The sequence below is a fragment of the Cydia splendana genome, chromosome 2 (genome assembly GCF_910591565.1).
Source record: "Cydia splendana chromosome 2, ilCydSple1.2, whole genome shotgun sequence".
Lineage (NCBI taxonomy): Eukaryota > Metazoa > Arthropoda > Insecta > Lepidoptera > Tortricidae > Cydia > Cydia splendana.
In genome coordinates this window covers 5,092,322-5,193,407 of record NC_085961.1, presented here as the reverse complement: position 1 = coordinate 5,193,407, position 101,086 = coordinate 5,092,322, and the positions used below count along the sequence as shown (strand labels likewise).

At 37.7% G+C, this 101,086-nt stretch overlaps 3 protein-coding genes and 1 non-coding gene across 4 annotated transcripts; 3 read left to right on the top strand and 1 right to left on the bottom strand.

Annotated features, from left to right (window-relative positions):
- Positions 1–3,602: 3,602 nt before the first annotated feature.
- LOC134802836 (protein Wnt-5b-like) lies at positions 3,603–94,483 on the bottom strand. Its single transcript, XM_063775570.1, has 7 exons — positions 94,282–94,483; positions 46,986–47,239; positions 42,857–43,037; positions 33,142–33,253; positions 28,101–28,203; positions 4,311–4,468; positions 3,603–3,800 (listed from the first exon to the last, which is right to left on the bottom strand). The coding sequence occupies exons 1-7, from the start codon at positions 94,368–94,370 to the stop codon at positions 3,603–3,605; spliced, it is 1,095 nt and encodes a 364-aa protein (XP_063631640.1). The 5' UTR covers positions 94,371–94,483.
- Positions 15,604–15,707, top strand: LOC134806179 (U6 spliceosomal RNA). The gene has a single exon (XR_010146475.1). It is a non-coding gene; the product is annotated as a U6 spliceosomal RNA (small nuclear RNA).
- LOC134799944 (uncharacterized) lies at positions 80,226–82,290 on the top strand. The gene is made up of 4 exons (XM_063772378.1): positions 80,226–80,281; positions 80,817–80,913; positions 81,040–81,150; positions 82,159–82,290. The coding sequence occupies exons 1-4, from the start codon at positions 80,226–80,228 to the stop codon at positions 82,288–82,290; spliced, it is 396 nt and encodes a 131-aa protein (XP_063628448.1).
- LOC134799889 (uncharacterized) lies at positions 83,385–90,873 on the top strand. The gene is made up of 4 exons (XM_063772317.1): positions 83,385–83,574; positions 87,487–87,581; positions 88,359–88,466; positions 90,750–90,873. Exons 1-4 carry the CDS (start codon positions 83,385–83,387, stop codon positions 90,867–90,869), a joined length of 513 nt encoding a protein of 170 aa, XP_063628387.1. The 3' UTR covers positions 90,870–90,873.
- Positions 94,484–101,086: the final 6,603 nt, after the last annotated feature.

Here is a 101,086-nt window from a genome sequence, read left to right as displayed (position 1 = left end):
TGAATTCGTACGAAAGTGTGATAGGGAGGCAACACGTCGCACGTGATTCGCGGTAAGCCCTCTGACCCCGGCTACAGACGTAACTATAAATCGTAGCGATTAAACTGTGCAGTCCGAACTGCGCAGTTTTATCTACAGTGTGTATGACAAATCGTTGTCGATTATCGTAACGATTTGTCATACACACGGTAGATAAAACTGCGCAGTTCGGACTGCACAGTTTAATCGCTACGATTTATCGTTACGTATGTAGCCGGCATGAGGGGCTACCGCGAAAACCGAAATTCGCAAATTGCGGGGATCTTTCTCTTTTACTCCAATGAAGGCGTAATTAGAGTGACAGAGAAAAATGCCCGCAATTTGCGAACTTCGATTTTCGCGGTTATAGCCCTTAAGCCCCCATTCGCACGACAGCTTTTTCAACGCGCGTTAAAAAAGCGCTTGAATCTGTCCGCACTCTAAATTCGATTTAACGACCAAGGCATAAAGTCGAAAATCCAACAACGCTTGAGAAAAAGCGCCACCGCTGTCGTGTGAATAAATACACATGTATCCATTTGTGTCATTCAAGCGCTTTTTTAACGCGCGTTGTAAAAGCGCCCGTGGGAATGAGGGCTAACTGAAGGAATACGCAGTGTTGCCACGCATATAACCTATTTTCTACAAAAAATAGCAGGGTGGCCATAACTATTTTAAATTTTTCTACATTAACGAATTTGTTTAAAATTATCGTTTGGGCAAAGTTTTCCCTGGAGGCAAAATTGGCGATAATGGCGGTATTCATACCTCAATGAAAACAATTGTTACACGAGACAAAAAAAATCTGCCTCTCGTACGTTGAAACTAACCCAGCAGCTTAATATTCCACTTTTTGATGGCTGATGATGCAGGCGGTCATTGCCTCTGCGGGCTCTGAGTGAGCGGGACGGTAATATATAATTATGCGCGTGCGATAGAGATAGGAAATGGCTGGTCAAAGTACGAAATTCTTAGAGCTGAGAGTCCTTACTTTACCACCCGCTACGCTCGGGGCTCAATTTTATCAATTTATTATGCACTTGTACCTATCATATTTGATGTACACCAACCTGGGGCCTTATTACCATGATGTCCTAAACAGAATCGCAATAAGGACATCATGGTAAGACCTCTGAATATATTTATATTCTATCTATATCTATTCTTGAAACCCTTACTACTAATACTGAGCCTCGTTATTTTTTTAAATTACATATTCAACTCCATAGTTTTCACTTGAAGCAAAATACTAAATGCTACGCTATGGATACCTATACCTGCCAACATATACGGTACGAACGAGTAACGCGAGTCACCGTTTTAATAAATTCAATTTAAGTGTTAATTTATTTGGATAAGAGATACTTTTTATTCTTGTGTCATAAAATATTTTATACTTATTCATATTTATTTATTTTCCCCCCCGTATTCATAAAACTTTACGGACCTAATTTAGTTAAATTATGTTTTATCCCTTTCTTACAAATACATCAGTCAAAATGACAGATAAAGACAAACGATTATTAGCTAATTGAGGTTTGTAGCGCGTTATGAATAAGGGGGTTATTATGTACATCTACAGGGTTTGCGTCGAACACGCTGCCTCTCTGTAGAGGTGTTACAATGGTGGTATATGGCTTAACACATTCACCGCTGAGCTACGGTCGTAGCGCTACGTCGTAGCCGATAACATGGATTTCCCGGTATGTAGTGAAAATGCTTCGTAGAGGCAAAACGACAACGTGCCGTGATTAGCGCTAAATGGGTTAATTACAAATTACTTAAAATATTAAATAGTGACTTGCGTTACTTCTTAGTGTCACCCAATCCTATTTTGAGTTCGAGAAAGGTCTATCATTTTTACAAATTATTATATATACATATTTTGAAAAGTCTCTACGAATAAATTACTATCTTACGTATTTACACTAACACAAATGGCTTTCAAGCATCAACATGTCATGGTTCAGGCAGTGAGCATTATAAACAAATACATTCATTAAATACGAGTACAGTGGTGTAGCGTGATATCTGCGAGGCCCTTTTCAATGTGTTTTCCCAAGGTAATAAAAAGGTTGGCTTTGCGCGGCCCCCCTAAGTGCGAGGCCGTAGGCAAAGGCTAGCTACGCCAGTGTTTAAATATGTATACTTAGTTGGGTCAAAAACATTTTTTATTGTGAGAAAGGTTATGCGACTTTCCTGTAGACATCATAAAATAAAAGAGCTTCAAAGCCAAATTTTCGCTCTTTATCCTTTTCGGTATGTTAAAACCTTGTAGAGTCAAGCGTAAAAATATGGGTGATTACAACTTACTTACTCAAAAATATGTCCCATAGTTCTTAATTCGCTGACATTGACATAAGAGCTATGGGACATATTTTTGAGTTGAGTATGATTAGTAGACCCATATTTTTACACTTGACCTAAGGTCAATGTGGCTAATTCCGTCATAGGGGCTATTCCGTCCACTAGCGTTTTTCCCGAACAACAAACAACATTGATAATTTCGTCGACAAAGCAGCGATTGCTTTTAGTTTCAGCAATCAAAAGCAAATGTTTTTTTTTTCTATGACTGAAAATCAAAGAAATATACCTACGCTCGTGGACGGAATAACCTCTATGAAAAAAATTAGCCACATTGACCTTTACTTCTTAAAATTGGTACCTATGATGAAAGTCTTAGATAGTGTCTCCGAATCGTTAACTTTTGTAATATCTACAGAAAGACCGATTTTCCCGAATGTTTTTGACTCAGTTACTACTTTCTACTGATGCAGCTGTAATTCCAGATATTGACGACTACTTTCTTACGCTATTATAATCACTATCTATGCGAGATAGAATGTCTGTAGGTATGCTAGCCTAGAATTTCTAGGTACTCATATTAACCTATTTAAAGGTGTAGGGACAGGGACCCTTCCACCGTCCAAACGCAGGTGTTAGACTCGACTTTGCAGCACCAATGAAACTTGCAGTGCCATCGCTCATTGACCGCGAGTTTTTGGTGTTGTAGCCTCAACCACAGCATATGGTCTGCAGTTGTTCATACTACGGAACTAACATCGCTATTGCTTACGCAACTGAGTCTATTTTTACACATCCTACATGCAGCCTCTTTAGCATTAATGGAACTTGCAGCATCTCTCCATGTTTCTTTGTGTTGTAACCTCATCTACTGTACATAAGACTGCAGTTTTCCATGCCATGAAGCTCGCATCACCAATGCTTACTCAAGTCAATTTTTACACATCCAACTTGCAGGTGTAGGTAGACCTCGACGGTCCTATAAAACAGGTATTACAATCGATTCTACAGCAGCAATAAACCTTGCAGTGTCATCGCTCTTTGACCGGGAGTTTCTTGTTATTGTAGCCTCATAAAGCTGAAGCTTTACGCAACTGAGTCTATGTAGACATGTCCTACTTGCAAGTATCTTAGATCTCGACGGTCCTAATACAGGTGTTACACTCGACTCGGCAGCACCAGTGGAACATGCAGCATCTCTCTTTAATCCAACACAGCGCTTTCCGGCCACAGTAAGTAAGACTAGCCGTCTATCACACGTAACAGTCTATTTTAAGATGCTACTTGCAAGTATAGATCTCGACGGTCTTAATACAGGTGTTACACTCGACTCTGCAGCACCAGTGAAACTTGCAATGGCATCGTTCCTTGACCGTGAGTTTCTTAGTGTTGTAACCTCGCCCGCAGCACATGAGAGCGCAGCCATCCATGCCAGCGGATGTGCGGTTGCATTCGCGTCCTGATGTGCCGGAGGAACCCTGGAAATATTACATAATTTTTAGGAGTATAAAGAAGATCTTAGGATATTTGTCAGTATCAGTGCCTATCGTGGAGAGAACAGGAGTAGAATATAATTATGCTGCTCTGCGTGGTAATATTTAAATTAACTCCACGCTGTGGGAGTATGAACTTGCTTTGCGATATTGTTATGCCAAAGCGGCGCCGTCGACCATGAATTCCGAGCTTTAAGCTAGAGACTAATCGCACTGTGGGGAGGAAGCATAGATGGTCGCGATCCTCAGCAATGAGGGACCGAGGAAGAAGAGAGAGAAGAAGAATCAAGCGAAATATTCGATAAAGGTAAAGCCTAAAGGACTTATCTAAAACGGATGCAAGTGACAAATAGGCCAAAGCCGGTTCGACATGTCGGACATTCTAGGGATCCTACTTATGGGTCAAGCTAGGTAAACAAATAAATAAATCTTAAGGAAGAGACTCCAAGGCTTCTAGCTAGTGTATAGATAACATAATTATGGTCATCTACTAACCAGAGAGTCGTTCTTCACGCAGTAGTCAGGCGACGGCTCGAGGTAGACTAAGTCTTGGGCCGTAGGGAGCCTGTACCGAGGGTCGCTCAGTCGCAGTTTGCCTCGCCTGGATACTTTCACTTCCGTGGCACCTTCGTACTTATCGCGGAGGTAGTCGCCTGCGAATTTAAAGCAATTTTACATGTACAGTCAACAACAGAAGTCATTTTGTTATGACCTCTCAGTGGTAATTTTTATGGTCCTAATCGAACTTACGTAGTAATAAAAGCAATAAAAGACTCAAATTCGGAGGTTTTGTCATGGCACTCAAAACATCTTATGATATGTTACAGTCGTAGGTAAACAATGTTATTAAGATATATAATTAGGTATAGTGTAGAGTTATAACATCAATGGTGGTAAATGGAAAATCAAAATGTATTGTGCCTGAGTAGGTCAGTACGCGCAGTAGGTACCTACGTATAGAGGAAATATGCCTACCAAAACATGAAAATGGCTTTTATATGTTATGTCATTTAAAAAGCTATTAATAACCGTGGCATTTCTAAAGTCTTTTAAATATATTTTTTCTCAAACATGCAATGAAATATTGATGTTATGTTCCTTATAATAGGCTGCGAAGTATGACGTTTCAGGTGCGGCTAGGACAAAAGGTCGTTAATGGAATTTCATACACATCTTGCAGGCCTAGGCCGGCAAAGTCCTCTTTTTTAATTTTCATTTCACAGATATTTGTGACACAGCATCGTGGCATTCATCCATTAAAAAAACTAGAGGCAGTATTTGCTTTATGGTTCGTAATGACACTCTGCCACTACGCCTATAAAAAAAAAACAAAAAACAATGTTTGCTATAATTTGCAGTTTTATTTGTATAAAATCAACATGAACTTAATAAATAATACATTCAATAATTTTATAATTTTAAATTATAAATACACAAATAAAAACATTTAAAATATTTCATTTAACGTTAGCGGTAAAAAGGTCTACTCAAACACGCGTAGTTATATTTTTTAAATTGTTATGGAGGTAAAGTTGAAAAATATTCATTCTGTTTTATTGGATTTATGGTGCGTTGTTGATTTTTTGACTTTAATATGAGTTCCGACGAAATAATGAAATTAATATTAATTGTAATCGTAGGTGTTGGAATTGGCAGCGTAAGCAGAATTGATTTTAATAACTTGCTGCCTCTGCCGCCAAGTCAAAGACGAAGTATGTATATGGTTGCTTATGGCAATTTTATTATTTGAGAAACTAAGAAAAATGGCTTACAGTTTATTAGAAACAGTTTTGTCGCATATTTTAAATGAATGTAACTACAAACTCGTCAACACTGTGGAATGTATACTTATTTACTCCATGCATAAAGCAACGATGTATGTGAAACATGATATCAACATGAAAGACTATGTAAACTTATGTGACGAAAACGACAGTCAGACGGATACAAGGCGAAAAAATCAAAGATACATTGAGGTGGAATCTTGGTATCAGATACCCAGTAAGTGTTAATAATTTAGGAGTATCACCCCATAATAAGGAAGCAATAAATTTAAAATAGTTAGACGGACAAAAACGACAGGCTAAAATAAACAACGATAAGTTAAAGCGAAACCATAAGTAAAAAGGGTGTAATTTATGAGTTGTCCGATGTATAGTTTCGAGGAAATTACAAAAACTACGCAAACAACGTCGATTCTGGCTTTCGCTGGGAGAAATAAAGGGCCGTCACTGTACACAACGGTAAACTAATCTAGAACCTCAACACATGACCCTAAGGTCTACAATACGATACGTAGCGGTATCTACTTTGGTCAATTCGAATGTTTCAGTAACATGTGCGAACTCTGCGCGCGCGTCGCTGGTGGCGGGCATTTTGGCATCCCTGTGCGAGCGAGCGAGACAGAGCAACACCAGCTGATGGCGCCATGTGTGGGAAGAAGACAACAAAACGCGTCTTCGGACGGGACGTCACGACAAACGGGGATGTGCAGACACTTGTAGCGAGAATGTATTTTATTCACCATTAATAAAGTCGACCCTAATTTAAGTAGAGATAAGCGAGTATTGTAAAGGTTTTTCGCTAAGAACGGGCGAGGAGAAGGGACACTCAGATTCCAGACACCAAAGAGGGCGGCGCGACCATTAGATTTGCTCTTGCTACGAAATATCGCCAAGTGTTATCTAACTTTGTAAATTATATTTAATTCTGTATAAAATCAGATCTAGAATCAGTGGTTCCGGTTGGGCGATATAACCAGTTAAGTACTTACCTAGCATTAGGCCAAGAGTAATAATGTTACCTATAGCCTGCCAAGCTATATTATGAGTATTTAAAGGTGACATCCTATAATTATATTACTTATATCTAATGAGTTCGACTCTCATTATTGTTGTCTAATAAATATGGTTAAATACAGCTATAGAATCAGGGATTCAAGCTCCCGCAGATAATTTGATGTAAATGAATTGTATATGGAAATATGTACTGGTATTGTATTTTGTAGTTGAATATTACCGACTAATCATGTTAAACCGTCATTCGCAATTATGCTGTGTATACTGTCTTGGAAATTACAAGTAGATTGTTAGATATTTATTGTTAGATAACTGAAACGTGTAAGCACCAATGTATCTAGACATTACAATGTTGATTATTAAGGGTCGAGCCAAGGTTTTCCTGGGTTTTTCCTTGGTTCGAAGAGTACATACATATTGTTCCCAGGGGGGTATGTGCGTTGGTAATTGTTATTGTATTTAATAAAGACTTCATCAAATTCTGGTAATGGTTCGAGCAATAAAAGGCATAGGTTGCACTTCATATTTGTATTACCACAGTGCAGAGATTACTTATTGAGTTTATATCCAAGCACGGATAATTGACTTCCAGAAAACTAATGCCTTGTGGAATTTTTCATAGGAACGCACAATACCCCACGAATTTGCGATAATAAATTCAAGTATATAAATCGCCATGCGCATTTTTTCTACAGACACCCCAAAGTAGTTCAGGCCTCTGTTATAGGACAGTAATTACATCTAGTCTATATCTAGTTTCTCTCTTTATGACTCAACGACTTAGACTGGTATATTTTATTAACCCCAAATGCCATCTCACGTGATGCCGTGGCGCAGAATCTAGATTTTGTGTCTAAATTAAATTACACAAAAAAAAAGACACAACTAGAAAAAGAACCTTTAACTAAAAAAATCAAACACAACGTAGGAAACTTTAAATATTATTAAAATAATTGACGATCACTATTATATATTTACATACTTGAGAAAGGTCTGAGAGGGGTATTAGGTTACCTAGAGTGCTAATAGACTTTATTATAAGGTTTAACAATCAAAAATTCCAAGACAGTATACCTACTTATATGTCATTGAATTTTATTTTGTGTGTGTTTTGTGTACAGTGACGTAGATATTTTATGCTAAATAGTCTTTTGTAGTAAAAGTTTATTTGATTAGTTTAGACTATGGTTTATAATTCGCCTTGAAGGTTGCAAATAGGCGCGAAGCAGGTACCAAACGACGGACTACAATAGGACCAGAAAGTTTGCCTGGGCAGTTCAAGATTAGATAGCGTAGTGCGACTGCTGTTGTAGGAATATCGACCATAGGACGTAATATAATAGAGTTATTGATGGCGGGATGTGACAGGCGTGGTATTTTACTTAAAGCGGAGAGTGAGATATTTAGATCGAGTTTTTAATGTCGCCGAATAAATAGTAACTCTTATAATATAAAGTTAGTAATGTGCGAGCTTCTGTAGCGAAGGACCTTACCTTATGATACGAAGGTCAATTCGGTTGTTATGAGTTTTACGAGGTTACATAAATTATGTACAGCTCTAGTAGAATCAATGTTGTTGCATTTGTTATACAGTATGTAATGTAGTTGAGACTTAAGGGAAACCGAATAATAGTGCAAAACTGAGTAGTATTCGCTTGTGAATTTACGACGAACGCGGTGTATAATTAATTTCAAAGATCATGTAGTATGTATGTATGTCACAAGTAGATATACCGTTTAAAATTGTAGGTTTACACGCACCTCTTGTTGCACATATCTTCCTATAATTAAAGGTACACAAAGAAATTATTTATTTCCATTGATGTTGTTCCACATAAAATGCGTTTATATATTTGCTATTGAAGATGGTCATTAATTATTGAAAGAGAACTAATCAATTATGATTGCCCGTTTTAATAGTCCTTGGTAGTAATTTTACAGATGACACTAATTTCAATTGTTTTACATATGGCAAGCAAGTAAAGCTGTCATTAGCGAGGTTGAACAGACAATATTAGAAAATTACATGTGACATTATGTGCCTGGTTTTAATAAACAACTAGATTTGATCTCAGGTAGAAAAGCTTTGATGTGTACTGGTAGTTTTGACGCTATTAGAGGCAATACACGACGACGCCATTCGGCCTGACTGTGGACGGCCTCTAGTATGCCTCTTGGGTTCATTTTCATTTCCAAATATCTAATTTACATTACCTATTTTGATTGAAGTTTGCCGCTATTAAACTACGGGAGTTAAAGCCGTTACTATTGTAACCGCAGGAATAGGGATTTGATTAATTACCAGTACAGACCACGGTTATACGGCTTGCGTAGGATACCCTGTGCCCACCCAAATTGAAGCGCTGAGGGTCAGCACTGGCCATAAATAAAAGAAAAAAAAATTGGTACCGTTTAACATCAAATACTATCACAAACCAACATAGTGCACTTGTGCACTTGCTGACCCTCCATATGAAAAGGCTACGTAGCAATCACACATATTACTGGAGCCAGGCCCTACGTGGGTGGTGCAAACGGGATCAATTCTAGAAGTTTTGGCGTTATGGATGACGGACTCGGTCTAGTCAATCAAACCTATCGTCATTTACACTTAGGAGCGACTGTTCTTGCGCCCCTCCCCTGTTGGACGCAACAGGGCTAGGGAATTAAACACTCTCGTACTAGACGAACGATATTTATAGCAGTTCATGTTACGCTCCATGAGGAAATGACTCTGTAACGTGTGGCCAGGCCATTGTCTGTTCGAACTATTATTTTATTTGGGAAAAAAATATATCAAGTGACTTACTAAATTTTAAAGCCATATTACATCATTTATAGATATCTCTATTATGTCAATATTTAAAGACTCCAAAGAAAACATTTAACAAGGGGGTTTTCATATCATGACAGTAATGTAATAAATGAAGGAAAGTAAATTTTATTATACCACAAGATATTATATATATCTTATCAATTGCAATCTTACCATTATTTTGATAACCTGGACACGGAAAAGTTTGTTTAAAATGCAGTTTTATGGGGCGAGATCTCTTGACAAAAATACATGCGTTATTATCAGCAAATGTAAACATGATGGGTAAATAGTTAATATCATAATGGATGAGAATTAAATTATAATCAACAAACTAATTTGTAATACGTGTGAACTTAATGTGAAAAATCTCTGGCCAGAGTACTGCGTGAATTTGAAAGGAGTGGACGAATGCAACTTAGAATCTTGAGAGGTGAGTGAATATTACGATTGTTAGATGACGAATGAGTCAAGGGATCTCGTCGTTATAACTGTAACTTACGGGCTCGGTAATTTCTCTTAATGAATTTATAATTATATAAACGCATTAGTGTTGAACATACAGCTGTAATTCAATTTCATTATCACATAGGAACAACGTTCAAAGATACGTAACGACTTACGTAGGTAGGTAGCGACTTAAGTTCAAGAGTACCTACGAAAATTATTTGTCATTTAAGATAAGCATTAAATGCATACAGTAGTCAACGGGTGTGTAATGTTTAGTATAATTATAAAAAAAAACTATCATACATTCGTTATAACGCCATTTGATATATTATTTTACGTTATAATGTAATTTTTATTATACGTTTCCTTTATTATATAGTGATTTCATCTAAACTGTCATGGATATAATGCCTAATGTAATATAATTTTCAAATAGTATATAGACATGTTTTATAATGACATTTGTTATATTATATTTTTGTATAACGTAATACTTCATACAATTTTATCAAGCATAAATATATATATCGTATAACATTTTTTGTCATATTTCATTTACTGATAACGTAAAGGTTTACATACTTTTTATAACTAGTACGCAGGCCTACTGCTTTTGCTAGCTATTTTATTCTACGGAGGGTCAAAGATCTAACGTAACCTAACCCTCTTTTTGTTAGGTAGTTATTCGTTCGTGCGGACTAGCTCTTCCAACCTAACCTAACCCATTTATGTCATGCAACTATTATGCTACATAAATAATTATGTGATGTCACTTGTTATAACAAATAATATGTAATAATTATGACAATGCATATTAGACGAAGTGTAAATGTACTTTATGACCATTATACCAATAATAAAATTATGTGTACCGTTAATTAGGTGTTACGGTAGTATGCCATTTATTACGTTATTCAAAATAACGATATACCAAACTATAATATATGAAAAGTAATTATAACAAATGTAATGCACCCGTAGTCAACCCCTCCATAGTCAACAGCCAGGTAGTCACATAAAACATAAGCGCCGGCGCTAGGGGTTTATTTGTTTATTGCCCACTACAAATTCCATAATAGACCGTTGTTAAAGAAAGACAATGCGAGTGGACTGGGGTTTAGTTTTTTTTTAATATCGAGACAGTTATTTGAAGGGAGAGATAGGTTACCAAGATTCTCTGTTGTTCTACATAGGTTGTGTAGAAGACCAAAAGAGAACGATGTAGTTTTGGTCATCTACCCAGAGAGGGGTGTGAGGTGGAATCTTGGTATCAGATACCCAGTAAGTGTTAATAATTTAGGAGTATCACCCCATAATAAGGAAGCAATAAATTTAAAATAGTTAGACGGACAAAAACGACAGGCTAAAATAAACAACGATAAGTTAAAGCGAAACCATAAGTAAAAAGGGTGTAATTTATGAGTTGTCCGATGTATAGTTTCGAGGAAATTACAAAAACTACGCAAACAACGTCGATTCTGGCTTTCGCTGGGAGAAATAAAGGGCCGTCACTGTACACAACGGTAAACTAATCTAGAACCTCAACACATGACCCTAAGGTCTACAATACGATACGTAGCGGTATCTACTTTGGTCAATTCGAATGTTTCAGTAACATGTGCGAACTCTGCGCGCGCGTCGCTGGTGGCGGGCATTTTGGCATCCCTGTGCGAGCGAGCGAGACAGAGCAACACCAGCTGATGGCGCCATGTGTGGGAAGAAGACAACAAAACGCGTCTTCGGACGGGACGTCACGACAAACGGGGATGTGCAGACACTTGTAGCGAGAATGTATTTTATTCACCATTAATAAAGTCGACCCTAATTTAAGTAGAGATAAGCGAGTATTGTAAAGGTTTTTCGCTAAGAACGGGCGAGGAGAAGGGACACTCAGATTCCAGACACCAAAGAGGGCGGCGCGACCATTAGATTTGCTCTTGCTACGAAATATCGCCAAGTGTTATCTAACTTTGTAAATTATATTTAATTCTGTATAAAATCAGATCTAGAATCAGTGGTTCCGGTTGGGCGATATAACCAGTTAAGTACTTACCTAGCATTAGGCCAAGAGTAATAATGTTACCTATAGCCTGCCAAGCTATATTATGAGTATTTAAAGGTGACATCCTATAATTATATTACTTATATCTAATGAGTTCGACTCTCATTATTGTTGTCTAATAAATATGGTTAAATACAGCTATAGAATCAGGGATTCAAGCTCCCGCAGATAATTTGATGTAAATGAATTGTATATGGAAATATGTACTGGTATTGTATTTTGTAGTTGAATATTACCGACTAATCATGTTAAACCGTCATTCGCAATTATGCTGTGTATACTGTCTTGGAAATTACAAGTAGATTGTTAGATATTTATTGTTAGATAACTGAAACGTGTAAGCACCAATGTATCTAGACATTACAATGTTGATTATTAAGGGTCGAGCCAAGGTTTTCCTGGGTTTTTCCTTGGTTCGAAGAGTACATACATATTGTTCCCAGGGGGGTATGTGCGTTGGTAATTGTTATTGTATTTAATAAAGACTTCATCAAATTCTGGTAATGGTTCGAGCAATAAAAGGCATAGGTTGCACTTCATATTTGTATTACCACAGTGCAGAGATTACTTATTGAGTTTATATCCAAGCACGGATAATTGACTTCCAGAAAACTAATGCCTTGTGGAATTTTTCATAGGAACGCACAATACCCCACGAATTTGCGATAATAAATTCAAGTATATAAATCGCCATGCGCATTTTTTCTACAGACACCCCAAAGTAGTTCAGGCCTCTGTTATAGGACAGTAATTACATCTAGTCTATATCTAGTTTCTCTCTTTATGACTCAACGACTTAGACTGGTATATTTTATTAACCCCAAATGCCATCTCAACATGAAAATATACGGGTAGTAAAAATACACGACTCGTGTAAAACATACGCGTGATAATGATATAGGTACGTGTTGGTTATATTTTGGGTGTAGTTTACTTTTAGTTTTTTCTATAAATAAAACTAAAATGGGGTTGCCCGCGCTCAGACTTATATTATCGATACAATTATCGTATCAAGTGATCGTTGTTGGAGTCAACCCCAGCTTAAAATGCTAATTTATCATCTGAAAGGCATCATTAAAATAATTAAGTGCTTAAAATATAATGACAGGTTTACCACTTCAGTAGTAATACGGTGTGTGTATAAATTTACTTTAATTATACACATTTAGGCTCTATTAGCGTCCCAAACCAATAAATAAGCTTTGAGAGAATTTGGTATGTTTGATGCAAAGACATATTCTTATTTGTAGACCTTTACGTTATTGCACGAGGTTTATTGGTCACTTTCCTTATGTGCTGTTGTTGGTATAAAACATAATTTTTGAGGGGGCTTTAATAATCTTATACATACTGACAGATCAAAGTAGGTAAGCAATATTTTTTTTAACAAATAAAGAACTTTTACGTAAGCCTTGATGGAAGAATCTTCGCCCATAGAACCTAATGAAGAATAACGCAGAATACCTACTACTTTTTTTCACTCTAGGGCGATTTAGTTGAAGAGTAAAATAAAAGTACCCGTGTAAACGAAGCTTTAGTCGCACTTCGAAGTTCGTAGGCGTTTGATTTACGTGCCCACCCAGAAGATGGCGTGTTGTATTCCGAACCAGTAATTATGGGGCATCATTTAATGCCAACGATATTTTAATCCTATATCATTTGTCTCAATTTGAATACTTTTGATATTATTCTTAATTCTCTAAGTTATTTAAGATGGACTGACTGACTTTGCAGGTAGGACAGGTAGAATATGCAAGAGCGATAGTGAGGGATATATAAAGAAATTTCAGTTTTCGTTTTTCTCGGTAGGTCCCTGGCTAAGTAGGTAACTAGGTATATAATAAAGTGATCGATCTCAGAACTTGTTCAATTGGTATAAAAAAGTTAGAAGGTGTACCCTTAAAGTCGTAAAAAAAGAAAATTAGTTTAATTTAAATGCGCGTTTAAGACGAAACAGGAGCTGAGTTTTAAATATTTTAGGTAAATATACCCGTCTCGCTAACGGAAGCGGCACCTAAAAGTAGTTGCGATAAGGACACGGCGAAAAATCCTGCGTAAAAATCTCAAAAATCGAGGTTTCGTACTCCTCTGTTTCCTCCTCCAAAACTTAACCAATCGTAACCAAATTTGGAAATCTAAATGATTATGAAATTATCTGTGTCGGATCGTTTTGCTTTTTTGGCTAATTGATATCAGTTTTGAATGCCACGCCTCTCATTGCGGCATAGTCAATTAGGCCATTTTGGCCATTTTTGAAGGGCTCTAGCGCCTTAAAAAACAAAAATATCAAAAAAAGCAAAACGGTCCGACACAGATATTGACAATATTAATCTGTGTTGAAAAAATCATTGCTCTAGCTTCAAAAACCACGGAGGAAAACGAGGAGTACGTTTGTGTGGAGAAATGACCACTCCCGTTGGCTCTTAACTTTATTAGAAGTATTAAGCTGTTTTTATTAAGGTAATGTCGCAACGGCACTTAATTAGAACATTTAGAACATGCCGCCACCACTATAACTGCATAAAATTGGGCGGCTCTTTAAATTCTAGAATTAAGGCGACCATTCACGGTCCAGCTTTTCTTCTTCTTCTACCTAACCCTTTTTCCATTATCTGGGGTCGGCTCTCCTTGTACTCTCTCTACACAGGACGATTTTGTACAATTCCGGCGTCAATTTGTGTTTATCAGGTCATTTTGGAGATTCAAGAAAGGAAAAGAACCGTGTCCGATTTGGGCCATGGTGCGTCCATTAAACAACTGTACCGATATTCGAAACCTAAGAATAATATTGAGAATGGCAACATTGTGTTGTCGGTCGTATTGTCCTTTTCTAGCATATACGTCCCTCTCTCTCTCTCACATTCCCACCACAGAGCAGTTGGTTTTGACAGGTGTTTGACAGTTACCGCCAAAACAAATTTCCAAGTCATTGGCTTGCTGTTTTTCCATCTGGAAGGTCGTGAAGCTAAACTGCTGGTGAGTTTTTGAATTTGTACCCCAGTTTAGCTGACTATATTGAAAAACAGTTTCTAACGGCTTTTGCCGTTCGAAATAAATATTTAAATTTAGTTGTCCGTTAAACTATCTAGCAAATAAAAACGATCCGGAATAGTGATGTGCAAGTGTTTTCAAAGGCTGCCTGCGCGCACCGTGGCTATGCCAATGAAAATACTAAAACACATGTTAGAAAACACATCGAACTGGTAAAGCGTGCACGTGTCACCATTATAATTTAATTTTATACCTACATTAAGTCTCTTCAGAGTCTTGTTAGTTTAAATCTTTGTGTGTGTGTATAATAACGGTTGAAATTATAATACTTAAATGGTGATCTGTGGAGGCATACCCTTCAGTTTTCAAGTGATTTGTGTTTTCGAATACGAAAGGATCGGATAGTTAATACGTGTTACGTAGAACCTACGTATGAAGGTAGAAGCTTATAGACGTGTAGGTTTTATCTGTCCAAGTATCTATCAGCAATTTGTCTTTTTATCCCGTTCAGGGTTAATATAATATTTATTGCAAAATTTATTTTTTGGTAATAAACTTGCTGATAAATAATGTGTACCCGCTTAGGAGTCGACGACTATTTCCGCTCTGAGGGACGCAAGGTAACGAACAAACCTACATCGCAAACATTGCATTTATTTTTGTGGAAAGTGAGTACTTCGGCAGTACATAAACTTAAATCTGACTAGACATAGAGAGAGATTAGCATGGCTCTGCGCAAGAATGACATGCGAAATCGTGAAGTATTTCACTCTTTATCTACCAACTTATATCTCTCCAACTAGATCTTTGATAAAATTATGTAGGTAGGTACCTACTTAAATAAATACCTTAGCAGGTACTTACAGCCTAAAAAGGTTAAGGAAAGAACTATTGCATGTAGTTGCTATATGTGCTTGTGTTATTTTGGATTTGAATAATTTGATTATTAATTCTATACGTAACTACATACAAGATGGTCAATTCTTAAGCCTGCCTACCTACCTACATAAATAGTACACTTGTAAACGTTTCAAATAAAATCGGAAGCCTGTGATTTAGAAGGGCATTAACGATACGGGAATCTTTAGATTGATTCATTGACGAAGACGCATGGTTTGGTTCATATTGTCAAATTATATTAGTTAACTGTAGAGTTAAAGTTTAGTTTTGGCAAATCTGCGCGTCACCGTGAATGACACTCTCTAAAAGTGCCTGTTAAAGCCTGCTTAAAGCCTTTCACCTTGTCGAGCAAGGAACCCGCAACTAAGGGTATATTACCCACAGGGTATTTGATTTGAATGATATTCTTAAACCTACGTCTGTTATGGTTCCACCTGCGTGAGGTGTGCCTAAGAGAATCTTTTATTCGTTCACAAACTAACGTCATGTTATTTGTGATAAAATCAATATACTATGTACCTATCTAAGCCTGCGCAAGGCTGCCATGTTTCCACCTGCGTAAGGTGTGCCAAAGAATCTTTGATTCGTCACAAACTGACGTCAAGTTATTGATGATGATATTATAACCTATGTAAGCCTGCGCAAGGCATGTCAGACATATTCACAGAAATATAAATGATATGGTTATAACATAATTAAGCGAGCGAGTAGGCCACAATCAGAAAAATATTACAAAGATGAATTTGTAAATATCTCCTCTTAGAGAAAGTAAAAAGGGTTTAAAATATTTTTTTGGGTAAAAATCAGTCGAAATAGGCAAGGCTTCGTTATTAAAGTTTTCATTTCTGTTTACCAATCTATTCTAAGGGTCCCGAACACCCTGTTGGCTAAACCCAAAATTGGGCTAATTAACTGTGGTAAAAGTGAAAACTACTTACTATTTACAATAACATTTCTAAAATCATAAAAGGTAAAAAATAACCTAAGATTCCAGGCCTATCTCGACTCATTTTTATTTTAAAGATGATAAAATCTTTGCAACCTAATATATAAATAAAATTGTGGTCTGGAGACGCTAAGCCTCATAACTTGGGCGACATAGATAATACTAAGAAATTTAGTCGCTGAATTTCGACTATAAGCCCAGGCAGAATATTGATAATTAGAATAAGGAGTGGTCAATCCTCCAAGGTCCAGATAATCTGTGGACTCTAATTAAATCAGGCTCGGTAAGCTCACGACACGACAGAGCTTACGATTCCATTCTGAAATAAGCTATGTTTACAATATATATTACTCATAGTGTTAACAAACAGCCTGCTCAAGGTGTACAAAAGGTCCGTTTAACGGCCCTATGAATATCTAAAAACCTTTGAAGTCTAGGCCTGCTAAGGCAGACTAGAAATAAATACATATGATCCCAATGTAAGAGCAGCTCACAGTTGCATAAATTATATTTGCCTCGAGAGCACTAGTCTTTCAGTTAACATGTTTACGAGTACCTACCTATGTACACGATATGACCAAGGTTACCTACCTATTTAATTATTATATCTCTGACTGCCATGGGAAATTATTATGTGCCGGCGGTGCTGCACAATCATGTTTGAAATAAAATATACAAAACTGGCCTAACGGGCGTTTATGAATTATGTATTTTACACCCTTATGTCTGTATTGTGACCCTGGAAGTTTTAAACCACCTGTATCGTAAGTGCTCCCATGCACGGATTAAGTTTATTATAAACTACCCATGCCCTAACCTCAAGGGCAAGTGCTTCTATGCACGGACCAGATACTGTTACCACTTAATTCACTTATCATGACTTGTCATAGTTTGATACTACACGTTTAACAAATTTAAGAACGTGGAATGTACCCACTACAAAAGGTTTTTAAAAACAGTGACTGAATGGTTTGCACGAAAGGTTCTAGCACAACTTCTGGGCGGTCACGCCTAGGGCATGACCCTCTAGTTCTCAATTTATACAAAATTATAGCATTGTGATACTGTTCGCTTGCACATTAAAATAGAGAAACAGGAGCACGCCTTGCGAAAAGGCGAAGCTATTTTGAAACGCCAAACTTTCAAAAATGGATTGAAATATATAAATATGTCTTTGGTGTGGAACGTGTACACCCAAACAAATGCAGTAATTTATTATATGTTGGCAAAACTCTGCCAAAGTGTTAGTCTGTCTGTACAGCGTAACCTGAAGGCATCAATGCACATGAATCTCTTGAAACATGGTGGATTAATTAATTTACACCCCGCCTGTGTCTTGCTCTTACCAAATCCACAAGTTAAGGACCTCAACCTATCTAGGTACCCTTCATGCCCGAGACCTGAAAAAATGTTCACTATAATCTCATGCAGTCAAGTGTCGGAAAACTAGGTCCACACACTTAGCGCTACTGTAAATATATATCTAAAAAGTCTGTAGACTGCCTTCCAGGAGGCGGGATGCTAATAGACTAGCCTATATAGTAGGCCAGAGATATAGTATTCAAAAGCACACTGGTCCAAATCCAGTAATATTATATGTATTTCAAAATATAAAATAATTGACAATTCGGCGTATATTTGATATCAAAAAGTTACAATTATCCTTAGTTCATAAGGAGGATAAGTATACATAAATATCAAATAGATTCGACAAAGTGTTGACTCTAGCATTGGATGAAATAGGTCCCTCTTAAAGGGCCTCTGCGCTGTTGGCTTTGGGCCCACGGGTGCCCGCCAAAAGGTCGGACCCCATGGTCCGCACAGTTATTGCAAATAATGTATGATCACTAAATAAACACACAAATTTGCATTTTGGTTAAAAACACATATGCGATGAGCTAAGGTTTCGAATTAAGTACCTTATTCTTAATAATTTACACACTGGAAAGAGGAAACTGAATATTCAGAATTAAGCAATGCTATGAATGGTTTACATAAATTAAACCACTTTAACGTTCAGAACCAATCAAGCTTATGCCTACTAGTAGGCACCAGATAAGGTAAACTACTCTTACTGCATATATAGAAATTAATGAGTACAATTAAGGTCACTTGATGATAGCTAAACATGAATATAAGCAGAATGAGCCTGCACCTTTACAAATATAATTGATAAGGTTCTGTGGCATTTCTATATTAACCATTTGAACGCCAAGAGCACCAAAAAGCGTCATAACTAGGCGTGCCCACATGAGTGTTATGTTATGGCTTAAGCTCTCAAAGTAACCTTCACAATTTTAAGTAAGGTTTGTTTAGGTACATTAGCTCGCGTTCGCGTTAGTAAAGCGTACAAAGGATTAAATGCATTTTATAGCTATAACCAAGTATATAGCTCACACTGACTCACAGTCATTAAAGGAATTCAGTAATTCCCTATGACATTTTAGTAAGTAGGTACCCAATATTAACTTTGTGGGTAGTGATAGTGAATTATAACGAATATTTCAAATATTCGTCTACTTAATCCCGAGGGATTCTGGAAATAAGAAAGGTCTTGTCCTTGTTATATTCCTGCAACTGCTTACTTTACTAGATAATTATTATCAAATTTGTTAATAATTGGGAGTTATAAATAAAAACTACTCGAGTACTTTATGATTTTATTCTTTTCATACTTGAATTACATCACTCCTTATCACAGATGTTGTATGCTCCTTGAAGAGTAGACTGACTTATCTCATCTTCTTTTACCTAGTTTTCACATACATATAATTAAGTATAGCACCATTGTGGTGACTCATTTTTTCTCTTTGAACATTTATAAGTACATTAAGTACGTATATGAAATGTAAAGTTAGTAACATAATATAATGGTATATCAAATTGTATGCTTTACATAATACCTCTCTCCTCACAGGTGTTAAAATAAAGGGTGTACTACATAATTAATTAAACACTCGTAATATAATAATATTACATATACATAATAAGTACATGTATAATCACATTGGCTTGGCGTCTTCCCACCACCAGGCGATAACAAACACGTCTCAATATTATTCTTAGGTTTCGAATATCGTTACAGTTGTTTAATGACAGCGTTTTACACAAAAATAAAACGCTAATTAAATAACTTACCATATTCGAAACCTAAAGTTTTAATCCTGCCTGGTGTAAATATGTATAATTTTGAGACAATGACTTGGAAATTTGTTTTGGCGGTAACTGTCAAACACCTGTCAAAACCAACTGCTCTGTGGTGGGAATGTGAGAGAGAGAGAGGGACGTATATGCTAGAAAAGGACAATACGACCGACAACACAATGTTGCCATTCTCAATATTATTCTTAGGTTTCGAATATGGTAAGTTATTTAATTAGCGTTTTATTTTTGTGTAAAACGCTGTCATTAATGAATCGCATACTAACGGATGGGGGTTTACGAGTACATTCACGGAAAAATAGTTTCATTGTTAATCGACGTGGGCATATGATTATAGGCAACTCAACACTGGTGGCTTAATTATTGACGTTAATATATCTGAAGATTTTTCATGGATACTGTCAAATCTTATAAAATATGTCTCCCATTTCTGTTCATGGAGGTTTTATGGGTTGTGTTAGATGCCTTGCATACCTTTATTACCAAATAATGCGCTGATTTGGCCCGGTAGCAACGAGATCGTACCGTGTACCAAAAAGGAGGGGAAAGGGTCGTCTCCCCAGGTCCAATCTGTGCTATATTTCTTCATGCTCTTAGCAACTAGGTCAAGTTATATATCATTTTTGTATAATTTAGGGACGAGGAGTTCATTTTTAAAATACAGTTTCAGGTTCAGTTTTTACTACGTGAACATCTTGCGGGTTACTTTAGTAATTATACTAATTATTATACACGTACCTAATTTTCCTAATCTTCTTCTAAAATTCTTAAAACTTATGTTATAAGGAACAGGTGTAATAAAATATATGTACACATAAATATATGTATAAATGTACACATGGTCCTAAAAAGTAAAACTGCAGCAGTTATAGAAAATAAAGATTACGGGTATATTAAAATTATTACTCGTAGTAGTCAATTTTTATTTTTTCCAGGACTGCCTAGGTGTTTATAATTTTTATTTGAACATCTATATGATATCATCATATCAACTGACCTACTCTAATAATATGTAAAAGGTTACTTTGGCCGAATCCACACATAGAGACAAACATACCTAGGTACTTTATAGGGACCGTGCGCTTTGGAGGGTCTGCCATCTTGTGGCCTGAATCGGAAACATAAGTGCACATGTACATTGCCAAAGCAAGTGCTACCATCTACTGTTCTCGTCGGTACGTTTCCTTGTGTATAGTAGGTTCTGTCATCTTGTGGGGTACATCGGAAGCATAAACGACACAGTTACGCCTCGCGCCATAAATCTGACGGCTCCTATGCTGCCCCCTATAGTTCATGCACGGGGCCTATAGTCTCCAATACTCTTTAGATTAAATATCTACTTATGCAGTGAATAGAGTTCTTTAAGAGAAGCCAACGATCATTAAAGAAAGCTTGAAAGCTTGATTAAGTCGCGTTCTCGAATAAGTTAATATATTTATGGCTCTATAAAAAATAAACAAGTTAGGAAACTTTACGGCCTGCTAACGGCTGCCTTATTTAACGTTTTCTTATAAGTCTTCATTTTATAGTTCCAACGAAAGTAATTTTTTGTTTTTTGGGTGGTCTTTTAATAGAGTTAGAACCAAGAAAAGTCTGCAGCCATTTTAATAGCCCACACAGTGCAAGTGTTATTTTGAACGTCAAACTTCTATGAAATAATGACGTATAAATAACACTTGTTTGTATATTGTTTATTTTTCGGGATCAAGCGCGGTCAAGGCGCGCTCCAAAATTTCGTACAATAAGACTCGCTATTTTTTTGAAGTGCGGAGTGAAGAACGAAACCGAGAAAGAGTATCTACTCATGTGGTAGGTATTTTTTCTTAGTTCCGTTCACTGTAGAAAAATACACGTGAGGTGTCCTTATACCCCCTCCCCCAACGTGATCTGTCGTGATTTTTTCGTGCAAACCCCCCCTCCCTATCCAACCTCGCGTGATTGGAGTGGACGGACAGTGGAGTCTTAGTAATAGGGTCCCGTTTTTACCCTTCGGGTACGTTACCCTAAAAACAAAAGGAACAAAAAAGTGTCCCAAGTAAAGGGTTGATGGGTCAATTAGGTAAAATATATGTGTGCCACAACAAAAGACCGGATAGGGATGTTAATAGTATGTCATTATGGTAATTAGGACATTCTCTACCCTCTAAAGGGTGTTTTATTAGGGTTAAATGTGTATTACCAACTCAATTTAAAATTGGGGGTTTAAAAAACCGGGCAAGTGCGAGTCGGACTCGCGCACGAAGGGTTCCGTAACATAAAAACAAATCCCGCAAACAATTGAAACTATCCACTTAATAACTTTAAATTAATCTACCAGTCTCGTGAAAATAATTAATAGTAGAGGAATATTCACTACTCGGAACTGTCGGTTCCCATTAATCTTTATTCACTGTTTTATTATGGATGATGTTACTCACGTCCGCAGGAATTGCCACTAACACCCTGCACGTGTCCCCTGGGTGGCGCTAATCGAGTAACAAACTTTGGCTGCTGCACTTGTTATAACCAAATAACCTCACAGCACGATAATCGAGTCGCTCAACGAATGTTTTAAAATGAATGCAACGATGGATATAAATGATACTACAAACAGCGCCCCCTCCGAAATCCATATTGGGCCTTATCTACGGATCTGCCAGCTGAACATAGAGGGTATCAGCTCGGCCAAGTGCCAAGTACTGCACAAAATATTGACGACATACAAGGTGGATGTCTTATTACTCCAGGAAACGCACACTAGTGACATGCATGACCTCGAGTCCAGGGGAAATATTCCAGGATACAGCATCATACTCGCTCTAAACCACGCTAAGTACGGAATCGCCACTTATGTCAGGGAAGACCTGTCGGACGTGTCCGTCCCACCGCAACATGAAAGCCCTAATTACTTCAACATCGTCATCAGAGTTCAGAACATCCTGATCACAAACATATATAAGCCGCCTGCCCAATCATGGGGAAATAGCCTTCCTGTATTTCAGCACCCTTGCGTCTATGCGGGTGACTTTAACAGTCACCACACCTCTTGGCGCTATAATAGGAACGACCTGAATGGCATTGAACTGGTTCAGTGGGCAGAAGACAACAACTACCATCTAGTGTTTGATGCAAAGGAAAAGGGGTCTTTCAGGTCCGCCCGCTGGACAAAGGATTATAACCCGGACCTTACTTTCGTATCGTGTGACCCTACTGGTGTACCCTTCCCAATGACAAGGAAAATCCTCACCAACTTCCCAAACAGCCAACACCGTCCGGCCCTGATGACAACAGGAAACCGGATCCAACTGATGCAATCGATGCCCCTGCCTAGATGGAACCTGCAAAAGGCGAACTGGGTTGGTTTTGTCAAGGGCATGGACGCTGCTGCCAGATGGATCCCCCCGAAAGCCGAAAACTATATGCGTTTTGTAGGTCTTACTCTTTCAATTGCCAAGAAACATATCCCAAGAGGCTACAGGAAAACATATGTCCCGGGATGGAATGGTGAAAGTGAGGATCTGTACCAACAATATATTGAAACTGGGGATCAGGAAATAGGAAAAAGCCTACTGGAGTCGCTGGACCAGGAGCGGAGAAGCAAATGGATAACTACGGTGGAAGGAATGGATTTTAAAACCTCAAGCAGGTCGGCATGGAGGGTTCTAAATAGATTAACAGGCAAATCCGGTACTAGAAATGGTTGTACATCCCAAAAGCTGATAGATTCAATTGCAAACCGCATCGTAGAAACTTCACGCGTCAAAGGAGACTCACCCCACACTAAAGCCGTAAAGAAACAGGCCCAAAATCTAAAGAGAGCGCTTCCCGTTGATACCGTCATCGCGAAACCTTTCTCGGTGGAAGAAATAACCAGTGCTATTCAACTCCTTAAGCCGGGTAAAGCGGCAGGACAAGACGGTATCTATAACGAATTCATTAAGAACTTGGGACCCAACTGCAGAAAATGGTTGACTGCTTTCTATTCTGATATCCTAGCCAGAAACAAACTGCCTCCCTCTTTCAACTATGCGAAAATAGTGGCGATTCTTAAACCAAACAAACCTGCTGACGACCCGAAGAGCTTTCGACCCATAGCTTTGCTTAGCTCCATCTACAAACTTCTGGAAAAAATACTTTCGGCCAGAATCACACCGCTCATCGACAAAATTGTGCCCGTAGAGCAGGCCGGGTTCAGAGGTGGCCGTAACTGTGTCGATCAAGTGTTGTCCCTTACGACCCACATAGAAGCTGGCTTCCAAAACCAGTTGAAAACTGTTGCTGTCTTTGTCGACCTATCCGCAGCCTACGATACAGTGTGGCGACATGGCCTATACTTAAAACTGATGAGGGTTATCCCTTGTCGACGAATGACAAGCCTAATTATCAATATGCTTAGTAACCGAAGGTTTGTCGTCCATCTTGGAGATAAGCAGAGCCGCCCTAGAACTCTCCACAATGGCCTCCCTCAAGGTTCCGCACTTGCACCCTTACTCTTCAACCTTTACACCCACGACATACCGGAAACAGCGTCTAGAAAATTTATTTACGCTGATGACATCGCCCTAACTCACCAGCATAAATCCTTTGACTTCTCGGAAGCACAACTAACTTCAGACTTACAACTGCTGAATACCTATTTTAAACAATGGAGACTGGTTCCGAAGGATCTATATCTGAATCCCTAAAGTCTTTTCTCCTATCTTTGCATTCCCTAATATTGTTTGTCATAATGATCAGTTGTCCTAACACTCGTATACTCTAATTTTGGTTTCCCTATTATCGAATGGCCGATTTTTTTTTGTCCTAATATGTTTTACCCTAATGGCACTTTCCATATTGAGTATTTATCCTAATGTTATGTAGCATAATTCTTTTTTTGCCTAATTATTGTTAGGCCTAAAAATTATATATCCTAACCATCATCTTACCTAATTTTACTTAGCCTATCGTTGCTTGACCTAACACTCGTATGCCCTAATTTTGATTTCCCTATTTTGTTTCGTTTTTACAATGGTCGCAGTTCTAACCTAACCTAACCCACTTTTGTGGCAGCAGTTCGTTTTGGCGAAGATCACAGTTCTAACTTAACCTAACCCACTTTTGTGGCAACAGTTCGTTTTTGCAAGGATCGCAGTTCTATCCTAACCTAACCCACTTTTGTGGCAGCAGTTCGTTTTTGCGAGGATCACAGTTCTAACCTAACCTAACCCACTTTTGTGGCAACAGTTCGTTTTTGCAAGGATCGCAGTTCTAACCTAACCTAACCCACTTTTGTGGCAGCAGTTCGTTTTTGCGAGGGTCACAGTTCTAACCTAACCTAACCCATTTTTGTGGCAACAGTTCGTTACCATTCATTATGGAAAGTAATTTTTATGATAATTGATCAATAGGAAAAGTAACTGTTATGACAATTGATCATTAGGGCAATAGCCATTAGGTCAAAACAGTTAGAGCATGTTATTTTATGCCAAACATTGTTAGGGATTTCGAAGAATATGGTAAAAAACATTAGGGATCTTGATAGTTATGGTACAAATGCTTAGGACAAATGAGTCTTAGGTTAACCATTACATTATGGAAAATAATCGTTATGACAATTGATCGTTAGAGCATGTGCCCATTAGGACAAACCAGTTAGGGCAAGTGACTTTAGGACAAACGTTGTTAGGAATTCAGAATGACACCCGTTCCGAACGCGTCCAAAACGGAGATCTCAACTTTCCACCTGAACAACAAACTAGCTTCATACAACCCCGCAGTATCGTTTGATGGTAAAGCGCTTGTGTATAACCCACAGCCCAAATACCTTGGTGTAACCCTTGACCGTTCTCTGACGTACTGTGCCCATCTAAGCAAGCTAAGCAAAAAGCTCGGAACCCGCAACAATATCCTGCATAGGTTGACCGGAACAACATGGGGAGCTACCGCAGATGTACTCCGGACTACAGGCCTCAGCTTGGTTTTCTCTGCTGGGGAATACTGTGCACCCGTATGGCTTAATAGTGCCCACGTGGAGAAGGTAGATGTTCAATTGCGGAAAGCCATGCGCTGCATATCTGGAACCATACAGTCGACCCCAATCCAGTGGCTATCAACACTGAGCCACATACCCCCACCACACCTCAGAAGACAGCAAGCCCTGCTCAGCGAAGCCACCAAAATCTCTAAAAATCCAGAAATGCCAGCCTATCCTGAATTCATGTATCCTCCCAGACAACGCCTAAAATCCCGCCACCCGTCTTACTCAACGGCACACGGACTAATGAAGGATAACTTCAACATCGGAGATAAATGGATGGAGGAATGGAATTCCAACCTGCCTACAGCCTACAGCGAATACAATCCCACTGAAAGGCCCAAAGGCTTCTCGGCCCCAAGACGGGAATGGTGCCAGCTTAATAGACTTCGCACAGGGCACGGTCGATCTGGCGATTTTATGTTTCGGTGTGGGTGGAAAAACTCACCGGAATGCGATTGCGGAGCGCCTAAACAATCTATCCACCATATAATTCACGAGTGCCCAAAACGAATGTACCCTGGTGACCCTCTGGACTTAATAGCGTTTAGTGATAACGCAGCCCAATGGGTGAAGAACCTAGACATTAATTTGTAAATAAAACTGTGGAACGACTCATAATGAATGCCATACGAATAAATAAATACTGTTTTATTTAGCGATTCAGTCAGTTTCATTTAAGAGGCGATAACCTATAGTAATATTATAAGTAGGTTATCGCTGCTCATTGCTAAACTTAGTATTCTTGACATCAACCACAAATCGCACGATCTACGTTCCATTTTACACAAACTAACGTTCTGTAACACGTAATTAAAATGAGTAAGATCTAAACGAGTACATAGCCAGAAATAACTTTAGAAAACTCTTATTTTGTTAGCCTGCTTATCTAAAAACAACTCTAATGAGATTCATTTAGGTTGTGTTTTGTTTAGCAACAAGACATGAATTTTCCAAAGTTATCCCCGTGATATGCGAATGTAAACGATGCATATTATCCTGTCTTCTGGCACCCTGGTAAATTAATTTCAAGTTATTAAGTGGATAGTTTCAATTGTTTGCGGGTTTGTTTTAAATTGCAGCCATTTCGTAGGCTTTGGTTCAATCGTTATAAAGCTGAGCGTTCTAAATTAACATGGTTTTTGTGGATGGTATGGAGAAGGACCATGGAGCTGAAGTCACGTTCGAGCTTTAAATATCTCTTTAACAGACCTAATTTTAAAATCTCCACAATTCAAGCCACTTAATAGTCCTAAATATTCTGCATTTAGAAAAAAAACCGGTCAAGAGCGAGTCGGACTCGCGTTCCAAGGGCCGTACATTAGGTACTCAATTTTTAACAATGTATTTTTTATAATGTGAAACGCGAGTGAATTGCCTTTAAAAAAGCCGTAGGGGTCGGATCAATAACTAAGTAATTAGTCCGACTCACGCTTGACTACATATTTCTAATTCAAAATTGTAGACCCAGTAGTTTCAGAGATAAAGGGGGAATGGTAATTTTTTGCCTATTTTCTTGAATTACTTCTAAACTGTTTATTGTAAAATTATAAAAAATATATATTTGAATTTCTCACATTGAGCTCTTTCATTTGATATGTAACACATCATCATCATCATCATCATCTCAGCCGTAAGACGTCCACTGCTGAACATAGGCCATGTAACACAATATAGTTTGAAAAACTTTATTTTTTTGATTTTCTCATTTACCCCCCAAAAGTGGCCCCCATATTTAAAATTCATTTGTTTACGTTACATGTACGTCTTTGGGTCACAAACTTACGTATGTGTACTAAATTTCAACTTAATTGGTCCAGCAGTTTCGGAGAAAATAGGCTGTGACAGACGGACAGACAGACAGACAGACGCACGAGTGATCCTATAAGTAAGGGTTCCGTTTTTTCCTTTTGAGGTACGGAACCCTAAAAATATAAAAAGGGGATGTGATGTTATAACCCTATAGGGTGATCACTGATCAGTTTTTCCTTACCATATAAATTGTGCTCTTACAAAGGGCATGATATCTGACTTGATTTGAGATTCCTCGCCGCATTGTAGGTGCTATTAGTTACTGACCTATCTCGCGGAAGGAGGCCAGTTGTTGCCAGCATGTGACCAGGCTGCAGGGGACACGCCGTGGCATTTGAGATTCGAGTTACTGACCTATCTCGCGGAAGGAGGCCAGTTGTTGCCAGCATGTGACCAGGCTGCAGGAACCGGACACGCCGTGGCATTTGCAGGTGACGCGGGATTTCTTGATCACTGCCTGTGGAATACATTGTATTTGTGATGCATTTGAATAGGTACACTTAAGAGGGTACTAAAAGTATTTCAAAAAGTTATATTTTTTTATATCCTATAGCCGCCCTAGATTCTAGTTTGTATATTTATTATGAGTATTACTGATCGAGTATTATGACAAATCAAAATTCAATTGTCTTTTCAAGTTTTCTAGTTGGTTTCTGGGCGGCAAGAGGATTTAATACATACTTATATTATGTATTATGTATATATGTATAGGTACATGTAGGATGTAGGGCGCCAACAACGTGACAGATTTAACCCATTTTTCTCGAGATGGTAGATGGCACAAGTAAACAGTATTGTATTATATAAACATAAAAGGTCCATTTTCGCTATTTTGATTTAGTTGTGTTAATTTAGAAATAAAAGGAATATCACGTAAACTCAGCATATTTCGAGCTTATGCTACGTACGTCATATATATTTTCTTTTCCAAACTTAGGCGCTTAATGATCCTTTAAATAGAATGCTTAAAATGATGATTTAATCTTGAATTAAATTCGTGCGGGCCGTTTGGGCCATCGCTGTATAAACAAAAAATCACCATAATAAGTATACAGTTAGGTAAGTCAATCAAATAACGAATATGCAAATTGCAAACTTCTGATACAACTCGAACTCCCTAGACTTGAAACTCTTAAACGCTTTACGGCATAATTTTACTTCAAACGTTGTTATTTTAAACTTACAGTTAGAGTCTGTTCGGAAAGAGAAGAGTCGTGGAAAGTATTGGGCCCCATACATTTCACGACTCTTCTCTTTCCGCAGAGACTATGAGCGGTTGATGGCTTGGCACATAAGCAAGTAATAGTTGCAGCAATAGTTGCTAAGCGGACGAGGTGTTCAAAATGATCTTGATGCGACTTTATTGTTAAGAGAATAAGAGTGCGTCACGGTAATTTTGAAAACCTCGCCCGCTTAGCAACTTCTGCTGTTGACTGTATCTAATCCGTACACTGAGTATCAAGAGAAAAGTAGAAATTATTGTAAGTCCGGTGTAGACTAGTCAGATCGATATAATCTGAAGTAATAGGGGCACAGAGGTCATTTTGTGGCCACGAAACATGACATTACTTACTAAAACGGGACTTAAGTGCGTGTAATTAAGTTTTAAAATGATCTCCGACATTTCGAAAGATTCATTATTCCTGCGGTCTCGGAGAAATGATAATGTGTAAAATCGTGACGTTTTAAATTTAGTGTTATGAAACATGACTTACATAGGGTAATTGCGTCAGTTTACCGTTCAGTGTCAGTTTCCGTCCACTTGACGGATTAGCAAATAATTTCATTTTTAATTTGCTACTTGCGAAATATATTTTTTATGTAGATAGATAAATTGTTTAGATATTAAGGATTGCAAAAAGTCCAAATTTGTGCAGCAATGAAGTGTGTGGACAAGTGGACAAAAACTAGCGCAATGGCCCTATTATGTATGAAAATTTTCACCTCAATCGGAAATCGGGAAGTGGGTCAAATTTAGCTTCCAAGATTTGACCCACACTAACATGCATACACACATACTAACAGTGCAAGTTAAATAAAAGTTTATAGTTCGTTTTTGTAGCATTAGAAAAAAGGTAAACAATCTTGATGTGTCTTTTAATTGAAAAACACGTTTTAAAAATAAGTCACAGTAAATATGTAACATTTATGAATCTAATATGATCGTTTATATTCTTCTGCTTTCATAAGTAATAGTTACTGATTTTTAAAAAGCGTTTTTCAGTTAAAAGACATGTCAAGATCGCTTACCTTCTTTCTAATGCTAAAAAAACGAACTATAGAATCTAGTTTCGTGGCCACAAAGTGTTTAGTAAGTAGGAGAGTATTAGTGGAGCTGTTCCGCCGTAATCCTAATAAGTTTAGCTGTGGCAAGTACTTGTACTTAGTTCCCAGCCACAGACAGACTGAGCCACCTTTTTATTGGCTTGTCCTCGATGGGATATCGTGTTTTGTGGATACCTGTGAATTTCATATATTTATTTGTATTATGCACGTTTGCAAGTATAATAAATACCTAGATTACCTAGCTACATGTTTTAAACATGAATACCTATATTCGTTGCTGTATGTGTATAATAAATCGTAATTTTTAGGGTTCCGTACCCAAAGGGTAAAAACGGGACCCTATTACTGAGACTCCGCTGTCCGTCTGTCTGTTTGTCTGTCAACAGACTGCATCTCATGAACCATGATAGCTAGGCAGTTGAAATTTTCACGGATTATGTATTTCTGTTGCCGCTATAACAACAAATACTAAAAATAATAAAAAAAAATTAAGTAAGTACCTACTCCCATACAACAAACGTGATTTTTTTGCCATTTTTTTGCGTAATGGTACGGAACCCCTCGTGCGCGAGTCCGACTCGCACTTGTTTTTTTATTGGTACAGTGTACAAACTCGAATCATGATTTGAAAGTAATGGAAGATGACCAAAATAAATACTATTGTTTTGTACACGTGTGTCTATGCCAGCCGTTTAAGAGCCGATTTCAGCTGTCTGCCCTGTTCTCTGCTGCGTTTTACTTTTACCCTTTATATCTAAAGTGATAAAAAGTGATGATAATATGTAATTACCCGTCGCCCTGCCTCGTTGTTATAGCTGGTTTGTTACTGCACACCGTTGTATGGGGACCTTGCACTTTGAGACTATGCGCTGAAACTTGGCACAGTTGATTGTTAGCTGGTCTTGAGCAGATACAGACCGGGAGCCGTCGAGAGCCACCTCTCATTTAGTGGGGGGGGGGGGGGGGGGAGGGGGGGAAGTTCGACGCTGCCGCGCTTCACTTGGAGCAACATTTCTCTAAAACTATACCTATTAGGGCATGTAATATATCATTTTCGGATAAATTAAGGATAAGGAATCTAGTTTTGGAACAAAAACAATGCACTTTCTAACAAAAAAAAAAGCATAAAGTAGAAAAGACTAAAAAACGTATTTTTGATTTTTTCATAATTACCAATTTTTTTTAAGGTGTAGCAGGAATCTGAAAACAAAAAATACACTCGTAAAGCTACACTTATTACGTTTAAGAAAATATACAGTTTAATATACAAAACTGTTGATAAATGGGAGATAAAAAATAATATTAAGCGTGGGTCGGAGTGATCTCAATACAAAATATTATGAATGTGGGAAAGTTACTTATAATTTGTTTTACAATCGTTTATTTTTCTTGTTTTTCGTGAATAACTCGTAAACGGTAGCCCACAGCAAAAAAATATCTTTTACGTAAATAATCTGTTTCAGATTTCTTATAAAATAAGTACTACTGTTTTTCGCTACCATCAATATTAAAAAAAATATTGAAGGGAGAAAATAAATACTTAGGTCCCCTTTTTTAATCATTCGTAAATAACTCGTGAACGATGGCCAATAGCAAAAAATTTTTTAGTACGTGAATAATTAACATAAAATTTCCTACAAAAAAGGTCATTCAAACTTTTTCGCTAGGATCAATATTAAAAACGATATTAAAGAGAGAAAATAAATTCTAAGGTCCCCTTTTTAAATATTGATCCTAGCGAAAAAGTTTGAATAACCTTTTTTGTAGGAAATTTTATGCTAATTATTCATGTGTTAAAATATTTTTTGCTATTGGCCATCCTTTACGAGTTATTTACGAATGACTAAAAAAGGGGACCTTAGTATTTATTTTCCCCCTTCAATATTTTTTTTAATATTGATCTTAGCGAAAAAAAGTAGCACTTATTTTATAAGAAATCTGAAACAGATTATTTACGTAACAGATATTTTTTTGCTGTGGGCTACCGTTTACGAGTTATTTACGAAAAACTAAAAAAATAAACGATTGTAGAACAAATTATAAGTAACTTTCCCACATTAATAATATTTTGTATTGAGATCACTCTGGCCCACGCTGAATATTATTTTTTATCTCCCATGTAACAACAGTTTTGTATAATAAACTATATATTTTCTTAAACGTAATAAGTGTAGCTTTACAAGTATATTTTTTGTTTTCAGATTCCTCCTACACTTAAAAAAAAAAATTGGTAATTATGAAAAAATCCAAGATACGTTTTTTTGTCTTTTCTACTTTATGTTTTTTTTCTTAGAAAGTGCATTGTTTTGGTTCCAAAAAAAAATTCCTCATCCTTAATTTATCCGAAAATGATATATCACATGCCCTAATAGGTACAGTTTTAGAGAAATGTTGCTCCAAGTGAAGCGCGGCGGCGTCGAACTTCCCCCCCTCCCCCCCACTAAATGAGACGTGGCTCTCGAGGTCTCCCGGTCTGTATCTGCTCATGACCAGCTAAGAATCAACTGTGCCAAGTTTCAGCGCATAGTCACAAAGTGCAAGGTGTCGCGCACTAACAAACTATATTATGCCTGTTCATTAGCTGTTTGCCATGTTCTCTGCTGCGTTTTACTTTTACCCTTTATATCTAAAGTGATGAAAATTGATGATAATGTGTAATTACCCGTCGCCCTGCCTCGTTGTTATGCCTGTTCATCAGCTGTCTGCCCTGTTCTCTGCTGCCTCGTTTCACCTTTATATCTAAAGTGATAAAAAGTGATGATAATATGTAATTACCCGTCGCCCTGCCTCGTTGTTATGCCTGTTCATCAGCTGTCTGCCCTGTTCTCTGCTGCCTCGTTTAATGTTTATATCTAAAGTGATAAAAAGTGATGATAATATGTAATTACCCGTCGCCCTGCCTCGTTGTTATGCCTGTTCATCAGCTGTCTGCCCTGTTCTCTGCTGCCTCGTTTAACCTTTATATCTAAAGTGATGAAAATTTATGATAATATGTAATTACCCGTCGCCCTGCCTTGTTGTTATGCCTGTTCATCAGCTGTCTGCCCTGTTCTCGCCTCGTTTAACCTTTGTATCAAAGTGATAAAAAGTGATGATAATATGTAATTACCCGTCGCCCTGCCTCATTGTTATGCCTGTTCATCAGCTGTCTGCCCTGTTCTCTGCTGCCTCGTTTAACCTTGCGTTCGCTCTCCCGAATGTCCACGAAGTCTTCGGTGAATCTGTACAGAAAAATAAAAATTATGTACTTTTAGAATGTGAATGTTAATGTTATTCTACTTATTTATTAATTTATTTATTCTTTGTTGTTTAAAAGATACCAACTTACAAAAGGCGAATATAAACACAAAAAATTTAAGACTAATCCCAACAACAACAACAAAAAAAAGTTTCTGAAACAAAAATATTTGTGAAACGCGGGTGGAACGTCAACTATTTGTTTACAGAAGTACCTCTAAACAACACATCAACAAAGTTCGGGGTGAAGTTTTATGTGTGTAGGCGGGAAAGAGACAGATATGTTACAGTTAATTCGTAGCAGCTACGCCCCTTGCTACGAGCTACGCGCCGTATCGATCTGTAGACCCACTCGGAGTTCAACAACCTAAAAACGACTTCAATGTAGTGGCGTAATGTATAAATTTGCTTGTTTTTATGTGAAAATCGAGGGAAAAGTCGGTTTTACTTCTTGGCTATCCGTTCTGCTCCTAGTAGCAATTCTTTTGTTGTTTAATTCAATTAAAGGGATTGTCGATTATCGTTTTTTGACAAACATCTCATAAATAATAATTTCTAATTTGTTTATTCAGTTTTGTGACTATTAGGGCCAAATTCTCACGTCGCGCAGGTTTTTCCTGTGCATATTTTCGGCCTGGCAACATTGCATTGAAATCCGGATTATCGGCCCCCTCAATCGTATGTGGTCCTGGTACTCGATAACGGATTTAAGCATGCTTAACGCGCTAAACCCGGGTAAGCTTATCCTTTACCCGGGCTTGGACCGGCCGTCTTGCCAGGTTATGCTGCTTTAGTATTTTGTACCTACTTAACTTGAATAATTTGCCTAATTCTTGAGAGTTGACTCACAAAAAGGTTTGAGGTCGATTTTCATTTTGTATATGTCGCAGTCGGATCGTATAATCCGCCGTATTACATTACGGCTAGCCGTTTTCAAAAACAGGGGCGTTTTGAAATGCGGCGGTTTAACGATTAGCCGAATTGAATGCGGCTGAATGAGAATCCGCCGGAATGTATTCGGCGCCATACGTTCTTCAACACGGCTAGCCGTAATGTAATACAGCGAGTCATTAGCCGCCGCTTTGACAGTTTTTAGTTCCCATTTTTAACACTCGTGGCGCTGCCTGACATAACAACAACAAACTATGAAAAACGCTGGGGTGTCCATCAAATCTGGAGTTCGTCGGACTGTTTCTTTTCAAAAAACATTTCCTTCGTAACTTAGCTAGACGGAGCCCCGCTTCGCGGGGCTCCTATTTCTGAGCGGTTTGCCCTTCGGGCATCTGAAGCTACCTAACGAACCTACCCTAACAACATTACACTTTGGGGAAAAAAGCGAACAAAGCGGGGCTCCGTCTATCTAAGTTGTGTAGGAAATGTTTTGGAAAAGAAACACATGTAATGCGGTGGGACCATGGTAATTGCAAACATTGTCAAACTCCGGTTACGTAGGCGACCGAAAGAACTGGTCACTCTACAATGTACGATGCAGCTAAACATAGGCCGCCTTATTGAAGAACGTATCGCAATGACAATCCGGCTAATCGTCGAACCGCCGCATTTCAAAACGGCCCTGTTTTTGAAAACGGCTAGCCGTAATGTAATACGGCGGATTATACGATCTGACTACGACATATACATAGATAAAATTTGGTGGATGGATAGAGTTTTCTATTACAACTTATAAATCTTATTATATTAAGCGTAATCTCACCGTTTGTCCTAAAAAATCTTCTTCTGAGTCATTCCGAGTTACGAAAACGTATGGTATGGTATGGTACCTATTTTCGTAAAACTCAACTCTTATCTTACTCAAGTTTGACAGTATTTTCTTCGTAATCAAAATGCTGTCATTACGGTTAAAGAGGTTTTATGTTTATTAACGGTATCGGTATCGGTAGTACTATTAGTTATTCTGTGTTATTAATTAAATCTTGTAGGGTGACCATGACTGTAGAGAATTAAATTTGCCCACCCCAAGAAGTTAAAAAATAGGAAAAAGTGTGGTTGTTTCACCTAAATACGACGGTGATCGATCAATTATCAGTTACTGAGTGTGCAGGATTAGTCCTGCTCACGTCTAATGAATCATCCTGTATTTCCGTCAAGGGCGTACATTGAATCCTGAGCGTAATGAAGGATTCAAGTGTTAACGCCCAAGACGAAATCATTTTGATACCGTGTGACACATACTGCTTTTCACATCAACTATGAGGAAAATAAAAAAATCATTGTGTTGACACAAATTATTATGTTTCAAAATATTATTCAACCTAAAAAGAGAATGCAAAAAATAACAAAAACAGTGTCCTAGAACAGAAAAGTACCACTTTGATCCCCCCTAGCAGGGAGGAAAAGTGCCACTTTGATCCCTCCTAGAGGGGAAGAAAAAGCCCTTTTCCGAATAGGTGATGTGAAAAGTAATTTTCTTTCAGCCAAATTTTATCGAATATTAACGGAATGCAGACTTTATTTATTTTAATTCTTTGACTATGAGTGTTTCAGTTACGATGTGTAAGTTGAGTTGTCTGGAATATCAGTAAATCAAATTCATCAGTAATATCATATCAGTATTAATTTGACATGGCAAACAATAAGGATTTTCTATAATTTGATATTGCGGAAGTAAAGCCATTAAAACTAACAATATACTCGTACCTAATATGAAACATTGCATTATTATTAATACCCTGCCATATCATGCTATTGAAAATCGCAAACAATGTAAAATTCCCAAAATTGAAATTCCATTACAATAAAACCAAATTCAGAGGCCTCGACTGTATGGAACATTCCACAAAACGCGAGGAATTCGGCCAATCTCCGCGCACCCATGCGGCCCTGGTGTGAAAAATACTCGACTGCGGGAAAATCTTCTCTATGAAGTCCACGCTATTGAGAAAAGGCGCATTTTCCCTTTGCCGGATTCTCGGCTCGCATTCTCCACCGCATGCCGATCATTCCCGAACTGTTCGCCAACATGGTATCCCAGTGGAGAAAATTCAAAGAGACAAATCAGAAAATCTTTTTTAAAACCTGCCCCGCAAAAAAACTTAAAAAGCTCCAGTGTCGATGTGTGCTAACGCTCCTCCCATTTTCCGTGTAGAGATTACACACTAACACATAATCGGTTTTTTACGTTTTTGTTACCCGCGCCATAGGGCTTCTCGTGTTTATTAGGCCCTAGTATTCAAGGTTTGGATTTTTACAAAGTTCCACCTTGAGGCGTGGAGATTCTTCTTGGCTCATGCTGCTTGTCCTACGCCCTCTCTATTCTAATTTAAATTTAAATTAAGATATTCGGGGGATGTTTTCGTGTCGCTTAGCAACGTTGAGACGAGACAATATTACAACTCCCTATGATTTTTGATCTCCTAGTTCGACAGCCTCGAAGCGATGACGTGTCGTTGAAAAACGCCACGTTGCCATAACGACACAGATAAGAATCCCACGCGATACTTGTGCCGTAGCTCTCTTTTAGTATTTTGATGTCCTGGTAACGTTGCCTCAAAATATGCAGAAAATCCCGTGTTTTTGTGAAAACGCCGTAAAGAAAATTAATAAAAAAAAATTTCATTATTTTCCTTTATTGGAAGAGGTTTGCACACAGAAGAAATTGTGTAATAAGTTCATTATTCCCTAGTGTCGTGGAAATCTAACTTGAAAGAAAGGATCGAAAATACCCCACGAAGGAAATTTCTCAAAGAAGTTTCATGGTAGAAACTAAATTCTGTATGAGTTATGTATATGGATATTATGGATCAATTTTTCTTTCCGGTTTTAATTAGTACAAAATATTTTTATTTGTAACACACAAATTAATCTAACAGCCGTTATAATTTACTTATATGAAAAAAAATATGATATTTAAAATTTAATTATTCTGGCATAAACATTGCAAAACATTACAAATCTGGTTACAGTGGGTATAACTAACGAAACAGTACAGTTATTGTACTAATGGTTAAATGAAAACCACGTTTTCAGGCGTTTAACGTCGGTCTAACCCTTTCAGTGCGTGAAAACGGACCGGGGTAGCAGAACGAGCAGGGGGTGGCCTACGGTTGCCACGTAGTTTCAATACTACCCGGTCGTATTTACGTAACGTAGGCTCACGTAAACTATGTACTAAGTAATAATTTAAGGTATGAATTTTTACAGTTATTTTTTAGTGTGATACAAAACATGTGAATGTCTTTCGAGGGTAATGGTGGATATAATTTATTTAAGGGCAATGTAATAAAATATCTCAGCTAAAAATAATCACATTTTAACTATAAAAATACTTACGATTCGCACTTCTTTTCGCTCGTTAAATATTTGAAGGAAATGAGAGTGTTAAAATAGTATTTTATGCAACCGTTGTTTAAGAGAGGTCAAAAAAGGAGAGTGGCGTGAGTAACAATTTGAGGCGAAGCCGAAAATTGTTAATAAAGACGCCACGAGTATTTTTTGACTCAGTTAAACAACGTTGCATACAATACTTTTTCTACGACCAAGTACTTACTTTGAAATAAAATTGTAAATTCAGCAAATATTTTTAATTCAAGAATGGAGGGTACGGGCGGGAAAAGAATGAATGAATGAATGAAATTAAAAAAATGTCTATGGTTCACTTGAGATGAGAATTAAAATAAGGTTGGCAACACTGTATTTCATTCAATATTTTTTAAGTGGTCATTACGAAGTATCGTAAAATCGCCAAAAAGATACTGCGTGTATGCACAAATTCTTTTTTGGGGAATAGACTAAAGACTTGTCTTGACAACTATAAGGTAGGGTTTTAAAGGTGTGTGCACGACCCTTTAAATGACAAATAAAAGTACGCGAGTAGAAAAAAGTTTGTAAAGAATGAACAATCTTCTTAAAGGGTTTTCAGAAAAAAATGTACCATCTACTTTTGGGTTATTAGAATCACGAGTTGAATGAGACAAAGAAAAAAAAAACAACGGGTTGCACTCCGGGAGTGCCGACAGAAGTGAAAACTCAATGACTAGTCCAAAATGTCTGCAGCACTATCTAATAATTGACCCATCCTCCTTTCTATTGAAAAACTTTAGTTCCGAAATTGCTGGTCAGTGAGCTTGTTTAAAATTCGAAATTCAAATTTGTAGCGTTAATTGTTTAAAATTCGAATAGAAATTGTAAAGTTACCTTGCAGACCTCGCATCTAAATATGTCATGATATTTTGAGTTTTATTCACCAGTACTAGAGTTCACTTTTATTAGCGATTTCATCAAGATGTAGCTTTATTGAATTATATTTGAGTGATATAAAGTTAGAATGTAACTGTGAGATCCTCGTATTTCAACCCGTACAGTCACCATCAGATATATCGGAGCGGCTGAGGTGTTCAAAAATATCTGAACACGCACTTACCGCCCTGACAATAGAGGCGTGTTCAGATATTTGTGAGCACCTTGGCCGCTCCGTTATATCTGATGGCGACTGTACAAGATTAGAACCTTTTTCATGTAATGTCATTGAGTTTTTCTTTATTGATTTAAATGCCATCTAAATGAGTGGCCATCTAAACGTTACGGTCACGTGATCGCGTTACGCTGTCTCGAGTTTATCATTTTTTCCCCACCTCAAAAAGTGCCCAGCGCCGCTAAAGAAGTTTTCACTTCAAAAGTGTCCCCAGTTTTTCATACATATTTTGGGAGTCGGTTTTGTAACAGTCCATAAAAAAATTATGTGAAAATGCGTTACATAACTGACATTTTTTTGGGACACATTTTTTTTCTTTTTTAATCAATAGTCTTCGTGATTCTGAGTAGAAATAACTCACAAGTTGACTGACGGATTTTCTAAAAAAAAGTAAATGCTACACTTTTAACCCTCTGTATCATACTGTTGCCTACGGGCAACATACTCTTGACACCTTTCTCAATTTTAAAGGAATTTTTTAAACGCTAGTTTATGCACTGTATCTTGTAGTCTACACACCGATGCATGGACTAGACGCTTCCTCAATTTTCAACTAGATGGCGTTACTCGGTCAAACACAACAATGTTTAGTGTTTCGGAGAAATTTGAAAAACATGTGTTTGTGAATTGGTTAAAATCTTTTAAAAATAGTAGTTGGTGATTTTTGTGCCTGTTATCGTGAAAAAAGTTGAGTAAGTGTATAAATCATAACATATATTGTTATCTTCAAGTAATTCCTTGTTTTTATGAAAGTAGTAGGTACTTAGTGTTTGTAGCCCATAAGCTACATTATCGTAAAAGGGTCAAAGTTTAGTACGGTAGGTATATGTTTTTAACGTAATTAATATCTTGTCCTAGGATGTCTTGTAAACGTCATTTGCAAGATACCGACATTGCTGCGGCACTCTGTGATGATGATGCGAGTGAAGATGGGTTAGAATTTGATGACGATAGTATTGCCGACCCTGATTTTGATCCTGAGATGGAGGGGTTGACTGAGGAGATGGTTGATGAGTTTGGCGATGCTTCTTCTGACGGGGAGTTTAATAATCATGTGGACACATTGATTAGAACCTTACAAAATGACGAAATTACCACTTCGACTCAGGTAAAACCAATACAATCGACTTCAAGCGATTGTAATCTTCCAGCTTCAAGGTCCCAAGGAAAGAAGCCATAAAAGCTGAACTTACGGTGGAAAAAGAAGAACCTGGAGTTAAACGCACTTCAGATAGCATTCAAAGGTCAAGACACTTAGTCCTGATACTTTAGAACTCGATACACCCGTGCAGTTCTTTCTGAAGTTGTTCCAACCAGAGTTAATTCAAATGATTGTTGAACAGACCAACCTCTATGTGGTACAGAAGGATCCAAGTAATACCTTTCGTGTAAATGACCTAGATATACGACAGTTCATCGGCATAGTATTCCTGATGTCCCTGATTAAACTACCCAGGGTTACCAGTTACTGGGCACCTATACTCGGCACAAACTAATTCAACGTACAATGGCCTTGAACAAGTTCGAAAAAATAAGACAGTTGCTGCATTTCAATGACAATAGCAAAGCAGTTCCCAGAAGCGATCCAAGTCACGATAGAATCTTTAAATTTCGTCCGGTTGTTGATACCTTCATACAAACAAATCACCTTGGAGAAGCAGCTTTGTGTAGATGAGCAAAGGACAGGATTTTGAATATTTTTGATATGCTTGTTACTCAATGTTGCCTACGAGCAACGCTCCCTTTTTTTTGATTTTTGTCGCGAAATAAAAAAAAAATAAAAAAATGAGAAATTAAGTTTTTTATTTCAACTAGTTCTATCCAAATTTGCTTGAAAAATTAAAATTGATGTTCTTGAGTGACAGAGGGTTAAGTGAAAATGCCCTAAAATGTAATTCTGACAATGTCAGTGGCGAGGATGTAAACAAAATCAATTATGATTTAAATTTTCAGATTTTTATCCAGAAAACAACCGTAAAAACTAATTCTGAGAAAAAGGAGGACGGGCAGATTTATTTATTATTTACACTGGCCCGGAACCAATAAGAATAAGCGACATACCATCGGAAAGGTTTTTTATGAACAACCTTCATTTTTTTGTATGGAAACTTTGGGGACAGTTTCCACCTTCACATTTCGTGAGCCGCATTACCCGCTGCCTTCGCCAGCCAACACCCTCTCCTTCCCTTAGCGCCCTGGTACGCGACCTGTCTGCAGCCATGGTTTGACACCCGTGAGGCGCTTTTGACAGTTGATTAACGACTATTTGATTGTTTTGACAGCTCTCCGACAACCGCTAAAGGAGTTTTGTTGTTTGAGGATTTTAAAATCTTGAGGTATTTATTTGCTCGGCTTTTAACTATTCTGATATCTTTTTCGTAGATATACGTACCTGGATTTTCAGATTAATAATTAGCAATAGGTAACTTATTATAATAATTACTTGGCTAATTATATAGAACCTTATCATTGAACTATTTATAAAATCTTACCAACCTTATTTTTCACTGATAGTTTTTAAAGGTAGTAAAAATACAGTAATAGGAATATTGATTACTAGTTTACTGTAATTCTAAAATCTAAAGTAAAGCCGATTTATTCAGAAGGATTTTTCAGGTAAGGAAAACACCTGAAGAGCGAAGGTAAAAATTTTCACCTGTCTTACCTTCCACCTGAGTACTAGGGGATAAGGATGTTAAAGGAGAAAATTTTACCTTTTCACGTGGATACCGAAATTTCAGGTGCACTCACACAAACGAAGCTCACCTTTTTGAATGCGATGTTCGTTTTACGCAACGACTCACGGCCCAATCAGGTCGCTATGTTTTGAGGCAGATACTGCTCTCCCGCTCTCGCTCCCCATTTTAAAAGGGGAAAATGTGTTTCTTTCCCTGTGTGCGTCGGGCGCTACTTTTCCCTATTAAATTTCCCTAAACGGCACACACACGTCCACTTTTATTGCTCAGTTTGTTTGTGTGCTAGTCGAGCGACAGGTAAAAGTTACTTCACCTGGTTCTTGTTTTCCTGGTATCCAGGTGCGAGGTGAAACAGGTGAGCTTACCTGAAACTTTCAGCGGATTTCAGGTGTGCACACTTGACAAGTTGCCATGCGGGAGAGATTGTGCCTGTGTAAAGTGTGTACCGTATTTACAGACAGTTGTATGAAGATATTGCTTTTAATTTCATGACCGTGTACTGAAGAAATTGAAAAAGTGTAGGGACACGTAGAAGATAGAAAGTATTGGCATCTATTCTGAGTATTCTGACATTTACGAATTAGTGTAAAAAACGAAATGAGTCCAATCCGATAGCGGTACCATTAATTATTATTTATTAATTTTGGAAGTAGGGAGAGTAGAATTATTGTTCGATTCTGCGGGGAAATTTTTCGACATAGTGGGGGAAAAATACTAGGCTTGCATAAAATCGAGGAGTGCAGAGAAAAACTCGGCTCACGGGAGCAGCGGTATTTAAATAAAATAATAATCTCTCGCCAGGACATCAGGGGATGAAAGAGGTCGAATTATAGAATTCTAGAATAACTACTATTCAAGAGAAATTCTTGTATGTTTGTAGTTGAACATAGTAGTAGGTACCCGGCGCGCATAGGTATACGAGGTTATATCGTAGAAGTTATCCTTTATATTGAAATTGTAAGATTGAGCTAGGTTCTGAATGTAATATCGTGTCTACTTGAGAATATTGAGAGGAGATAACCGTAGCCGTTATTTTATATGGAATTTTCAATAGACGCCGTGTTGTCGCCATTTGGATGTTCAACTGTTTGTGTAGACAGCAAACGAGTTAAACGCTACGTTTAATGTGGGATTGTTTCCAATTGAATCGTTCTGATCATTAGACAACGTGTCATCAAACTTATCCGACAGCAATCCGGTGCCATTTTGATACGTATTCTTTCAGTGCTTTGGAAATTGATGCCCATTCCTTTTAACAAGGACAGGATTTCCTTATCTATCTCTATTGATCTTTCGCTATTGGTTATATTTATATAGTTAGGTACCTACTTATTTGGAGGGTTAACTGAAATGGCCTAGTTAAACCAGAAATAGACTTCATAACGACGGGAGATGGAATATCTCACGGAAACCAATATGAATATTTTCTCGGTCGGTATCGTAAAGTTGTTAGTACTCACTTGTACCCATAATCCAGATTGTCGCCACATCCACACCACACCCAGTCGGAATGCAGCGACCTCGGCCTCGCAGCCCGACTGCACCCGCAACTGGCCAGTCGCCCGTCGCGACAAGCCCGCGACACCGACAGCGACACGCCAGCGGCCGTGATAGCGTGCGTGAAGGCTGTCTCTCGCGACGCTGTGGACAAATGACATGATTGTTAATGAGAAAACAGCGAACTCGTCCTCGCGGTGCGACTGCACTCGTAACTCGCGAGTAGTCCGTCGCCACAAGCCCGCCGAAAGCGATACGCCAGCGAGACACTGAGGACAGAACGACACGACTCTTGTGACGTGACATGTGTCAAAAGTGACGTTTTTGGTTGAAGAAATGTCTCTTTTGACACCGGCAGATCAGCATCATATCGGAAACAGATCGAATAACTAAAATTCTAATACGCCTGTGAGCGTGGTTTATGGCGGTTACCTCACTGACGCGGATCCGCGCGCCGCTCCGGTGTGCGAGAGAGATGTGCGGATGTGAAGACCGTCTCAAGTGTCTCAAAATCGTCAGACGTTGATAAGATGTAACAACATCATTTATGGTTCCCTAGTAGCTATCGGTACGGCTGTAACCTTTACAAGGCCAAGTTACAAACAAGGATGTAAGGAAAATACGATTTTATTTATTTATAGAAAGCTATTTATTAGGTACCTATATTTAGTATAAACGAATCAGGCCACGGCTTTGTTCATGCTCTCGCCAGTCGCCACAAAATGAGTCCATGACTCCAGGTCAAATACTTGAAAAACCATTACATTTTCGGATCTTTCTTTGATTGTGTCAACTGTCAATTTTCCCTACTAAACTTTCAAGTATTTATTTTATCAATGACATTGGCTTACAAGGTCAGAAACTTGAATTTAACAAAACCATTTTGTCGCTATAAAAAACCATCCGACAGTGAAGGAGCCTACAGATTACCAGTTCGCCGGACGATATCAGCCTGTCAGTTGTTCGGACCTGTCACCTTTTGCGTTTAACTGACAGGCTCTCAGGACAGGCTGATATCGTCCGGCGATCTGGGGCATAACCGCGAAAATCGAAGTTCGCAAATTGCGGGCATTTTTCTCTGTCACTCTAATTACGCCTTCATTGGAGTAAAAGAGAAAGATCCCCGAAATTTGCGAATTTCGGTTTTCGCGGTAGCCCCTGAGGTAATCTGTAGTCCATGTGTAGGCCCCTTAACACTTATTTAATGCAAGGCTCTACATACATATAACGCTTTCAATAGGCTAATTGTACATAAAACCTAACATTTTCGCAAAATCCCTATCATAGAACAATAACAGCCGAGATAAAAATACAGAAATTACCATACATATCCCGCTGACAGCGCCAATAAAAATATCGTAAACTCTTTCTGTTAGATCAGACGGAAAAAGGGTCTACATTTGCTTTTCTATATTTTCTTTGAGAATCTATGCTTCGCTTATAATGGACAGGGCTGTAGCATAACTGAATATTGTGAAAAACAAAATGTAGAGAACTCATATTCATACCGAATAAAATAAAAAAGTGAGAAATCAACCTAGGACCTAGGTACGTACTTACTCAGTTTTAAATGCTCAAACTCTACAACTACAGAATACTTGTTTTAACTTTGACCAGTTGCTTGAGCAAGAATTTCTTGGCCTAATCACAATTCACGTAAGTAGCTACTTTTATTTTAACATCCAGGATATATTTTAGGATTTCAAGGCAAAACGGATTCCTTATAGTTACGACAATTCCGAACTCTGTAAAACGCCCGAGAAATTTCTATAAATTTATAAGAAAAAAGCATCTTTAAAATCTGCAGGCACCGTAATCGTAATATTATTACTTACTTAAGTATGTCTTTAGTCTCACTTTTGGACAAAAAACCCGTTCTATGGGTGTCAGTTCTGGACGCGTTCTCATTTCTCATTTCCATTTTCGAAATGCTCAGGCGTTTATCAATTTCAAACTTGCACGATCCAGGAATCCGCGCTGAGTCGCTACTTGCTGGAAACTCCACAGAGCTCTAAATCTTGTCGGGCGCGGACACTAACTGATTTACTGTGGTGCACAGACCACCTACACTAGTAGACGAAGCACATACGTGCGAAATACGAACGGTCGAACATGCTTTTACGGGCATAAGATATAAACACTCACTGTTCTTGCTACTTACCCCTGACGCTGCGCGTCCTTTGATTGCCGCCCGAAAAATCACCTCTGACGACAATGTAGGCCCGTAGGGCATGAGCAGGAGCATGAACAGGGGGCCGATTTTTGAATTTCGATCGCTCGATTTCGTCACTCGAAAATCGGTGGAAAACGGCAAAATGCTAATTTTTGAAATACAAGCGATCGAAATTTGGAATCTAGTGGTATTGACCACTCGATTTCAATTCTATTAGTAGAATTTAAACGCCTAGTAGTGGAGATATCATTTAACGAAATACACGAAATCGAGTGGTCGAATTTCAAAAATCGGCCCCCAGGATTGCGTTTACAGTAGGTACCTATGTCCCTGCTCATCGCCCTCTCACTGCCCTGCCGCCTCACTGCATACCATACCATAAACAAGGTTTACGCTTCCATACAAAATTTGCACGGGAGTATGACCGCTTATTTCAGGTGCGGTGCACCTGGCGCCCACAATTACGACGTAAATTAAAAATATTCACAGAAATTAAGCTTTAGGTACGTATACCTTAAAATGTTTACTTATAGGTTAAGTATTTAGTAAGTATTATTATGTTTGTTTTTGTTTATTTCATTTACCTGGACTATTCTAGTATAAAATTTTGTAGAATGAAACTCAGTTGTGCTGCTCGAATCGCAGTGTTTTCGAGTAAAGTTTAACCTAAGTGGGTGAAAATAGTATGACCTCATGCCTTTTGTAAACGCTTCATGATGCGGTGTCTGTGTATTATGTGCTGTGACGCCACTATTCCGCTCTTTTACTACTAGAAATGGAGAAATAAAACCGAGCTGTTGTTAGTCTCGGAGTTTTATGACGTTGATTAGATGTGATTTATGGGGGGCTGTGTAGATATCGTCCAAAATAAGAGCAGACAATGATTTAATTGGGGGTAAATTCCTACATGTATGTATTCAGCCAACCTATGACGCAAAACACAATGGTCCCGAACCCGCCAAAGTTGTGTTCAGTTATTTTGCTAAGATGGCAGTTTTTGGGATATCTATTTCAGAAGTGTCTTGTTAATATTAGTTAGTATCAAATATGGTTACGTAGGTATCTTACAGTTTTTCTGTCCTAAGGGTATCAGTAGGGGCGACCCCGGTGGATGGTCGAAGGCCCGATACATTATGACGACTATCACGAGGCCTTGCTGCAAAATCTCGAAGCTCGTTCGCTACTAGAACTGATGATGACACCTGGAATACCTGGCTGGATCCTTACTTTACTCTATCAGCACACATACTAGGACAAATAAAAAATTGGCCCACTAGCGGTTTCTTGACACATTTTCAATTCGAACATTCTGGTTCTAAGAATGTGTTGTTACTGGACATAATTCGTACCTGTAACAGTGAGAGGTCCGAACACCGTCTCATCTTTCATGATAGTGCAGTTCCATCTCCTCTTCTGGAACTGATACTGGCACTCCCTAATCTCCTGCTTGATCTCATCTCCGATCACAGTCATGATGGTATCGGTGTCGCCGATATACGCGCCGCTGCCTGAGTGTCATGTGGTGTGGTGGTGTACCTACCTATAAGAGTGAGAGGTCCGAACACCGTCTCATCTTTCATCATAGTGCAGTTTCATCTCCTCTTCTGGAACTGATGCTGGCACTCCCCGATGCCCTGCTTAACCTCATCTCCGACCACAGTCATATGGTCCCGGGTTGTCGGCATACGCGCCGTTGCCTGAGTGTCATGTGGTGTGGTGGTGTACCTACCTATAAGAGTGAGAGGTCCGAACACCGTCTCATCTTTCATGATAGTGCAGTTCTATCTCCTCTTCTGGAACTGATACTGGCACTCCCTAACCTCCTGCTTGATCCCATCTCCGACCACAGTCATGTGGTATCGGTGTCGCCGATATACGCGCCGCTGCCTGAGTGTCATGTGGTGTGGTGGTGTACCTACCTATAAGAGTGAGAGGTCCGAACACCGTCTCATCTTTCATGATAGTGCAATTCCATCTCCTCTGATGGAACTGATGCTGGCACTCCCTGATGCCCTGCTTCACGCCGTCTCCGACTACAGTCATATGGTCTCGGTGTCGTCGGCATACACGCCGTTGCCCTGGTGTCAGGCCACGAAGCTTGCCGCACAGGCGGGACTTCTCAGAGAACAGGTCCTGGTTTGACCACTTCTCGAACTCGAGGAGGCCCATGTTGCTGGAACAAAGGAAAAGGAAGTTACTCTACTGGTCGTGACTTATTTAAGGTGAAAATGGGGAAGGCAACTGTCGATTTGATTGTCTCTGATCTATGACATTGTTGATCTCCCCTATTGTTGGGTATGTTTAGTCATAAACACTAAAATAACAGTTCGTGTGCTACCCAATCTGTCCAACCCGACTATTATTTTAGTAATAGGAGAAAAAAAATAACTGTAGGTGTGACTGCTCCGTGATTAATGCCATTCAGGGTTCTAGCTAAATTGGATACTCCGTAGCGGCATTGAACAACCAATTTTCCTAATACCCTAAATGGCTCAACAATCGCGTAGCGTGATGGTACATATAAACATAAGATAAATGCGTCAGTTACCGCACGGGAATTGCACATAAGTACAACTTTTCATATCAACCGAAAATTACAATTTAGTTATTATATGGAAGCAAATCGAAGTCAGTGTCGGCTTCTGCCCGGCGCGCCTCGCTTATTTCGTAATGAATTCTATAGTTTTGTATATATTTTTATCCAAAAGTAAATAGATGACTACACTTGTGGTTGACTGATTTGTTTGCCCCGTCGTAAAGTGTGCTCTTCCACGATAAGGCTGGCGGACAGTTTCGCAATGCAAATAAGTCGACGGAAAGTCCCGGTTTAGGTACTTACTTTCTAGGATTTTTACTTGGTTTATGATTCGTACATCAACAATCTTCAAACAGTGCCGGATTAAGCCAGCGCGGGGCCTGTAGCAAATTCTACCCCAGGGATTGTTTTAATTTTGTTGGACGAACTGAACGAAGTGAAACTTAGGTTATTTTCGGCCACAATGCGTAGGAGCGCGGGGCCCACAAACGTGCGGGGCCCGTGGCATTTGTCACGTGGCTAATCCGCCAATGTCTCCAAATGAAAAGAAAAAAAACCGGGACGACGGATGCTACGAAAAGTCACGAAACTATTTCCATACTTTGGAGTTTTCTATCAATGATTATCATGTTGGCTAGGCTATGTTATGACATGACCGATGGAGACAAACGATCTTGGAATTATGGGTCGAACATCTCGTTACTTGCCTTGAGACGGGATTCCACCAGTGTGCAGCACTGTGCGGCACAAGCATAATATTCAGTAAAAAAATGCTTGTGCCGAACACCAGTGGAATCAGGCCTTTACCTCTCTATAATGAAGCAATGACGTCTCTAATGCGTATGAGTTTCCATTCAATCATGTTCTAGATACATACATGTATAACAAGAATTAGTTCGTGACATTGTTATAATAGGTAAGTCCTTGTTGTACTAAGTACCTACAACAACATGGTTTCAATGTGGTTGTACAAAGACTTGCAGTACCTATGTACTTCTTACTTCTCACAACATGCAAATCAATTTTAAATTTTTCCTTTTAATGTAGACATAGGGCGTATTGGCAATAAAATGGTCTCTTGTAGAAAATGGACTTTCTACTAGCATGGCTACAAGTCACAATGTGTTTTAACATAGGGTGTAATTACAATAAAACAAAATAGGTTAACAAGTTAAATAAATTCAATGGCACTTTAATAGACAAGCAAAAAATAAAATATTTACAAAATGCACCAGGCGCACATAAATTAAAAGGAAATAAATCAATATCGTCCGTAGATGGTCACCGTGAAGTTCAACCCACCGCCTCGCTGGGACTTCAACTTGATCTTCACAAACCGCTGTCCGATGCCTCCAGCAGAAATCGTAGGGTATCCTCCTGAGCCATCGCGATCGTTGTCTTTAATGTGGATAGCTCGTATGTAGGCAAAGTTATGCAGTCCTGGTTCCGGGTATTCAATAATGCTGGTCCTCACGAAGAAAGGGAAGCCATATTTGACTTCGTGGACCTTGTATAAGGCGACGTCTCCGTACGCGGTCTGCCCGACGACCAGGTCGTGGCTCTGGCAGGAGTACGCCGCGAAAAGGCACAGAAACGATAATAAGACTGTTAGCGCGCGCATTTTGTTCGTTCGTTTGAGGTGATAATGAGACGCCATTCTTTTATATAGTGGGATGATGTTATGTAAGAAAGAAGCATCATGCATGGATGTTATCTTAATTTGTCTTTATTTTTTCGAGTGCACAAATACGTATTTTCCAACGAATCCGAAGTCAAATATGATGTAGTAAATTACTAACAAACTTAGATAGCGGTCATATTCCTAAATATTTGTCGGCTTATGTTACACCAAATAGCACTAGATTGAACATACAACGCGTTACTTTATATTCTATATGGACATTTATATTTTGAATAATTTATTTAATATTAGCTACTTAATACAAACAGACCAGTTTTTATTGTTCTTGTTGAATGTAGAGTTAGACCGTAAAAAATCTGCAGCGATTTTGATAGCCCACGCAGAGCAAGTGCCATTTTAAACGTCAAAAGGTAAGAGCACCAATGATCGACGCTGCACCAATGTTCGACATGGCACTTATGTCAAAGTAATAATACAGTTTAAATTTGACCAACGATTTTTTTTCTTTATTCAAAATTAATTCCTGTCACTCTGACCTAAAGTACTTATGTCGAACACTGGCTAAAAGTGTCGATCATTGGTGGTTTTCCCCAACTTCTATGAAATTATGACGTATAAATAACACTTACACTGCGTGGGCTATCAAATCCGCTGCAGACTTTTATTGGTGCGACTATAGTTACGTTTTAATGTTTAAGTTTTTTAGGGTCAAACAGATCACTGTGTTATGTCTTTCCTGTAGACATACACAAAAGTTAAGGGCTATAAAGGTTAATTTTCTTATTTAACCCTTATCTACGTGAAAAGGTCCTCCTTTTATTTAGAGAACCATGATAAAATCATTGCTTACATGCCCACAAGCTGTTAACTGTTGCCCACAGGAGAGAAAAATGTACTGTTCGCGATAATACCCTAGTTTTCTCTCCTGTGGGCAATAGTTAACAGCTTGTGGGCATGTAAGTAATGATTTTATCATAGTTCTTTCAATAAAAGGAGGATCTTTTCACGTGGATAAGGGTTAAATAAGAAAATTAACCTTTATAGCCCTTAACTCTTGTGTATGTCTACATGAAAGACATAACACAGTGATCTGTTTGACCCTTTAACCTACTTTGCCTACTTTCGTTTTTTTTTCATTTCATTTATTTATTTGCCATAAATGGTATGTTTACATAAGATGGTACATTTTTATAACATGGTAATTGTCTTTTTCAAGACTATGGGTCATTTATAGGAAAATATGTTGTTTATATAATTTTGTTATTTTATATATTATTGTATAATGAATGGTAATTTATATAGTTTAAGTTTGTATTATATCTATATTTACATTTTATATTACCTATATGCATTCATTTTATGTGTAGCTACGTAATGTAGGTATCTCAAATAGTCTTCAAAATCAAATAAATCTTTAAAAGGTAGCGATACATTTTAATCCGTACAAGCAACATATTTCATGAAAATTTACATGGCTCTTTGCTGCATAACGCCATCCCCTGAAGACAACAAGTCCATCCATCAGCTATCTGACGCGGGTAATGTCACGAACACACACAGTTATATCTTGTGATCCGTACTTCCTCGCTTATTCATACTTTCCTGCCTTGGGCGTCTGTTACGTAACTAATTAACCCTTTTCTTACATATTTACGCCATAAATTATAATAAATTAAAATAAATTATAAATATTATTAAAAATTTCGACTATTCAGAAATGAATAATTCACAAGATATTAAGAAGTACATTGTAATTAATATTATATTTACATAATAATTAAAAAGTGATATTGCGGTTATGTTATAGGTAATCTGCTGATCCATAATTACTATTGAACAGTACAGAGAGTGGCCATCATAATTTAAACACCTAATTCTGATTTGGATATGAGAAAAAAAAGTATTTTCTTTTTTTCTTACTTTCTTTCTTAAAAATACTTTTAATACATTTTATTGGCTACCATAATATTATAATCAGTGATCGTACATTTTCCAGCGTTTTTGGTGCACGAAGTGTTGTTAACGGAATTGGTATAAATGATTTCAACCCTAATGATTAATTAGCGTTTATTACGTTGATATTAACCTTAATTTACCATTTCAGTTGAAATTATCTATACCAATTCCGTTAACACCACGCGAATCGATTTGGTGCAGCGGAGTGGTGTTAACGAAATTGGTATAAATAATTTCAACCCTAATGATAAATTAGCGTTAATTACGTTAATATTAACCTTAATTTACCATTTCAGTTGAAATTATCTATACCAATTCCGTTAACACCACTCTGCTGCACCAAAAATGCTGGAAAATGTACGTTCACTGATTATAATTATATCGGTATTTAATTTTCCAAGCTAACCAACTTATTTAACTTTGACTATATCTAGCATAGGTTAGATTTAAACGTAAATGCCTAAATATTTGTAAATAACAACACACATACCTATGCGAAATGTCTATATGTCATTTGTCATTTGACTATTTAAAGGAAATTATGTGGGAAAAATTGTTTGGGAAGTGTTTGTAATAGCATGGTATAATAATATACTCCGCCTGGTACTCCATTCCGAGATTCGCGTATGACCTAACTGACACGCGCCTACGTCATCATGCTGTTTACAGGTTCTCAAACTTTGAAATGTGGGAGAATTTTAACCAACGGTGAAAATTATTTTAACGGCATTAATTTTAAGTTATTCATGTAGAAACATAGTAAAATAAAACAAATCTAATGTATTAAATTAAACTTTATTTATCTATACAAGACAAACGTTTAAAAAACTAATTCACAGTTACACATTAATTACCAAGCTTACGACGTGAAAAGTTTGGAAAACACTGCGACTGCTGACACTGAGCGAGAAGGAAATAACAATTAACACGCGTTCGACAAGGATGACGGTCAGGGCATGAAGTTATCTAGATTCGAATTGTCAAATGTCCACAGCGCTATCCTGTGTTGCCAGTAGTATAAACAGAATTACCCGAAAGTCTGAAATTTCTTTCGTGAATCGGAAGATATTGCTAACGAGTAATTAAAAATGACGTGTTATTGTAAAATTTAAGCTAAAATACATATAAATGAAAATTATAAAATTATAAAGAAATATTTTAACTTATTAACCATAGGTATAATGTACCCATGTAACATGTTATGTTGAAATAAAGTGGCAATGTTATTGTGACGTAATCGCGTGTCACTCTGGGAATGGAAGACCATGTTTTATTAGACCATGTGTAATAGGAACGAGCGACGGTTGTTAAGGTAGAAAATTAAATGTATTCCGCTAGGAACAATCACGATCAGTCCATTATATTACTAGTATGTATGTACAGTCAACTGTAAAAATATGGGTGTAGCCAACTTATTCAAAAATATGTCCCATAGTTCTTAATTCGCTGACATAAGAGCTATGAGACATATTTCTTGTGCACCCTTGAGATGATTTGTGCACCCATATTTTTACAGTTGACTGATGTACCTAGATTATAGTTATACCTAACTGGTGGTAGGTTAGTAAATAACCTACACATTAAAAGTCATAAGTGTCATAACATTGAATTAACAGTCATATCAGAACGACACCACTTTCCGCATCTTGTTTATACCTACCTACGGTTAGACGGTTTCTTTCTACAAAGAATACCATGAAAAAATATTACTCAAGTTAAGCAATCTTGCCATCAAAATCAAAATCAAAATCTTGTGGACATGAGTAAGCCCATTGATAAAAACAAAAAAAATATCTGAACCTTCCTATAAGTACCATTAAGGATGACTCACACTAGACCGGGCCGGGGCCGGGTCGGAGCTTCCGGCTCTTCGTTTTCTATGGAAAGCAAAAGCACCACCTGATCACCGATCACACATCATAGAAAATGACATGCCGGAGGCCTCGGCCCGGACCCGGCCCGGTCTAGCGCGAGTCATACTTTATCAGCGACCAATTCCTGTCACTACAATTCTATAGGTAGGTACTGTTTATTACCAATAACATCCACTGGTTGAAAGCCTTCGTCTTCGTGTCACTTATTTATTACTAAAGACAATTAGGTACGTGTCATGAAAACATATATTATAGGTTTTTAGGGTTCCGTACCCAAAGGGTAAAAACGGTACCCTATTACTAAGACTCCACTGTCCGTCCGTCCGTCCGTTCGTCCGTCTGTCACCAGGCTGTATCTCATGAACCGTGATAGCTAGGCAGTTGAAATTTTCACAGATGATGTATTTCTGTTGCCGCTATAACAACAAATACTAAAAAGTACGGAACCCTCGGTGGGCGAGTCCGACTCGCACTTGTCTGGTTTTTTAATACAACGACAGTGGGGGTAAACAAGTAGGTCAGGAAATGAATGCACAAAAAACGTTGTAGAGGGAAATGCTAGGAACACAATTTTTGACTCCGTAACTTTGTTTGGACTAGTTGGGAGGTGAACATATCAAAGTCCCCGGCTGTAGCCCCGGTGCTGGGGGGTAGAGGGGGGTAAGAAGGTCTCATTTTTCGGTTTTTCACAGATATCTTGGAAACTTTGCGTCTTAGCGACATGACTACTAAGGCAAACTAAAAGCTGATCAAATTTGTTACAAGTTTTATTCAGTCAAGTTTTTCGATATCTTGAATAGTTTTTGAGATATCCGCTCTTGAAAGTTTATTTAGGGATCTTCATTTTATCTTGATATCTAAATCAGTGAAGCTGCTAGGCCGTGTTTGGTATCATTTTCGTATAAATCGGGGGTGCTGAATTCATTTGTGGTATCACATTGACACTATTCCGAAGTAAAACCAAAATTTCAAAAAATATGATTTTTTTAAATCCCTCTTCACGCTTACACCGCTGAACCAATTTCGTTGAAATTTGGTATATAAATAGTTTCAGTCTCGACACGGGACATAGGATAGTTTTTATAATCAAAAGCATCTTTTGAGGGTGTGAAAAGTGGGGTGGAAGTTTGTATGGCGAATCAAAAACCGCTGAACCGGTTTAGATGAAATTTAGGATGGTATACATCTGTAATTTAGTTGAAAATGATACCAAAAATGACATCAAACCTTACCTTAAGCATTATTAACCTCAGGGATTCAGTTTTGTCGACGAAGTTGAATTCCCCCCATACTCCATTTCCCAACTTTAAAGGATGATTATCGAGATAAAATGTATCTTATGTCGTGTCTTGGGACTCAAAATATCACTATATCAAATTTCAATTAAATCGGTTCAGCGGTTTAAGCGTGAAGCGGAGTTTTAAAAAAAAGGTATTTGTTTAAAGTTCATATGTTTTTTCTTAGGAATGGTGTCAATGTCATACCAAAAATGAATTCAGCACCCCCGATTTATGCGAAAATGATACCAAACACGGCCTATCAGCTTCACTAATGTAGATATCAAGATAAAATTGAAAGCCCTAAAATATACTTTCAAGAGCGGATATATCAAAAACTATTTAAGATATCGAAAAACTTGAGTGAATAAAACTTGTAACAAATTTTATCAGCTTTTAGTTTGTCTTAGTAGTCATGTCGCTAAGAGCCAAAGTTTCCAAGATATAAGTGAAAAACCGAAAAATTAGACCTTCTTTCCCCCCTCTAACCCCAACACCAGGGCTAAGGGCGGGGACTTTTCATATGTTCACCTCCTAACTAGTCCAAACAAAGTTACGGAGTCTAAAATTGTGTTCCTAGCATTTCCCTCTATAACTTCTTATTGCTTGGCCTAAAGCCAATCTTGAGATTAGTTGCCAAGCGGACCCCATCAGGCTCCCGGGAGCTGTTACAAACAGCCGGGATAACGCAAGAAAAATGATGATGACAGTGGTAAACAAGCGTGTGGCCATGTTAAGCATGTTAACCAGCCATCCACCGCAGCCTTCTGGCGTTTGAAAATCTAGTGCAACGCTACGCTAGAGTCTATGCGGAAAGAGAAGAGTCGTGGAATGTATGGGCCCAATACATTCCACGACTCTTCTCTTTCCGAACAAACTCTACGCTAGCAACGGTATAGTAGAGTTAGATTTGTAAATTAATAAAATAAATAAAACAACCCTTTTACTATATAAGGTGCTACATTATTAGTTGCAGATAATTATACAGCTGATAGTACTCGGTTCCTGGAGTATATTTAAGTATGAAACATTATTTGCTTTTACGATGTTTTTTTGGAGAAAACTGAAAAACAAATTTGCTACGTAAGAACACCCTGTTAATGTGATTATTAAATGTGAACTCATTGAACAGATTCTAGTACCTCTTTTATCTAAAATCTAACTGTCTGGCCACAGTTTTCCCGCTGAACCATATTGAAATTTAATATTTTGTTCGGTAAATTAAAACAAAAAAAAATCCAATATTCTTAATTTCTATTTAAAGTTAATTGTTTTAAAGTAAAGTATCATCTGTTAAAATATCTGCAACTAATAAAGTAGCACCTTATATAAGACACTTTTAATAAACAAGTTTTATTTGTTTATTTGTAGTTGCCAATATTACGAGTAGGTACCTACCTATATATTATTAATTAAAGGTGAATTAAAGGACCTTTAATTTATATTAGTCATGTATGCCTGACCTGTAATTTATATTATCAATAAACTATAAGTATGAGTCCTGAAGAAACAAATGACAGATGTTTTGTAATTTAAGAATTAGAGAGCGGTCATTGAAATTAAACAATGTTCTTTAAAAGATTAATATTTATTCAACAATCGTCACACTGACGCGCATTATGCACAAGAAGGTCTTCAATATCTTCCATAAATAGTCACCGTGAAATTGAATCCATAATCCCTTTGACTCCTCAATTCGATTTTGACGGATTTCTGTCCAACGCCGCCCTGGATGATCCTCGGGTAGCCTCCCCCAAAACGGTCATTGTCTTTCACAAGAATAGCCCTTATATAGGCGAAGCTCTGCTTTCCTGGTGGAGGGTATTCAACAATAGAGGTTCGGACGCTGTACTTAATGCCATATTTGACTTCCTGGGATTCGTAAATGATGACGTCACGTCCGGTCGGTTTTCCGAGAACTAAATCGTAGGTTCGACAGGAATATATCCCGAAAAGGCAAGAAAATAAGAGCATAGTTATCGCACGCATTTTATCGAAGTGCGTGTATAAAATTTGAAGCTGTTTCTTATACAGTGTGTTATAAAGTGTTATGCAATAATTAACAATTACTAGTCAAATTAAAGTTAATATTAGCTACAACTTATTTTTGAAAATTTTAATAAAAAGACATGTCAACATCGCTTATCTTCTTTCTAATGCTACAAAAACGAAGCATTATAAGTAAGTAGGGGACTTTGATAAATACACATCCAATATGCGAAAGCAAAGAAGGAGGGATGATAAGCTTATAATAATGAAGGCATGCAAAATCTTGAAAATTCTATTGTAATATAAATATACAGATTCCTTGTATCAGCGCGTGCCATTATAATTATACACACATACTAACAGAGTGAACACATAAAGTAACAGAAAAATTACCTTTATTGAATAATGTCGTCCACAAACATCTCGAGCAAACAGTCTGTCTAATAGTCAACGCTAGAAGACATAATAATCCTAGACAAAATTTTAATTTAATCTTCAGCTTCTATATCAATATTTTGTACACGATAAAATTTGAGTAGTTTAGATATAATGTAAATAGAGTTAGACCAAGAAAAGTCTGCAGCGATTTTGATAGCCCACGCAATGCAAGTGTTATTTTAAACGTCAAACTTATATGAAATTATGACGTAAAAAATAACACTTGCACTTCGTGGGCTATCAGAATCGCTGCAGACTTTTCTTGGTTTAAGTTTAACTACCTACTACTTACTGCAAAAAAGTTATATCTACTTGATGATCTTACTTACCTACATTACTAATTTGTGGTTTTCCATTTTATAAAGCAAACATCGGTCTTCATTTTACTAACTGTAAAACTATAAGCGGAAAATACGTCCATAATATAATTTTATGTGATATACATTTTCAACTTATTAAGGTTTAGCTGTTAAGAAAGTAAGTAATTGGTATTACATATTTGCAATTAAATACTTTAAGACCCTTGTAATAATTACGTTAAATGTTTACAACATTAAACAATCATTAAATATTGACATACATGTACATGACAGAGCCATGACACAACCCTTATCAAACTGTATATTTGATAAGAGGGACAAACACAAACATTGCTCACTCATCTTCCAATAAAATATTGCTGTAAATCTCCAGGGTACATGCAGGAAATTAAAATATACGTTGACAAAAAAAAACCTAGATGTCAAAATTAATCAAAATAGTTCATAACAACCACATATCAACCAAGTTGGATTCTGTTCCATCTCTCAACAAAGAACTAGTACCTACTATGCTGATGTAACGTAAATTAAGACAACTTACTGGATTTATAAGTTCAAAAATGTGTTCGGCCTACTGGCCTAACCTAAAACCAATTAAATTACAGTTTGGACTAATCAAACCATTCAAACCTAATATAAAAGTAGGTATAAAACCCTAAAGACCGACATACAACGTAGCACATGAATCACCAAATTTGACGTCAGGATCGCATGATCGTAAGCAAAATAATTATGCATTACCCAAAACTTGAGATAAAATTAAGATAACAGCTATTTGCATCTTGAATAATCCCATCCATCTTATATAAAAAGGAGCACGATCAATTATCACATCAAAACGAACGAACAATATGCGCGCGCTGGCCGTCTTATCGCTCCTCTGCCTTTTCGCGGCTTACTCCTGCCAGAGCCACGACCTGGTCCTCGGGCAGACCACGTACGGAGACGTCGTCTTATACAATGTCAATGAATATAAATATGGCTTCCCTTTCTTCGTGAGGACCAGCATTATTGAATACCCGGAACCAGGGAAGTATAACTTCGCCTATATAAGAGCTATCCACATTAAAGACAACGATCGCGATGGCTCAGGAGGCTACCCGTCGATTTCTGCTGGAGGCATTGGGCAGCGGTTTGCGAAGATCAAGTTGAAGTCCCAGCGAGGCGGCGGATTCAACTTCACGGTGACCATCTACGGACGATATTGATTTCCTTTTAACGTATGCGCGCCCAGTGTATTTTGTAACAAATATTTTATTTGATTTATTCATGTTTTTTTGTCACTAGTGCCACTGAGTTTCCGGTTTTTGTTTTGTTGTGAAGAGCGCTACACTCTTACGACTATGAATTACAATTAGTGTGTACATAAATGTGTACCTAAGCTTAGTTTAAGGTGGACCTTTTGCACCATGAAATAAAGATGGTAGATCTGTAGAATAAACTTTAGTAAATAATAAAAATAAAGTACCTAAAGACAGCACAGCACAATGCGACTTCCTTTACGTCTACCATCAGTTTTAACATTGACATAACGCTCACGTCTACGTAATTTACTTTCTGTATATCTCACTTGCACTAATATGCAAGTACGAGCGAGATGCATAGAAAGTAACTTACGTGGACGTGAGCGTATATGTCAATGTCAAAACTGATGGTAGACGTACTTGTGACACTTGAAAAACATATCAATGCTATGGAGCAATTTCCATTTTTCTAGAACCTACCTGCATTGCTTTCATGCATGTTAGTATGAGCCCGACTTACTGTGAGTTGTTAGATTGTTAGTATAACTTGTCTTTGTCACCAAGAATAAATAGGTAACCTGATGTAAGTTTTTTTAGGGATATCACCTTACAATTTTAAGACACATTTAATTTTTACTCGTAACACGATTTATAAAAAATATGTACCGTCGACGTCAAAGATGTAAACATTTACAAAGGAGGAAGATACAATAATGTAAACATGTCTATGACGTCAAATGTTCATATCTTCTTACGTCTTCGGATATTAGTGATATTACCAATATAAATTGGTAAAAATTCCATAACAACAAAATGTGAACTTGTTCGATTCTGTTATGAATTCACTTTAGTTTAAATTCATGTTTCAGCTTAGGTTGATACCGCTCGAACAGATACTTATACTCAAAATTAACTGAATATTTTCAGACACTGTGATGTCAAATAATATCTTTATAAACACGCAGTAAAGTAGACAATGTAAAAACAAATAAATCAAGGCGTTCTGTCACTATCATTTTCTGTTGGACTGGAACATCATAAGTAAACAAAAACAAGGGCACTGGGGCATTAAAAAAATTTAACATACCTATACAAAAAAAATTTAATAACGTACAAAAACAAGTTTATAAACAAAATCAATATTTTCGCGCAAACTGTCCATTCTCCTGATACTGATCATAACTACGGCCGCCTTTGTTGTAATACGCAGCATTTAAGTTTGGGTCGGCAGCGAACACTTCAATCTCGAATCTGTATCCCCTCAAAATGGTGGGACTTGAGAGCCCGATGGTCACCGTCTTCCCGCCGATCCCGCCGCTCACGATAGTCGCTTCCCCATCCTTGTCTGGTCTCAGATCCGTGACCAGGACTTCAGTGATCACGTTGTTCCCCGCTGTGCTGATTACAATTTGGTCAGTCCTTGTCCATAATGCTGGATTGGCTTCCTTTATTTCATTGTAGATTCGTGTAGAACGGCTATCAGCGAAGCCTAGACGAATATCATTGGCATTAGTCAATGAGAAGGCTAAACAACACAACACGACGATCTTCATATTGTCTTTAAACTTGAATGAAAAAACGAGACGTGTGTCCGTATTTATATGGCCCAGAACGTATTAGTGAGATCATATATAGTTTATGGTCAACAATCGACTGCTAACTAGGAGTTATTTTCGATACTCGTTAGGTATTGGTGTTACGAGGAAATTGCGTCATTGTCACATGTCGGCGAGATGACGAAATGTCGCCTTTGTAAACAACTTATCGAGTATTCAGTTGGGAATTATACCTACCGTTTGACTCATCTTCAGTATTCAGTATAATACTATTGATAGGTACTATACCTGAACGTTCAAAGCATGTTTCTAGTATATGATTAATACAGTGAAACCTGGATAAGTGAGACTTCAAGGGGCGAGCAGATTTGTCTCACTTAAAGAGGTATTCCACTTACCCAGGCTCTCAGTTAGCCAGGTACAAATAAATTTCTGTCTCATTTACAGAGGGTCCCATTAATAGAGGATATTTCTCAGTTATAGAGGTGGTCAATAAGGTATTTTGTAGTTATCTTTAAATGGTTAGGTAAAATAATCCTTGTCCCTAAATATTTTTTAAGTCTGTTTAAATATTTATTTGAATTTTTTTGATATATATTTTTTCAATTAAATTTGATACGAACTACATTGCGTCTTAGAAATTTATTAAATGAAAATTTGTTTATTCTTGTTACTTATCAAGATTTCAGCTTTCGTTGCGATAGTTTTAACTACATAAAGTAACTAAACCGGCGACGACCGGTCTGGTCTAGTGGATAGTGACCCTGTCTGCTAAGCCGATGGTCCTGGGTTCGAATCCCAGTAAGGGCATTTATTTGTGTGATGAACACTAATATTTGTTCCTGAGTCATGGTTGTTTTCTATGTATATAAGTATGTATTTATCTATACAAGTATGTATATCGTCGCCTAGTACCCATAGTACAAGCTTTGCTTAGTTTGGGGCTAGGTTTGATCTGTGTAAGATGTCCCCTAATATTTATTTATTTATTTATTTATAAATTGAAGTCGTTTAGTCACAATTAAGCAAATGCGGAATTTGTGGATAGACTAAGAGTTATTAAGAATATGGAAATAGATCAATAAAGTCCAAGTTAGAGAGGTCATAGATTGATGTTATCTCAGATACAGAGGTAATTCGTATAAAATTCTAAAAAAACTATTAGGAAAATGTAATCTTATAAATATAGTCTCAGTAAAAGAGGTAAAATACACTCTCTGTCTCAATTATAGAGGTCAATGTGACTATAAAATCACAACAACTAATCCCAGTTATAGAGGTTCGTTTTATCTCACTAACAGAGGTAATTCAGTGCTAAAGTGTCGGGACCGCACCATGAGTCCCAGCTATAGAGGTTTCTCACTTATCCAGGTCCCACTTAACCAGGTTTCACTGTATTTTAAGTTAGTCATATTCTTATATCTCATCTCATACGGATGAAAGGGATACGGTACCAACTTTCGTAAATCCCTTGGTTACCTACCCCTAAATAAATTGGTATTATTGTTAACTTGTTTAGTCTAAGCTTTGGCTTTTAACACTCAAATATAGGCATGTAACTAAAACAGAAAAAACTACGAACAAAGAAAACAGAAAAAAAATCTAGATAGAAAAACTTAACTAGTAGCTTCTAGATTTACTAGTAGAAAATATGTAGCTACACCTACACACATTGATACACAATAGATCATATTTTCTCGCTATGACAAATCGAGCCATATCATCCGTAAATGCCCATTCATATAAACGACGAAATCACATACAAACGCTAATTAATTTAACATACAGGCGCAAAAGAACCATACTCTATCTACACAATCTACACATTTATTTTGACCTTCTTAGAAAACAGTCGTATCACCAAAATTTTTATTGCCATCAAAATGTCTGCTGTTATCCCAATTTTGTTGACGACATTTTTTGTTCTCCAAGTTTCGTCTCACGACTTATTCCTTGGTTATCCTGACGTGAATTCGAAGCTGATCTACAGCAAAGTACATCAAGAGAATCCTGCCATTTGGGTGCGATGGGAGGATGTGACAGTCAACTGTTCGAGGAACGAAGTCATCAACGCCATCAAAGTCCTGGACCTAAGACAGGATAAGTGGGGAGAAGCGTACATCAAGAAAGGGGGGATAGGGGAGAAAAGTGTGACGATCGAGCTGGACAGCCCTACGGTCTTCAGAGGATACAACTTTTGGGTGGAAGTGTACGCCATTGAAACGAATGAGTTTCTGTTCAACCATGGCAAGAAGTGACTAGTCAGTAAGGTGTTTGTTGGTTTGTGTTTAATAAAGTTTTTATTTATAGTTTTGTGATCAGTGTTTTACTTTTAGGCAATGTTCGCAGGTGAAACTAGGTTTACTAGCTGCTGTATTAGTAGTAGACTGTAGATATGTTAAGGTGTGGTAACATAGGATCAATTAATTGTTCCTGCCCTGCACTGAGATCCAACGTTCTCCCCCGTTTATAATTTAAACCATTTTGAATTGGACAGAGTCGCATATCAGCTTATGTTTCGTTCGATATCAAATCAAAAGAAATTCAACCATAGACGCCAAAATTGCATGGCCACTTAATGAATTAGGTACTCTTTTCCTATTCGGAGTTTGAAAGAAGTTTGCTTCTAACTGCAAATAGCATGAAATACCTATCACATAATAAGAGGTTTTATTGCTGATTGAAGTAGGTAAAGTAGATACTTACTGCATCACAATTAAATACCAAAAAGATAAAATGCGTAAATTGAATAATAAATACATCGATAGGTTTCGGTCTTTTACTTGTCTTTTAACGAGAAACTAACCTTATCTCGAGCATGACCTAACAGGAAAATAACAACGCAATACATACGTAGATATTTATAGGTAGTAAATATACCTAGTAATATAGCCTCGAGCGGCTTTCTTACAAATAAATAACTGCCAGGACATACGACCATGTTTTGTATGTATTGTATTGTATGCCCGTATTAATTACGAATGGTTGATTGTTATCGTTTTTTCACGAAAACATACGAACCTGTCTTCTATTTCATTTCAGTCAATCTCGGTACAAAAAGTACTGAGGTTGACTGATGTAGCATGACAAATACGAAGAGTTCCCAGAAAATACGATGGAAAACAATTATGCACTAAATATATGCAAGAGGGGTCAGGTACCTCTTCACTGACCGTAAAATAATAAGAACTAAGTAAGTAGTTTGTCTTCTGTCGTTATTTTTAGGGTTCCGTACCTCAAAAGGAAAAAAACGGAATCCTTATAGGATCACTCGTGCGTCTGTCTTAGCGTTGAAAATGTTGGAAAAAATCAAATGATTTTTTCGGGAATTAATGAAATTTTCGTTTTTTTTCCCGTTTTTTTTTCGGATTTTTAAAGAAAAAAACCAACCGACTGATAAGCCTAATGACACAACTGTGACAACTGAACTGAACTGACACTGACACCGATCCGATGTCAAATGTCACCTTAAATTAAGAAAAATAACCGATTGAAACCTGTTTAAATCGTTTTATTAGTTTTTTTCGGAAATATTGAAGCGGTAAATCTCATGATTTTTTTCTGTAAAAATCCGAAAAAACGAACCGTATGGAAAGAAACGGGTTTTTTTCCGGAAATTTTCAACGCTGTCTGTCTGTCCGTCTGTCACAGGCTATTTTCTAGAACAGAAGAAAGAATAGAAGAAAATAGCCAAAAAATGACCATTCCCCCCCCCCCCTTTTATCTCCAAAACTACTGGGTCTAAAATTTTGAAAGAAAATACACAAAATAGTTCTTTACCCATGGTCTAATAAAACATGGTCTTCTATTCCCAGAGTGACACGGGCCTACGTCACAATAACATTGCCACTTTATTTCAACATAACATGTTAGATGGGTACATTATACCTATGGTTAATAAGTTAAAATATTTCTTTATAATTTTATAATTTTCATTTATATGTATTTTATCTTAAATTTTACAATAACACGTCATTTTTAATTATTCGTTAGCAATATCTTCCGATTCACGAAACAAATTTCAGACGTTCGGGTAATTCTGTTTACATTACTGGCAACACAGGATAGCGCTGTCACATTTGACAATTCGGATCTAGATAACTTCATGCCCTGACCGTCATCCTTGTCGAACGCGTGTTAATTGTTATTTCCTTCTCGCTCAGTGTCAGCAGTCGCAGTGTTTTCCAAACTTTTCACGTCGTAAGCTTGGTAATTAATGTGTAACTGTGAATTAGTTTTTCAAACGTTTGTCTTGTATAGATAAATAAAGTTTAGTTTAATACATTAGATTTGTTTTATTTTACTATGTTTCTACATGAAGAACTTAAAATTAATGCCGTTAAAATAATTTTCACCGTTGGTTAAAATTCTCCCACATTTTAAAGTTTGAGAACCTGTAAACAGCATGATGACGTAGGCCCGTGTCAGTTAGGTCATACGCGAATCTCGGAATAGAGTACCAGGCGGAGTATATTATTATACCATGTTCTTTACCTAATACCTATAGATGACAGGAAAACCTATTACAAATGTGCAGTCAAGCGTGAGTCGGACTTATGCACGGAACCCTAGAAACGCGAGTCCGACTCGCACTTGACTGGTTTTTTTTTCAATGCTTTGTAATCAGAAGATATGGATCTCGTTTCAATTGTTCTGGGTTGTGTACTCTTGATCGTAACGTATCATATTGAAAACAAAATGAACTAAATCGAATAGGAGTTTTCACCAAATGCAACTTTATTGCCACATGATTTAAGATCTACATTTGAACTACTTATCGTATGAAATAATTTCTATAGTTATGGAATTCGTCATTGTTTGAAACCATATCATTAGCTACCTACAGGTAGCACAGAATAAATAATAGTGCTACCGTACAAAAAGGACACTTCCTACAAAACCGAAGTTTTACAGCGATTCAGCCGATTCCGGGACGAATCATGCTAATGTATGGCACTACCCCTTTCGGCTATTTAGGGGTGTCAATTCAAGTGATTATCTTATCCATGGTCGTGGACGCAAAAGGACGTCAAGTGGTGCCAAACCTAATAATTGCTCGGAGCAATGTTGAGTCGAACGAAACCGAGTTTGCCCGAAGTCAGGAGTGTCTCCCCACTGTCTGTAGGTACCTACCCAACTACATTAGGTACCTATCGATTTGCACATTTATCATAATAACATCGATACCATGGTCTAATAAAACATGGTCTTCCATTCCCAGAGTGACACGGGCCTACGTCACAATAACATTGCCACTTTATTTCAACATAACATGTTACATGGGTACATTATACCTATGGTTAATAAGTTAAAGTATTTCTTTATAATTTTATAATTTTCATTTATATGTATTTTAGCTTAAATTTTACAATAACACGTCATTTTTAATTACTCGTTAGCAATATCTTCCGATTCACGAAAGAAATTTCAGACTTTCGGGTAATTCTGTTTATACTACTGGCAACACAGGATAGCGCTGGGCACATTTGACAATTCGGATCTAGATAACTTCATGCCCTGACCGTCATCCTTGTCGAACGCGTGTTAATTGTTATTTCCTTCTCGCTCAGTGTCAGCAGTCGCAGTGTTTTCCAAACTTTTCACGTCGTAAGCTTGGTAATTAATGTGTAACTGTGAATTAGTTTTTTAAACGTTTGTCTTGTATAGATAAATAAAGTTTAATTTAATACATTAGATTTGTTTTATTTTACTATGTTTCTACATGAATAACTTAAAATTAATGCCGTTAAAATAATTTTCACCGTTGGTTAAAATTCTCCCACATTTCAAAGTTTGAGAACCTGTAAACAGCATGATGACGTAGGCGCGCGTCAGTTAGGTCATACGCGAATCTCGGAATGGAGTACCAGGCGGAGTATATTATTATACCATGATCGATACCCTAATTCACAGTCGTACTATGTAATTCCGCGGAAAATTTGGCTGTAATAACAACTTTATGCCTGTGCACTTATGGTACTAATTACAACATTTTTTTTCCGTAATTAGTCCGATTGTGAACTAGGGTAATGACATATAAGTTTAGATAAAAACACCAGGAATGAGAACAATATAAATCACTAACTTGGTGTGACATCGTTCTAAGTGTCCTATAAATCTAGTTGGCTGGTCGTGCTACGAGTATAAGGTAACTCGGGGTAAGTTCGGGTGCGGGATAATTTTGTAAATTGCAAATATCTACTAAACTAGAACCAATTTCTACTGTAGCGACGGGAAGATGAATGGGTAAGCGTTGCAGTAACCTAAGCTTTGCCAAAGTAGGTAGAGTAAGACCAAGAAAAGTCTGCAGCGATTTTGATATAGCCCACGCAGTGCGTGTTATTTTAAACGTCAAACTTCTATGAAATTATGACATAGACATAGATATAGAACAATTTTATTCAACATCACATGAAATTACAGAGTTAACAAATAGTGTAACACATTTTTACAGATAAATCTTAAATTTAGACTTAAAAACTAAGAAATTAAGTTGCACATCTAAGGGAGAAATATTCATGAATGTTAAATAGGAGCTTGCGTATGACGTATCAATAGGTAACACTTGCACTGCGTGGGCTATCAAAATCGCTGCAGACTTTTTTTGGTCTAACTTCTATAAGTGCTTCTGGTTTAGTTAATATTAGCGATTATCAAAATTATCCCGCTTCGGAAGTTACCCCAATGTACCTTACCTACATGGCATAAACGTGTTGTTTTAAACCTATTCTGGTTTCCAGTCATAAATAATTAAGTTTTCCTAACGACGAATGACTTTATATGATCATAACATAACACAATAAAAATCTCCTCTGAACTTAAAATTTTAATGTTTTCAATTACAAAACACAACTGAGCCACGGAAATCAAAGTTTGCAGACCCTTCACATGTTTGCGGTTCTTTTGTTTATTGTTTACACTTTCTTTACATTAAATCTGACACGCACAAGATATGCACACTTCTACGTTCAGTTACACAGGACATAATCAAGCGAACACCTCAATCAAGTATTTATATCCGGATCCTCGCTCGCTCTTCAGGTTGATGGTCACAAAGTTGAATCCGAGACCTCCACTCCTAATAGACGGCTGCGCGTTCCCATTCTCCAAATCCTTAATAGCGATCCCTTTTATTTTCATGTCTGCTGTTGGATATTCAAATTTAACTTCTTCTTCTCTTACGAAAAGGGGTATGTAGCTGGCTTCAATAGTCCTGTCGTAAACTTTTCTCACCCCCCCTTGTTCGTATATTTGACCCACGATGACAGTTTTTGAGTGAACCGCAGCGATCACAGCACACAATATAAGGCACTTGACGAACATTTTTAGGTTATGTGCGCGTTGTATGAAGTGAAGTGCACGACTGACGCGCGAGTTGAGGTCAAATGTCTTGAGATCTAGTTTGGACCTTAAGGCGGGTTTATACGTGGTAATGGATTACTGGTGTTATTTTCCTGCTTGCAAGGTTGTATGATCGCGATTTTGTTTTGATAATGAGTTTTTAACTACCCAAGGAAGACGTGTTTACTCTCCTACCTATATAAGCGTAATAGCTTATGTTAATTTCTTATAATCCATATAGATAATCTCGTCAAGACGACTGCCTGTTTTGGTGTGACCCCCACATTTAGTAACTAACTCAATCTTGCGGTTCTAAGGATGTTTATGGTACTCTTTAATTGGTCAATTAAATTTACCATACCATGTCGGTCGTGGGTCAACCGAAACGTTAGCGAAGATCTCCGTTTTAACTTGGGCAAAATACTTTGTTAAGTCCGCAATTGCAATTCTTAACCGATTACGAACCGATACCATGGACCATTGTAAGTTCGCTATGATAATGACTCAACAAAGTAAACAGGTCCTCTTTTTAATTTTTAAGCTAATCGCGAGGTCTACAGCTTACAGAGCCACTAGTTAACTTTTGTATACATAAAGGCAAGTGCAATGCGGCAGTTACTTTGTCTGACTCATGGGCCTCATGGCATTCCTTAAATTGGCAATTGTGGGCCGGCCGAGTGGCAAATTAGTTCGATTGCAATTAAGGGTGTCATCATAACTTCATGTTCTGTGAAGCGCTTGTTTCTAAGGGTGAAGCCAGACGACCGTGAGTTTGAGTTGTGAGTCGTGTAATCAACAGAATCAACTCAACAGAAACAGGAGTTTTAATGAAACCGAATGTCGCAGAAATTACGCGACTCCGCGACACTCAAAAGGTGACTTCACCATAAAGATACATTATATTTAAACATAAAATCAAGAGCGGTTTCAAATATGTACAAGGTAGTGTTATTGATGATTTAGACCAATTCACTAAAAATGTGTACCTACAACCACATCTGTGATCTTAGATGATTTTATGACAGCCTGAAAATCCAACGTCTGTATAAGTGGCCCTAAAATATACGCATGTAAACGGTACTCAAGTACACAATCTCATCCAGCAGACTTTACAATCAAAGGTCACTAAAGTTATCAAAGCACATCCCTGCCAACCAAGAACCAATCATAACACTACCAGTTAAGGTCTAATATCGATTAGAAATCTCAGTTAATTACTGTGATGGGCATCAGAGTATCCATATCCAATATTTGAAGGACTGTCCGCCATGTCTGGTCTGATGTATTAGCAAATCATGCCATCTCGGCGGTGAGTAGCTACTATAACTAGACCCTGACGCGGTAATCACACTGACGCAGATGTGTGTGAGCGAGACGCGGATATGCGTGTAAACAGCGATGTCCCGCTCGTACTTTATTAAGGCCATATGAAGATCTCCTGGGATGTGTGCCAACTAAGCGGAATTAAAGGTCAAACATATACTGGTCGTATGTTTGATGAATATTATGAATAGCCTGCTTAATGGCGATTTGTCAATACATTTGTATTTAAGTGGATGAGAAATTGGAAGTCAGCAAAGCAAGTGCAATCAACAAGCAAAGGCTGAAAGCTTCTTCAAAGGCTTGTAGACTTGTAGTTACTAGATTTAAGTGCCAGTGGTCAAAGGACTTGTCCCCTTGGACCCTTTGGTCCTTCACAACCAGCCTAAATACAGCGCACCTAATCTAAAGGGTCCCTGCGATCTGAGTTTTGAGGGCATACCGCGAACCATGTTCGACGTGTTGCCTTTCTGTCGCACTTGTAAATTCGTACGTAAGTGTGAAAGGGAGGCAACACGTCGAAGGTGGTTCACGGTAGGCCCTCCGAACAGGCCTGGCCAAGATGACAATCGTACATCGACAATTATAGGCTCCTTAAGCCATTTGAGGGTAGATGACAACATAACATGATCAAATAATCTATGTTAAAGTCAGGTCGTTCAATGACTGATCCAGGCGGTTTTGTATTTGGTACTAACCCGAAAATGTACAAATTTTTTGTTTACTTTTATTAAATACCTAAAGATACAGACTATAGGTACCAATCGAAAAAGAAAAAATGTACCGGGATGACAGATGCTACGAAAAGTCACGTGACCACTAGCGCCACTGCTAAATAATCGTGATTATTTAAATTTAACGACAGGTATTTAAAAAAGGGGGCCGCTATTTAAGTGCCTTTTGAATACAATAAACTAGTTTTCATGTACCTTTTTTAAACACCTGTCGTTAAATTTAAATAATCACGTATTATTATAGCAGTGGCGCTAGTGTGCACGTTGATGGGCCCTTAAGTTTCGCTTGTGCTTTTTCCAGCAGGCGCTCGCTTAACCCCTAAGTGCCCCAGCAAACATCGCGGGTCCGACTCGCAATTTGTCCGGTTTTTTGGAATCGGCTGAAACGTAGTAGTTTGCACTGTGCGTAGATGATATAAATAGCAATATCTTTCTACATATAACATGATATTTCCTGTCTGTTATGTAAAATCTTTATTAAATCGAATTAATACAGTTTAAATCTCGATTAGATCTACCGTTATAAATAAAAATATCTTTCTTAATAAATAACGTTTCCCTTACTGCGTTTAAATAACAATAAATTACCTGTATTTGGACCAGGAGGCAATAAAAGGCAGGAGATATTTCTAATATCGCACGTCAAATAAATAGTAGATACGATACGTCGTCTTGATTTGTGAGATCGAAGGAGCTCGAGTCGAGTTACAGGATATATTGTATAAAGCTGTTATTACATTTTCCAATCGAAATGTTACCCAATATACCTAGTTTCTTTGTAGAGATATGTACAGCCGCTATCAGATATATCGGAGCGGCCAGTGGCGTGACTCCCATACAAGCCCAAAAGCCGGGCTTGCCCTAAGGCAACTAATTGCCTTACCGAAATTACGTAGTGATAAGATCAATAAAGATTATTTTAAAATCGCGTGCCAAACGAACCCGTATTATTAAATTCAAGCCACAGCGGCCTCGGACCGCGGCACGAGCGTGTTGCAAAATTTTGCCGCGGCGTGGCGCCTCGTCCGCGCGAAAGAAATCAGGCGTAGGATGTTCTAGCTATCCTGCTCGTACTCGCACTCGTTGGCTTGCAACCGTGCTTGCTTTTTCGTCCCGCTCTGGGCACTATCAGCCTACAAACCGCCAAAGAACGATGTAACTATTTGTTGGTATGTATAGCAATTTTATAAGGCGATTTAAGCTTGGCTTTTGTTTGGAGTGAAGTAAGCTGCATAAGTTCGCACGAGCGCGCGTTCGCGTTTACTTCAAGTGTATTATTACTTATTTAGTCGAGCCGAGTCAGTGGTCGAGACGAAAGTAACGAAAGTTTGTTTAAGTGAATTTGATTAAATAGTGAATGTGGATTTGTTCATTGTTGTGGCGTTTAGTTTAATAAGTGTTAACAGTGGATCAAGAAGTGGTTCCTTGGGACGGTTTGAAATGCGTCCACGTTTTAGTCAACCAAAACAAGGTAAAGTCTTTGACCTTTGTCGAAAAACGGGACATAATTTCCGCGGCAAAACCAACACCCGACTTGTGTATTTCTCAGTCAAGTCAGTCGCGTCAGAGAAATATCTGTAGGGCCGTCTACAAAAATCATTGGATTGTTGGTTGTTCCCATACAAATAAGATGTATTGCTGGTGTTGCATATTTTTTTCGAACGACATTAACGTTTGGAATACTTCTGGCTATAACGGATTTAAATAATTTATCTGAAGCGATAAAGAGGCACATGAATTCCGGTAAACATATGTGTGCAGTGATTTCTTTTAGCAATTTTGGGAAACAAAGGATCGAGGCCTCTTTGTCGCGCCAATTATCAGAAGAAATATCAAATCATAACATGCGTGTTGACAACAATCGTAGTGTTTTTCAGAGGTTAGTCGATATTGTGTGTCATTTAGCACAGCAAGAACTTCCTTTTAGAGGACACGATGAGTCAAACACTTCATTAAATAGGGGCAATTTTTTGGAACTTGTATCGTTGCTATCAAAATATGACGGCGTTCTAGAAAAACATGTTCAAAGCGACAAACCAAGCTCGAGCTATTTGTCTAACAAAAAGATTGTTCTAACCGCACAGCACAACTGTATGTAAATTATTATCGTGTAAATTTGTTAATATTGTATATACAAATGAAATTCACTTAAATAAATTAAACGGCTTTTATCAAAGCCACCGGGGGTATGCAATTGCTTATATGTTTGTAATATTCTATCTAGTAATAGTATGCCCTCAGTGCGCTATGATTAACTCGCCTCGACACGTTAGCAGATGCATTTGAGTCCGAAGAGTGAAGATTGGACAGTTATTACGAAAACATATCTTTCGGCTTGCCCTACTCCAAAACCCTAGGCACGCCACTGGGAGCGGCCAACGTGTTCACAATATCTAAACACGCACTCTAATGCCCTGACAATAGAGGCTTGTTCAGATATTTGTGAGCGCCTTAGTCGCTCTGATATATCTGATGCCGATTGTATCTATTATGTTTTATTTTAACCATAGTCTGTATTTTACCTATTTTCACTCGAAGTCAACTTTTCTCTCAGTTTTATTATTATTTGGTTCTTTGATTTTCTCGGTGCTCTAGGGAGAACTGGTATTAATGAAATGCATGGGCCTAAGCCAAGTGCATCTCATGCTATCTAACCATCTTGCGAGTTTTGACCGTTTTGGCCTTGATGCTCTATGTGGGGTAGAGTTAGGGATGTTTAGATTACTGGCACACGTTGGTTATTGGTTTCAGAGAGTTGTAAATCTGTCTGTAGGAATTTTCGGGCTATTCTGCATGTGTTTAAAATCACTGTTTTCTGCATTAGTAATATGTAGGATGATGATGGAAATGCTAATGTTTTAATCGAAGTATGTAGTTGCTGTGGGATGACACCTGCACCTCTAGCACATCTTGCATCCGCGACTTAGACCGCGACTCGAGTCGACATTCCCGCGGCTGTCAAATCTGTCGATTTCCGTAGCACAACTTGTACCCGCGACTGCAACAGCCGCGTAGAGAACTCAAAGTCGCGGCGCGACTCATCAGTGTTCCCCGATAGAATCAAAGTCTAAACATAAATGCTATTTACATGTGACAACACTGAATCGGAAACAGGGTTGCGCTATTTCATTCGTTCTTTGGTGGTAAAAAATCTAGTTTATTGTCGATGGTTAAGTTTTTCCTGTCAAAGTCAAGGAACTTTCAAATTTTGTCAACATTTAATTACGAGAAAAAATATGAAAAAAATGTAAGTAATAGAGCCTTATATACTAAATTTTGATAATATTCCTTAAAATATATATTGTTTTTTAATTTCTGTTTAATAAACCTTTTAAATAAAATATTTTTGTAAATAACTATAATTAATGGAATTGCTATTATTGGTTTTAGTTCTCATATTCCTGTTGTAAATTGTGTTTTTTTTTTCAGAATAAGTCCAGCATTATCCTAGACACGATTGATATCCCAGCACCCAAAGGAAAATATTGTTAACAGGAACGTGCCAACGGGCCCCGAAGCGGAGAGTCATGAAAAGAAACACACTAGGCAAGCTTTTAGGTTTCAAACGCGGAGCTGTCCCCGTTTCTAAAGTCACTAAGATGTGAGAAGCGCTTTAGCTTTAAGAACACCACCGAGGAAGTGAACTATTATAATAACCATAATGGTTATGGCGTACCTATCTATAGTTCGTTTTTTTAGCATTAGAAATAGGTAAACAATCTTGATGTGTCTTTTAATTGAAAAACACATTTTAAAAATAAGTTACGGCAAATATGTAACAATTCATGAATCTAATACGATCATTTATATTTTTCTGCTTTCATAAGCAAATATTGTGCCAATAATGGATGGCATTTGTGTGTATGTGTACTGTGTAACTGTTTATGATTTGACAAATTGATATGAAAAGCTTATTTCATAGTCCTCGATGAAGTCACGACCATATTTTATTTTTTTGTTTACAAACCAATTTTCTTTCCAGGGTGATATTTAATTGTCCTACGCCGCATGTCGAAGAAAAAGGAAGAGAGAAAATACTTTTCAAGGGTAATAAAGAAGATTCTTACAATTTCTCTATTGTGGTTCTAGATGTTAATAATATATTAGGATTAATAATAAGAAGTCGAATATTGCAAGAATATATAACGCAAAGCAATATATTATTAATTTAAATATTGTTTTTTTTTCACTCCTTTATTTTTTACCTGATATGAAACAAAAATAAAGTAGGTACCTACAACTCCTAGAAGCCATGATTAGCTCCCCAAGGCCCACTTCATACTTAATGCTGACAGCAACGTCATGATCTTATCAGACCCTGTCAAACATGTAGTGAAACATCTAGAACGCGGGTATGATCTAGAGGAGTTTCAATATGGTAGACCATATGATAACCGTACCTATGCTACGCAGACTATGACATGAGCGTAACGACTCCTTCAAAATATTGTTGGTCGGGTCGGTCCAGTCACGTCACGGTATGGTGTTGGCAGGGGACGGAATGGTTTAGTGGGTGATGACTGATAATATTTCATACAAAGCATGATTTTGAGCCGGACATGATCCTGTTACAGCCACGTATTGCATCATTCTGTTACAGTACGATGCAGCGGGCACAGGCCACATGTAGGTATGTTTTGTTGAAGTCGAGGAAGGTTCCAAACGGTACCTAAATAGTAAGAGATTGTTGAAATTAGACATCTAACCGTGATCCTAAATACTACTACTAAGGCTTACTTAATAATAATAAGTTAACTACTTACTACTAAATTACTTAATAAGTTGGATAGTTTGTTTTGAACATTTGTACCTACCCACCTCATCGGCTTCGTGTATGTACAAGCAAGCGGGCTCCGTTGTTAGTTGTTAGGTTGATGAAAGTTTTGTGTAAGGAAGTCTTAGGATTATACTTTTACAAACTTACGAACCTGAATTGAAATTTAAAAAATCCTACATATGTACCTATTTACTTAATTTAGTACCTACAAGCTAGGCTGTTTGAAATTAAAGTTGTAAACATGATGGGTGTGTTGTGGTACTTGTAGGTATCACCGTGCATAATCGATATAAGAGTGCGTAAAGCGCATTTAGTGATTGTTCCATACTTCCTTATCCCTTAGGGCAATAAGTAATTATACAAATTATATTATTACATAATATATGAAACTTGTTTTTAAGTTATAATTATCATGAAATCAGTTAAAAAAGTACAAGCAAACCACCCGCGAGAGCGAGTCGCGTTATAAAGTCGCGTAGACTTCGACTCGCGGATTGACATAAAGCCGAGAGAATATTTTGTCTCAAAATAGGCAGTTGTGCTACGGATTTTAGTTCAAAGTCGCGATCGTTGTCATTTTCTGACAGTGACACCTGATCGCGAGTTTGTCGCGGCTCTCGCGCGTGAGTTGTGCTGCCAACACGCGACAAGCCGCCAAGTCGCGCCGATCTGTCTCTTCTCGCGCCTGTCGCGGCCAGTTGTGCTAGAGGTGCTGTAGTAGACAAAACAATGGGAACTATAGTAACAGTTTTTAATTTCCATATCCTGGCTATTTCGTTTTTTAAATCAGTATATTTGAAAAGTTTTTCGGCTATTGTGTTTTGTATGTTATGAGTGTTAGGTATTGCAACGTCTATTAAGAGGGCTGTTTTGTTGATTTTGTCTACTACAGTGATATCTGGCCTGTTGAAGTGTGTAGTGCGGTCAGTCAGAATTGCTCTATCAAAGTACATCTTGTGGGATGGGTTTTCTAATACACTATCTGGCATATACTTGTAGTAGAGGAGGACTAGTTGAGGAAGGAAATTGTATTTTATTGCTAGTTTCTGGTGCACTATGTTGGCTACTTGATCGTGTCTATGTTTGTAATCTGTCTGGACTATTGCTCGGCAAGCTCCTGTAATGTGTTGGATGGTTTCACCTGGACTGTTGCACTTTCTGCATAAATCCACGACTCTGTTTTTCATTATGAACTTCTGGTAATTACGGGTCTCAATCACTTGGTCCTGAATAGCCAACATGAAGCCCTCAGTCTCCGGGAAAAGCTCGCCATGTTTTAGCCATGCGTTTGACGCCTCTTTGTCAACGTTGGGTTGGCTTAGATCATGGCGATGCCTTCCGTGTGGGGACTTCGCACTCCATTCGGCTATTTTGCTTTTATTGTCAATGAGAGCTGCTGTGTTTTGGATAGTTCGGTCTCTAAGGTTTAAAGGTGTGTATTGGTTATCATTCTGTTCTATAGCTTGGTGAATAAGGGAGGAAAACGATTTCTGGTGGAAATACGTTCTCAATGTAGTGATTTGTCTGTTGTGCATGTTTTTTATATCAATTATGCCTCTGCCGCCTTCATTTCTTGGTAAGGTTAACCTTCGTACGCAGGATCTTGGGTGGTACTTTCTGAACCTTGTCATGGTGGTGTTTATACTACATTGGAGATTTTTCAGGTCTGATTTATTCCATCTGATAACGCCGAAAGAGTATGTCAAAACTTATTATTATTGGGAGCCTATAATGTCCCACTGCTGGGCAAAGGCCTCCCCCCACTTTTTCCAGTCTTCCCGATCCTGTGCAGTCTCTGGCCATTTCCTTAAAACCGGGCAAGTGCGAGTCGGACTCGCGCACGAAGGGTTCCGTACCATAATGCAAAAAACGACAAAAAAAAACGGTCACCCATCCAATACTGACCCCGCCCGACGTTGCTTAACTTCGGTCAAAAATCACGTTTGTTGTATGGGAGCCCCACTTAAATCTTTATTTTATTCTGTTATTAGTATTTGTTGTTATAGCGGCAACAGAAATACATCATCTGTGAAAATTTCAACTGTCTAGCTATCACGGTTCGTGAGATACAGCCTGGTGACAGTCGGACGGACGGACGGACGGACGGACGGACGGACGGACGGACGGACAGCGGAGTCTTAGTAATAGGGTCCCGTTTTACCCTTTGGGTACGGAACCCTAAAAAGTAGTCTAACTCGTCTCGCCATCGCCGACGTGGTCTGTCAAATCCTCGTTTTGAGCTTCAACTTTCTCTCAGTTTAGTAATAGTTATTTGTTTTACAAGGGGGCAAAGTTGTTTTTTAACCGCTCGTGCTAATATTGATACCCGAGCAAGCGAAAGATCGCTATACGCTCGTGGTTCGAAAAATGGAATCTTGATGGAATGGTTTCAAAGCACGAGGGTTAAACACAATTTGCCCCCGAGTGAAACAGAAAATTTTTGACCACACCAATCCGAAGCAAATATTACCTACCTAAATGTAAAATATCAAACAAAATCAAACCAAATCAAATTCAAATTAATGTTATTAAATATTTATCATCCAAAATCATCATTTAAAAGTCAATTCTACCAGCAAACATGAGAAAACTACTAAAAATTTGCATTTGATTACTTTACCTCACATGTGAATTACCGTCCGTTCCGTATCCATTTTTGAAGTGCAAAGTAAGCCTTTCCAAGCTGGTGTGGTGAAAAAGTCATTTATATAGGTACACAACAATTCATCAAGTTAAAGTAAATTTAACAAATTTAATATAATACATTACTTTCAAAATTCATACAGTTACAACTATAAAATAGTGTTGAATTCTTGTTATTATTAAAGGGCCTGGATGCTTTAAGCCAAAACTAGAGACAGGTAAAGCCTATAGGTATTGGCGCCATCTATAAAACCTTTGACAGTTGCCAACCCCATTGAACTATCATTTTAAAATCTGGGATATAAAAGCAAGTCTCCAAACGTTTAAATAGATGTTTTAACATCTCTACACATATACAACCGTCATGTCTTTGGGCCAGTATAATGGCCTGTAATAGTATTTAAGTTGTCCTAATGAGGGATTTTACGTCAAAAGAGTGTCGGGTTCCGATCCCGACCGGTTTCAATTCAATACCTTTATTACCCACCCTTTTACTTTGATCCTTATTCAAATGGAAGAAAGTTCCAAATGCGTTGTTGATGAAGGTGGGGATGCTAGATTGTTGTCGTAAAAAATACGATCAATGGTATTCTGATAATGAATGGGTCTAAGATAAGATGAGTAATTAGTTGCTTAATGTCTATGCGATCCTGGTCTGTACGGCTTGTGTTGTTATTCACTTCATTCATCACTCGTAGGCACTTTTTTAAGCAACCTACTCAGCGATTAAAATAAGTATATATAGGTACCTATTAGGTAGGCATCAAACGGTATCAAAATAATAGGTAAGTACCTATCAAAAACCTATGACCCTAATGGCTATTAGGGCTTATATCTTATCTTATTGTTTTCGGGGGCCCTTGCGGATACACTTCGACCCATAGGGATATTTTGTGCAATTACCCCCTAGAGAAGATCCGTCAACTAGTCAAGAGCTTTTCCCACCATATCCATGTGTCGGATGATGGAGCTCATGGGTAGCGTTTTAAAGTCCTTTGGTTCCAGATATCCTGCTCCAAAGTCCTTCATTCTTTGTCTGGCGAGGGCGTGACATTTACACATTAGGTGTTTTACTGTCTCTTCCTCTTCGCCACACATACGACAATCGGTGTTGTCAGAGTCATGGCCAGATATAGACCCTAATAGCCTAATAGCCCTAATAGAATCCTGAGCATTGTTTCAGAAACGTGGGACAGCCCCCTAATGAGACACTGGCTTTTTCTGCATGAGCCAGTTCCTTATGTTAAGGGTCATAGGCTAAGTTAATTTAACCTTAATTTAGTTTTATATAGTATTATTGATAATTCAATTATATAATTCAATTAATTCATAGATAACAAAGTTGCCAAACCAAAACACTCTACGTTCAACTGAAAACATTTTAGTGTTATTTCTGATAGTCCAGATAATAGGTGATAAATTGATAATTTAACACGTAATTCAATCTCAATCAATAATTAATTATCAAAACACGAGGACGTTGACGTTATCAGACACTGTTAATCATTTTTTTAATCACCTTTTCACGTCATTCTTTATAATAACCTTAAATTTGAAACAAATGTTAAAAACTTTTCTAAAATAGTATGCAAGGCGCGAGTTTTTTACTTTTAATTTTGTCTGTGGTCGAGAATAGTGCCGTGTCCATCGCGTCTGATTTAAAAAGTGAAGATGTGTTCATCAAACCGGACTTTATTCATAACAATGCCATCCAGGCTTCCTTGAGTGGCGTTCTTTTTAAAACTGTTATGAGGTACCACTGCTTGCCTCCTGTTCTTAATGATAGTAAGTTGTAAAGTCTGACCAGGCCCCGTAGCCAACATGCCAATCGCTAACGCTTCGTAACGAACGAAACGCAACTGTCACTGTCACACTAATATGGAAGAGTGATAGAGAGAAACAAAGCGATTCGACGGCGAAGCGCAAGCGATCGTCACCTTGGCTAGGCCGCCTGTATCCATATGATCATTGTCAAGAGGGCGCTGTTACTCTCATGTATAGGGTGACAGTTCAGTATAGTATGAAAAAAATAGTTCCAGTGAAATTCCGCAACATGGCGCGTGATCATATATATTCCGTCAGGCTTTAATATATGTTTTAATTTTTTTTTTCCGAGTTTAGCTGAATCAACTATATTTTTTAAATTCATAGGCACTTTTTTGTTTGGCAACATAACAACTCTAGACAGATTTGCTTTGTATTTTTTCAAGGCCGCGTTTTAATTTATATGGAATTTATTTGTAATGTTTTAGCGTTGATTTAATTTATGTATTTATATGTTTGCTTGTAAAGACAAGTCAGCGTTCCAAAAATATATTTACATGCGTCTGACAATAAGGTCGTATTCGTGTAAATATATTTTGTAACGTTGGCTGGTAATAGTACATTACGATTCAAGTGCCAAAAGTAGGAAATACGCAACGAGTGGCGATAAATTGAAATACGACGGAAGGGAGGTTTTAAATCGACACGAGTTACGAATTACCTTTTCGCACGTGTATTGTGCAACGTTTTACAGTACATTATGGCCCTTAAAATTTTTGACATACGCACGTATTGCGCTAATTACCGCACTAGAGCGGTAAAGTAGCACCATATGTACTGTAAAGATGTTTGTGTACCGTACAGCTAGCTTCAGATAGGTAGAGTGTTCGGAAAGAGTCGTGGAATGTATTTGGGCCCCATACATTCCACGACTCTGCTCTTTCCGCACAAACTCTAGTTATGGTCAAAGTGGCCAAATATATCGTAAATCGTAACACACTAGTTTTTGTTACTATAGAAATGAAAATGTGTATATGTTACTGTAAAAGCCCGAAGTACGGCAAAACCTAGGTTTTACCGGTAAATCCTAGTTTTTACCGATGCCGATCGGTAAAAGCCCGAAATGTTAAATCTTACTAGTTTACTTCGGGCTTTTACCAACACCGATATGGTAAATCCTAGGTCTTACCACGGCGACCGGTAAAGTTTGAATCATGCACTGATTCTTGAGATTATTAGATGATAATTTTCAAGAAAAAAAAACCGACTTCTATTGGGCCCGGTGAAAGATTATGGTAGATGGTGCACTATGTAGAAAAGGAGGTAAAACCACCTACTTTTCTAGTAGCATTTCGTTTTTGTAAGGCTCGCAGTTCTAACCTAACCCACTTTTGTTCGGTTCTGTGAGGATCGCAGTTCAAACCTAACCTAACCCACTTAACAGCGCATGCGGTGCGGTGTACGGGGGTTTGAGCGGGAGGGGTTGAGAATCAGTGCATGATTCAAACTTTACCGGTCGCCGTGGTAAGACCTAGGATTTACCATATCAGTGTTGGTAAAAGCCCGAAGTAAACTAGTAAATTTTAACATTTCGGGCTTTTAGCGATCGGCATCGGTAAAACCTAGGTTTTACCGGTAAATCCTAGGTTTTGCCGTACTTCGGGCTTTTACAGTGACATATATACCGATATGTTATATGTTTGGCCATATTGGCCGTCACTAATCTATTTGATGTACAGTCGAGTGTAATGGTGGTGTTCCACCCTCAGGGCGAAAATCCTTTAAATGTCTTGCTGCCGGTCAGGTCAGTGTCATAACACTGGAGTCAACCAATAAGATGAGATGACACTTAAAAATGCGGGTGTTGAATTAATCGAGGTTGGCTCAGGCTCTGGTAAAAATAAATAAACTAAATAATACCTATATCTTTACTCTTATCAACGCTATATCGTCGCGTAATTGTTTCGTAGGATTCCACAACTGCGTGAAGCCTAAAGTCCTAAACAATAATAAACAATAAACTTGTTAGAGTTAGACTACGATAAATCTGCAACGATATGCAGCGGAGTTTATCTCGATGCAGAGATCGAAGCCAATTTTTCGTAAGTGGAACACCGCGAACTCACTCGAGTTTATGTAAAGCCCCCTCCACACTCGTTCGCGAATCGCGGCGAGAAGCCACGACCGCGTGTGTGGAGTCGAGTTCGCAGATCTGCGAAATCGACGCCACACTAGCTTAAGATATTCCAAAACGAATGATTTTCTTTAAATTATAGAATTATTAGAAAATATATTAAGTACATTAAAAAGCTTGATATTTTGAATTAATTTTAATTTAATTTATCTTCAGGTTCCTCTATCATTTTGTATGGGTCCAACGGATGGACGTTTCCAGAACAGGGCGTTAATTTAACGTTGTCGTACCCCACTTCGGATGTAAGTATTTGTTCACATAAAAATAATAAAAACCAGACTATTAAGAAAGAATCGTTACAATATTTTAAAACATAACAAAATTAATGCAAGTTACAATATAATAGCCTAATATAATGTAATTTTCAGACAGAAATACGGCGAAAAGTTGATAACTACCTGATAACTGGCTACGAAGTTCTCTTGTTCACGGACGGCACGGAGTGCACGGGCTCCATAGCATCGGGGGGGTTAATGCGGGTACAGTTCAGTAAATTTAACCCTTTATCTTAACTCGACTACATTCAAAATACTGGACACAGCGATGGAATACCTACAGACGAACCTATTTGTGCAATTTTTAATTCGAGAAACGGTCCAAGTAGGGTTGCCAACTTTTTTTTAACTTATATAGTACAGAGAGCCAAAATATAGTACAATGCTATATAATATAGTACGGTTGGCAACCCTAGGTCCAAGTGACTTGAAGTGAAGTGAGATATAAGTAGGTCTGTGCGGAAAGAGTCGTAGAATGTATGGGCTCCCTTACATTCCACGACCCACGATTCTTTCCACACAGACTCTATCACTGAAAGTTATCCCTACTCCATAAATATGAGCATAATATGCTTAATGGCTTATGTAGCTATGTACACACATTAACAGGCAATTCATTAATATTCACATTTTCACCCCCCTTTTCGCCCTCTTTAGGGATGACTTCCGAAATAAAACCATCCTATGTCCTTCTCCGGGACTCAAACTACCTCTATGCCAAATTTAAACTAAATCGGCCCAGCGGTTTAAGCGTGAAGCGGTAACAAACAAACAGACAGACAGACATTCACATTTATAATGTGAATACGGAAGCTGCGAATGGATAGTATGGATTATGAATAATTACAACATTTAAATTATAACTAAACTATAAGAAATCTTAAACTAAGCTTATAAGTAAAAAATGCTCCCCAGGTCACCTTCTTTAAGGAAATGGCCTAGCGCCTTATTGACACCTCAGGTGACCGGAGGGTTGGCAGCTACCTCGGCCAGAGGATAAGCCTGGCCATCCAAAAAGGTAACGCTGCCAGCCTTCTGGGCACCATAACGCATGAAGGTGACCTGGGGAGCTTCCAACATTTTATATTATTATTTAACTATTAAGCACCGAGCCGAGGAGATTTGAACTTGGACACTAAATTGCACTCACGACCTAACATGTATTGTGTCGAACCGCGAAGAAAAACGACTGACAAACTGTTTTTTTTTCAGAACCACATAACCCTTAACTTCGCTGTGAGTGGTATAACGATGTTGTCCTACGAGTTCTGGCTGTATGGCGTTCCCGGACCGGCGAGGGTTGGGGGTGGGAAGGCCCACCAGAATTATAACCTCATGTGTTGACAAAAAATATATTTCTAAAGTAAAAGTATTTTTTTATTTAACGTTTAAACACATTCCATTTCCGGAAAAGGAAACAATAGAGACCAATGTCTTAGAGATAATTATGGCGCGTACGTACAGTTTTATCCGCTACCACTACTAACTGTATAGTGTGTAAATTTCATTCGATAGCGTGACATGTCGTACGCGTGTGCGTTAAGTCTAATTTTATATGGGATTCCGAGTTTCCAAAACGTCCCGCTTGGCGCGGTGTTAAAAATCCCATTAAGAGCCAACGGGAGTGGTTATTTCTCCATACAAACGTACTCCTCGTTTTCCTCCGTGGTTTTTGAAGCTAGAGCAATAATTTTTTCAACACAGATTAATATTGTCAATATCTGTGTCGGACCGTTTTGATTTTTTTGATATTTTTGGTTTTTAAGGCGCTAGAGCCCTTCAAAAATGGTCAAAATGGCCTAATTGACTATGCCGCAATGAGAGGCGTGGCATTCAAAACTGATATCAATTAGCCAAAAAAGCAAAACGGTCCGACACAGATAATTTCATAATCATTTAGATTTCCAAATTTGGTTACGATTGGTTAAGTTTTGGAGGAGGAAACAGAGGAGTACGAAACCTCGATTTTTGAGATTTTTACGCAGGATTTTTCGCCTTGTCCTTATCGCACTACTTTTAGGTGCCGCTTCCGTTAGCGAGACGGGTATATTTACCTAAAATATTTAAAACTCAGCTCCTGTTTCGTCTTAACGCAAGTCGCGTACCTACGTCACGTCACGTTATCGAATGACACTAGCGGGCTCAGCACGGTTCCATTTTTATCGACTATCACTATGCGCGTCCCTTTCGCACTTACATACTTGTTAGAACGTGACAGGCATGGTGACAAGGGATAAAAACGCGACCGTGCTAAGCCGCTAGGGGTACAGGCCTGCAATTTAATTATTTCTTTATCATGTCAAGCTATTATTACACCCGAAAACATATATTATCACACCTTTCTATCCAAATACAATCAATCGTATCTCTCAACTGATTTGAGCAACACACACCCATGTATCTTATGATTCGTAAATATTATGCGAGCAAAGTGCTTTATGTTTCTACTACTGTGTTATTTAAGTATTTTAAGTGATACAAGTGCCGTGATATATAAAAATAAATTAGGCAGGGAAATAGAGATACAGCCGCTCGAAGAAGCACATTATTCAAATCCGATACAAGTGAATGGAGTGATATATAGAACTTTTAAGAAATATTATTGTGAGGTGTTCAAGGATTTTGAAAGTAAGTATATTTGCCTGTTTAACTTGTTTGTTTGCAAGTAAATTTTGGTCGTAGGTTTTTAACGACTACATTTACACAATTTCTAAGAAAATCCATTATTTTCTTGACTCGCTATGTTTTCTTCACAAGTTCTTGTCACTCTCAACTACTCTCAAGCCCGTAAATCCCCGTGTAGGTACTTTAGGTACGACTACAAATTAAATTTGAGTTTTGAACTCTATAGAAATAAAAGAAAAGATTCAAAAGTGCGCAAAATTGCCCTGGGTCTTAAAGGTTAAATCACTACACCTTATAAAACAAAGTTCCCCGCCACATACCTGGGTGGATTTCAAAATCCTGCGTAAACTTATGGTTCGGTCTTTATAAAAAAAACTAGTAGGCTGTGCGAGTTGCAACTTTTTTATATGTTTTTAAGAACTATTATCTTCATGTTCCTTCAATTACCATCTCCAATAACTTAATAGTTCTTTTTATATAAAATGTTTTATGTGTCTAAAATCATCACCGTCTACCGGAAAAATCTGAACCTTATTGTTTGCAGTGAAAATTATAGCATACTTATCGTACGATTGCGATTTTTCTTTTACTTATATCTTGTCCATGTTGTTGTTTAACACATGGGAAAATATGCAATAATTCCTTCACCGAGAAAGTACATTTAAAAATATTTAAAATTTTGTCACGAATATTCGTCAACACCGTCGTGGTAATGTCAATGTGAGCTTATCTCCGTGTATGAACAACGAAATACCGCTAAAGGTCCTTGCCCTATTTTTCACTTTAATATAGAATGCCAATAATGATTTCACTATAAAGTCACATCATTGAATCGTGAGAAATATTACGAACAAATTTGTAAAACGTAGTTTGTCACAACAGAGCATCATCACCGTTATGCTTTGGTTTAAAAAAGTTACAAATGATATATTAGAAATAATTATTGAAATGAATGGCAAACTACATGAAGTTTATTGTGTAGCATAGACATTAACTACTATTATTCGTATTCTAGAAATAAAAACAAGAAACTCTCAAATCGTCAACACCATACCCATCATCACCGGGAAAAAATGACGACCGGTGATGATTTCATGTGTATGGTGATGACGGTTCTCAGAAACTTTTCTAGTTATTTTGCTATAATTCATTATGAAATTAAGCTGTATGTTTGAAAAAAGTTCTCTATGTCTTCTAACACTATATAACGTCTACCTTATAAATGTAGAATAAATGTAGAAGAAGATATGACTATTTTTTTCACACTAGAGGATGGTTAGTTTTAAATAACATTTTGACTGAAGTAGGCAAAATTTAGGTCACTTAGAACTTAGAACATACAAATGTTTATTTTTTATTATCTAATAATGTAAATCGTGCAACTTAGAGTCTGTAATTGCATGTTAGTCGTGTTAAAACAAAGTATTTAAACAAGCAACATATATTAAGTTTTAAGCGACCATAGGCTACGGTACTGGCTCACTATCGTAATGGCCTTATGTTTTTTGATAATATTATATTAATTGATGTATATAATTACAGCAATTAATATTTATACCATTGGGTAGTCACCGGACCCAATACCTAACATTTTGTAACTTATGACATGCATTACAAGTAGGGGTCTTGCAACTTATAAAACACTGATTATATATTAATGTTTAGCTATTAAACAATATATATATGGATTTAAATCATTATAGCTATTTTTAAAGTTAATTTATAAAACAACAAAAATACAAACTTATGCAATGAATCAAATTATCAAAAAAATAGTAATATATCATAAAAATTAAGCTCACTGGTAAGCCAGCAATTTTATAATATGATATAAATACCAAATTATGCAGTAGATAAAAGAAGATGCGGGTTTAAACTGATAATAAGAGTACAATATTGTTAATATGATTTAACATTGATAAAACCCAAAAAAATAAATGAATACATAAATTGCCTAGTTCGGTAGCGAAGGTAAAGTAAAGCGCTAGGTGTGTCCTTGAGTTCGTTCTTTTGCAGTTAGTGTATAACCACCTTTGCCATACTTGTCATCACTGACGTCACATAAACAGTGTATGTCGTGTATGACAAAAGCGGATTCCTACTCCTAAATTCCTAACAATCCTAACTAATAAGTTTTTTGCAAAAATTTCATTTTTGGTACAAGCTTTTATCGCTGACTATACTTTTCTTACGACAGACAACTAATACTCATCGAGACAATTCTAAAAACCCCTAACACAATTAGGTTGCGTTGTTCCATCACAGAGTTCTTATGGCGACCTCCTGTCTCCATCATCAGATCAGTTCGACAGTATGATATTATTGTATTGTCAGCAGAACTACATACAGCTGCCAATTTTCATGACGCTACGATCCTTGGAAGGTGTTTAAATTAGTTACCTTAGATTCCATTACATTAGTTACATACAGATCGACCTAATAAAAACAAGGACTGACCTTGAAACACCTGCACGAACAATATGCAACACTAATAACACTCAAAAATTCACTGATTTAGTCTTTATATATAAATATATGCACACAACTAAGTAAAATCTCATTAAAACCTATAAAACTCTAATAAAAACAACAATAACAACAAATCTTGGCAATAACCGGAACGGAAGTGTTGTCATAATATTATTCCATTTTCACCCACGACCTACGGACTTCCAAAACCTATTACTACAAATTTATAAACAGTACTTTCTTTGAAGAAACCCTCGTTATCAAATTACCTTAACTAAACTTGCGACTCCATAATATTCTTAGATTTTGTAATAAAATTTCTTTTTTTAAAGGTTTTTTGAAAATTTGGTATTAATGATAGCAAAATACAAAAAAAAATTACCCATTAATTCAATTCAATGTTTTGGTACGGCAACATTAACCACACGAGCGGCAAACGCGACTCGATTCAAAATTGTGAAACATTACACTCCAATATAAATCTTACCTATTTGTATTTAAGGTTTAAATTCAAATGAAGCAGCACACCGTTGTGGTACTTGTGGTGCTGCACTTACGCCACTCGCGGACTTTGACTGTGTGCGTGCATTTTTCCAATATAAACCTTATCATGTTACGTTTAAGGTTTTTATTTAAATGAATAACTCGATACAAAACCGTGTTATTTTGATGCGTAAATACGCGGACTTTCTTTAGCGAACTTTATGAGCGTGTGCGTGAGTTTTCGTATGTGTGTGGTGGCTCATGAATGAATACTCAAGCTTAAACATAGTCGCCCGCGCGCCCGCTATGATTAGTTGAAATTTAATCAATAGTGAAGCTTTAGTAAATCGAGTTATCGATTACAAGGTAATACGTAGTGTTTTCGTTATGGATATATATGTAGCAATAAATTTTAGGCAAGCCGGTGGGAATCGGGTTGTATGAAGCCGCTGCTACTGGTAGCTAGTCTTATGTTCAAAAACATGTTATTTGTAATGTTTATTAAAGCTCTAAAGCCTTACAATTAAAAAAAGTTTTTGTTTTTTTAATACGTTTTTAATACATATATAAATTAGTTCCCAAATCGTCATTACCGTATATGCAGTGTCATTACCGTCTATAAAAGAGTCATTACCATACCATGATTGTCATCACCATCTTGCGTTTTTATTTTCCGAAAGCGATAACTTCAAATATAAGCCACAAATGATTGTATAAATACCATAAATATCCTCAATGTACAGCCCCCTATTACTTTACCCAGCTAGAATCGTGTTAAATTAAACATTTAAAAAAAATATTTTTTTGTATGGTGAAATTTTTGGTGATGAAATCCACCCACCTACGATGTAGTATGTGGCGGGGAGATGGAGTACCTACGGTGCGCCACGCACACACACACACGGTGTATAATTTGTTAACCCGTGCGCTAGTTATTATTATGATGAAGTTGTGACGTCATAGATAGCCGGACGCTGCTGCGAGGGAGCAAGGCCTGGACGTTTCCTCGGCAAGACGTAAACCTCACACTGGCATACCCTTCCGCCGAACACGCCGATGTAAGTCAATATCTATAATTAAATCAGTCTCAAGGCATAATATTAATGATATAATTATGATTGATTTAAAGAATACACTTGTGCAGATTTATTGAAAACAGGCCACTTACAAAGGCTCACAGGCTTTTGTAAGCAAAGCAATTTCCAGAGGTCTAAGGGTGGTTTTAGGCCACAGAGTTGGCCTGTGTTTTAGGCTTACGGGCGTTATACTTTATACGTTACGCGCGCGTTAGATTTCCCTACATTTGGCTTTAACGCGCGCTTAAGGGGTCCACTGATTAACAGTCCGCCGGACGGTATCGGCCTGTCAGTTGTTCGGAACTGTCAAAATGTTGTTCTAACTGACAGGCCGATACCGTCCGGCGGACTGTTAATCAGTGGGCCCCTTTACACGCGCGTTACTTTTCCGTATATATTTTGGTCTATACGAGCTTACACGAGCGTACGCGTAAGCTCGTATAAAATGCTAGTCTGAAACCGCCCTAAATTGGCTAGAAATACTTTTTCATGTTTTTATTTAGAATTGTTTATATTTTGATTCTAGATGCTGACCCAATATTGAGTCGATTAGAACGATGGGGTTAAAAGTAACACTGTTTAAAAATAAAATAATAAAATATGAAATATGTTGTAAAATAAAATAAATGTCAGTACAAAACTCGTGAATAGAATCGTTGTCACATAGGACATTTTCAAAATGATAAACAGTACGAAATGGTAACAAAATGGTTACCCCCTACCCCTTTCCTATTTTTAATTAAGTTATTTTGTTTTTAGCTACAAATAAGAATAGAGAAAGACTACGTTATAACAGGGTACCTGGTGATATTGTTCACGGACGGCTTGCGAGGCAGCGCCTACATACAATCTGGAGGGATACTGGAGGTACAACAACTAAAGCTAACTCTTAAGCCCTTTTAACGCTTTACGTCATATACAAAAACGTCACTTTCACGCCAAGGTTACGGGCGCAAGCAAGCTAATGTCAACCTTATTTCAAAGTATCAAGATTTCTTTAATAGCATATATGACGACCGGTCTGGCCTAGTGGGTAGTGACCCTGCCTATGAAGCCGATGGTCCCGGGTTCGAATCCTGGTAAGGGCATTTATTTGTATGATGATACAGATATTTGTTCCTGAGTCATGGTTGTTTTCTATGTATTTAAGTATTTATATATTATATACAGGGTGGAAAGGCACGACGATCCTTCCCGGAAGTATTAGGTCGTTTAAGTGATACAGAGACTATTGGTAATGGTAAGAATCGTTAATTGAGTAAAAAATAAAAATTGCAAAAATACTACTTTTTAACTGTGGTGATAACCCTATAGCATGTGCACATGACGGCTAGATTAAGGATCTCCGTCGGGAAAGCTCGGGACTTTACACTTTTTTCCGATCGTTGACAGTATCGCAATGATGTATGAATGACGCATAAATGTCAAATAAATCAAATGCATGCAAAAATATTACAAACAATTTTATTACTTTCTTAGATAATTACTTTTTTCCAATATTTAATACTATCTTCTTTTCACATACGGTGTTCAAATGTACCTCCGTGTATTACAACGCCGCCGCAGCCCGTACCCGAGTATGTCGATGCACATGCGATATAGTGTATGCTCTTCGTCATTTATCCTCCGCAGAAAGCACCAATTAGCCTTTGTCTCATTTCGTCCGCAGTTTCACATTCCGTTTGGTTTGGTACACCATATCTTTTACACAGCCCCACAAATTTAAATAGCCACGAGCATCTAACATTTTTATTTGAAGAATATGACATTCAATAAGTATAGTTCAATGAAAATTTAATTTCAAACATCAGACGTCTTGTCTATTTCCTACCACGCAAGAAGGTTTGTTAGTTTGGTATTGAAGAAGTATTTATTCTTGATTTATTCTTAGTATTTCATTTTTGCAAGTTCATTTGGTGCAACTAACACAACCTACTTGTTATTTTTAATTATTTTAGATAATTTCCAATTATTCGAAAATAATTTTGTGAAACGTGTTAAGAAACTAAAACCTTTTTATCAGTCAAGGAAACCAGAGATATTTATAAGACGATTGCGTACTTTTGAGTGGTTGTCAATGTCACCATTTGAACTGTCGTTGTAAACAATGTTGTGGTTAGTATTATTAATATTAAGGAATAACATAACTATTTCATTCAAGTATTGAACAAGTGGAACCACTAAGAAAGCGAAAATCCTGCAATGATTCTTACCGTGCTGTAAGCAGACCTAAAAATGGTTAGATGGCAACAAATTAGCATAATTTCCTGTCGAATACTGATTGTTTACAAGTAAGTTCATTGACCCTGTCACCTGTTAGGGTTAGAACAAAGTAGTTTTTTGCGTGGATGTTTAAAAGGTCATAATTTAGAAACGGTTGCCCATATTAACATAGTTTCTATGGAGAAAATATAGAGCTTAGGCTAAACTATCTCCCATTTCCGGAAAGGATCGTCGTGCCTTTCCACCCTGTATATCGTTGTCTGAGTACCCACAACACAAGCTTTCTTGAGCTTACCGTGGGGCTTAGTCAATTTGTGTAAAAAATGTCCTTAATATTTATTTATTTATATATACGCCGCTACACTTAGTTGTCCATGGCGCCTGTGGTGTACTGCTACTAGATACGATGCTTTTAGGTGTTCTTGGCGTTCAAAAGGTTAAACGCCAAGGGACCTTAGTCTCCAGTTGGCACCGTGCACTGTGTACCTACAGCAAGTTTTATAGAAAATAATGCCTTCCCATATTTTGCACCATCTTTACATCTGACCTGGCGCCTATGGCCACTTGTATACTCGTACGGCCGTTGTTTTAAATAAATAAATATTATAGGACAACTTAACACAGATCGACCTAGTCCCACAGTAAGCTCAGTAGGTAAGTCATCTGATGTTGTGTAAGCTCAGTAAGGCCTGTGGTAAGGCCATATTTTAACATATACGGAGTCAAATTGGTAGTATTTAAGCTCTATCATCGGCATACGCAACACCCTATGTTTACTTACTATACTCACCGCAATATACCAATTGGTGACTGAGATCAATACTGTCTCCTTTATCCTTGTTAAGGCCAACTAACAGTGAAAGAGATGGCATTATGACCCCATTCAACAGTTCATATTGCGGCTACTACAGCAAATGTATCTTTCAGAACACCATAAGCCTGACATTCATCAGTGAGGGAATAACGACCCTTTCATACCAGTTCTGGCTGTATGGAGCCCAGCGGAGCAGCATACCAACAGAAGAATACAACTACGTCATGTGTTAGACGGGAAGCCATTAGGCTGCCTTTCTACTGAGGCGGAGATGAGAGGAGACGCGCGGGAATACCAGACCACCTGTACTATTAGACGGAGCAAATAAGACAATATAGTCACCACACATAAGCGCTTCCGGAAAAATTTAGTATGGGACGCGGGAGCGCGATCGCTCATTTCAGTTGCACCCACATATACAACCGGTACTTATTACTCGTGTAATTTAAAAATATTTAGAATAAAAATAAGTTCAAAAACTAAAACCCGACTACTGCAAATCGCGCTCTAAAAAGTATGAAACAAGATAGGATTCTTATCTGAAATTATCAAACAGGAAATATTATAAATGTTATAATTTTTTTAATTTATTTTTATTTAATTAACTTATTTTTAAACTTATTTTTGAACTTATTTTTATTTAATTAATTTTGGGGTCATGACTTCGTTACTATTTGAAGTCACTTTATATTACTTTTTCGAGGGCATCCTCAGTACAGAAATGCACGCAGAGCGCCACATATTTCGGGCTGCGCCATCCTTTGCCATTGAGGCGCTTTCGGCGCCCGGCTTTGGAACGTGTACAGTGCGCCTCGTAAGTCGGGCTACGCCCGAATCTTTTAGTATGAGGGCGCCGAAGGCGCCCGGCTTTGAAACGCGTACAGCGAGCTTCGTACGTCGGGCTACGCCCGACTCTTTTAGTATGAGGGCGCCGAAGGCGCCCGGCTTTGAAACGCGTACAGCGAGCTTCGTACGTCGGGCTACGCCCGACTCTTTTAGTATCAGGGCGCCGAAGGCGCCCGGCTTTGGAACGCGTGCAGCGAGCTTCGTACGTCGGGCTACGGCAGACTCTTTTAGTATGAGGGCGCCGAAGGCGCCCGGCTTTGGAACACGTACGGCGTGCCTCGTACGTCGGGCTACGCCCGAAACTTTTAGTATAAAGGCGCCTTCGGCGCCCGGCTTTGGAACACGTACAACGTGCCTCATACGTCGGGCTACGCCCGACTCTTTTAGTATGAGGGCGCCTTCGGCGCCCGGCTTTGGAACGCGTACAACCTACCTCGTACGTCGGAGTACGCTCGAATCTTTTACTGTGGAACGCCTACAGCGAGCTTCGTACGTCGGGTTACGCCCGACTTTTTTAGTATGAGGGCGCCGAAGGCGCCCGGCTTTGGAACGCGTACAGTGAGCTTCGTACGTCGGTCTACGCCCGACTATTTTAGTATGAGGGCGCCTTCGGCGCCCGGCTTCGGAACGCGTACAGCGTACCTCGTACCAGCCCGACTCTTTTAGTATGAGGGCGCCGAAGGCGCCCGGCTTTGGCACGCCTACAGCGTGCCTCGTACGTCTCTTGTACAGCTGTTTCATACATTTTGGCTGATCTGGACTTTTATACCTATTCACGTTGTAAAATATTGCAGGTCATTAAAAAAACACCATGTATATAGCGGCCAAACAAATATCTTTTGCAAATACCTTCTTGTATCGCCGTAGTCGGGCAATACGCGGATAGAATCCAGAGCGCTTGTAGATTCGTAGTTCGAATTACCTAACTGATAAATTAATGTTTTATCGGGTGCATGCAAGCAAAGCCGGGTGCAAAAGCTAACAATATGTATATATTTGAAATGTGCTAATTGAGCTCTTTCAAGTGATATATAACACGTAATCATTACTTATTTTAATTTTTTTGGTTCGTGACTTTATGACCTCTAGAGGGCGCCGTGTTAATTTTTTTGTGACGTCATGTAGCCTATAACCAGCGGACGATTAAGACGATTCGAATGACATATCGTTTGTCAAATTATAATGTGTACTTTAGAAGTTATGAGGGAACAAATGAACATACATACATACATACATACCCACATACATACCGGTCAAAATCATAACCCTCCTTTTGCGTTGCCGTAGTCGGGTAATAAAATGGTGTAGAATACTGCTCAGTTGTGCTGCTCGAATCGTAGCATTTTACAATTAAAGTTGCACATATATGTGGTGACCTCCTTGTAAATGCTTCATAAATCATAATGCAGTTTTCATTTCCAAAATGAAAGTTTCCTTTGTTTCCTATGATATTTTCCTGAAATTCCCGAGAACTTTCCCAACTTTTTAGAAAATTTCCGTAACTTGGACATCTGTAGTTAAGTTAACCTTATTGAGTTCATAATACATCAATAAAATCAAGTAATTAACCTAAACTAAATGGATCATTCTTCCAAAATGCCATAATTCCGATATATCCATTTGCCGCCAAAGGAAAATTTAGCCTTAGATGACTTAGGGCCACTTGCACTATCCTACTAGCCCGGGGTTAACCAGTTAAACCTTGAGTTACCATGGTTACCAGTACTATTTGACACAGGGTTAACAGTTTAACCGGTTAACCCCGGGTAAGTGGGATGGTGCAAGTGGCGCTTAAGGATGACTCACGCTAGGCTCGGCCGGGCCCGAGCAGAGACGTCCGACATGTCATTTTCTATGACGGCTGATCGGTGATCATGTGGTGCTTTCCATAGAAAACGAAGCACCGGAAGCTCCGGCCCGGTCCCGGTACGGTCTAGCGCAAAAACATAAAGATGACTAAAAATTCGGTCAAGATTCTCATCATGACACAAGAGCTTAAAGATTCCTTATTAAAAAATACAAGCAATATCAATGTTCTGCGTATATCGACCGTTTTACGTTAACCGTCTAGACGACGCAGGTGTTTTTACGACGTACAATTCCGCCCATAACCAGCCTGGATATTGAATTTTATATGAAACTTGCTGAAAGAAATAATTGGACAACAAAGCCGTGCTGAGTACCCCAAGCTTTAAGGGAATTGAGGAACAGATGCGACTAGGGTAGCGTCATATACGTCAAGTTTTCCCGTGACATGTCAGGATTTTTGGTCCCTTGTCAGGATTGCAGGGGGACTTGGCGAGGGTCAGGGTTTTTTATAAACTAATTAGAATTAATCACTAGAAGCTATCCGAAGAGTTGGGCAGAGGAGAAGGAAGGATGTATGATATTTATATCGATGATTTTGATATTTATTATGCAGCTTCAGCATATATATGGTGGCTAAATATTGGGCTAGGGTAGTGGCCGACGAATGGTTTTTGAAGGTGGGATTTATTTTGGGCACTAGCATAATACCTATAAAGTTTAAATAAATAAATAAATTTCGCATGAGAAACGGACATTATCAATATCAAAAACACACCAAGAGAGCTCCAAAAGAAGTTTGAATGAGGTTCACACCTGTCATTGCTCACTACAGTAGGGCCTAATGTCGAGTTCTTATCTTTAATTCTAAAAAACAATTAAAATCTATAATTCAAATTTACGGAGGCACACCTTTTGTTTTAAGTACGTGCTATTCGACTGCAGCGCCATCAATGTGTTATTTTATAAAATAACCATAATGTAAATACTCACAACCAGCTCCCATTGGTCCACGGCTCTCTCCGCGCCTGCGCCAGCGCCAGCAACGCCAGGAGCGCCGCCATCTTAACAGCCGCCGCCATATTGGTCACAAGATGGCCGTTACATCGCACGGAATGGCCGACTACATCGCACTTTTAGGTTATGTCGCACTGTTTCACATTATCACATTGTTTCTAATTGTTTTTTATGGTTCTCTGTGTCATTCACGTTTTAAACATAGTCACATTTTGATAGTCAAGTGATTAATAATGTAGAATTTATAATTCTTTAAATATGTAAGTACTTAGAATCGGACCAGGCTAACTCTGCACAGACTTCGTAGAGACAGAGTAAAAATATGGTTGGTTATAATGGCACTTTGTCATGTCAAAGTCGGTGCATAGTTAGCTTAGACGGACTTTATTCTTTTACCTAATACCTACACGTAAAGAAGTAGGTAATAGGTATAAGTATGCTATATCATATCATTTATCTATGATGTTGGTCGTATCGTATGACATGTTATATCGTATTTTTAAATAGATATTAGGTACTGAAAAAATACTTATACAATTTGAAGAAGATAGAAAGGTAGGTAGGTAGGTAATAACACTAATAACAATTAAAGCTAAACTTCAGTAACAAATTTAGTTAACCATGCTATAAAATAACATGCACCTGCCAACATTTAAGACCAATAATCCCAATAAGTTTAAAAAACGAACTGAACTATTCACACGAACAATAAATTCGTGGGTGTTCACAAAAATAATTACTATATAATAAAAAGGCCAACTCATTTCTGTAAAAAGTTAAAAACTTGATTCGACTCGAAACAACAATAAGGATTAAAGTCTGATCCAACTTTACACGGGGGAAACAACAATCGGAGCTCAATAAGTTTCAAAAATTCTTTTATTATCATAATAATAGAGAATAAGTCGCTATTATTATTAAAAGAGGGTTTACACGCGACGATTGCGGCACGACATCGATACGATTTACCGTTGTTAAATATGGGTAACACTAACTTTAGTTTTGATGTTACGTAAGTACGAACGATGTAAAATAGGCCTCGTGCATGAACTATAGGAGCCGTCAATTTTTGGCGCGAGGCGTAAATGTGTCGTTTATGCTTCCGATGTAGCCCACAAGAGGGCAGAACCTACTATGTACAAGGAAATGTACCGACGAGAACGGTAGATGGTAGCACTTGCTTTGGCAATGTACCTACATGTGCACATATGTTTCCGATTCAGGCCACAAGATGGAAGACCCTCCAACGCGCACGGTCCCTATACGATAGTATGGTTTAGATTTTATTTTGATAGGAACGAGCTTGAACATCGCTCACGCTGATTGGTGCATGAGAAATTAAGTGAAAGTGCGTGAGATGCGCGCCAAGCCTATCGTCAAGGTCGTATCAAAACCAGTTCGAACCCATAACAAATTTTTAAATTAGAATTGACCTTCCTACTTCGCTTATTTTCTGAAAGTTCCGGATGTCTCGATGCTTTCCTCTTGGTATACTGAAATAAAAGACGTTTCGTTAAGAAGACGTTGGATTGTAGAGCTCAATCTAGGGATTTGCTTCTAACCACAGACTTGTTTATCTAACGGTGTTAGTCCCAACTTGGGACGTACTACGTCTACCTACCGCAAGTTAAATTAAAGTATGCGACAGTCCCAAAGTCGTGTCGTTAAAATAATCACTTGCCTGCTTATATGTATGGGCACGAGCGTTAAAGTCACGCACACAATGACAGCGAAATTTTAAATTATGTAGTTATTTTTTCGTACCGATAGCAAGTTGAACCGCCAACTGAAAGATGGACCAAAAAGTTTCTTGAACATTTTTAGCTTAAATCATATTCACTCGTTCATTCAATACTGTTTTTGCGATTTGTACTCTGTGTAGCTGTGGGTGTAATTTAATCATTCACCTCAACTCTCTTGGTGATACCTAAACGATCGTGTCGAAATCGTCTCGCATCGCCTAAAATTCTCCAGTCTGCTCCCATATAGAAATTAGTTACGCCTTTATGACTATTCCATTGTAGTCGGATCCCAATTATACGGGGCCATGACGGACTTGGGAACCCGCGGGTTCTGTTTCCACAGGATATGGACCCGAGCGATACCTGCTTTATTTAATAGTTTGGTACTATTGAGATTGGAATCCTATTGTTTTGTACCTGCTTTTCCATTTTTAGCAGAATAATTGTAATTGTATTACTTCCTAAAGTTTATTTTAATCCAAAGGTCAACTTCTATTCCAGCTAAATAAAGACTTCACGTAGTACATCGCCAGGACAGTAAATAACGACAGCACCATGGAACCATTATGACTAGTGCCAGCGTAGTGAAGCAGGGGCCCGCCGAAATGTGTGGTCTCATAAGACTCAATATCTGGAAGTCCGAGCTTTGCTCGGAAAACATATAAAAACTCAAAAATGCGCGTTTTCCCCTAAGACCTAGCCAGATCCATTTTTCGCTCCCGAAAACCCCCATATAGCAAATTTTATCGAATTCGTTAGAACCGTTTCCGAGATCCCCGAAATATATAATTATATAAATAAATAATAATATATATGTATCTATATTTAATTTAATTTTTTTACATTTATTTACATACAATATATATACAGTGGTACTACTAAACGAAATTAATAACTAGCTTAAATCTAAAATAGGCCCCTGATAAATAAATAAATATATATATAAATAAATATACAAGAATTGCTCGTTTAAAGGTATTAGATAGGTGTTGGTAGCAGTCACCGGTAGGTCTATTCGTTTAGGCGCTGGTCGTCGAGTTGCGGAAACCTGCCCGTATTTAAGTACAATACAATAAATACCTACATGTAAATATAACATAATATATATGTAATATATGTATATGAGGTAGAGATTTATATTTGTTCCTTAGTTACCATCCCACGCTAAAGATTAGTTTTACCATTTTGTAAGCCATTAATCTTTTTTTAAGTTTTGCCAACAATTAGTGTGCTGTTAAAAAAGTCCGTTACGCGTTAAAAACCTAGGTATTAACCTGGATCCCTCCAGGTTATTAATCAATTTTGAAGAACCAATTAGCTTCACTTTAAATGCTCCCGGCAATTTTCGAACGCCATAATTTGAATAAACTATAGTTATCTTAATTAACAATCTCTACCTTTTGTAGACTACGCCTCTATACTATAGGATCTCTAAACTCCTTTCGGGCTATTGAGCGAAATGGTAAATGATAATTTATCTCTATTACGTAAGGTTGAATTTGCAACGATAACGTCGAGTAAAATACGAGCTTGGGAAAATAATATGTAGTGAAGAGTTTTAGCACTTAAGAATAAGGTGGCAAATTTATTGTTATTAACTTGACACTACAAAATTAGAAATGCCTATTTGAATCTAATTTGAAACGAACGCATAGATATTAAAACTTCATTTTCCGGACTACCGGTACATGGACATTAATCATTATCAAAATTTGCGTTTGAGAAATAATAAAATCATTAAACAAAACTTTATTTCATGATTAATAAATAAGAATAAACTAAAAATAAATGGCAATATTTTTCTTTGAATAGTTTTGATAATTATAGGTTTTGTTTTTATTTAGGGAGGGTGACTCAAAAATTTATTCAGCAAAATATTTAGATTTTAGGTAGCTAGGTACATACATATTGTAGCAAGTTGTTGCTTTCTTAATGTAAATATCTTGATAGTTAATGACTTGTAAGACGTTAGCATGAAATAAATCTAAAGTTTCTAGTAAACACTCCAATTTACTGCTTTACGAGGGCAAACCACATTAAATCAGCATTAAATCGCAATAACAATAATCACTGTATCGTTTACGATAGCATCTAGTTTAACAATTTTATCTGCGGTCGCTTCAAAACCGCAAAATCAAAGACAATAAACAATTGGCTCGCATACCACAACCGAAACCATAAACAAACAACGAACTTTTTAATTCCCGCCAAAAGAAAATAAGTTTTTTCAACACTTGAGCGTATTTCCTCGCGAGATAAGTTTCGAGTATCCCGATATATTTTGGGGGAGGTACAGACGTGCGGTCCGGAACGCGGAGAGGCCAAGACTGGTTTGGTCCGAATTATAGTACGTATAACTTAGTCTGAACTTGATTGTAAGCTATCTTGGTTGTTTTTTAAGCTCTTTACTTGGCATGCCTGCGTGAGTAAGTCTGATTTGATCTGATTTTGAACCTACTTTTTATTTAGCAATTTATGAGTGATGATCTGGTTTATCCAGCGCGGTCACGGTCTTAAATTGTTAAACCATTCAAGATAGGTATCTTTGTTATTCAATACATGCGTTTTTATACCAACGGTGGCAAACGAGCGTGTTGCCCGCCTGATGTTAAGCGGTCACTGCAGTCTGTAGACGCTTGCATTTCTATGTACCTACCTACCTACTTATAATATTTTTTTGCAACGAAAACTAGTAAAGACGTGGATAATATCTGATTATCATGAACTGTGACTATTTCAAATAAATACAAATTTGCTTGTACAACTTTATTTAGTGAAAAATTACGGACATGTCCTAGTTTGTTTCTAAGCAACGGGAAAGCTAAATCAGAGCTTAATGGGCGCGCCACACGCACCTTACTATGCTAATACGACCACTTGTCAGTCTGTCTGTCTGTCCGCTAACTAGCTGACTTGATTGGATGTAGACGTGAACCTATCAAAGTCCAATCGATGACGACATTTTGGTCAAAAACAGCGTCGTCAGAGAGTTCGTTCTCACCTGTAACTAACAAAGAGTTTTCTCCGAACGAACGGGAAAACTTTTTGGTTAACTCTACTACTTACCTCAACTGTATATACACAAATATCACCTTTAAAGAAAAGAGGACAATAATTCATCCAATGCACGGAACGAGCATTCCACGGGCTGTTTCGTACAAACGCATTTTATTTCCTGTGTTGAGACGTTTTTTTCTGGATTTTAAGCAGGCGATTATGTTTCTGTGCATATTTTTGACCATTTCTCGTAGAAAAGGAAACTCTTATACCTGCAAATCTTCAGAAAATTCGCGATTGTACGGGACAAACGGTAGACAATTTCATGGAATGCTCCAGAATAACTTTGAGACACCAGACGGTCTAGCATGAGTTGCGTTCTCGCGCGCGACTACATGCATCAAGCGCGACTTCAAGTATGGATTCGCGCACGAGAACGTAACTTATGCTAGACCGCCAGATGCGTATGCAGTGCGGCTCCGGCTTTTTTCTTAGACACGCGCGGGAAAATTAATTAATGGAAATACGAATCGGTACGTTGAATCGTTGATTAATAAACTTAAAACGTAGACTTTTCTTTAAAGCAACACATGACAAGAGTGTTCAAACAGTTGACAGAATTACAGACAGAAAATTGGGCTCATTGATTAGAGTACACGTGCCAGGATTATGCATTACACCAGCGCGTTCAATTTTGATGGATGCTTTTAGGCCTCTATTTGACACGTGCTAAAAGGCTTTATTGCTTCTAATGAAGTTCTCTATAAATAAGTACATATTAAATATCATTTCACATAAAAATTGGTTTATTTTTATTTTTCATGGATTTATAATTTAGATTAGATTTTTATATAACGACCGAGAACGATCAGTCATACGGTCATACTCGTAGTTACTAGCGATAATAGTACCTTAACATATCTACAAAAAATTCTCATATCAATTTTATGTATGCGTTCTTAGCAAGCCCCCTTGATGCGAAACTGAGCGGGCCAGAATCGTGTTTAACTACCTACTCCGTGCTGTGCCCAGTATTGGTGATGTTGACCGCGGTATTCGATCGGCTAATGTAATTACTCTAACGTTTACATAAAATAGCTTAAGTACAGGATTTATAGGTAGGTAGCTACCTACTAGTTGGACAAGTGTACATACGAATGAAGTTTCTAGGCTAACTAGTGCCATATTTGTACGTGTAACTATCAAACTAAATAATTGAACATTTCCGTTAAAAATCGTCACACTAAGCCACACTAAAGGCCACAAGTAATTTTCGTACCTATGAATATGAATATTCATAAAATTTGAGTTTTTTAACCCATTCACCTCTGAGCTACGGTCGATAACATGGGTTTCCCGGTATGTAGCGGAAATGTTTCGTAGAGACAAAATGACAAAGTGTGAGAGATTTATTAGAGCTGAATGGGTTAATACGTGATTTTGATTGTATTATTATTATTAATTCATTTATTCATATAAACAATTACAATGATACATATATACAATAAATGCGCCAAACTGGAGTAACCAGTTTGTTGGCGCGCCGCCCTCAACTCTTACTTAATATTAAGGTAAATGTTTACAATCGTGACTTATATACTATTGTTAGTAGAAAAGAAAGCATGCATTTTTTAACTATTTATATTGTTATTGATATTTTAATATGTACATGATTGTGGAATGATTTTATAATTTTCTAGGTAAGTATGTATTTGAAATTATTACTTTTTAGGTAAGTATATTTCCAACATCTCCAGTTTTAACTTTCTTTTAAACGCTGCTTTTGTAATATTTTCATTTACAGACAGAAATCTAATGTTATTATATATCCGAGGAGTTATATAGTGTAATGTTCTTTCCCCATAGTAATTACAACATTGTGGTTCGAGATATTGTGCACGCCTCAGCTCTTAACAACCTATCGTGTATAACCATCTAAGCCCTCAATACAATTTCGGTTGTTTCAACTAGGTCCTTAATACTCTTACGAGTAATAGTCCCATACCATTTATGTAAATTCAAATTTATTCTGGAGCTATCTA

Coding starts and splice junctions, on each gene's coding strand:
- LOC134799944 (XM_063772378.1), top strand. CDS start 80,226: ATGGTGGTGTTCCACCCTCAGGGCGAAAATCCTTTAAATGTCTTGCTG. Junction 80,914..81,039: donor TGTCGTACCCCACTTCGGAT/GTAAGTATTTGT, acceptor TGTAATTTTCAG/ACAGAAATACGGCGAAAAGT. Junction 81,151..82,158: donor CATCGGGGGGGTTAATGCGG/GTACAGTTCAGT, acceptor TTTTTTTTTCAG/AACCACATAACCCTTAACTT.
- LOC134802836 (XM_063775570.1), bottom strand. CDS start 94,370: ATGGCGGCGGCTGTTAAGATGGCGGCGCTCCTGGCGTTGCTGGCGCTG. Junction 33,254..42,856: donor AATCTGGATTATGGGTACAA/GTGAGTACTAAC, acceptor TTTTCTGTACAG/ATTCACCGAAGACTTCGTGG. Junction 28,204..33,141: donor ACAATGAGGCAGGGCGACGG/GTAATTACATAT, acceptor TGTATTCCACAG/GCAGTGATCAAGAAATCCCG.
- LOC134799889 (XM_063772317.1), top strand. CDS start 83,385: ATGTTTCTACTACTGTGTTATTTAAGTATTTTAAGTGATACAAGTGCC. Junction 83,575..87,486: donor GGTGTTCAAGGATTTTGAAA/GTAAGTATATTT, acceptor GTGACGTCATAG/ATAGCCGGACGCTGCTGCGA. Junction 88,467..90,749: donor AATCTGGAGGGATACTGGAG/GTACAACAACTA, acceptor TGTATCTTTCAG/AACACCATAAGCCTGACATT.